Source organism: Fringilla coelebs (genome assembly GCF_963513975.1).
Source record: "Fringilla coelebs genome assembly, chromosome: 2".
NCBI classification, from domain to species: Eukaryota; Metazoa; Chordata; class Aves; order Passeriformes; family Fringillidae; genus Fringilla; species Fringilla coelebs.
The window spans coordinates 115,538,285-115,660,180 of NC_140029.1; the positions used below are offsets into that span (position 1 = coordinate 115,538,285).

The window sequence follows — 121,896 nt, forward strand, 5'->3', positions numbered from 1 at the left end:
CAAAGTGAGCTCATCAAGGATGATCAGTGACTTTCTAGCTGCAAAGTCATATTTAGAGCACACAAAAGCATGGAACTGGAACAAGGAAACCTTGTTCAAAAGGCAGGAGCTCAGAGATGCTGGGGTGAGGCAGAGACAGCTGGAGAGTAAATATTCCCAAATTCCTGGGGCATTTCTTCCCTCCAGGCTCACTTTTTGCCTCAGCAGCTTTCAGCATCTTTCTGAGCTGCACAAACACTTGCATTGATCCTGTGGGTCTCTGCAAAAGCCTCCTTGTTTTGTCACCTCTGACTTTTAGCTCTCTGCCTGCTCCCTGCCACAGACCAGTCCTCACCAGGCTCTCCCAATTTTGTTGCACCTGGCCCCAGTACCCTACACCTGCCAGAAACTTCAGCAGGTGTTACATTTAAAGGGAGATGAGGAGAAAAAGCCTTTTTTTCTCCACAGGGTTGCAGCTAACAAACAGCAGCCAGACCTTTGCCAGCTTGGAACCTTTGATTCTCCTACTTATTTCTTCATGCACCAGTAAGTGCTCAGTGGGCAGGGGGAGTTGCTGACCATGGCTTTGTCTGCATCCAGAGCTGACCAAGGCTCCTCTAAATCATCCTGGGTCCTATTCTGTGTTTAATTGTTTCTCCTATCGTTTGAGACCCAGAATGTTCTCATTTTCTAGATTGATAAGAGATAGAGAGGCAGCCTGGTAGAGCCAGAAGACTGTTAAAATGATGGGACTGTGTCCCTTGTCTCAATTTACTCACAGAATTGAAATTTAGCAAGCTTTTCTCACTGTAGAATGTCCTTCAAGAGTCTCTGTTTCATTTATTTGATTTTCAATAGTAGAAGAAAAATCAGTTTATATGTTGGTATATTACAGTGTGCAGATATAAGCTGGAAAGCAATATAAAACAATCTTGGGATTGCTTTTTATGACATTAGGATTCCCAAATCTTTGTAATTCAATTTTTTCCCCGTGATGTCTGAAAATGTTCTGGTGTTTCCCTTTCCTTGGGGAGCCCAGCCCTCCCTCCCCACACTATATACTGCTTTTATTGAAATTAGAGGCCACGGCAGCTTATTACTCTTAGGGGTGAATTTGAGTGGAATTTTGAAATGAGACACCAGTGTTTTCCAGCCATTCTAATGGCTGAATTTACCCTTTCCTCTGAAAGGGAGGTGTGGGAGAAACAGGCTATTAATGCAGTTCCTCGTGAAGCAATTGTAGTGGTGAGCTTTCAAACCTTGCCAGCCCCACTCACGTCACACCCCACTTCCCAATGACCCGATTTTGATGTGCAGCACTTTGTGTGTGCAGGGGAACCACTTTGGCAGAACCTGGCACTGTAGGAAGAGGGGACCTGGCTTGAGCATGATTATCATCTTGCCTCACGTTTTGACCACAGGTTGTCAGCAAATAGCCTTTAGAGTTTAATGATACGATGGAGTTTGCCGAGAAGTGTGAAAGACAAAAGAACAAACAAGCGATGGAAAGCGATTTTCCCCCCCTCTGCTTTACTCTGGGGCTGCCATAATTAAACTTAAAGTGCTGCTGCTTTGCTGGAAACGAAGTTAGGGAGGTGAATTGTAATTGCAAACGCTGTTTGCTCAGTCACTCTTGGCAACAGCACCGCGTTAACTCCGCCTTTGTGTCTCCTGTGAGTCCTCCAGATTGACAAAAACATCTTTTCTTATCCAATTTGTTATCACTGACTTCAGAAAGTCATTAAAGAATATCAGTGGAGCAGATTGGGATCTGGATTAAGAAATCAATTATTGCCAGGAAGTACCTTTGCAGACACTAATTATGCCTTGACTGACATTTACGGGATTCTTTCAATGGGATGCACGGTCAGTTTTTAAAGGCACAGGGCACACGTCAGTGCTTTGTGTGACACCCACTGCTTTTCTGCTGTCTGTGTGCCACCCCAGGCTGGAACAGATGTGTGCTGCCATAACCATAAAATATCTGCACATTCTGCGTTTTCTTGTACGCAAAAATAGTCATTGGCTTGTTGGTTCAGCCAGGAATTAAATGTTGTCCTGGCCCCAGGTAGGCAGGACAGGCTACATTTAGCAGGATGGCTGCTGTCTCTCGTGGCTGTTGTGCAGATTGCCAGAGACTGATAGATTAGGTCTCCCCAGGAAGGAGCTGATAGAAATCCGACAGGTGTATATGGGTTTAGACATCTGTGAAAGAGAGAAAGGCCACAGGATAAGTAATCCTGCTCTGAGAGATGGGAGCTGCTCCAGAGATCTGTGACAGAAGCAGCCTAGACAAGGATAATTTAACAGGGGGAGCACAGGAATGGGGCAGTGTCAGGGGACTGTCTCAGGCAAGGTGGGGACAGAGCTTGTTGGCACTTCTTGCTTTATCTGCCATTGATAAACACTGTCAGAGCGATGGTCTGTGGAGACAAACACTGGAACTTTCTGCTTCGTGTGGCCTCAGCTGGGGACATTATTAAAGCTTAAGTTAAACTGCATCCTGTTCCCATCCTCTTCTCTGTCAAATCTAGCTCAGGGAAATATTTGATGGGTGTATTTGTGTTTTATGAGCCCTTGCCACATCTAAAATGCATAATAACTTAATTATGGCCTTTACTGTAGGCAAAACCTCTTTGAAGGGAATGCTCAGCAGCTCCCCTGCCCCATGCAACCCCCACTCAAAAAAAACCCCACCAAAACCCCCAAAACAACAAAAGAAACCACCCCAAACCAACAAAACATCCAAACACCCAAAGCCAAGATTGTGAAATAATGGTAAAAAATGTAAGAAACTGGAGAGGAATGCTCAGTAAAGAAAGACATAAAGGAATTGTGGATTATGGCAGGGTAGATGCAATCAGTACAATTTGTGTAAGAACTAAGGAATTCCAGCACTCTTTTATGTGGCCAACATGAAAATGACCTAAAATAATTGTTTGGGAGACTTGTATAGAAAAATTTAAGTCAATAATTTCTAACTCTTTTAGACTCAAATCTCAAGGTTTTGCATTTGCTTTAGCTTCATTGCTGATAGTTAACTGTAAGAGCATTTATGGCATAAATCACAGACAGATTTATATTTCTTATGGTACATGTAAGCCATCCTGAAAAGTCATGTCATACATTTTATTTATTTGACCCAATTTCTAACACTGTGCACTGAAATGCACTTTTAGTGGTCTATGACTAAAAATCAGACTCTCAGGTAATCAACACAGAGACAGAAATGCTGCTTAGAGCAGTTTAGAATATTGAATTTAAGGTCTATCTCTATTAATAAGAGATGGGCCTGAAATTCAGCTGTGTGAAGATAGATTATCCATCATATATGTGCCAAATAAAAGGGAAAAGGCCTCGTTTTAGTTCTGTAAAAAGCTGAAATTAATAAAACAGCTGTGAATAGTTTCCTCTGTGTAGTGACTCCCCTAACCAAGCATGGTGAGTGCTGCTTAATGAAAATTCCAACTTTCTCAGCCTGTCTTTGCAGGGAAGTCCATGTCCACGCTTTCCAGAAATGATTCAAGATTTGACCATGGAGGGGCTCCTCAAATCTCCAGTAAGTTATGATCAGTTTTACATATCTTTCAATATAGATAAATATTCCTCCTGGATTTGTAGGTGAAATTTATACTCAAGTTCTGAATGAAATCAAATTAATCCTCAAATGTTTCTGATCTATCAACATAAATGGTATTTTTCCCCCAAACCACAAGTAAAAATCAGGGATGTAGGGCCATTCCTCATCAATTCTCAACCTCATGAAATCCAGCATCTTGCCTTTGGGATAAATTTTTAGTTCAGTGCCTACCCTTGATTGCGATTCTGAGACCTGTAATCTATGGATGGAGCACATTATCTCAGAAATGTGCTGCAAAACTGACAGTGCAAATCCACATAGATATAAATGTACCTTTAAAAAGATATAAATGAGAAAGAATTGTGAAGTCAAAAGAAGAAAATAAATCCCAGCCTTTGTGTCCAAATCAGAGCAGTAGCAAAAGCTTTAATTGCCAGAATTATAAGATGCAAGAGTAATGCAAGGTTTGTTTCTCAGGATCTAATGGTCTCATTGAAAAGGAGCCACATGGATTAACAGCAAGTTAAAAATCCTGGGGAAAGTGGGAACGTGGATATTTTTTTTTTCTCTCCAGGGTGTTTTAGACTATCTTGTTGCATCTTGCAGAATGCTTGGTGGTGCAAAGGCACAGCTTTGCCAGGCACCAGGACCTCAGATACTGCAAGTGGGCAAGAACAAAACAAAAGTTTGAAACTTTCAGAATCAAGCCCCACGTTACTGCCACGTCTCAAAACATAAGAAATTTCTGTGGAAGGTGTGATGAGGGGAGAGGACAAATATCCTTCTGCCTGGGAGGGGAATGGTGCAGCTGTAATTCCTCTCCCAGTGGTAACCATAGCTGTAACAAGTGTGATTAGGTGGTTGTGGCAGAGCGGAGGAGCAAAGTGATTCAGGATGCTTGTGGGCTCTGCAGGGATGTCAAGGTAAGGCTGCTGAGGTGGATCCAGGTTCTGTGCCAGCAGAGAGGAGGTGAATGAGGGGAATGTCTGCAGCTTCCTGAACTCCAACAGGTTTCATCTCTTGAGAGATGTTTTTCATGGATAAAAAAAAATAATTTTGGGGGTCTGCTACAATTTTAGCAGGTACAGTTTTTCAAGAGAAATCAACAAAAGGAGCAGTTCTAAAGAGGTATAGTATTTCCACTGCTTCCACAAATACTTGAGAACAGGAGGTACAGCAATTTCCTGTGTCAGGAAAGTCCACAAATGCCAGAGGTTTATGTCCAGAAAGGAGACAGTGGAGTCCTGCAACATTATTGGAATAAAAGGAGAGATTGGACCAGGGCACAAGCCTGTCTGGGCTCTGCAACAAACCTGCTGCTTGAAGCTAACAGAAGCACCAAGACCCATTTCAAGGATGTTAACACCCATACCTTCACCCCTCAAATGTTTGTAAACACATGAGCTTTCCTCTCAATCCTCCTCTTCTTATTTCTCACTTTGTCTCCACAAACCCTAGTTATGAACTGAACCCTTTTAAACAACCTGGAACATTTGAAACAGCCCATCCTGACTTATCCACCTCTGTTCCTGCAAGAGGTGTGGTAAGTAAATCCAGAGAATAAAGCAGACACTGTCACTTCTATTTGCCCATTGATCACTAGAGATCCTTGCTCATGGCTACTGAGAGCTGAGGTCTCCCATCTTTTACCTCCTGCTGAGAAGTCCAAATCTCCAGGGTTTTAGAGACCTTGACCTGAGTGTGATCTGTCCACCCATGTCCAGCTGTCCTGGCTGGATGTCATGGACAGCAAAGTCCAGAGGCAGCATCTTTGTGACTGGGCTTCCATTTCAAGTAATCTCAAAATAACTCAAGTAAAGATAAAAATAAAGAAATAAATTATAGAATAAATTTTAAAACACTCAAATGACCTCAAGTAACCCCTGTGACCTAAAGTAACCCTGATCAGGGACTCAAATTACCTCAAATAACCCCTATGACCTAGAGTAACCCCAATCATGACCTCAAATGACCCCTATGACCTGAAGTAACCCTGATCATGACCTCTCATGACCCCTATGACCTAGAGTAACCCCGATTGTGACCTCAAATGACCCCGAGTAGGGTCTCAAATGACCTAAAGTAACCCCTGGAGGAACCAAAAAATTCTCAAATGACCTAAAGTAACCCCTGTGACCTCAAATGACCCCAATGACCTAGAGTAACCCCAATTGTGACCTCTCATGACCCCTATGACCTGAAGTAACCCCGATCATGACCTCAAATGACCCTGAGAAGGGTCTCAAATGACCTAAAGTAACCCCTGAAGGAACAAAAAAATTCTGAAATGACCCAACATAACCTCTGTGACCTCTCATGACCCCTATGACCTAGAGTAACCTCAATCATGACCTCTCATGACCCCTATGACCTAGAGTAACCTCGATCATGACCTCAAATGACCCCAAGAAGGGTCTCAAATGACCTAAAATAACCCCTCAAAAAACCAAAAAATTCTGAATTGACCTAAGGTAACCCCTGTGACCTCAAATGACCCCTATGACCTAGAGTAACCCCAATCATGACCTCAAATGACCCCTATGACCTAGAGTAACCCCAATTGTGACCTCAAATGACCCCTATGACCTAGAGTAACCTCCATCAGGGCCTCAAATAACCTCTTGTGACCCCTGTGACCTCAAGTAACCCAGATCAGGGCCTCAAATGACCTCAAGTAACCTGTACTAGTTTGAAAATAATCCAGAATGTCTGACACAGCAGCCCTCAGTGGTGGTGTGACTTCATCCAGGCCTTGGCACTCCATGGTCAGTCCCCATTCCCCACTGGACTCAGGCACCAGCCCTATGGGGCTGAACAAGCCCTGCTGACCACCCCTTGGCTCCCCAGTTCCCAAATCATCTCATGGGAATGGGAATCACAGACACAAGTTGAGACAAGTCTTATTTAGGTTTTTATTTTGTTTTAATTAAAGGGGGGGGGGGGGGGGAAAGGCACTTTGTCCTTGTTGAGATGTTCTACAGCAAATTTATATTTCTGCTGGTGTTCTGTTGCTGTGATGATTGGTACCTGTTGTTCTTCACTCTCAGCAGTCCCACAGCAAAGGGCTGATCTGAGACACCAGGAGGGGTATTCAGTTTTCTGTCTTCTGTCTCTGCAGCAGCAATCCCAAAAGCCCAATGATGTCCTTTGGGTCTTTGAAATACCCATTTCTGATCTGGTCTGTGCTGAGGATGCAGGGCCTCTGGGCCAGCCACCACGGGGTGTTTGTGCCACTCGTCCCCAGATAAATTCACTTCAGGTGCTGGGATCCTCCTGTGACTCCAGAAATGGAAATGGATTCCACTTCCACACACCTGGGTGGCATCAGGGTACACGGAGTGCCAGTGTGCACCAAAGCTGTCCCTGTGTGGGTCAGACGTGCCAGGCCATGGCATCCACACAGTCCAATAGATCCAATTCTCCTTTTCCTCCACCTGGCTAGCAGCAGGGCCCCTCTAATCCTGGTCAAGGTTCATGGTGGTCTCCTCCTGTAAATGTGTTCCTGAGTTCCCTTCAAGAGAATCAGAAAAATATTATCATTCCTATTCCAACTTGAGTTCTGTCCATGAGAGACCAGAGCACTGTTGACTCTAGACAAGCTGCTTCTGGTAGGTGCTCCTCTTTTCAGTTCACATACCCAGGCTGCTGAGGAGGAGGGGGTTTTCCATCCCATGTTCCTGAAAGAAAAAACACAGGTTACCTTGTGGAGTGTATCCTCTCTCCCTGGCTGGGGGACATCTGCTCCTAATGCAGAGCCTTGGTGGTTCTGGTGAGATGAGGTAAATCCCTTCCTGAACTGGTAAATCCCTTCCTGAAGCTCCTTTCTCAGTTTCTGGTGGCCCTCTTCAATTTTCTCTTCCAAGCTCCAGATGTGCTCAGCCAGCTTTGTTTCCATGGAGGAGACATGGCTGCATACCAGGGCAGTGACAGCGTCCTTGTAAATTCTCAACTTGCTGACCAGTGCTCCCACCTTGTCCTCTCCTTCCCCCCCTGCAGCACCTCCAGGTACCAGGAGGATCTCTGTCCAAGGTGTGCAATCTCATCCACATCTGCAATGGGCACTGTACCCCTTGGGGCTCTCAGGGAACAATGATCTCCTTGTTGCATTGGGCTCCATCTCCCCTGGAGCACCTGGAGGTTTTCTTTACAAAGATCTCCATCCCTTACACTCACCAGAGTCACTGCCAGAGGCTGAGAGCTCCCTGGGCTCTCCTGGTGCCCTGGGCAGTGAGCACATCCCAGGACAGGGATCCCAGCTGCCTGCCCAGGGTGCTGTCACTGGCTGTGCTGTCCCAGGCCAGGATGGACTCGTTGGTCTGGGGGCTGAGCTCCCTCCGCAGGTCTGGCAGCTCCCCCAGGGACACAGAGTCACTGATGACCTCTGGCTCTTCTGCTGGGTGTGAGGGTCCAGCCACCTCCTCATCAGTCACTGTGTGGATGGATTTGCTCTTGGATTTCTTCTTCTGAACAGGGGCAGCTGCTGCTGGCCTGGGTTGTCCTGGCTCGGTGAGGGTCTGTGTGGAAGCACTGACTGCCCTTTGGGCTCCTCTCCTCCCCGTGGCAGGCTGTGCAGACGTGGTGCCTGCTGACTTTCTCCTTCTCTCCTCCTTGAGAAGATGTTGTGCCACACCAGGTAATGTTGTACTCCCAAGCACGGCGCAGGCTGTACAGAGAAAACAAAGCAGAACTAACAAGATTATGCCATCTTTGACATCCAGAAAGAGCTCAATATTTTCAAAAACTGCTGTGTCAGGTCTGAAAGGCTGGAAGAAACCTTTCTCTACTCTTACCCCCAAGGGCTGGGTGCGATTGTTGAGGAGGACCCAGATGTAGCAGCCCAGACTAGGACAAACAAGCAAAACTGAATGTATAGTATGAATGATGTTCCCTGCCTCAGAGGTCATCATGCAATAGACATAATAAACCAATAAAGCAATTTTCCTGCCATTTCCTGATCCCAACAGCAGCATTGCAGCAGGCAGGTAGTTCCCCCTGTGCAGAAAAATATAGAGAGCAAGGTATAAGCAAGACCCATACAAGCATGTCGAGCATCATGGTGAACAGGTGTTCTTTTCTAATACAAAATTGTAATTCTGACTTCTCTCAGGACTGGCCTCACACAGGGTGCAAAAATATGTACTAGTCTGAAAATAAACCAGTGGGAGTTTCCAAGTAAGAATTACAATTTAATGGGGAAGTTAAAAGAAATGCAATACTACAGAAACACTGACAGAGTTAGCATACAACCTGGTGCCCTGCTGGTCATAGCAGTCCTATGAAATGGTGGGTGCAGTCCTCCTGGAGTGACAGATGTGGTTCTGTTGAAGCAGTGGTCCTGTAGAAGGGGTCTGGTCTTCCTTTGAAGGGTCTGGTCTTCTCCTGATGTAGCTCCTGTCCCCTGGGAATCCAGTAGAAAAGGCTGCCCTGCTGTTCCAAAGCCCCCAGTTATATCCAGGTAGGTGCTTGGCTCCTCCCCTGGGCGGAGCATCTCCCAATGGGATGATGTCATTTGTGAGGCATGCAGTGACACCTGATGGCCCATTAACAGCAGACAGCCTCCCAGGGACTGCAGTGACCTCAAGAAACCCCTACCAGAGCTTCCAATGACCTCAAGAGACCCCAAATGACCTCAAGAAACCCCTGTGACCTGCAGCAGCCCCTGGGGTTCTGCACCCTCAGTTCCCAGGGAGGAGCAGCCTGCAGCAGCCCAGGTACCAGAACCAGGTCTGAGATCCAGGCTGGCAGGGGCAGGGGTGCAAGGCAGGCTCTCCCACAGCTTCCCTCCCATCCTGGTCCCTCCATTCATATCTTCTTCCCGAGGAGTTGGCTCCTCAGCAGCAGGATCTGAGCAAGCCAGAGAGCTCACCTGGATCATGGCAGCCCTGCAGTTTTGCTGCACACAGTCAGTACAGGGTCTTAAAATGGGTTTAAAAAAAAAAAAAAGCAATAAATATTGTTGCACAGAGAAAAAGTGTAAAGCAACTCAGCGGACACAAGACTGCTCATGCCTCGTTCTTCCTGGCCTCTCCCAGCCCTGGACAGTGTGTTTGAAGGGAATGGCAGCTGTGGATATAATGCATACAGTGCTCATTCCCATCCACACACACATTCACCAACAGTGCTTGAACCAAATGCACCTGCCCATCCTTCCCACTCAGCAAAAGAACACCTGAAGAACTGTTCCCCCTTTGGCACAAAATTCACACCAGACAGAGAAGTTCCTGTGCCTGCCAGGAACCCTTCTGGTCCAGCAAGGGCTCCAGTGTGGTGAGCCCAGGTCCAGCAGCAGATCCTGACACCCTGAACAATCCATCTCTAATGGTCTTTTTTACAAATGGCACACTGACTCCCTCCCAGTCACTGTCCTGGTGGCTGCCCCCTTCCATTTTGTCCTGAGGCTCCCTGTGTGTTTTCCCATCGGGGGTTGTAAAAACTGTGCCAATTATCCTTGCCTGTACCTTTTCCACACCCCTTCTTTCACATCTTTCTGAGGTCCCTTCCTAACCAATTCCTGGCAGACTCAGCCACCTCTCCATCCCCTGCATGTGGGCTCTCACCCTCCCACAGCCACCAAATTCTTTGCAAAATCGCTCGCCTTCTCGAGGACCCCCCCCCCCCAAAAAAAATCCCTTTGTGTATCAGACCACCAGGCTTTGGTGACACATGATCTCTCACAGGGTACACCAAAGGTGGTCCCTGTGCCATACACCACAGCCTGTCCCTGTAGCTCACAGCTCCACAAGCTCTGTACAGCCCCACAAGCTCTGTACAGCCCCACAAGCTCTGCCAGCCCCACAAGTTCTGTACAGCCCCACAAGCTCTGCCAGCACCCCAATCTCTGTAGGGCACCAGGTCCCTCCGCCGTGGTACCCAAGTGTCCCGGGGATTGCAGGGGCTGTAGGAGCATCTCCTCCCCGCCTTCCCTCTCCTGGAGGCCGGCGGTACAAACCACTTGCAGCTGGCTCTCTGTTAGCCTGCAGGTTTTGGAGCAGAGAGCTTCCCAGCCCTCGCTGCTCTTTCCTTACCCCTCTGCTGTTTGCCTTACCCGTATCTCTCCACACTCCCTTGGACAAATCCTTCCCCAAAGGATTTGTCCCACTGCGCGCTCTCAGCCTGGGCTGCCGCGGCATTTTCTCTTGTCGCCCCCTCTCGGTACCCATTATCGGCTGAGATTTTGGGGAGGCACAGCCTTCCCGAGCCGCCTACCTTCAATCATTACCCCTTGAACCTACCATTTTACCACAAGGTTCCGAAGTTCAGGTCTGTGCAGACCCACTTCTCTGTTTCAGGAGCCAAGCTGTCTGGGCTCTGCAGCTTGAAGCTAGCAGAGACATTAAGATGCATTTCAAAGATGTTAACACCCATATCTTCACCCATCAAATAGTTTTTAAAGACATCAGCTTTCCTCTCACCAGCAAGAATCTCCTGGCGTTTATTGTGTGAGTTTATTTATTTGTGAGCTTATCACAACGTGAGTGGGCTGGAAAGTTAAATGGCAATAAGTTGTTGGTGGCTTTGAACTGGATATTTGGTTTACATATTTGTTTAAAGTTTGTTTTCAAATAAAATGAGCAAAACCTCTGAGCATCGCAGTCCTTCAACCAAATACCTTTATCTGCATGGCATGAGTTTCCTTATCCTTTTGGGGTTTTTTTCCAGTTTTGTGTTTAATTCTCCTCCAGGCCCCCAAGCGTGGAGCCGAGGCGGCGCAGGAGCGCTCCCGACTGTTCTGCACAGTGTCTCTAAAGAATCCATCAGACTGCCCTGCACAAAAGGGGGCACCTCCCGAGGCTGCAGCCCCGCTCATTACCCCGCTGCTTTCCCTGCCATTCATCCCCCGGCGTGCCAGGAAGGCGAGGATGCGATGACAGATGGGCGAGCACAAAAGCTGTGAAAAGTCAGCGATGCTCATAGGTTTTGCAAGTGTGATAATGACCTGGAGATGATCTGATTTTATAAAGAGAGGCTTGTTCTGCAATTGTCATCACCACAGTCTCACATCGGAAAAGGCTGGCTTTTTAAAATTTATGCATCTCCTCTGCCTTTCTTGTGTTCTGCCAGTCACTTTTCCCATACTTCTAAACAACACAGAATACAAACACTAATTCTAATTCCCAGTGTGTCCAACAATCAGAGCGGGATGAGTTGGGAACAAGTTTTAGTCCAGATTTTTTCTGCTGACCGTACGAAATTTAATTACTATTTCTTCTTCTGTAAAACAGGAAAGATTCATCATTGCAGATTATTTTTAAATGAATGGTGATGTACAGGTTGGCAGTAGAAATAATATTTGTTTACCATGAAAGTTGAAGTTTGTTTGTACTTTGATGCTTTTGCCTTTTATTGTGAATGCCATGATTTTGTATGCTTAGAAAGCTCTCAAAAAACCCATCCTTTTTTCATGCCTTTTTTCCCCTTTACTACAGAATGTCTGTTTTTATTAGACATGGTGCAGAGTCCTTATTTTTGGTGTTTGGCTTTTTATTTTAAATTGAACTGCTCTTGTGTCACTATTTTTTTATCCTCCTGTTTTGACTACCCCAAAAAATTAAAAAAAAAACAAAACCAAACATGCAGCAGTCCTGGCACTATTTCTCAACTGCATTTTTTAAGTAGTAGGAAGGCTTGATGAGCACAGAGTGATGGCTCTTGATTCCAGCTGCTCCCAGGGGATTTTCAACCTTTGGGGTTAAAATGAGCTGCTGAGCACGACATAAAATAATGGGAAAGCTCTCTGGATCAGGCAGTGGGAGCCTCTGTGTAGTGCCATAACACAAAACAATGACAGACTGGCAGGGGAATACTGACAGTTTATTTCACAGAGCATTGCAGAGTTTATTTTGATCTAGCTCTAGTCTCATCAAAAAAGGATCATCCTCTGGTTTTTTTCCAAAAGAAAGGTAGCAAATATTCAGGACAATAACAGTCAGTGCATTATGCATGAAATTTGGGATCATGTTAAAAAAAAACCCAAACAAACAAAAAAAAGAAAAAGAAGTTAATTGTGAAAACAACTCTTTGTTTGCTTTTATCACTTCCAAGCTTTTAAGCACTTGACCTTTCAATAAAGTCATTTCCAAGGATAGAAACAGAACATACAGGTGATGCTGAGGTTTAACAACATCTCTCACTTGGCAATGACAATCCACCAGGAATGGTTCAATACAGCACCACATCAAGGGGAGAAGCAACTTCCTTCTCAAAATACCTTCATATCCACTGAAATCTTGCAGTTCTGCAGAGCAAGACACGCTGTACTTCATGGACTCGAGAGGACCACGGAGAAGGACGGTATTTGGGGAAGGTAAGAGGAGGGGCTTATTCCACTTACACTCATAAAAACCTGGGGGAGATGCTATTGATTGATTTTGGGTGGTGCTTTTAAAAGCATCAAAATTCACATTATTGATGTGGGTTTTTTCACGTGGTTAAGTTGGCCCCTTTTGCTCCAACTCTCAGACACTGAGCCAAACTTCAGGGCTTTAAAATGCCACTGGATTTCAGCTTAAAAGGACAGAGCAGCTCCAAACCAAGAAGAAACTGCTCAGGGCTGTTTCTCTCTTGGCTTTGGGTGTGGAATGTGATGTGTATCAGCATCCCCAAGACTGCATTCTTTCTCCTCTAATTTTTTCATTTCTTACCTTTTTGGGTTTTTTTATACTTTTAACCTTCTCTCTAAGATTTTGGGTTAAAGCCTTTTGCATTGGAAACTTGCTGATGGGAGCCTCTGCCTTCAGAGCCCGTCAGCCTCTGCTGCAAGACCATCACTCCTTTGGAGGACAGGAATGTGCAGCTTTAAAGATCCTGCTCTTACAGCAAGGAGCAAAGGTCTCCTCGCAGGAATAAATTATATCCCAGGGCTGCTTTGCCTTCCACACTATTTACAACTTCTTCACCCACGGGCACCTCCTCAGCCCAGAGAGGGGGAAGCTCCCAGTGCACCACCACCTCCTCTTCCAGAAGGGAAGGAGGGAGTGACTGCAAATGCCACTTGGAGTGGCAGGCACTTCAGCCAGGTCCCAGCAGTGACGGTGCCCACGGCATTGCCCGTCACAAGCCGTCGGGGCTCCCAGCAGAGCCCAGCCTGGGGAGAAGAGAAGAAAAAAAGGAAAAAAAAAAAGGAATCAAGAACTGCTGCCAGCAGAGACCAATCTGCAGCCAATGCTCAGGATTTGCCTTCAAAACTCTGGCAGGACATTCCAAGAAGGCCATTCCCCATCGAGCAGCCAGGCTCTGGGGAAGGAGCATGGGACAAGGAGCAGGTGCCCAAGTGACTGAGCCAGTGCAAGCCCTTCCCTGGCTCTGAACCTCAGCAGGGAAGAGCAGCCAGAATTCCTCTCCTAGGCAAGCTTCTCTTCTCCCAACAGCCTCCTGTTGCATCAGAGCTACAATTTCATTGCCCAGGAAAAGGAGAAGGAGGGAAAAACAAAAGAAACCTTAACAAAATCAACACTTCACAAGAACATCACAACATTCAGCTACCCAGTCGCTGCACCAGGGGAAGGACTGGATCAGGGAAAGGGGGAGAAATGGGACACAGGTCCAACGTGTTGCTCCCAAAACCCCCCAGGGGGACTCAGACTCTCACATCAAGATTCAAAGAACTTCAGCCATAAGGTTGAGGATTTAATGAACACAGTATTTCCACTCATGCCCTGGAAAAATTACACTCAAAAAAAAAAAAAGACAAAAAAAATTTCATATTTTCTACATATTTACAAAAACAAGCCCCCCAGCCTCACAACCAGGGAGGTGGAGCAGCCAGTGGAGGGGAGTGGGAGCGGGTTTCTGCCCGAGCAGCAGTTCCTCAGAGCTTCCCATCCCAGGGAGGGGGCAGGAGAGCACGGCTCTCACTGCGGGAGCGCGGCAGAGCCTCAGGTGATGGCAGAGCCCTCAGTTGGTGGCAGAGCCTCAGGTGGTGGCAGAGCCCTCAGGTGGTGGCAGAGCCCTCAGGTGGTGGCAGAGCCCTCAGTTGATGCGCAGCTTGGTGTCCGTGGGTGTCACCAGCTCGTTGGCAAAGCCGTTCTCGGAGCAGAAGGACAGCTCGTCCGTGCTCTCCACGCCGTTGTTGATCTCTGGGAAGGGCAGAGAAAGCAGGGAGGTCATCCCAGGAGTTCCCCCCTGGATGGGGAACTGAGGTGCTGAGCAATCCCAGCACGGGGCATCCCTCTGATCCTACAGAGAGCTAGGAATGCTGCTCTCATTTACAACCTGTTCTAAACATGATCTGCCTCCAGTTTGGAGCTCAGCTCTACATTTCAGCCTTTCAAAATCCAGCCACCACCAGAGCAGAGCTGGATCCCCCCTGCCATCCCCTCCCCATCCCCCTACACCTGATGTCATTGTCACAGGCTGGGCAAGTCACCTGTGGGACAGTGGTACTTTGAACCTAATCCCTGCCCATCCTGGAAAAGTCTGGCTCCTCCAGTCACTGGTTTCACTGGGAAAAACCTGCACCCACCAATGTTTTAATGGTGCAACATCCACCCTAGGCAGGAACAGTTGCTTCAGAGGCACAAATCTTCAATATGCACCCCCCACCTCTAAAGGATTTTATGTCTAGGACATGTTAGGGAAGCTTAATTCTGCTGTGCCAAGCTGCTTTGCTTGTCTGGGTTCCATGGATTTATACCTGATTTTCACCACCTCTGGCTGGCATTTCACACAGTAAGCAAAGTTGCCCTTTTGCTCTGTCTGTGCCCAGAGCACTAAACCCTGATCCCTGCTGGGCATCTCCAGACCCTAAATACAAAAAAAAGAAAACCCATAACAAAGCTCAGGGGGTGGGGGGGATTATATTCACATTCCTTCAAAGGTGAGCTTTCCAGCTTCCTGCACCACATTTAACCTTTTAAAGCTAAACATTTCCATCTTTGCTCACAGTTTTGCTCTCTTTCTTAGAGGTCCTGTGTGATGGACACATTACCAATGTGTTCCAACAGAAATAAACTCTGGGAGGAGCATGAGGATATCAGGAATGCCACAACCCATAATGCCACTGATTGCAGGTCTACCCCAACCTCACCACCATGTCTGTGGTGACATGTGCCATTACTAGTGGGGTTTTGGCCTCTGACAATGGTGAGTGGAGAAGATATGGGACAATGTGAGATGGGATAACCTGGGAAGCTAAACACAGAATTTCTGAGCTGGAAAGGACCTTAAGGACCATCCCACTCCAACCCCAGGAGCCGTGCCCACGTCCCACGAGCACAGGGCAGCAAGGTCAGCCCAGTGCCCTGGCCCAGAGCAGGAAAAGCCCCATGGTTCACAGGCAGCTCCTCCCTCAGCAGGGTTAGAGCTGAGGGAGGCAGCCAGCAGCCCCATCCCTACCTGAGAAGATCAGCTTCTCCTTCATGATCTTGACGTCCTGGCTGGAGCGGCGGACGGCAGCGCTGAGCATGATCTGCTCCGGGTTGTAGGTCCTGATGCTTCCCAGGCGCCACCTGCAAGACAGGAGCAGGATTTCAGGGACTGGCCTCTGCAGACACAGGAGCACCCTCCGTGCAAGAGACCCTTTGCTCCCTTGCACAACCCCACGTGGCAGGAGGATGTTCAGAGATGAGCCACCTCAGGCATCTTTAAGCACCTTGAGCACCGTAATTCCACCTGGGAATTAGACCCGTGGATTCACAAATCCAGGAACTAATTTCCACAAGTAGCTGTCTCACAGTCCTCTCCAGTTGTGCAAAGGAGACAGAGGTGTTTCAACTTTTAGAGGGAACAGAATAAGAGAACCAGCCAAGTAAAGAAACAACAGATTTTCCCTCACCGAGTGCCATGGTCAGAGAAGAGAGCTCAGAGACAATTTAAAGTTTCAAACCTGAGACACAGCAGAGAAATGGCCTCAGATTGTGACAGGGGAGGTTTAGATTTGGTACAGGAAATATTCCCTCCCCAAAAGGGCTCTCCAGCCCTGGCACAGCTGCCCGGGGCAGTGGAGGAGTGCCCGTCTTTGGAGGGATTTAACAGCCACGTGGATGTGGCACTTGGGGACACTGAGAGCAGCCCTGGGGCAGGCTCTCATTAGGAGGGGAAGGTGGGCTGCTGGAACAGGGAAAACACAGCCTGGTGGGCTCAGCCAAGGCAGCTGTTCCCAAGATCCCACCACAAGGGGATGATGTTTAGGCCAGGCTTTCACAGCCCACACCCCACTGAGCTATCGGTAAATCGCACTCTCCCTGCCAGAGCCAGGGATGCCCTGGAACTCTTGGATGAAGAAACAGCAGGGATTTAGGGTGGCTTACGAGGTTTCTGAGCTGCTGGCACCATCTAGTGGCTCACCCACACAAGAGAAGGTGACCAAAACAATCACCTTCTCTTCCCTTTCAAACCCCCGAGCCAGCCCCAGGAGCAGAAGATTTGAGGAGCCCACAAATCTCCAGCCCGGGTCTACGGCATCAGCCTGACAAAACAACAACCACCAAGGACCTTCTGCAATTTTTTTCCCTAGGTAAATGTAGCTGGTGTCACTCTTGCAGGGTTTCCACCCCCTTCCCAAGTCCCAGTGCTTGACACTGGGTGACCTGAATCAGGCTTTGACCAGGGTACACATGAAGGCTACACAGAAAAGAAGGGGTGGGATGGCAACACGACACAACTCACAGACCCATGGACAGAAGCAATGCAGAGGAAGCACAAGGAGGCAAAAACATTCAAGTATAAAACAAATAATTTTTTTTTCTCTTCTATCATCATCATCTAAACTGAGCCACTCTGACCTGGAAGAACACATTTTTTGCCTCAGTACCCCCTGCAGGCAGATCCCACTAATGTGATTGCAAGATCTCAGGATAAGACCCTCCTCAAACTCTAAATCAGGACCAAAACACACTGGTACAAGTCTTTTCTTTGCCCACCACAGCAGGATTTTCAGCATCAAGTCACCCTGTGGCCAAAAGTGACCTCTTACCCAGAGACCCCAGCTATCCCAGGGAGGACAGGGGTCATTCTGAGGCACAGAGAGCCTCAAAGATGTGCAGGGACCAAGGGCTTTTCTCCTCCTGCCAAGAGGAGCAGGCACAGCTCTGTGCTCTCCACCTCCCGTGGTGGCTGTGGGCAGACCCAGGGTGGTGAAGCACACACGAGGAGATGATGGCTCCTCTCACAGGGGTGCACTGCTCTGACTGAGCCAGGAGAGGCTCACCCCATCCCTCAGGGCTGCTTTGAAATATCCTCTCAGAAGGGCCACCAGAACATTGAACCAGGATGCAACTCCAACCAACACCACGTGACACACTCTGTGCTGTGCTCAGAAGCCTCGGGGTCTCCAAAAAGCTGGATGAATAGAAAAGAGCACCTCTCCTACCCCCTTGGACTCTGTTGTGGTGGCCCAGGTTTGGGACAGCAGCGTGCAAAAAGGCCAGAGAGACAGCAGGAAGGTCCTGTTCTGGGAGGCTGGCGTTCTGGGAGCAGACCAGACGGACACGGGGTGGGAACAGACTAAAAAATACTGGGACAACAACACAGAGACAGCATACACCGGGTTAGGGCCACGGCCAGACCCTGGGGTGGGAGGGGAGATGCTCAATGCCATGGAAAGGGGGTGGGAAAGGAAACATGGGGTTGTTTGGCGCTGAGGTGGGAAGATGGAGCAAGCACAGAGCCAAGCCAGCTGCAGAGTCCCCCTGCTGTGCCTGCTCCTGCCTAAAGCCTCCTCTCCTCATCCTTGAGCAAGGGGAGGTGGGAAGGGGAAACCACCCGGCCTCCCTGCACCCACAGGGAGCAGGGCTCAGCCCAGCCCTGTTCTGGGGAGATGCCACAAGGCCAGAACACCAAAGCACCTCATGGACACCTGCAGGGGCCAGCCCCGACCCCAAGGTGGTGGTGGGGGCAACCAAATCCTCAGGAGTGCAAGGGCACGGCACAGAGCAGGAGCAATGGGGAAGGGAACACGGGAAGGGCTCGGTTCGAGTGGGGAGGCAGCAAAGGCTTTAGTGCAGACAAGTGCCAGCACTTCCCTCCAAAGGGGTGGGAATGCCTGGTGAGGGAAGGGCCAAAACGAGGAGAAATCTGGGGTTCTGACTGATGGCACTCCAAATCCAGCACCCCAGGCTCAGTTGCCTCCCCTGCTGCAGCGCTCTTTGTTTTCACACTGTGTTTCCAGCTTCACAGTGGTGCAACTTGGGAAGACCCCAATTAATGAGCCAAACCTTTCCAGTTATCAGCCCCATTCATTCAGAGAAGTGCTACTTTATATAATTGAATAGGTTCCATGATTTTCTTTAGGATGGAGGCTGGTCTCAAACATCTCTAGTCAATACAGGAAGGGAGGGGGTATTTTGCACGGGATAACTTCCACAGAGAAAGCGTTACATCCTCTGGGAATCTCCCAATTGCAGTGTGACCTCAGAACTGGGCTGTTTTAAAAGGCACTGACTTAGATCATTGTCACAGAAGGTCAGATTGCCTTCAAAACATCCACTGGCTTCAGCATCAGACTTCCCTGGTGCTCATGACTATGGACTGTGCAATGTTCACACCCTCCAAGTCCCCTCCTGAAGCCAGATGTTGGAAAGCATCAGAAAAGCTGCATCCTGCCCTGACCATCTGCAGTGAAGCCATAGCAGAGAGGGAGAAAGAAAGAGAGAAAGGAAGGTTGAATGAAAAAGAGAAAGAGGAGGAAAGCACCAGAATTACCTGATCATGTGATAGCTGTGAGATGCCAGAATGCAGCAGAGAGAGAAAGAGGAGGAACATGCACAACAGTCAGAGCAGTAAGAAAATAAACGAGGCAAAGAGGCAAATAAAGGTTAGTTAGAAGTCATCACAGTTGGTATTCCCCCTCTGGAGAGGCTGCCACGATCCTGTCACTGGGGCTGGAGCAGAAGAGCAGGAGCAGTCCCTACCATGGCTGAGGAGAGAGAAGCCATGCAGAGGACAGAGCACGAGCACATCAAAGCAGTGCCTCTGCTCCCACCCACCCCCTCATCCTTGCATGAAGGAAGCAGCTCTGGTTTGCCCCAAAAAGGACTTGGGGGGAAAAACAAAACAACCAAACCAAACCAACAAAAAACACACCAGAAAAACCAACCATGAAGGCCAAATGCCAAGCCCCATTCCCCAGAGCTGAATCACATCAGCAGGTGGTAGGTGGGCAGTTCTGCTCTGATTTGGTTTTGACACATCCTCAACCCTGCTAGCAATTCTTTTAAGTGGTGGAGAAACTGCAGCATCAGGGAAAGGGGTCTGTCCTGCACAGGGCTCTTGGAAGAGCAAGTCCTTTGCTGCAGAAAAGTCCAACTTCTGGAGCAGATCTTCTTTCTAACTAAGCACCTGATTTGACTTGCAGAATCATAACATTTCCCATAGAAACTCCCTGCCTGTGGCAGGGGTATTGGAACTAAATGATCTTTAAGGTCCCTTCCAACCCAAACCATTGCATGATTCCATAATATTTCTACATCCAAACAGGAACAAACTGATTTAAGAAAACTGTAACATATTCTTTTTGAGCACTGTAATGGTGCAATCTCAAAATCCCTCCCCTCTTCTTCCTTTAAAGCACTCTAATGTCTTTGTCAACAGCCTTTTCCCTAAAGCATTTACAGTTTCTCTTCCACATATTTTAGGAGCAAAGGAAGGCATCTGACAGTGCTAATTAGTGATCTCTCATTCTTAAAAGGTGCATCCAATTCTCCATCCCACCTTGGGAGTGGAATTATTGTTTTCAAGGATTTTTTTAATGAATATTTCCCCTGCTATTGCAATCCAAGAACTGAGGCTCAGGGCACTCCTCCCTCCCACCTCCACCCGACAATCTGGACAAAAACACAGGTCACAAACACACAAGAGCAGAGCTGTAACAAACTTACTTCTGGAATATAAAAACTCCTACAATTACAAGAAATGAAATGAGATCAGACGTGATCCAGATTAGGTGGTACTCGTCTGGAGGCTGCAAGACAGAAAACAGGAGCAGACCTTAAACATTTGGGTTTGTGCAACCACAGGGAGACCACACATGGCTGGAGTTACCACTGAGGAGCAAGACAAGCACAGAGCTGCAGGGGTTAGGTATAAATCACAATATTTATGACCTTCCTAATGCCAGGCTGTCATCCAAAACTATCAGGGGAAACTGCAAACAGGAACAATTTGAAACTCGCCCTCCTTTTTGTGAGCTGACATTTTCTCAGAGCTCTCTGGGCTGAAAGTTTCCTACCTCAGTTGTACCTCAGGCAGAGGGCAAGATGATGTTTGGGAATCCAAGTCTGGGGGAAAACAGGGAAATACATCCATGCAGGGTCCATTTTAAGTGCAGATGGGACCTTTTAGGCAAAGCCCCATGCTGTCAATGCGATTTCTGTCCTTTCAGGCACTGGTAGGTCTGGTTCCAGTTGCCAATCTAAGTGATTAGCTGAGCTGTCGTCACTGGGTCTCTTATTGTCCAGCAATGGGGTAGCCAGGGGTAAATCCTCAATTTGGGATTCAGAAGAGGCAAAAACCTCATTTTAAAACTTGGCCAGGAGGCCTGGTCTGATGTTTCACCAGTGCGCCCGCTTCTCCTGCAACTCTCAACAGCTGCTCAGCAGGTCTGCAAAGGTGTTCTTCCCTCAGAGGGGAAGTGGAAAAATCATGTGGGTTAAATAGGGAGCGCAATGCAATCTCCAAGGATCCCACCCAAAGCGATGGGATTGTGCAAGAGCAGCACCAATTCATTACCATCTCAGGGCTCAGATGGACGGAGAAGGAAAACCCTCCAGCCCAGCCAAACCTCCCTGGCAAACCTCTCACCTCCAGGCCCACCCAGCGCATTTCCTCGTGCCAGAGGCTCCCAGGCCCTGCCAGGGGGGTGCTTACCATGAGCCAGATGGGGAAAGGCACCTTGCGGAGGAGGTGGGAGCTGTCGGAGGTGACCGAGGGCACGCCGGCGCACCAGAGGATGGAGAAGAGCCAGGGCTCGTTCACCGTGTACAGGTTCACACTCAGGTTGGCCATGGTGTAGTCCCTGCCAGGGCACACACAGGGTGACATGCAGGACCCCACCAAACCCCGTCTCTTGCCATCAGCCCCAGCCAGGCTTATTTGGTTTGACTTGTGGGAAGTGAGAGCTTTGAACGGGGCGCCTCGTCAGCAACCCGAGGGCACTGCAGGGCAATGGCTTGATCCTGACAGCTTTCCTCACCTCCTGGCTGCTGTCTGGCACAGGCCACAGACCATCTCAGATGCTTTCCCAGGAATGATGGACATGGTGTGTTTCTGGAACAACCATCTCATCGTGCTGATGCGAAATTAGCATCTGCTTCAGACGCCTGTAACATTTCAGGGGCAATCTGCTTAATTAAACACTGGCAGACCTGTCTCCAACATCACCTCCTACAACTTCCATGCCCTTGGTTTGGGGACAATTGCAGATTTACAGCTTCCAGTCTCCTGAGGTCATTTTCCAAGCAGCTAAAACTGCCAGCAGCAAACCAAGCGCTGGCAATTACCTGGTACCCAGATAATTCACACGGATTGCTCTATTTCCTCATCTGTGAAGCAGAAGCATCAACAATCTCCCTCACATGGGCAGCACAGATTAATCCCTGCAATTTAACACTGGCAGAACACTTGGAGGTGGAAGGACACACAGTGCAAGACATGGACATCTCCCAGCTCTCAACAGGGCAAGGTGCTCCAAAGGGGTCTCAAGCGCAGGGGTGCTTGCAGCAATGCTGCATCCAGGTGCTGGATTTGGGGAGAATTGACAGAACTGTGTTAAACCAGGGCTGCAGCAACATCTGGCTGGGCCCCAAAGGGCTCAAGAAACATTCAGGGATAGATGAGTGAGTGGGCATAGAGCCCTCTCCATGGGACAGAGCAAACAGGAGGAAAAATAAGCAGGGATTATCCTGCAGGTAAAGCACAGTTTTAAAGGTGAGGAGCTGGACTGACTGCTGGCAGCCACAGAAGGACACAGCTGGATAACCCCAAACAGGGCCATGCTCTCAAACAGCTGCAGGCTCAGCTCTTCCCAACCTCAGCTCTAACATGCAGCCAGACAGCTCCTTTGGAGATATTTCTCTTCTGCAAACCTGTTTAATTTAAATTTCTAAAACCAGAAAAGCCCTACTAGAAACAATCTGTCCTCCCTGGGAAAGGAGGCAAAGCTGGGAGCTAAAACACCACACAGTTCACATACAGGCTCAGGCAGGACAGGAACCCCTTGCTGTGCCAGGGCCATTACAGAGCAGAGCTGAATAGATGATACAGGACAGGAGTTTCTCTTTCTGCAAAGAGAAATTTCTGAAAGCATATCTAGACTTTGGGCTAATCAAATTTCCATGCTAGCAGCTCTGGAGCAGACAAAGGGCAGCTGCCAAAGAGGATGAAGCAGCACTCAGAGGGAACTCAGTGTCAGAGGCCTTCACTTTTTCCCAGAACTGTGAGTGCAATAAGAATCAGCCAATTCATACATTTGTATTTCAAAGAGGCTCATCATATCCTGAGACAGCATGTAGAGATGTCAGAGGCAGCCGTGCATCCCCAGAAACAGCCTGGATTCCAGATGATGGGTAGGGAGAAGCTTGCACAGCTCAACCTTTCCAGAGCAAATCCATCTGGAAAGATCCCTCTGTGCAGCCAGACAGGCTGGGATGCTCAGGAAAGGATGCTGAGGGCTCTGACAGTACCTGACCTCCTCGTTGGTGACCTTGGTGTAGCGCAGGTTGAGCTTCACGATGCCCTTCTCCCTCAGGCGCTCTGCATCCAGCTTCAGGCCAGAAGTCTGCTGGAAACCAGGAGCAACCTGCCTGACCAGCTGCCTCTCCGTGTCTGGCAGCCACATCACCTGTGGGGGGAGCGAGAGAAGGCACAGGGTATGGCAAAAGTGGTTCCCAAATCTGGCAGCACTCCAGCCCAGGGCATGGAATTCTGAAGCACGTCAAATCAACAGCTAACACTCAGCTGCAAGAGGTAAAGTGGGTCATGGAATCACAGAGTGGTCTGGGTAGAAATGAAAAGGACCTTTAAAGTCATCTCATTCCAACCCCTTGCCATTCCAACCCCTTCCTCTAGCTCCAAGCCCCAGCCAGCCTGGTCTCAATAACTCAGTGACACTCATCTACCAAAGCACCAGAGCAGCACAGAGGCAGCCACGTGCATTTTCAACAGGGAACCAAAAATCTGAGGGAGAAATCCCACTTCACATCCCCACATCTGCATTTTAATGATCCTTCTCTTACTCTTCATCTCCATCTCTGTTGTGGTCTTAGTGGGGGCTTTAAAAAAAAGAGGGAGAAGCAGTTATACCCAGAGAGAACCTCTCCTGAGCTGTACCAGGTGCTCCATTCCAACCTCTGTGCCAAGCACAACTTCCAGGGATGCCCCACTGGAGACACACAGGTGGAAACCATCAAGAGGCCCATTTTTGACATTTCCCCAAGCCCACAGAACTCACAGCCTGCTGCCGAATGCCCGATGCCAGGATGGTTTCCAGGGTGATGTTGATGTAAGTGCTGTAGTAGGGGTGAGCTGCTGGCAGGTCCTGGAAGTTCAGGATCAGGGATGTGTTGTCCTTGATCACCTCCAGCATATCTTCCAGCTTGCACACTGACTGGTTGGCAGCCTCCAAGTAGTCAGCCCTTGAGAGAGACCCTGCTGTCCAGAAAGGGTCATTCTGGAAGCAGAGCACATCCCAGGATTACTGCCACAAAGCCCAGACCCCATCAGTGCAAAGTCTTTCTTACTTTTTTCTTTGTGGAGATGATTGTCCCAAAATAAAAGTCAGAAAAGGGGCACCAGTGTATATAACATGCTGTTTTTTTCTGTCTTTTTTATAATCACATAAAAAGTGATTAAAACTGGGGGCCTTGAAGTTTTTTGTGGTGTCAGCCAGGCTTGAGACCCCTTTTTCCAGAAGAGGCACAGAAAGACAATGTGGGTTAGACCAAGCCTAAAGGTTAGGAGAGACAGAGCTAAACATGGTCCAGCTGCCCCACACCACCACGGAGATGGACCTACAGCCTTCCCCCTGAAAGAGGAGCTGGGCAGGAGCTGTGATCCCAGGGCTCCATGGCACCCACCTGCAGGAACCACTCTCCAGCGTTGAGCTTTTCCAGGTCAGTCCAGTTGAACATGGAGCAGTGCTCGTAGGCGCGCTCTGGGAACACCTCCTCCACGTTGGTTGTTCTCCTGAGAGTCTTGTCATGCATCAGAAAGGGCACCCCATCGTAGCTGCAAACACAGACTCTCTTACGGGGGGAGGAGAGAAACTCCCCTTCCCTCTCCAGCCTCTCTCACATCAAAATCCTTGGGAAGGTCTCAACCAGCCGAAAAAAATCCCCAGCATCCTCAAGAGGAAAAGCTCCTCTAGACACCTGCTGGGTGTTGGCAGTCACTCCTACACTGACACAACACTGTCCATGCCTCATCCACCTCTCCCCATTATCCCCTCAAAAATTTCAAAATCGGGTGCCTTTGACAAGAACACCCACCCTGAATGCTCGTCAAAGCTTCTGCAGCTCCCAAAAACATCAGAGGTTTCCCTGGATGCACAGAGACACACAAACACACAGCAGAAAAGAAGGGGAATTTTCAAAGCCACTCACAATCAGGCTTTCAGCAAGATGCAAGGCTTCCAAACTACCAAAAATGCTCTGAAATTGCCTTCTCCAATTGAAAACTGGTTTTGTGCCTGCATGAGTTAAGTTCATGCTTAAAAAAAGAAAAAAAAAAAACAAAAAACCCACACCTCTGATGAAACTAAGCAGGCAAATGCATGCCCTGGGGTTTTGAAGTCATCTGGATATTACAGAATAATGGTCTGGAAAGCATAAAAAACTCTTTAAACTTTCTTCCACTCCTTTTTCTGTGACCTGAGTGGTGAAACCACAAAGGGTAGTGACAGTTTTTATCAAAGGCAGGGGAACAGTTGTCTGCACCCAGGAATCAGGAGAAACCCAGCCTGGTAGCAATGACATTTTCCAAAGCAAGGAGCCCATGTTCCTAACAGGAGACTCAGAAAAAGTCTGAAAAATGATGGGGAGAAATAACAAATCCCATTTGAATTAGGAGACAACCCAGAGCTGTTTCCCAGAGGGAAAATGAAACCCAGTTTTAGAGGATGGAGCAAATGTTGCCTCAGCTTTACCACTGCCTCAGAAGTCCCTTCTCACAAAGGTCACTGGCACCTTTATTTGCTATTTCTGGCCTGTGCTGTGGCACCTCCTTCCCCCAGCCCAAAGCAACCAGCTGACACGGCACTCCCACGCTGCTGCAGTCAAAGGGTTTAATAAATACAGTTAAAAATAAAATAAAATAAAAAAAAGCTCAGCAACTGCAGGATGAAGAGTGTGGAGTGTTTAAAAGTGCCAGGAGCTCGAGTTTAACATCTCAGAGAAGAGCAGAGCACTGCTAAACCTTAACCACAGTGCAGAAATCCTACAGGGCACTTGACATTTGCTGCCTCCTTTCCAACCCTTCCCTCCCAGCACCACTCAGGGCTAACCACAGGGTCCTGGCAGGCCCAGGTTTGAATCAGGAATTCAGAGACAGCAAGCAGAGCTTTGGAAGAAGAGATGTGGGAGGGGGTGGAAGAGAGAGAGGAACAGACAGCAATTCTGGGCTCCTGCTGCCGGAGCAAAGCTGGCTTTCCAACTGGTTTGGGATGTGGGGTGGGTGTGGAGCAGGATCTGACGGCTCTGAGCGCCTGTCCAAGCTGCCCACCCATGCTGGCACATGTCTAGAAGAACATGGAAATATTCCAGGAGGGACAGAGCCCTCCAGCCACAGGGACAAAGAGCATCTTCCTGAAGGATAAGGACAGCCAGGGGTGTTGTGCTGCAAACCCTCCCCGAGGGTGCTGCCAGCTGCACCAATATCCCACTTCTCGGTCTGAAAGTCAATGGAATCCTCTTTTTCTGAAGGCACCTGGGTCTCTTGGAGAGGGCTCAGGAAATTGGGCCATCAAGGGCATTGTTCAAGCCTGGAGTGCTCCTCTGGGATGGCTGATGAGTGGCAATGGGGAAGGATCTTGGAGCTTTTCCAGCTCTCCTTCTCCCAAAGCCCACCCTTCTCCTTGGCCAGTGTTAATGGATTCAGCCACGTGAGCCAAGTGCTCATCTGGGAGCTGGACACTCAAGTACTTGTCCCCTCACAACAGCTGATAAACTCATTTTGGAAAAAACAAAAATTGTATAACATACATCTCAATTCATACTCCATCCTTCCACAGTGACATTCCACTCACCAGTGGGAAGAAATTCCTTCTGTTTTTAAATAATTTTCTTGCCAAAAAAATGATGTAAAGTAAAAAGAAAGCAATTCAAAATAAAACTTCCTCCTAGCAGGCAAAAATATCTGTCCATCTACACAAATCTCCAAAGCAGTCAGGGGAAAAAATAACATCTGCTTTAAGTCTTTCTTGTGTTTTTAATTGGCAATGGGACAAACTGGGAGCAGGAATATTAAGGACTATTAAGGAACTGTAAAACCCCTGGAACAAAGCACAGCTCTGGAAATGACCCTCTCTAAATTCTAATTGGTCTTGTCCACTCAGCTCAACATTTGACAGCAAGGAATGACTTTCTGACAGTCAGCATCCTCCTTCCCCAAAGATGAATGCCAGAGGAAGAGGAGAAGGAAGAGCTTCCTCCCGGTGTATTCTTGAGATGGTTTGTCAAGGTTGGTGAAAACTCTGCTGTGCCAAAAAAGTCAAGTTAGAATTTCTGCTCTGTCTGCACCTGGGGTATCCCATGAGGAGTCCCATTTAAGCAGCTCTGGCTGTGTTTTACTGGAATAAACCAGGCTCTAGGATAAAATACAGCCTTCTTGCAAATGAAGACAACCAAGAGATCCAGGTTCCCTCATTTGGACAAGTCCACCTTTCACCATCACCTCAGTGAAATGGTCAGCAGCATCTGACAGGGACAGACAGGAGTTACTGGATGAGTGCACCAGGACAGCCCTTCCCAGTGGGAAAAAGCTGCAGTGCCCAGACTCTGGATGTGCCGGACCATTCCTGCTTGGACTATCCACAGGCAGCCCCAGAGCAGCAGTGACCTACCTCAGTACCACGTCAGCCTGCACTCCATTCACCTTCTGCTCCACTGCCTTCTGGAAGGACATCAGAGTGTTCTCTGGGGCCAGCTGTCAGGGAAAAATTGAAAAAATAAAAAAGCAATGAGAGATCAGCAGCACGAGGGAAATTTACAAAGCAGTGTCAGCAAGGATGCTGGGAGGAGGGTTTGGAGATATCAGGGACCTAAAATGTTATTTATTATTCCACATCTATCTGTGCCCAAAAATTCCTGTCTCTTCCATACCACAGAGAACAACTAGAGCACACATTCTCTAAGATACATTTTACTCCCGCTTCCACTCATTCCATAAAGTCATCTATTAGTCTAAAAATCAGAGAGTTTCTCTCATAACAAATGTCCCAGTAAGTTTTACCAACAATTTAAAAAATAGCCTTCAGCCTAGAAAATTTATCCCTGTGGCTATCAGAGAGAAGGACTCAGATTTTATTTGAAATTCCTCCCTGTTGAATGGAGCAGATGGTAACAGAATTAGGGTTTGTTTAAAATAAAAATGGTGTGGAGACAGATACTTTGGTGTTCCACAAAAGCAGTACAGTGTAGCTGCTCCCATGAAACAACAACAGGCAGACCAGAAAAAAAATATTGACAACTACAGAAAGAAAACCTGGCAGGTTTTCTGCACTGAATCACATCAAAATAAAGTTATTTTTGAAAAATAAATTACTTTCCCCCCCCCTTTTTTTTTTCAGGTTCAGAGCACCTGTAACACCCTGTTTTCCCACCAGCAGGATCAGTTCCCTCAGGACACAATGAGCATTCACAATCCACGATTTACTGCAAAGGGGAATAATTAACAGCAAAGGCCCAACTGCACCATGCAAGACATAATAATAAAATACATCATAAAATAATAAGAAGACATAATAATAAAATATTGTAAATAAGTATAAAAACTGGCCTAAGCACTAAGAGTGGCTGTAAGAGACATTTGTTTTCTGATCACTTCACAGGCTCAGGTCAGCAAAGCTTTGGGGTAAAATAAAATAATCAGAGCAAATGTCAGCCCCGACCTTCACCCAGCTCTGGTATCTCAGCATGGGATTCCTCTGGCTCCAGCCACACATCAGCACAAGTTCATTTCTATGTTTGCCCAACAAAGGCAGCACAGAGCCACATTATCTTCCAGGAGCAGCTCCCAGTCAAAGCCAGACTTGTTTGGGCCAGGACAGAGGCGACAGCCCCGGCGCCCAGCTGGGTCACCCGAGGTCGATCAAAAAGGAGCTCTGCACACATTCCCAGAGCCCTGCACACATTCCCAGAGCTCTGCACACATTCCCAGAGCTGTCAGCAGAGAGCAGCAGCCACAAGGAGCTGGAGAATCCCAGCCACACTGGCTCACATCACCCTGGGCTGCTGCCACCAGCTTGGGTGTCCCTTCCCAAGCAGCCCAGGTTTCTGCAGGGTAATCCTGCCATGATCCTCTCCCTGCACTTTGCTTTGGCACCCTCCCAGAAAAACCTCTCCTCCAAAGTAGGCTGGGAGAGCAGGGCTTGCTCAGCCTGCAGAAGAGAAGATCCTGGGGAAATCTCAGTGCCTAAAGGGGCTCTGAGCAGACCTCACTGCAGCCTTGCAGTACTTCAAGAGGGGATGAGAAAAGGAGGGCACATTTTACACAGACAGGACACAGGGAATGGCTTCCCACTGCCAGAGGGCAGGGATGGACAGGATTTTGGGCAGGAACTGTTCCCTGGGAGGCTGGGCAGGCCCTGGCACAGGGTACCCCTGGATCCCTGGCAGTGCCTGGGCTCCAAGCCCTGTCCAGCCAAGGCCAGGGTGGACAGGGCTTGGAGCAGCCTGGGGTAAGGAAGGTGCCCCTGCCCATTCCAGAGCAGAGGAACTGGATGAGCTTTCAGGTCCCTTCCAATCCAAACCACCCTGTGATTCTGGGATTTGCCTTCAGGCAAAGAGATCTCCCTGTGAGTCCCCAGACTGTCCCCCTGCCAGAAATAATTGCCTCTCCCAGGGAGTCCATCCCAACCTGCCCTCTGCAGCTGCTGAAGCTCTGCACAAGGCACTGACACCCATGACACAACTCAGCAAACATCAACCAGAAAGCCAGGAAAGCAAATTTAACCTATTCCACCAAGGCCAGAGGCTGCCTGTCCCCAGAGATGGCACCACTCTGGAGGCAGGATTGCTCTGTGCCAGGGGTTTATAAACCCTGAGATGTGAGGGTTTTTGTGAGAAAGGAAAATCTGAGATACAGGCATTTCCATCCTTCCAGCCTGTCTATTCCTCCAAGAAGGAGGGAGCTGAAGCCCCAGATTAAGCACGTTTAAGGCAAAGATGCATCCAAGTGGGGCAGCTGCTGTTACAGGAATAAATTGCTGAGATTAATGTTATTTTTAAAAAAGAGCTTTGCAACTAAACTGCAGTAACTAAACAAAAAAAAAAAAAAAAGGCACAACCTTTCTGCTTGTATTTCTTTCTGTATCTCTCCAGGTTTTTTTAAGGGATACCTGCTTGGTACAATACATTCAGGCATGCTATGTCTAAAACCAGGTTTATAACAAAGGATACAACCAATTCCTTAAGAGAAAGAAACCTTGGGGCACAAAGCAATGATTTCCAAACCTTCTCTCTTTTATAAACCATGCCCAAGTACTGAGAGCCAGACAGACCCAACTCAGGATTTCTAAGAGCTCTTCCTCTTCTCTGTGCTTGGTTTGAGAGACTCATCCCCTGCAAAAATCAGGCTACTATTCATTTCTTCCTGCTGCAGAGACACAGCAAGTAATTTCTAGAAAATTACAGCAAATGAACTCATTTTGGTTATTTTTGTGCTTAGAAATCCATTGCAAATGCATTCAAACAGAGACAGGAGCTTTGGGGACCTTCCTTAAAGAAGATTATGAAACTGTTGGAGCAGCACAGCCTGGCTGCAGCTGGACATCACCACATTTGTGTTCTTCCCTTAATTAGCCAGGCCTTAAAAAGAAATTCATGGCATTGTTTGTTGGGGAGGTTAATGAAGAAGCCTGGACAGAAGAAACAAATTTTATTCCAAACTAATTGCAGCCACTGCAAACCTCTGGCTGGTCCAGAGGAAAGTGTCCCTGCCATGGCAAGGGGTTGGAACAAGGTGGTCTTGAGGGTCCCTTTCAGCCCAAACCATTCTGGGATTCTGTGATTATGCACTAAAGGATCTGATCTTTTGTTTCATCAACAAGATTTAAGGGTATTTTCTTGTCCTTCTGGAAATATGGCCATCATTTTAATTTATTTTTCATTAATTTTTCCCCTTTATTTCTCCGGTATTAATCTCCTTGTGAGCCACAAACTGGACCAAAAATCCCACAAGGATTCAAGTGATATCTAAGAACTGAAATCTTAGAAATGAAAGAATTTTCTTTTTTGTGGAAGAATGGCCTTTGGAAATTCCCTGTGTGGGATTTGCCAGGCCATTGGATTTCAGCATTACTGTCCCATCATGCCAGGGGAGTAACACTCCAAGGCAGTAAGAGTTCTGTTTAAAACAGAAAACAAAACATGTCTTTAATCCCCATATTTTAAAGAGCATCCATAACTAACCCTGCCCACAGCAGGGGCTCAGAACTCAGTCATCTTCAAGGTCCCTTCCCATCCAAACCATTCTGGGATTTTGTGACCCAAATTTTCAGTAAATTCCTCAACTAGAATGAAAGGAAGTGAAAAAGCATGAAACCAGGAAAACTACCTCAAACAAACCACCAACCCTACAATGGACAAGAGGATAAACTCATAAGCAAGAGCCATTAGGGATTTAATAAGTAGATGCAGGAGATGAGACCTCATTATTGTACTGCCCACACAAGAAAGCTGAAGCTTGATTTAATGAAAGAGGACCTGACCTGACACAGATTTATTTCCCAGACAAGCCTTTCTCCTGCTCTGGCAGAAGATGTTCATTGTGAGGGTTTGCTGCTATCAATCAGACCAGCAGCCAGGTTAAATGCTCTTATTTTTAACATGGAAGGAAGCTGTGCAGCAAAGCAAGGGCTTCTTCATTTCACCTGCACAAGCAGCACAAGCTCTTTAGAAGCCTGAAGAAAAAAAAAGCCACCCCAAACAGATGGTGGCAATGTTTGGGAAGAGAATGGGAATGAAAGAGAAGACGAGGGGAAGAATTCCACAATTCTATGAAAACCAAAAGAATGCAATGGCACAAACCAGCCTTTTGTGTGCACCCCAAACAGCTGGGGTGTCCCTTGACTCTGGGTGCAAGCCCTGCTTTATTCCCACAGCAATGCCAGGCAGCAGGAGCGCGTTTGCTGTACCCATCCCTGGAGTGCCAGCTCGGGCAGCACAGGGTCACTACTCACCATGGGAGCCCCCCGGTGCCCCAGGATGGCAGGCTTGGGTGCCAGGGCCTTCTTCTCCATGATGCAGGGGGAGGAGATGGCCAGGGGCACGAGGTAAAGTGCAACTACGACTGCCAGGTACGCCGTGAACATCAGCATCTGGGAGGCTGGGGTGGAGAGAGAGACACAGAGAGGTGAAAAGGCTGGCCCTGCCCTCCTCACATCACAGGAGCAAAGGCAAGACTCCTCTGTCCTCCTCCACTGATCTACTGTCAGTGCCTCCAGTGCAAGAGCAGAGCTCTGTGTTTAGGGAAAAACATTTAAAAAAAATAAAAATCAAGTCCTGAAAGAGGTTTTCACTTCATTTTATATTGGGGAAACAATAAGTCACGTGAATTGCTTCAACCTCCAGAAATGTAGCTCAAAAAGCTGTTGGCACTTCCACCCTTTGGGTGGGACAGCACCAAATTTTGCCCTGCCTGACAAGGGAAATAATTCACCAGTCACACACAGCTAAAAATAAGCCATGGCACCACCTCAGTGCATTTAAAGTTTATATTGGTGGTTCACCAGCACCACCCACTGCAGCCAGGGCAAAGCCACTTCAGCTGCTTCTGCCTTGAGATTTGCACCAGAAAGATGCAATCATGTTTTACTGAGCAAGCTGGAGATGTTTAAATAAATCCCTGGGCTGTGACAGAGCTGCAGTGCTTGGGACCAGATGAGCAGTACTGCCTCCCATCTGAAAAACAACAGGCACCCTTGAACACCTGAGATATCTGGAGCCACTTGAAACCACAGATGTTACAGCAGAAGACTTGATTTTTAAAATTTTGTAAAATTATTATTTATTTTGCAAACTCATTAAGGCTTCGGAACTCAGGGGATAACCTCCAAAAAAAAAAAAAAAAAACCAAAAAAAACCAAAAACAAAAACAAAAACAAAACAAAAACAAAAAAAAAACAAAAACAAAAAAAAACCCAAAAAAACCCCAAATACCCAAACCAAACCCCTCAAAACAAATATTTGCAATGGATGCAAGATAGAGAAGGTAGTGGTTCTTTTTGTTTTTTTTTTTTTTTTTTTTTAGGCCCAGCTCAGCTCCTGGCTGCAGCTGATCTGGTTTCACTCATAAATAGGCTCTTCTTTGCTTCCAGCATCTAATAGGCTCATGCACACACGTTCCCAGAAGGCAGAAAGTAACTCTAGGAACTCTGCCAGGGATTTTTTCCTCCATCACTCAGGGAGCACTCCAGGAACTCAGTGACACTTTGCTCAGGGACCTCATACTGTGTCCTGCCCCTTAAAGGGGGCACCAGCACCCAAACCTGCAGGCAGACACAGAATGGGATCCTGAGCCAGGTCCTGCTCACCCAGGAGCACCCAAACACCAACCAGGCTCTCAAAATTCAGTTTAACCAGAGCAAAAAACCCCATAAAAATATATTCAGAAAAAAAAAAAAAAAAGCTGCAATGCCACAAAGAAATGGCAAGAATAGGCTTGCACCAAGACCTGCAGCTGTTTCCAAAATATTAAAATCCTGTTTTCCATTAAAAGTCACTGGAGGTTCTCACAGCTATTTTGGGGTTTTTTTCTTTTTATTTCTAAACCACAATGTCTGCAGTAAAAAACCTGTAAACTCTTCCAGGTAAGATAAATTCCATGAGTCAAATGAGTCTGAAATAATCTTAAGATCAAGAGATACCACTGTTTTTTCTTAAAAACAAACAAAACAATCCAGGAACAGAAAGAGAGAAGGAAAACAGCTTCCTGACTTATTAAAAAATATAAAAAAATAAAAAAAAATAAAGGAAAAGGAAAAATAAGAAACAAGTGGGGAAAAAAAGAGAAACAAGGGGGGAAAAAGAGAAACAAGGAGGGTAAAAAGAGAAACAAGGGTGAAAAAAGAGAAACAAGGGGGGAAAAAATAAAAGCAAGGGGGGAAAAAATAAAAGCAAGGGGGGAAAAAAGAGAAATAAAAGGGGGGGAAAAAGGAAACAAGGTGGGGGGAAAGAGAGCCAAGAGGAGCAGGCACTGCCCACCCTGCAGGAAGAAGGAGGTACTCACTGGCTTTCTCTGTCCTTGCAAACTGCCCTGCCACCAACCACGACAGTGCTGTGACAGCTGCCAGGGCTCCTATATGCAGGAAAGGGGCTGTGGCCTGCAGGGCACAAGAAGAGGAGAGGAAAATGTGATTAAAAACACCCCAGCACCTCTGAATTCTCTGAACACACTGGCCATGACACAAAGCTGGAGATGCATCATCTGAGTCGTGTTTCTGCTCTCCAATTCCCTGCCTAAATCTTAAAAATACCCCAATGAAATAAAGCACTTGTGGGAAATGTTAGTCACTTGTGTGAATGCCATTTCCACCCCCTGTATTTGCATAGATTTGCATACTCCCAAATACACGTCAGTGGTCACCTCTTAAGCAAAATGGGGAAAATATTTTTGGACTTCTTTTTTTGAGGAAGAGGGGGGGAAAAGGAACAGAGAGCAGATCTGTAAGAAATTAAATTTGTAAGTATTTTCCTTTCCTACTTCTCTAGCCCTGCATGACACCACGAGTCTTCCTTAAAACAATTTTCTCATTGCCAGGATTTCAATTTGGGCTGTGACAACCATTAAGACAGAGCTTCATCCTACAGAAATACATAAATCCCGTGGGATTCAGCTGCACTGGCCCCTTCCCTCCCCCAGGGAAGCACTCTTGCAGACAACTTACCTGCAGTGAAATAAAAACCATCTCCCACTCATCATCCCAAAGCTGTGCTATCGACGACATGGTCACCACAGTAGTTATCAAGGTTGTCACCAGGCCAATCTACAAGAAACCAGGGGGCATTTACAGGCTGGGGACTGTGGTCATTATAAAAAATAGGTTGGGATCTGTATTATGGGTTGGGAAATGGAGAGAGAAAAGCTTTGCATGCAGTAAAAGGTCTGAAAAAAGACTCACAGGGAAGGAGGCTGGGCTCATGTGCTGTCACATTAGAACAGACACTGGGGCTGGGAAAGGGACAGTGGTGGCACTGAGGTGACAGACATCCGCCCACCAGGACTCCCCCAGCCTCCCTCTCTCCTGGAAGCCCTCAGAGGTGTGAGCAAAGCAGGCAAAACTAAAAAACGTGACCTCCGTGGTGAAGGTAAAAAGTTCAAACCATGGAAAAGTGCCACGGAAATAACTCCAGCTGCAAGGACTGGAAATCTGGGCTGCCTGTCTAAAAATAATTCCTCACTCTCTGCCTGTGCCTGGTGTTCAGCCTCTGCTGTTCTGCCAGAGCCAAGGGATGCTGCTGCAGATCCAAAATCTGCAGGGGAGACTTGGCAGAAAATTGATCCCCAGAAATGAATGGATCATGTCAGGTGCACAGGGTTTCTCTAGGACCATTTCAGACTGGCAAATAAAATCCCACACTGCCAACATTTACAGAATCCCTTTGGTACATGTAAACAGGATTGTCCTCTTTCTAGAGCCCTGATTCCCCTTGGTGTGGCCATCCTGTGTGACACAGAGGTGTCAGGACACAAATCTCCACTCCTCCTCCCATCAGCTCCCATTTATTGCTGCTTCTCCTCCCCTCACACTCATCTCCCTCTTGGCTTACAGCCCTCTGCACAGAATCACGGGAGGAAATTGGAAGGAATTGTGTGCTTTGCCCATACCAGCCTTTCCCCCACACTTGAATCTATATTTGAAGTTAATTCAGTACAGTTCCAAGAAAAATATTAACTTATTCCAGCCCTGAATCTCAACCTCCTTAGGAAGCTGAGGGAGGTGTGGGGAAGGGAAGAGACAGAGCCACACATGTGAGCTGTGATGAGAATGGGGCTCCTTTGGAAGAAGGGGAGGAAGGGTGGGAGTCCAGAGGGTAGAGCTGATCACCAACACATCCCTCTTCTGGACTGACTCATCTAAGCCCACCAACATATCTGAAAAATACCATTTTCCCCGATGAAGAAACATATGTCAGACTCAAGAATTGATAACTTATTTTGCAGCAGCAGTCAGACAGTCCCTGCTCCCTCTCTGATTGCATCCTCTTCCCCTGAGGAAGCACAATTTCTGCCATCTCCAAGGCAAAGAAAAAAAGGAAAAGAAAAGGCAGGGTGGGGCAGTGTCTGCTGTGCCTGTCCAGGGAGGTGTTCAGGCTCTGATCCTACATCACGTGCAGAATTTCAGGAGGAGCTGGGTATTGGCAGATTCAGGACCGCTCCCTTTATTTCCAGTTAGCAGACTGCCAGCTACAATGGGATCCTGCCAAGCCCTTTTCTCCCCCTGCACACCTTTCCCCTCCCTTTCTGCGCTCCACATATCTTTTCTTGTGTTTCACAGCAGTGTTTCTCAAACCTCTTCACACACAAACCCCTTGGGCCAGCAAACCTCACCCTGCACACTCTCAGCTTCATCACCTCCACCTCTCATCCCAAGGCTTTCCCAGCTGGCCCCTCTCAGCCCGCTCTGAACAGCTTCCCCTCTGCCCAGCCCCTCTCCAGGGCTGGGCTCAGCACAGAAGGGAGCCCCAGAGAGGCTCCTGGAGCACTGAGCTGGGCTGAACCAGGCTGCTCTAAGCACTGGTGTTCTCCATCTCCACAGACCTCTATCAGCAAGAGCCAAAAGCATTTCCCCAAATTCTCTGCCCCCCAGCTCTGATGGCCTCTCCTGAGCAGTTTGCTGATGAGGCCACACAAGCACCACAGACATTTCGTGCTCTTCCCAAGGACACAGTGACAGAAGTGCCACCACCCCCTGCCCGCTGCCCAGGCTCCAGCATTCCCAAGACCCTGCTCCCCTGGGAGCTGAGATTTACCTTGTGCAGCCAGTGCAGGTTCATCTGCTGTCCCACAGCTATGTGACACAGTGCCAGGATCTGGGAGGGACAAACAGAGGGTCAGACAGAGGCACATCACCACCCTGGAGTGTGTGAGCACGCAGGGACACGCCACCAACCCAGGGGACAGCCACAGGAGCCAGCAGGAGTGGAGGCAAGGTGGGCCAGCAGATCCTCCCCAATGCCAAGGATGGGGAGGAAAAAGCTTTGCCCTCCAAGGGGCTGGGAGTTCAAAGCCTGGCCACAGCTCCTGGGGCTGCAGGAAGCAGTGCCACCTCCCTGAGGGTCCCAACACCCTGGGACAAAGGGAAACTACTGCCACTTGTGCCCAGAAGGGGAAACTGGGCCATACCGTGGGAAACAAAACTCTATTCCTCCTCTGAGGGTGTCTTTTACTTTTCAGCATCTGAGCTCAGAGACCAGCAGCTTCTCACTTGGAATTTTATGCAACTCCAGGCGTAGAGAAAGAGAATGAGAGAGAAATCACTTCTGAGAGCAAACTCCTCAACTTGCAGATGGCCTGAGGAGCTCGTGGCCTTTTTAAAGGCAGCACACAAAGCTCTGAGAAATGGGATTTCACTCTACTCACCAGTAACATTGTGATGTAGGTAAAGCCAGCAGCAGTTGTTACCAGGATTGGAATGGACCAGTCACTCCAGTATCCCATTCGGTTATACAAAAACCTGGAGGAGAAGTGGGAAGGGCAGATCAAGGAGGGATTCAACACCAGAACAGCTTCACTGGGGTCAGACAAGACTTTAGAAAACAGACCTTTCTCTAGAGAAGAGATAGGCAGCAAAAAGCACAAGTGACAACCCAGTGCTTTGATCCCTTAGGGAAATTAAGTGGATAAGAGGGAGGCAGAGAAACCCCAGAACCCTTCTTGCAGCTTCTGACAGCTCAGACCTGACCTGGGTTCAAATTTTCCCTCTGGATTTTTAGGAAAAAAGCCCCCACAGAACATCCCTAAATTGGCTTGGATCAGGGCTGACATTATCTCCAAGCAAACCCTTTGGCACATCAAGGAAGGATGGCTCTGGGGTGGAATCAGCTCGTTCAAGGAACTGGCTGGGTCCTTTTTTTTTGTTTTTTGCCTCTCAGTGCCTTTTTCCTTTTTTTTTTTTTTTTTTTTTTTTTTTTTTTGGTTCCAACAGACAGAAATGCTGCATTATATAAATGCAGGTCAAAGATTCAATCTCCTCCCCAGCACTCAAATCCAGCATCATTCATCAGCCAGAACCTCTGATCTGTTTGGACAAACTCTAGGGTCATTTTTGGGGCTGTCCTGTGCAGAGCTAGGAGCTGGACTCCATGATATAATTCAGGACATTCTCAGATTCTCATTCTCTCCAGGAGTAAAGCTCCCCTGTGGGACCTGGAAAGCAAAACCAGGCATGGCCCAGGTCCAGGTTCTGCTCAGGGAGTCAAAGAGCACAAACCCAGGGATCTGCAGGGCTCCAGACATGCTGTTAGGAAAAAAGAGGGAAGAAAGGAAAGAGGGCTCCTCTGAAGTCTTTGCTGATGCCACCACCCAGAGCTTCTTTAGCTCTCAGTCCATTTCAGCTTTTGCTCTGATGTCCCTTCAATGCCCTCTGAGAGCACCAGGCCTTCACTTATGTGCAGATGATTGTTTTAAACTGCTGGCTCCATGCTAGCTGTGGAGCAGAGGAGCTTTCTCCAGAACCAAGGAGGAAAACATTTGCTACACAGACTTGCATTTATGGTCCTGCTGCAGGGGGAACACAGGCAGGGTCACAAATGAGAGCATCCCAACAGCCTGCCTGAGCTAGGGTGAAGCCTTCTGGTGCAGAACAAACCTCAGACAGGGCAGAGCTGGACTGTAATGCAATCAAGTGTAGACACCAAAAAGGGAAATGCCAAAAGCAATAATTAAAAAAAAATAAATTTACTTCAGAGGCACAGAGCACCCTCACTAACAAGGACCTGGATGTTAAAAGCCTGAAGCAATACAAGCTGGTCCACAATTTTGCCTTGTCCTCCTAAAACCCATTTCAATCCCAGAACAGCCCTTTGGTCCTTACAAGCTGAAATTACCTAACTGCTGCCCAAGCTGCCTGATACTCAGGTAAAAAGATGAGAAACCTCCTCAAGGGGGGCAGAGGGAAAAGACCCTCAGAGGTTCGGGTTGAAAAATCTCCTCCTAGAGGGTGGTGCAGAGCTGGAGCAAGTCCCAGAGAGGGAAGAAGTCTTCCTCCAGCCCCTCTGCACCTGGTGGGACAGGCTGGAGGTGACAGGAGCAAGGAGAGCTGCCAGGGATGAGCTCTGGAGGGCAGAAAGGAGCTCAGCAGCTCCTCACACCAATATCACAGCAACTCCTTCTCCCAGCTCCTCTGCAAGCCCTGGCTCGGTGCAGGAGCTTGGTGTGCCGTGCCCCAGAGAGCCCTTCCTCTGCTCCCAGCTTGCCAAGAAATCAGTGGAGCAGAGAGGAAGGCAGCAGGAGCAAGCAGCAAAGAAATCTGGTCCAAAAACACCACCCAGAAGTGACAATGACAGAGGAACAGCAAAGGTGCTGTTTCTAAACACCAGGACCTCACTGTGCCTCATCAGCAACAGGTTCACAGCTCTGCTGGGAAGAAAATGATGCTCTCAAGTCCTTCCCACCCTGCCTGGCCCCAGACTGCTCTGTTTTCACCGTGCCCAAGTAGCCGTGCTGGAAGGGAAGGGCCGGGCTCAGCCTGCACAGACCCAGTGGAAATTATTTCTCCCCGTGCCTGGAACTGGCATGGCTGTAATTAAAACCTCACCCTGTGTTCTCCTCCTCCTACCCAGCCCTCCCACAGCTGTTTTCCAGAAGCCCTGCTCGACCTCTGGAGGTGTGTGGAGCCGGGATCCAGCTGGGGTTACAGCCCACACCAAGCACTGACCCCTTCTCAGCGCTGAGTGGCAGTGCCTGAAATGCTGTCTGCCATCCAGAGAGCCCCTTCCAGACCTGGGCTGCACAAGAGGGAACCTTTTCCCTCTTGGGATGTGCTTCCAGCATCCTGGGGGCATGGCAGGGACGGGGCTTTGGGCTCAGGTGACGTCTGTGTTAAATCCCAAATGCCCCTTGCATCCAGAGCAGACCTGCACATCTCCCCACATTCCTGCAAGAATATTTGGGGACCCAAAAATTGGCACCACTGCAGCTGCAGTGCCCATTCCCAGCATTCCCAGGGCTTTCCTTCATTTCTGAGGGAATGTTTTGAGCCCTCTCACAACTTTGAGCTCAGACAGAGCTGGTTTTGCACTGGAGCAATCACATCCTTTACTGAGGGTACAAACTGAAGAAGAGAAGGGTTCCAAAATGCCACTTTAAAAAAAAGCATTTTGATCATGCTGATGTTACAAATAATCCAGAGCCACGGTGATGGTTTCACTTCACAGTGTGGGTGTGAGCAAAGAGAAAAAACCCATTTTCTCCTGGGAGGAGCCAGCTCACATCACCATGTTGGTAAACACTCTCCCTCACACAGCTCCAGCATCTAAAGCAGATGATTTATTTAAGGGATCAGCTCCCCACTGTGCTTTAAAATACACTTTACATCTTATGTTTGACAAGAAGATGATGTCAAAGCAGTTTGGTTAGAATACAGCCCAAGGTGCTGTCAAAATGTTTTAAGATGCTGCTGATAATAAAAGGGAGAATAATTTCCAGCACTGGAGGCAGCTGGCAACACCCTAAATTCCAGCACATCCCACTGCAAAGCTCCTTTTCAGCTCCTTCCAACTTTGTATAATATTTTCCACACCCATGTGCTTCAGGCTGAATTTTTGCTATGGATATTTTGTGGAATAGCTGCAGCCAAATTGCTCAGTCACTTTCAAATCCAGCCAACCATCGAGATAAACAAACAAAAACCCAGCCACCAAGTGGAGATGTGAGGCCACGTTACATCTACATTAGGTCAGGCAGAAGGAGCTCTCCTTGAGCCCCACTCCCCACCCCATTCTCCCTTTCTCATCGTTACACTTCCGTCCAAAGGATCTGGATGAACCCAAAGCTGTGCCAAGCAGGTGCATGATGGCCAAACCCCAAATTTCCTGAGGGAAGCTCTACTCACCAGTTGATTTCATTGTAGTCGTTGTGAACTTCCCACCAGAAGTAAAACCAGACCAGAGTGAGGAAGAAGGATGAGGTGAGGATGAGGAACCAGAGGCGCTCCCACTGCAGAGGAAAAGAGAAGTCAGCGTCAATAGGATCCCACCTGATCCCGCCTGTGGAGACTCAGTGGAGTAAAGAGGCATTTCCAAAGGCAAATTTGGAAATGTCCCAAGTTTGCCCAGGTGTGGGCAGAGGGCTTGTTTATGTAGATTCATCTTATGGAGGACTGGAAGAGCATTTCTCCAGCTGTCAGGGAAGAGGGGACATTTCCAGATAGAGCTGGGGTTTTGTTTGGTGAGGGATTTTTGTTGCTGGCTGTTTAGGTCTTTTGGGATTTTTTTTGAGGCAATTGTTTAATTAACTTTTCCATTCTCATGCATCTTCCCCTCCCCTGGGCTTAGCCTAAATGACTGAGTAGCTATCACATGGTGAAAATTACACAGCGCATTAGGGATGTTCCCACTCCTTATTCCTTCCCCTGAGGTGCTCAGATCCTGCAGAGCCAAACTACCCATCCCCACCACTTATTCCTCCCACCAGCACCACCACATATTTCAAGTGCTTTGCAAACAGACCACACCAGCACCAACATTCAGCATGCAGGAGCATTTCAAATTCTATTCAACGTACACACAAAAGAAATCCCTCAAATAAACCTGTTCAGTGTCCCTGCTCCAATGCCATGGGTAGAATCCCAAACCACAAGGACATCAATCAGTGTCTTCAAACTGCCTCTCACCAGCCCCATTTCCATGGGCTCTTGGTTGGTTTTTACTCCTTGGTCTTAAACAGTCCACAGGTGTTTTTATTTCAACATTGAAATAAATTCTGCATGGAAAATATTCCAACAACTCCTCTCTTCCCACAATGAGCAAGGAAGGATGAAGACTGGAAAAGACCATGAACAACCCTTGCCACTGTAATTCCCTTCCAGGCCCCGAGCACACATTCATTGTTTTGGAAAATGTTCTTTTCTCTGGTGAACTCTCCTAGCTTTTTAATTATGCAAAACAATGTAACCAGTATAGTGACAATAGAAACATTAAAAAATACTGGGTTTTGCCTCCCTTTCCATGGTAAGGGCTGGAGTTACCTACTGAACTGTGAATGATTTTTATAATTATTTTTAGCTGTGACTATTTTTGATTATGCATCACCCTGGATACTGATCCTGTGATACAGCTCTTCCTTGTATCCTCCATCATAGAAAAAAAAAAAAAAAAGCCAAAATAAAGCAATAAAAAGGGTTGGAATTATTTTGTTTTTGCTGAGCCAAAAATGATGTTTTCTGCTAGAAATTCCAAATTCTTGGCTGTATAACCCAAATCAGGACATCCAATTTTGCCCAGAGAAGCCACGGCTGCCCCAGGATCCCTGGAAGTATTCCAAAGGCTGGACAGGGCTTGGAGCAGCCTGGGATAAGGAAGGTGTCCCTGCCCATGGTGGGGTGGCACTGGATGGGCTTTGGGGTCCCTTCCAACCCAAACCATTCCCCTCCTTCTGGATGCCTTCCAGGCTGCACATCCCCAAGATCCCAAACCTCAATTTCTCACTGTCTGTTGGGATTTTCTCTCCCCCTCTCCATGAGGGTCTCATGCCTCCTTGCACACAGAAGTTAAATATGGGTTACATTCCCACATATATTTGGGGTTTTCCATGGCAAGGGAGGTTTTAGGTACCTTTTATGTCAAAGACCAACATTTCAACAAAAATCCAACCCTCCAGCTCTTTAAAGGTCACTCTGGGCTGAGCTTTGCTGATATTCATGCACTGGATGACACTGATTTGATAAACAAGCCAAGGAAAACATTTTAAAACCTTTGAGCTTTCCCCCCTGTATATATAAAGATAATTCCCCCCCTTATTTACATGCAAGCAGCAGAGCTTGTGGCAAGCTCTCCAAAAGCTATTTTGGGTCTGTCCTTGAGGGTGCCCTTGCCATGCCTTGCTGGTTTTGTGAAAACCCAGGCAAATTCTTCTGTCTCAAGGCATCATCCTTCAGTGAGTTCAGCCACATTTCTCAGTGGGCTTTAAGAAAAAATACAGAATATTTATCTTTAAGGTCCCTTCCAACCATTCTCTGATTCAGTGATCAACCAACACAATCAGAAGGGCCCCCTAAGGGAAATTAATGACATCAGAGACATCCTACCAAGTTGTAGATTTCCAGATTTAAAAATTTTCATTAAAATCACAGTATAAATATATAAACAGTGTTTCACACACATTCTCCACCACTTTTGCACATCCCCAATCCCTACCCCATGCCAGGTGGCAGCAAAACCAGCTCCAGGTTAGGGAGTTTTGGGGGAAATAAAACAATTCACATATTAAAAGAATTTGCAAAAAAGCCAGTGTTTGATTCATCTGTGACACTGGCTCACAGTTTTTCCCATTCCTGTGCTTGAAGATTTAATCTTGTTTAAAACAGAACTGAAAATCATATCACAGGGGACAGATTTTCCAATTTAGGGATTAGTTTTGGTTAACTGAAGTCTCTGCCAGTCTCTTGCAGCAACTCCCCAAGCCAGACAAAGCATTATTTACTGCAGTAGCACAGGAAAGCAGAGAGGCTCAGGAAGTTTATTTTATTTATTGCAGGATCTGTAGGAGATGCTATGAGGTTAACTATACACACACTCCCACCAAGCCCTCCTACAAGGACTCTCTCAATTCTATATTAGAAACAGGAATTTCTCACCTATTTCATTCCAGATGATCACACATATGCCAGGAGACACCTCCTAGCATGGTGCCATTTGTGAACTAAAAAACCCCTTTGACCAGGAAATCCAGGCTATCTAAATTGTCCATTTTCCTCCCAAAAGGCAGATCAGCACTGTATCAGGACTCAGAGTCTGATGTGAACTTAGAATAGATAATCAACACTTAAGATCTTAAAAATCAAGACTGGCCAGGGTGAGACTGCATTGATCTGAAGTGGTTATCACTGCATTTACATGTGTCTCTCTTCTTGAGGTTAATTCTATTAATCATAGAATCAGAAAGGCTGGAAAAGAACTCTAAGATCATCAAGCTCAACCATATAATTAATATTCTTCATATTATATATTAAGAGTAATATAATTTTTATACAATGATAGGATACATAAATAAATTCAATATATTTATAATTAACATTTATTTAAATTACATAACTAAGCTGGCTCTATCAGAACTCTGTCCCAAACCCTGCCTGAGACCTGCAGGCAAAACAGAGGGTTCAACATGAGAGACTGTATTAAATTCTTTATTTTTACCACATTTTTACCAGGGTTGCTGAAATGCTGCCCCATGAGCTCAGCTGCCCCCTCGCACTTCCTCTGGACCCAGCTGGGAAGCAGGGCCAGTACAACACTCTTGGCTCCAGGTCTGCTCCATGGAAGCCAAGAAAAAGCAAGGCCAGAGCCAGCTGATTCCCTGACAGCCAACAGAGCAGAAGGATTTTGCTCCAGAGAAGCTGATGGAGTCACCCCAGTTGACAGCAGTCCTGAAATGCCATCCTGCACCTGTGCTGCTTGCTGGAGTCCCTGTCAGCTCATCCCCAGCAGGATTAGCATCCCTGAGATCCACCTACGCCTGCCAGCCTTGGGATGAAACAGCAGAACCCCTTCCTAGGCAAACCCACGCCTCCAGCATCCTCCCTGGCACCCAGAGCCCACAGAGAGCTTCAGAAGGAACTGGAAGGAGAGAAGCCTGCTTTGAACTGGGAATGGGTCTGAGGAAATGCCATTGCTGACTGGATTAGGGCTCCATGCCCACAGGGATGAGCTCACAGCATCCTCTCCATCAACATGGGCGAGACTGGGTCCCTTCCAGCCTGAGCATCCACAGGATCCCAAATGCCACTGCTGGAGCGTGCTGCAGCTCACCCCAGCACAGCTCAGAAGGGAACTGATGGATTTTATATTCCCTCCTGGATTCACATCCACGTGTGAGGATTGCAACGGGCTCACAACAAACCCGATGTCCCAAAGCTCTCCCGGAGCAGCTGAAACCACAGCAGAGTCTGCCCAAAAAGTCCCCCCAAAGAGAAAGATTCCACCTCCAACACAGGGAGGAGGTTGTGGGTGCTTGGAATTGAGGAGATCCACCTCAGAGCAGATGGATCTTATTCACTTAAAGATATTTTCTTTAAAAGACTGAGAACTGGAGAACATCAACAGCTTGGAGACTATGGCAAGGGTTGGAAGAAGATGATCCCTAAAGTCTCTTCCAATCCAAACCATTCTGTGGTTCTGTGAACTCTACAAGGAGCCACTACTGAGACTGGGCAGAGGACACAAACCAAAGTTGTGGAGGAGTTTGAGTCAGATGAGTGCAGCAATTGGGGCACCTTTTTATTAAAAAAAAAAAAAAAAAAAAAGGGAAAAAAAAGGAAAAGGGGAAAAAAAGGAGGAAAACTGTGTGTGGGGGGGAAATAAAAGAAAAAAAAAGAGGAAAAAGGGGGAGAAAGCTGGAGAAGGAAGCCAACCCTCTTGTTTCAGGAGCTGCCAGTCATCCATCAGGAAGAAGGCTCTTATTGAAGCCAAAGTGCCTCTGGGAATTCATGGCTTTCAGTCCCTGTGGAGGACCCTACCCATTCTCTGTCTCCTGAGCACAGTGAACCTCCTGTTCATTCATTAAAATAATGAAATAACTCAATAAAAACTTAACTAGAACAGGAAGAAGCTTTTTAACAATGTCTTACTCCTCCTCTCCCTCTTCTTTTTTAATCAGAAAAACTCCAGTTTTGAAAAACAGAAGCCTTTCAGAAAAAATCTAATATTTTAAAGCAATTTCTTGCTGAAGGGCATCTTGGCTTGAGGATGGAATTTCTGCTGAGAGGAAACTGGAAGGAGCCTGAGCCCTCCTACAAATCTGGCAGCACATTGGGCAGGGCATGCACGAGCAGATGGAAAACAGCAGCACATGGATCTGACCACACCAACAAAATCCAACATGGGAATCTTCCTCCAGCTCCATACTGTAAATCTCCCTGCTGGAACTTTTATGTGCAGGCAACATTCAGAGATATTCAATATAACCACACTTTCAAACTTGGAAATGCAGCAGGGTCAAAAGGTGTTTTATCTCCCTGCAGTGCATACCATCCTTGTGTCCCTAAATATCCACCAGCTTGCCTTTAGCAAATCAATGGGTTTTTTGAGGGATCAGTCCTGAACAAGTCTCTATCTCAGGAGCAAATCCAGGACTTGGAATCAGACTGGAGCACCACCACCATCACTCAAATGTGTTTTCTGACCATTTCAATTCACTCCTGGATCCAACAAAGAGTTTATTAAGAAGCCTGCACTCCACTGTGTTCTGGCATTTTCAAGAATCAGGCATTTATCAGTATTAGCTTGGAGAGGAAAGGAGGAGAGCTAACATTTATCCAGCAAATACAAAGGGAGAACTGACGGCGCAATTCCTCATTTCGGGATTACCCAATCAGACCTTGTCCAAACAAACAAAACATTATCTTCCAGCAAGTTATTAAATCATCTCTGAGGATGAAAGATGACTCCATCTCCCAAGAGAACCAGAAACTGAGGATCACCAAGAACAAGTGTCAGCTGGAGTGTTTTGTCAACGGGAACACTTCAGCTCCTAAGGAGAAATTAGAAACTTCCCTTATTAACTCTTAGCATGTGAATGCAGAGCCCTTAAAGCAGTGGCTTGTTCTGAATTCCCACTCTCCTCTGGCTTCTGCTCCAGGGTTTCACCACCAGCCTGATGGGAAGAAATTTCCCTTCTGTCCAGCTGGAATTTCCCCTGATGCAGGCTGTGCCCACTGCCTCTTGCCAAGAGCCATCCTGGCTCAAGTTCTCAAGGCCAGGCTGGACAGGGCTTGGGGCAACCTGGTCCAGTGGAAGGTGTCCCTGCCACGGCAGGGAGCTGGAGCAGGATGATCTTCAAGGTCCCTTCCAACACCAAAAAATTATAATTCTGTGACCTTCTTTACAGTCACTCTCTCCTTAGCTGCTGGGAGCAGCAAAATCCTCTCTTCCTACCTCCAGCTGCACAACCCCAGCTCTCTGCCCTCCTGCTCTGTTTCTGGCTCCTGTTCCAAACAGTTTGGTGGCCCCAGTGGGTTCACTGCTGTCTGTTCTATGGTTATAGGGAGCCCTCAGTGCTCAGATGAGCTCCCTCAAGTGTCCCTGGAGAGGAAAACCCACATCCGGCATTGCCATTGTTACAGCCCAGGGTGCAATCAGCCTTCCCTGCCAAAAGCACATCCAGCAGCTCCATCTGGCACTGCAGAGGGGCAGAACTAATGGAAAGCACCTTGCACTCCAAGGATTTGAAGCATTTAAGTGAGCAGATCAATAGACTCGAGTAGCAAATGTTGGCCTCACAGACCTCAGCACATCCGGAGCAGAACCGAGGTGCCGGGGCTGAAATTCCCTCACCTAGGGCTGCAGAGGGATCAGGCTTTCAGCCCTCTCTTGGACTGATGATTCAGGAGCCCAGGGGAGCAGGAGGAGCCTGCAACACCCCACAGTGCATCAGGCAGCTCCCACAGGACTCTGTAACCTGCCCAAAGGCTTTGTTTTCTCTCCACCCAACAATCGTGACCATCTGGTGCAAAGCTCTGCTTGAGCTCCACCTCTTGCTTTTTACTCCTCATCCTCAACTCTCTCCCTTCCCCCTGGCTTGGCTTAGCACTTCAAATTTCATAAGGAATGGGACTTTCCCCACTTGCTACAGCCCTCTCCAGGAAGGAGAGGGAGTGACTGGAAGGATAAATTTGGGAGCACAACCAATCTGAGCCAGTCTGGCCACTTCAGAAACAGTGCTGAGATTTTTTACTCCTTGGTCTTGCATAAGAGGCACCTGCCAATCGTTAAAGAAATGGGCAGAAAAAGGAAGAAATTGGGTCTGGCAGACAATGGGTCTGGAAGCAAGGGGCAAAGAAAAGAAAGCCCTGCTGCTCAGGCTTTAACACTTAACCAGATGTTTCCCAAAGGAAGTCACTGCACATCTCAGGCACATCTTGTTTGATTATTACAAAGACCGGCTAATAGCTCTCTCCACACCTTGTTAGAAGAGGCCATGAATGAGATTCCTGAGCTGTGACACGCTCCATTTACAATTCCATTTAGCAGGTCACGGCAGAGAACATATTCCTGAAATATGTGCTCCTGCTGGGGCTGCTGGAGCTGAACTGCAGCTCAACAGATGCAACACAAAGAGAGCCAAACCTCTAAAAATATCATTGCTACACTTTGTGAATCACCTCCAGCTCCCGGCCTCCAAACACACCACCACAAAGGGCAGGGCTGATTCCCTCCAGGCATGCAAAGCTGGGAGCAGTGGGACAGTTTTCCTTGCCCAAACAGCATGGAGAGGGATAAAAGAATGCAAACTGAGGGATAACCCAGCCTGCCTGCCCCTCCCTCCCCACAGATCCTGCCAGAGCACCAGTTTCTCTCTAGGTGTCCACCACCCAACAAAGGCAGAGCTTCACTGCATCCCCAGCATCCCTCACAAAAAGCACTGGCAAGCCTGGATGGCACCGAGATGGGAATTCCTGTGCTGCTCAGGACAGCAGCACAGCTGGAGCCAGGGCTCTCTCTGGCTGTTGGAGGCCCCTGGGGACTCTGAGCAGCAATAATCACATCCTGGACCAGCTCTGCTTCCAGCAATTACATCCTCGCTCTTTCGTTCAAGGCAGAGGTAAACAAAAATCCCTGAGGGAGCCTCTGATTCATGAGGAAACAGAAGAGAGTGAGAGGGGATCCCCAATCTATCCCCCACAGCAGGATTTACTCTACTTCCACTGCTCCTGGGAACACATTTTTAACCTACTTGATTTTTCCCAGCCAACAAAACCAGTGCTTCTGGACAAACTCAGGGAATAATCCAAGTATTCCAAACCCATTCCTGATGCTAATAAAGCACCATAACCTCCCTTTTTACCCAACACTTTCATACTTGGAGGCCGAGGGGAGACAGCTAATTTTTCCAGACTAAATAGGTCCAGACTTTTTTTCAGTCTTTACTGATGAGCCTCATCTAGGGAAGAACAAAAAAAAAATCCAATACAACCCAAGGTTCTTGCAGAGACCAAGTGGCTGAGGTCCAAGGCTTGCCTGAAGTGGGGCACCTTGCTGGGCACAGCATCCCTGCTGAGCTCTCATCAGCATCAAGCAGCAGGAGGATTTCATCCTCAGAGCCTCCTGAGGGTGTTATTCCTGCTAACTCATCCCAGGCTCCTGACAGTCCTTTGCAAAGGCACATGATGTTGTCGACTTGCATTCAGCTGATGGTTCACTTTAATTAAAGCACCAGCATCCTGGGGCAAGGGGGTTAAGGATTAAAAACAGCTTTAATAAAAGCAGGCTCAATAAAAAAAAAAAGGACTCTATAATCTACCTAAGAAACAGCCAATGAAGGCTGTTAAATGTAATGGCCTCAGTATTACATTGTACTCAAGTAATCTCAGAAAAAAAAATTATTATCAGCAGGAGGAACATTCTGTGCACATCCTGGGGAGTTTGGAAGGTGTTTCCTTAATGGCCACCTTCTGGCTCCAGGTGGAAATGGGACATTTGGGCCCTGTACCAAGCCTAGAAAAGATTGCAGTCTCTAAAAAGCCCAGCAAAGCTGTGACCCAGCCACCCTGCACCTCAATGGATCGCTCAGTGCCAGGGGAAACAGCCCCACTTCTGCCTTTACTGATCCTATTTCTGTCCTGGCCCCAAAGTGCTGTTGTCATTTCTCCAGCTCAGGCTCAGCTGTGCCCCCAGCTCTCTGCCCTTGGATGTTTATGAGTTTAATAAGCACAGCTCTATAGGAAGAACAGTGGATGAGAGAAATCCTGAATATTTATCCCTATTTAAAGAGAACTGCTGCATTTCAGAATTTTTTACAGGAATTCTGTCCTAAAACATTCTACAAAATATCCTAAATAATCTGACATAGATGGCAAATAGATGCAAGGGCAAATGACTGGCCTGGGAGAAGAAACAGCCAGTCAGACAGTAAGTTTATTCCTTGGACAATTTTTCCCTCGCCTCTTACCCTTGGCAGCAAATGTCTGCAAGACAAGTTCTAAAAATACTATCCTGTCATGATGCTTGGCACAAAAGGAACAAAATTGAACCACGGATTTCTGTGCTGGTTGAAAGGGCAAGAGCATCACCAGCCAGTGCTGGGAGACAAAATCCCTACAGGAAAAGAGGCAGTGGCTGCCATTCTTGGTACCAATATCCCCTTTTTCTGGATGAAACCCCCAGTCTGGGTCGAGGAAAACCTTGCTTGGTATGGCCAACACACACCAGCCTGTGAAACCTCCAGAGCAGCACGTGCAGAAGGACAAAGCTAAAACAAGAGCAACAACACCAAAGGCAAACCAGAACATCACCCCACATGCAAACCCACACAGCTTCTCTCCTCTCTCCACTGGGGGCACAAGTGACAGGCAAGGACATATTAAAAAAGCATTTGCAAGGGTTGATCATGGAGCCATTCTGCCTGAAGGGTCAGCTGGCCTCCAGCTGAGGAGGAGCAGCAAGGAAAATGCTAAAGCAGTAGCTGTCTAAATGCCTGTGTTATTCAGAAACCACTGGGAGGCACAAAAGCCAGGACTAAAATAAGCAAAATTTACAGGCCAATAAAAGCTGCAGCAAAGAAGTGAAAGGTCTAACTTGCACAAGGTCCCCTTCTCACTTCCCAGCAGCTCTGACACATCACACTCACATCACTGCCCTTGCAAGTGGGCATTTTCTGTGATGCTTATAAACTCTGGCATGGCAAAGTTGAATTATGTAACAACAAGCCTGCCATGCGTGCCTGGACAGGAGCCAGGGCTTCCCCTGCAGCTATTTCCCCTCAGCACCCATCACCAGGGCTGAAAGGCAAGCGGCCAACTTGCAGACAAGAGAAAGGAGTTGTTACCATCCTGTCTGAAGCAGGAGCAAGAGCCTCAGTGGTGAAGTGCCTCAGTGCCTGACTGAAAAAGCCCTGGAGCTGCTCAAGGGGAATAAATTATAATAAATCTGGTTTATTTCTCTTCATTTAAAGTTGGAGCATCTGCAGCAAAAGCACAAAGGAGGCTCTGAGCAAGAGGCATGGCCAGGGAGACGAGGAGTTCCCAAGGGAGGAATTCCTGAGTCACCTTTCTGGAACCAGAGCAAATTTAACATTTCATAGAGCTACAGGATGGCTTGGGATGGAATGGACCATGGGCAGGGACACTTCCCACTGTCCCAGGCTGCTCCAAGCCCTGTCCAGCCTGGCCTTGGGCACTGCCAGGGATCCAGGGGCAGCCACAGCTGCTCTGGGCACCTGTGCCAGGGGCTCCCCATCCTCACAGGGAACAATTCCTAATTCCCAATATCCCAGACTGACAGAGCAGGGGGATGGATGAGTCCATCCCCATTGTCCTGTCCCTCCATGCCTTGTCCCCAGTCCCTTTCCAGCTCTCCTGGAGCCCCTTCAGGCCCTGCAGAGGCTCTGAGCTCTCCCTGGAGCCTTCTCCTCTCCAGGTGAGCATCCCCAGCTCTCCCAGCCTGGCTCCAGCCCTGGAGCAGCTCTGGGGCCTCCCCTGGGCTCTCTCCAGCAGCTCCAGGTGCTGCTGCTGTGTCCCCAGGGCTGGGACAGCTCTGCAGCTGGGCTCTCACCTGGGCTCAGGGGCAGAATTCCCCCTTCCTGCTGCCCACACTGGGAGATCAGCCCAGGAATCTGCAGGGATGTCCAGCAAAGCAGCACTGGGGTGGCTGCTCTTTGGAGAGAACACTCGCTTCATTTCCTCACCACAAAATCCTCTGCAGTTCCAGAAAAGGCATTTGAATGTGGCTGATCTTCTCAGCTCTGTGGAAATGGCAATAAATATTGCTCTGCCCAAGAGCTGCACGTTGGTTACAGCGATGGAAGGCGGCGCAGAAATAACAAATCTGCCAAACTGCTGCTCCTGCACTCCACTGTTTGTCCCAGCAGCAGCACAGGCAGCCTGACTTTCCACTCCCCTTTCAGAGCACAGCCTGGAGAGGGCATTTTCTGGAAGTTCAAAACAGCTGGCACTGAAAATAACCCAAAGCTCAAGATTTTCCTTACTCCAGCACTCATTGATTGTGAAACATGCCAGGAAAAAAGTGCTAATCCTGCAGCTCTCCCACGTGACCGTGGACAACTTGGATGAGCAAGCTGCTACTCACACTTTCATCTCTTTGCACAACCAAACATGGATTCAGCAAGTTGAGATAGAGCCCCTGTGGCGGCCAGGAGAGGGATGGACCAGACAGCTCCCAGCTCAGGGAAGAATGCAGGAAGGAATTCCCAAAGCACCACTGGTTTGCAGCCTGGGCTTTTACAGACGGTGGAAGACGTGGCTTTTGGCTTCACATCTCGGATAGATGGTAATAAAAAAATATTTCCAAGCACAGGAATAGATCACACCCAGAGTGTCAACAACACCAACCCAAAAAGGATGGGTTTTATCCCAACCACACAACCTCTCTCCTGCTTAGGGAACAGAATACGGCCCAAAATGAGGCACAACCTGTGTGATACCAAGGTATAACACCTGCATTCCATGATCCTTCTCCACCTTTCCCATGGAGCAAAGCTGCTCTTCAATCTACTGCTTGGAGGGGAAGCTTGGCAGACATCAGAATGCTCTAAAGGCTGCTGACCACACTCAGAACCAATTTTTTCTCTTCCTGCTCTGTTCACATAATAACAAACATCTTGGACCTGAAGGAAGGTAAGATAAATGCATAGTAAAGAAAAAAAAAATTGAATTCTCTGAAGTAATTTGATTTTTACCTGCCCTGCAAAGAAAGCTTTCCAGCCCATTTCTCTCCTCCTTCCTGCAAGAGCAAAAACTGCTCGTGCAGCAAAACCCACGGCAGGAAAGTCATCTGCAGAGTCACTGCAAAGTCATCTGTCACCTCTGTGAGCTTTGTCATCACAATCCCTAAGCAGGGGTTTGTACCACTGAGAAAAGGAATTTTGGGGAGGAATGGCCTTGAACTTGTTCTGCCTTTGGCTGGGCTGGGTTTTTTCCATGCATCTCAGAGCATCAAAACTGCTTCAGTGAGAAGCAGCTGGTGTGAAAAATACCCAGTTTCTCAATCAACAGCTAAAGCAGTCCTGGTTCTTAATTATGACTAATTATATCAAGGCACATTTGGTATAAGACACCTGTTTATTTTTCAAAATGAGAATACAGCCAGCATTGCCTACACAAAGCACAGGAAAAGTAAAAACTCATTTACAAACCCACTTGAGGGTGTCAACTGTCTGCCTGCAGGACACCCACCCCAAAAAATCCAGTCCTCTGCCACAGGAAATATCTGATTTATCCACAGCTCCAATTTCAGCAGGACTGATGGAATTTCTAAATATAGCAGGTGCTAAGCCAAATTTCCCGTTTTTTTATAGCCTCTTCAGCAGCCTGGTTATTCCTGCTCCAGATCTGCTGAGAGAATAGCAGGAGTATTTCACAGAGATGCAGAAGGACTCTCTGTTCCTTCCTCTCCAAAGGCAGCCCAGGAAGCTCAGAGGTAGGAGGTGCATCTGCTGTTTCAGCCCACAGGCTCCAGAGGAACCTCGCCTTGGGTTTGCTCCAGCGCCAAACGGGCTGCAGCTTTCAGAAGGGCCAGGAGAAAAGGAAAAGCAACAGCTCTGAAGCCAAGCAGGAGCATTCTCCCTGAGGGATGGGGTCTTTTCCATCTTCTTGCTGCATTCAGTACCCAAACAGGGCTGACTTGGCCCTTACCTGTCTCATCACAGGGGGTATTTCCCAAAGCATCTCCAGCTGTGGCCAGCAGCTCTGGGAGCACACAAAGGATGGAGAGGACAAAACCAGGGAGGTCTGATGTTATCCAAACTGATTTTCCCCAGCCCAGGCCCACCCCTCCAAAACATCCTCCCTAAAGCAATGACTGCACTATGGCAGAGTAAAAAACCCTAAAAAAAATTAATAAAAGTAGTGTCAATAAATCTCCTGGCAGCAGGCTGTGGCCACAAGCCAACCTGATTTACAGCTGAGCTTGCAGGAGGCAAGAGACAGGAAAAAGGTGGAATATGCACCCTCCACCCCCCCCAACTTCAAATTAGGAAGCCACAGGGAGAAGGGCATGTGGCTGTTGGCATTCCCAGCAGGAGAATGGTTGCCAAAAGCAGGCACAAAACTATCCAGTTTGGCCAAGAGAACAGATCTGGACCATTTACAGGAGCAGACTGAGCTTGAGGTCACTTACATGATCCATAAGAAAATTGAAAAGAATTTGAAAATCACATTTTGGAGTGTGTCCAGGGAAGGGAACAGAGCTGGGAAGAGGCTGGAGCCCCAGGAGCTGCTGAGGGAGCTGGGAAAGGGGCTCAGCCTGGAGAAAGGGAGGCTCAGGGGGGACCTTGAGGCTCTCTGGGGGTTTTGCCTGGAGAATCTTGTCCAGAAGTTTGGGTCCTGCCCATTAACAGCCCGATGTTCCTCCTCACACATCCCCCTGCATCAGAAGGTCTCCAGCAGAAAATGTGGACTTCAGAGGAACTGGAAGATTTATTTCTGTGGCCAAGTCTTTTTCTTCTCGCTGGGCTCCATGCTGAGTGCAAAACTGAGTTATTAACATGCAGTGCTCCCAGCTCCCAGAGCTGATGCATGTGGGAAACCACCAGACAGACGTGGCAGCTGCCTGAGGTGGTGCAGGAATATAAAATAAATCAGACAGAATCAAACAGTAGCTCAGAGAAGGCTGAACTTTGTTTCCTGCTGGCAGGTATTTAAAAAAAGCAAATAAACCTTATCAAAAGCACCTTGTCAAAACCATGGCCCGTGGCGCACACAAAAAAAAATGCTTCTAAACACAACCAAACAGACAAAAAAAAACCCCAAAAAACACCCTGAACAAAATAATAAACCAACTACACAGAAACATAAAAACCCCACAAACCAAAGCTCAACAAAAACCAGTCACAGACTCAGCAGGGCTTACAAACAGAATTGTTTGGGTTGGAAAGCCCAGCTCCAAAGCCCTGCCATGGGGCAGAGGGGTTGGAAAACAACTCCTACCACCCCTGGACAGCCCAATGCCCCCAGCAGGAGCAATCAGACAAGGCTGCAGCCAGGGATTCAGGACACACCTTGGGACAAACCAGGCACTGCCACATGGGATAAGCCAGCCCATAAAAGCAATTGCACCTTAGATGCTATTAAACTTAATAAACTGCTCCTAAATTATTATACCTGGCCTGATGTAATATCTCTGGCCTGCTTTGAGCAACCATCTATAGGTTTATCAGGCTATAAATTAGAGTCAACAACTCGAGCAGGGTACAAATTAAAGATCTGCTTTGGAAGCAGAATTACCATAAGACCATAAATAGTGACACACTGCACCTCCCTTCTTTTATTCCCCATTACACAGAGGCTGGGCTTTAAATTTTAAGATTTAAGATTAAATTTTTTTAAGAATCCTGCAGCTTGGGAATCTTCCCTCCAACAGGATCTTTTTAAAGCAAATTATCTTTCTCTGCTGGCTGAGAACACCAGGACCAGCACCCCCAAGGTCAAGGTTTGTTTAGTCCCTAGCCCTCCACCTTTTCCATTCCCTAGAGGAATTAAGCTGCTCCAACCTCCACCACCCCAGGTACCTGCTCTTTTAGCCCAGTTTCGCACTCCTCAATGTTTTTAAATGTTTTTTAGTGCAACATATTCAATGAAAACTGTTCAGCCTCTTCCAAAGGTGAACCATCACCAGATGCTCCCAAGGAAAGTCACAGGAAGGGCACAGGAATCAGTAAATCTCCACCAAGGCTCAGGGAGCAGTCCAAAAGCGACAGGAGCATCTTGGAAACAACTGGACTGAACATCCCTGGACACAGAGTGAGGCCAGGGAAACACTGGGATTTTCCCTAAAAGTCACTCCCAGAAAGCTTTTCCAGTGGAGTCGTTACAATCAACACCTTCACACAACACCTAAGCATCCCTATTTCATTTTTGCCCCTATTCTGCAGTTCAGAAACAGGGAAAATCTGGAATTTTTCAGGGGTTCACAGCCATCTCTCTGCCTGTAAAAGGCACAAAACTCATTGTGAGCCCTGAAAACAAAACATTTCCTGCTCAGGTTGATGCCACTACAGGGTCCTGCACTATTTAGAGACAAAAGCAATTCCATCAGGATAACCCAAGCCATCCCATTTTCCCCACCAGCCTTCTCATTGTCCCTACAGGAAAAGCAGCATTTCCAAGAGGACACTGATCTGGACAAGTTGGCTTTCCATATTCACAACACCTCTGAAGAGATAGAACAGTGACCCTGACTTTGTATTTCATGCTCAGAGGTCACAAAACCAAAGCCTCTGCTCACAGACAGCAAATCAATCCTGACACCCTCTCCAGACCCCTGAGAAAATTAAAATCATTTTTAAACCCCAGCAAACTCTGACATCTGGAATTTGACTGCAACAGGACCCCGAGGAGGATAAATAGCTGCAATTTTGCAGGCAGCAGTGACAGCACACAGCTACAGAGGGCTCCTTTCCTACCACTGGAAATAATCAAACTCATATTTAAATCACCCTCCTCCCACCAAATTATATGAAAGCAAATCCACTGTAGAAAGTCCTAACAAATAAAAAGCAGCAGCCAAACACACAAGGAGCACATGATTTATTTCACAAGCTTTCCTCACCAGTGTCAGTGTCCCTACACAGTAAACAGGGCTTAATAATAGAGCTGAAGTCCTCCTTAAGCAAAATTTTGGGAAGCCAAGGAAAACAAACCCTAATCCTATTTCAAGCCAGCGCTGTGATGACAGACAAAAGTGTTTAAACAAAGCTCAAGATGTCCATACATGAATTATTAAACTCAAAGCCTCTTTTCTACCAGTGCAAAAAGCATTTCATGTTTCCCAACCCCACAAGCGAGGCAAGGGTCCAAAAATTGGGCAGTGCATGAACTGAATGATTTTTCCCCAAAGTATGTCCACATATTTGTTTTTTCTCCCCTTACTAACTCCTTCCTGGTGATCTTTTGGGGTGTTTGTAGAAGGTGGAGCCTGCAAAGATCAAGACTTTCATCAAAAGGGCATCATAATTCAGAAAATATCCAATTTCCACCAAGGAAATGACTTTCCAGAGGTGACTGGGTGGCATTTAATGCATCTCCTGATTCTGAAGGCATCCTCAAGCTTTAACTTGCTCCAACAAGGAGGACAAAACACATCCAGAGGAAACAATGATATCTGAAATTTTCATTTTCTGTTCTCCACCAGGAGTTCCCACCCAACTTTAACACCCAGCAGCCACTGAGAAAGCAAAAATAGGAAAAAAAATATATATATAAAAACATGAAGAGCAGAAGGAACACACTCTGCCTGATTTTGAGAAGCACCATGAAAGTCACCCAGATCTTTTCTTTATCGATCTCAAAGCAGGGCAAAATAAAATCTCTTTCTTAGTCTGGTGTTGTCTTTAAATCAGCACCATCAGGGACAAGAGGACAAGAACTCCTTGTCCTCAGCCAGCTCTGGTGCACATGAAATATCTGAGCTCACAGCCTTTGAGCAGTGGTGGTGGTACTGCAGCTCTGAGGAAAGGGATTTGGGCTGTTTCTCTCCTTTCAAGCAAGTAGAAGAAAGGAGGTCACAGAAAGAGGAAGAAAACCAGAACAGGTTAAAAAGGGAGGGAAAGAAGCACCAATTAAATAAAAACCACAAAGCGACATGAATCATTTCACTGCCAAGAAATGGGGGTGAAAAGGAAGACAAAAGCTCACTCAGGGCAAGATTAGCTGTTGAACAAGCCTGTGCTGGTGGAAGCAATGCAGAAGTGGAGAAACTGGAGAGTTTCTTTTCCTCCTGTTGCTTTTGCTGCCCTCAGACACCCCGGAGGCTTCAAAGGCACTGTCCCCTCACCCATGGCCATCCCCAGGGAGCATTTCAGCACCAGGGCTGGCAGAATTTCCTCCTGGACCACATCCACCCCCCTCCCCAGCCTCACTGCAGGCTTCTAAAGAGGGCAAGCCCAGCAGCAGCAGCAGCTTTAAAAATCCTTCTTGCCACCTCTGAAAATCCCTTCAGTCTGTGGTAAAATTGTAATGGAGGCTTTAGAGGCATTTCAGCTTTTTACCTCTCTAATAGCTTTAAACATTGGTTGCAAGTGTGGAAAATCTCAAATTTAATTTGTTTTCAAGCCACAGAGGCACTGGACTAATAAGAAGCTGAGTGCTGGCTTCTCATAAAGCTGTTTTAGTGCTCATAACCACTTAATGTGCCAGCAGCAGCAGATGCTTCCCAGATTCTCCCTGGGGTGCAATATCCAGCTTGGTGCTGGGATCCATTTACAGAGCACAGGTAAAGCAGCATCTCAGGGGTAAAATGACTATTCCCATTTGGAGATAAGTCAGAGAAGAGGAGAAGACAAGTCTCCATTTCCAAAGCTGTCCTGTAGTGCTTGGCAAGCCCTTAATAATTAGAAGGGGTGCAAGGCTTGAGAATAAAACAGGTCCAAGAGCAACTCAAGCACAGCAGAGAAATGAGCCCAAAAAGGGCTCAGAAAAGCAACCAGAAATTTCCTCCAGCCTCCACTCTGACAGAGGTTTGTATTTTTTTTTTTTTTTTTTGCACTGAGGGTAAGTATTAGGTAATTTTGCATTTTTATTGCTTTATAACACTCTTTTTAAAAATGACTAGGTTTTTTATAGTTAAAACATGGCCTTTTAATGGGCTCTACTTGTAGAGCAGCAAGGTTTTTTTAAATAGTTTTTGTTTGAGCCTCAGTGGCTCTTTCAAGTTTATCTGTTGATAAACTCAGGATTTTGGTAAGTCAGAATTTTGCAAAATCGTGGGCTTTTGTGAGTTGCTCCCTTAGTGCCCTAGCTTGTATGGCTGCAATGTGTTGTTGAGTGCTTGGTTTGTTGCAAGCAGTGAGTATTTGTGGCACTGTTGGTGGCTGCTTTCGTACAGCCACAATGACCCTTTCACACTCATTATTTGCATTATTTGCATTTTGCTGCTGCAAAGGCCACCCCCTGCAGTGCCAGACTGCCCCATCCATCAGCTTTGGGAGTGACAGGAGCATTTCCAGGCAGCACCTGGCTCCAGGTGAGCCCATCCATCACTGCTGGCAGCCCCAGAGGCAAATGCACTCCCTTGGAATGCCCCTGTGACAGCCTGGAGAACAAGTGGGATTTGATAAGGAAACAATTTGGGAGCACAGGCAGTGTGTTAAGTCATGAATCACACCCAGACACAGAGGGCAAAGAACCCCTAAACTTTAACCCTGTTGCAAAATAGAATTGTTGAGCAGCAGCTGGCAGCTGATTTAATACCTTAAACCATCCTGACAGCTCTGTGTGGCCTGGGTCACTTCTCCATCACTTTTCCCCAGCTGCTTTCATGCTCTCACACAGATCTGCTTTGAAGGAACAAGTCCAGCCCAGGAAAGCTTTGTTCCCAAGAGCAGAGAAAAAGTGTTTTCCTGAATTTTGCAGGATTTTCTAGAGAAAGGAGTGAGAATAATGGAATCAATAGCTTGAGGTTGTAGGGGACCCTTTACAGCTCATAGTCCAACCTCCCCAGCAATCCCTAGGGACACCTTCCACTGTCCCAGGCTGCTCCCAGCCCTGTTCAACCTGGCCTTGGGCATTCCAGGGATCCAGGGGCAGCCACAGCTGCTCTGGGCACCCTGTGCCCAGTGCCTCCCCACCCTCCCAGGGAACAATTCCTTCCCAAAATCCCCAAAATCCCTGCCCTCTGGCAGTGGGAAGCCATTCCCTGTGTCCTGTCCCTTGTCCCAAGTTCCTCTCCAGCTCTCCTGGAGCCCCTTTAGGCACTGGAAGGGCACTGAAAGTGCCAAATGCCACTTCACTGACATGAAGAAGAAACTTGAAATTGACACCCTTAAAGCCAAAGATTGGTGAGGGAAGGGCCAGAGCAAGCCTGTGTTTAATTCATCTCATCATAGCCATCATTCAGGGCTTTTAGCAAATTGGGAAAAAAAAAAAGCCCAGAGGAATACCAAATATTACAAAAACCAGCACACGATGGCAAATCCCAAAACCATCCAGAACACTGAATAAGGAACTTGGTTTGAAAGGAACCACCAAATGCAAACATTTGGGTTTATTTCACCCAAGAAGTGGTGACAGTTCAGCATGTGGGCTGTTGAATTAAGAGCATCATCCCACACCCAAAGCAGCACTTGGGGGGCTGGAATCCCAGCAAATGCCCACATCAGCTCTGCCCACATCCCAGAGGTGGGGAGAGGAAAGGCAAAGCACCTCTGACTGCTGTGCTGCCTGAATGATGGTGCTATCAAGAGGTATCCAGGCTGCCATGTCACACTGCTGAATTACAGCCCCATTTCCCAGCACACATTGATCTCCAAGGATGGAGTGCTGGCACAGAATCCCAAGGGAAATACCCCTCATTAGCTGCTCTGACCCCACTGAACCAGCCCTGCTCTAGCTGGGAATGACACTGAGAGCCCAGACTGCACATCCCCCACTCAGGAAGGGGCTTCTGCAAGGATGTGCAACAGAGACAGAGCCAGAAGAGAGCTCCCAGTTCCTTCTCCTGCCAGTTCCCCCAGTGCAGCTCACTTTGGGCTGCTCTGGCAGCAGGTCTGAGATGGAACCCTCAGGAGAGGAGGTGAGGGGCAAAATGAGAGCAAGGGGAAAATACATTAAAGAAACACTCCAAACAGCTGGAGATGAGCATTCCATAGAACCACAGAATGGACTGAGATGGAAGAGACCCTGCTGGTGTCACCACTGAGGAATTCTGAATCCCTGGGATCATCCTTCTCCCTGTGTCCTGTCCCTCCATCCCTTGTCCCAAGTCCCTCTCCAGCTCTCTTGAAACCCCTTTAGATATTGCTTTGTAATTAAGAACTGTTGCAAATCTGAAACTTGTGAAAGTAAACACCACACTCACACCAATTAATTAATTATTCCCACTGAAGACAATTAAAACCCTGAAGCATAACAAGAGGCTCACTCCAGCTGCACTAACTGAAAGACAACTCTGAGCAGAATTTGTCTTCAATCCCAAGGAAATTAATTTTCCAGCCATTCCTTTGTTCAGCCCTGTGGGCTGATCCCAGTCAAACTGGTACAAAGATGCCAAAATAAAAGCAGAGGTTGCTTTACATTTTTTGGCTGCCATATCAGCCCAGGCTGAGCAGAAGGATTCCTTTTATTTGATTTTCTCAGTTTCCTTTTATACAACACCCCAAGCCACCTCCCACTATATTTGGTTTAATATATTTGCAGAGGGCAGACTGGCCCCATCCCTAAATCCTCCCATCACAAGACCAGTAATAAAGTTTGAAGAAGTGGAAATCTCAGTTTTCAACAGTTGCTCTTGATGAAAATTAACTGTAATTTCAGAAGCAGTTTTCTTTCAAATGAATTCCCACATTCCACAATCATAAGCTGTCCAACTCAAAGAAAGCAGGAAAAGCAATTTTTTACTTATCTACCTGGGGCCAGTTCATCACAAAACAAAAACCAATCAAATAACAAAAAAAACCTTTATGCAACAACAGCAGAAATCCAGCAAAAATACAGTCAAAAGGTAATGATCCTGAATTAGTTTCTACTCCTAAGCAGGAGAGCTCTGCATGAGTCCTGCAAAAGACTCAGAGCAGGTGAGCAACTTCTAAATGAAAAAGTGTGTGAAAATACAATATATGGGGAAGGAGGTCCCTGGGACCACCTCCAATTCTCCATTTCTCAGAGGGATTTTGCTCAGGAATAACTGTAATTCCTTCTTATCTCTCTAAGAAGTCCATGTGTCCACCCTAGAAAACATCTTTTTCCAATTAAGATGTTTGTCAAGTTTTATCTATTAAACTGGAAAGGTTTCTCCAGCCACTCTTCAGACAGTTGATGGACATCAGTCAATTAAAATCAAGAAGAAGAGACAAATATTGGATCAGATTGGACCCAACCACTGCACTGCTTTATTTCCTTGCCCTTCACCTTCCCTTCCTCTTTCCCAGTCTGTTTTTTTATGTTTTTCCAGAGTCCTTTCTCACAGAATCTCACACTGGGCTGGGTTGGGAGGGACCTTCAAGTTCACCCAGTGCCACCCCTGCCATGGCAGGGACACCTTCCACTGTCCCAGGCTGCTCCAAGCCCGGTCCAGCCTGGCCTTGGACACTTCCAGGGATCCAGGGCAGCCTGAGCTTCTGTGCCAGGGCGTGCCCACGCTCCCAGAGAACAGCTCCTAATTCCCAATATCCCATCTGTGTGCAGGCCCAGATGGGCACAAGGCAGGAGGGAGCAGGAAGGAGCCCCAAGCACAGCAGGCTGATCTCCTGCTGCTCCCAAAGCCCATCCCTGACCAGCACAGACAGGATGGGGGCAGGATGACCTCGGGGCTGACCCAGCTGGCAAGTCCTGAGCGCTCACATTTTGCTCCACAAAGCGCTGCCCCGTCCCAACACAGCCTCATTTATCCCACAGGATGGTCCAGAGGGCACAGACACATCTGGTGACAAAAGCCACTGAATGGGCCAATGTGCCAAAGGCTTTCTGCCCCAGCTCTGGGGCAAACCCAGTGACCTGAAGGGCTAGAATAATAAAAGAATTAGAGCAATGCAAAACTGAAGTGCCTCTCTCTTTCAAGGGGAAAATTGATAAAATCAGGGTCTTCCCCAGCTTTCAGGCACAGCTGACATCAACAGAGACTGCCAGAAACAGTGGACATGTCAGATTTACCAGCATGAGGTTAGGGCTTGTCTTCCCAGAAACAAGGGTGCACTTGTTCCTGGATCTGCCAGACAAGGAGATGCTTTGTGCAAGTCACAGAAATCGTGTGTTTTTTCTAATACTTGACATATGGAAGGGATTTACCTATTTTTCCCTAAGAGAGATTTAATGGGTTCAGTGCACTGCCAGAGGGAAACCAAATGAAGCCACAAGGCCCAGCAGCAGCTGAGTGTCCAAAGCCAGCATCCCTCTGGAGAGCAGCAAAGCTTGGCTTATTTATCCATTACTATTTTGTAAATCTCAAGGGTGAAGCGTTGGGGAAAGAAAATAAACAATCAGCCGTCCTGGGAGCGAATTTAAATGCTGGAGCTGGCTCATCACAGAAAAACTTTGATATTTTAAGCCCAGCACATGACAGACACTGGTCCAGCATAGGTTCCACTTTGCCTCGTGCTGTTTATCCCACCCTTCTGGCTGGTGAAGCAGGAATCCCTGATGGCAGCAGCAAAATAACTTGGTCAGACTTGAGCACACAGCTACTAAATCCTGCAAACACACACAGAGTAAATCTGCATCAGCCTCAAGGGGAAAAAAAAGCAGTGAGATGAGAGATCCTTTCCAGATACTGCTCACTACACCCCCACTTCTGACAGAACCTGAGCCTGCTGGGGAAGGAACAGACCCAGACAAGGAGGGGTGCTTTGCCCAGGATGTGGGGTGGTTTGAGTGGTGACAAGCCAGACGTGGCACCACAGCAAGCTCTGAATTACAGGAACCAGGTCTGTTTTTCCAGAAAGGCCACAAAAAGTCACGTGGCAAAATGTCAAACGCGAAGGGACAGCGGTGAGTGAGAATGAAAGAGCTTTGTGGCGAAAGGAGCAGCCTGGGGGAGCAAAGAGCCGGCACATGGACACAAAAACACCCATCTCTCTCCCCAGGCATCATCAGATAGGCTACTGGGAAGGAATTCCACAGGTGCCCAGAGAAGCTGTGGCTGCTCCTGGATCCCTGGAAGTGTCCAAGGCCAGGCTGGATGGGGCTTGGAGCAGCCTGGGACAGTGGGAGGTTGGAATTACCTCATCTTTGAGGTCTCCTCTTGATTACAATTAAGAGAAGGGTTGGTTTCTGCTGAAAGGGACAAGGATTGGGGTCTCCTTCCTCTCCCTTTGCTTAGCATCCAGCTGCTCTCATCCCACTGGAATTTTCTTGGGAATCTGAGTCCAGCAAGGAGGCTCTGGCATAAAGGGGATGTTAAAGTCTTCACATCACCCTCAAACCAAGAGCCTGGTGCCTGCCCAGCAGCCTCAGGGAAGCAAGAGCTGCTCTCCTCGGACCCAGGGCCATCTCTGGCACAGGCAGCATGACCTAAGCAACCACCCCAACTCCACTTGCTGGTCAGTGGCACTGCTTTTTGTCACCCACAAGTCAACCTTGACTTCACAGCTTCAGGAGAGCTCACCAGGAAGTTAATTCAGTTTCTAGGAGTCACAGGCTGCAAGTGCCCACTTCAAACAAAGCCTCAGTTGTTTCATTTTTTGTTCCATAATTCTCCCTGCAAAAGGGCCTCGTTTGACTTCACTGAAGTCAATTGACTCTCAAGTGCTTGCTGACATCATCTGCAAATAAGTATCTGCCAAATAAAGGCTCAAAACTGCATGTCAAGTGGAAATTATGGGTCCAGACCAGTTCACCAGCTTTGCTTTTAACACCTCACTGTAGACATGGCACAAAGGCAAAAAAAATTAGAATAATTTTCAAGGCTGAGATGAGTACAAAGAGAAGCAACCAAAAAACAACTAAAACCAGTGGCCACGGACAAGAAGCTGCTGGTTATACCCTTGAAATCCCACTCTGGAGATTGGCCACAGCTCTTCTGGAAACAACCTGGAGAAAAAGTTTAAATCTGCAACCTAACACTCCTAAATCCAAGTTTCCTTTCCCAGAGGAACACATGAGACAGTGAACAAAAATCACAGATCAGCTTCACAGCCAACAAAGAAGAGTCATTATAGTTTTCAGCTTTGCTAATCAATTCTGTTAATAAGCCGTGTGAGCAGCACGGAGGTTCCCAATTCCTAAAACCACAAGCATTCCTGGAAGCCAAGCACTTTGGATCCCCACCCAGACCTCACAGGCAGCAGAGCCCTCTCCAAAACAACAACTGGCAGATGACTGAAATGCCTTGTGACCCATGCCAGGAAAGCCACACCTCACAGATTTCAGGTTGTTCCCTTCCCTGCTCACCATTATTTCAGAGAGGGGCCTGGAAGAACAGGACACAGGGAATGGCTTTAAACTGTCAGAGGGCAGGGTTAGGATGGGATACTGGGCAGGAATTGTTCCCTGGGAGGGTGGGCAGGCCCTGGCACAGGGTGCCCAGAGCAGCTGGGGCTGCCCCTGGATCCCTGGCAGTGCCCAAGGCCAGGCTGGACGGGGCTGGGAGCAGCCTGGGACAGTGGGAGGTGGAATTAGGTGGTCTTTAAGGTCCTTCCCAAGCCAACCCATTCTATGATCTTCTCCCAGACTGGTTCCTTCCCCAGCTGCCACCTCTTCCTCTTCCACCTTTCTCAAGGGTCATGACCACAAACTAACCCTGCTCCTTCCTATTCCTCCCATTTCATTCATTTACTCCCACTGGGGCCAGGTTTCCTTCTTATTTAGTTAATTTCTGTGGTCAGTTTGGAGCCACAAGCATCCCTGAGGCGCTTCCACAAAGTCTGCTTTAATGAGAGACAGAAAAAACCCCTTCAACTTCGACAGGAAAAAAGAAAGGATGATAAAAAAACCTTTTCCATTGGCCCCTGCCCTCTCCCAGTGCATCCACCACCCAGTAAGGACACACTGCAAAGTTGCTCTCCAACATTTTCTGCTCTGTCACAGCCCAGCTGTGCTTGCATCTATTCCAGGACACCTGGGAATTCACAAGAGGGGTTGGAAAAGCAGAGTTGGTGAAGGAGGAGACTGGCAAATTCAACCCCAAATGTAAAGTAAATCACTGGAGTCCAGCCCACGTGCAGCAAGGTCACATTCACTCCCCTCTGGGTGAGGAGAATCAAGGCTCCTCTGGAAAAGGGCCACAATTTTTCACTCTTCTGTCAAGATCAGAGAGAGAACTTCTGACACCCAGACTCCCACAAGTCAAACTTCCATGATGTCAATGCCGTTTCACTTTTCTCATTTTCTCTCCTCAAAATTCACACTCATGGGAAAAGACTAAATGTCTGAGTAAAGAGAGACACAATTAATTAACCTGGGATTAACAGGATCACAGGTTCCCATTGCCTCTTTGGAAAAAGGAGTTCTATAATTCAATTGTAAAAGTCCAACAACTACACAGCTGAGAGGAAAAACATTTGTTTAGGAAAACAAGCAGAAAAACCACCTCGAGTTTTTCCCCTTCTTGGAGGGAATTCAGAAAATATTGTACCTTGATGCTGTGTAAAAAATCTCCAGCAATAGCTGTAAGGCTGTTTCAGTCACAAGCCCAAAATCTGGCACACAGCAGCTGCTGTGCAAAAAATGAACTGTATCCCAGTCAAAACCAGTACAGGGAACTCGTGGGGAGAATCTGGAAAGGCTTTCCCATATGGCTTAAACCAGGAGTTGATTGAGCATATTCAAACCATCAAGATTTTATGAGAGTGGCTGCACCTTAGACTGGAGGAGCATTGCTGTGCCCAGGTATCCAGGGGGAAGAAATCACATGGCTGGCTCTAAGGGGCCAAAAATCCCTCCCTGCCCCTTTTCTTCCCCCTTTCTGCAGCTCTGTTCAGAGCTGGCTGTTCAGAGCCCAAAGCCATGTTTTGCAGATGCTCTGCAGGAAAAACCTTTGACACCTCTAAAGCTTTACAAATCCCAGGGCATGTTAATCACCCAGTCTGAGCCCATAATCCCAGCCCAGGCCCCACAGTCAATGGGTTTTGCAGACTCTCCTCCACAGGCATTCTGCCTCTCTCAGGAATACACCACAAATTCAGCATCAAACATCCTCCCCCTGACAATATTTGGGGTGCACCACAAGATTAGGCTCTAACTCTGTGGCTTTTTGGGGTTTCCAGGATTTGGGATTTCCCATCTTCCAAGCAGTTTGCTGAAATAGGGAACATTTTTGACACAGAGCAAGCTGGTTCATCCCAAACTTTCTAGGAAATCAAAGAGAAGCAAGGTCCTGGCAGGTTAATCCCAGTTGCTGAGGCTGGAACACCTCTCTGCTCCTTGCCAGTCCTCCACAGGATCCTGCCCTAAGAGAAGTCTTGCTCCTTCATAATATGCTGTTCCCAGTTAAAACCAGTAACACTGCCAAGTCTGGTCTGAAGGCACCACACAAAGCAAATGCAATTCCTGCCTGGCTCAGCTGTCACAGCTGCCCTGGACAATCATCCACCTCACAGCCTCTCTGTGAAGTGAAGGGCTCAAAGGTGAATTTTACAAGATGTTTCAGTGATGTGTAAAACCCAAACACAGCTTGGTTTTGCTTTCATTTCTAAGCATCATGGGGGAAAAAAATAGAACCATAGAATAGTTTGGGTTGAAAAGGACCTTTAAAGATCATCTAGCCCAGACCCCTCTAATGAGGGGGGCACCCTCAGGAACAATAAGGAAAAAACAGACTGATATTTAATGGAATGACTGGATTTCCCTGCATTTAGCCCATCAAGTCAACATGATTGCACACATCCATTCATGGGCACTCAGCTCTGAGTCACTGGTCACATCCAATGCTTCAGTGCCCAGCTTCAAATCAAACAACCTTGAAGGAGCCCCTCTCCCTCAAGAGCTCCTGTGCCTTCAGGCCTAGGGTCTGAAACCCTCACAGAATGAAAAAGCCACGGGAAGGGGCCAATGAAGGCATCCTCTAACAGCAGATTGCAGCAGAGCAATTTCTGTGCCCAGTGACCTCTGGCCGTTTGGGAATCAGCCCTGACAAAGTCCCAGCTCCAAAGCCCGTGGCTTAGATCGTCTGTTCAGGTCATTTCACAGCTCTGGCCAAGCGGGAATTACAGGAGCATTTCACCAGAGAGTGAATTAATACACAGGGCCCAGACACAGCCCTGCAATTCATTATGCTGATGGATCACAGCTCCTCACTTATCTCGGCACAAAAGGACCCCAAAAAGCCATCAGAAGCCTCAGCTGCAGGTCATGTGATGCATTTAACCAAATGGATTATCTGGAATCACACACATTTCACTTGAAGGGCATAAATCCTGACAGGGACTGCCCAATTCATAGCAAGGGGCTGATAAATCATTTGTAGATCTGCAGCTACATGAGCAGCAGCAGCAGATAAAGGCAGGGAGAGGCTTTATTGGATATCTCCCCTCCCACATCCTCACAGTTCAGACAACTTGCAATTAAGAAGAGGATTAGGAGATTTGTGATGGAAAGACAGACCATCTTTGACAGCTCAGCCCAGCCAGTCAATAAAAGTGGCTTCTTTTTACTGGATAGATGAAAAAATTATCATTGCTATTTCCTTTGGGAGGAAATCTTTGTCCCCTCTCCCACCCAGGATGTTTTCCAGGCTGTGATATTTGCTGTGTACAAACAACAGGGGTTTGGAAGCAATAATAAAGAAAATGCTTCCATGCACTGACTTCATAATATCCTTGGTTGAATATGTGATGAACAAGCTGTGGTTAGATCAGAAATTCCTTCCTCACACCAGCTACAGAGATTATAATGATCTGAATCTCAGCAAGACCATTTCTCCTCCTTCATGTGTCTTTCATTTAAAAAAACATTAAAAACAAAAAAGTGAAAGGGGATCTTGCCATTAAAGGTGAGGGCCCACAATAGAAAAAAGGAATTTTGCAAATGTTCACAATTTTAAAAGGAGATCAGAGTATATTGGTTGTGTGCCTCCAGCCCCTCTCTTCATTCTCAAAGGTCAGAGAAAAGCAAAGGATAATGACAATTCCAGCAAGCTGCCTCTCAAAAAAACCCTAGAACTCAGGTGCCCAATTCAAATTCTCATTGCATGTAATTTTTTAATGTGGAGTAGGAAGCTTGATGTACGTACATTTGAAGGAAAAAGAGAGGAATCATTAAAATCCTGGCTGTTGAGGTGCAGCATAATTCAGACAACAAACATTCACAGGCATCAGCTGAAGATATCATGGAGGCAAGGTTGGGTCATGATCCAAATTTGGATGAAAGCCTTTTATTCTGGGGAGTTTGATGTTTTAACAAGAAAGCAGATAACACAGCCAGCAGCTCATTTTAGGCTTTCTTCTCCTACTCCTGCTGCTGTCTCCATCTCTCTTTTACCAAAGTGGAAGTTGAGGCCCCACAAAGACTTTAAAAAGACCAGCTCACACTGGACATATTTTAAAGCCTGGATCAGCTACCTTTGAACACAATGCATTCCTTTCCAGCACTAGCAAAAACCAATGGAAATTCCAAGCAGACTTGGAAAGCTGCCACTAATATTTTTTGGTAACACAACCAGAGGCAGATTTCACTGAAAAATTCATGGCAACTTTTCTGTAAATTTTTAGCTAAGAACTGCAATGTTCTGCTAGCTTGAAGTGGTCACCCAGAACAAGCTGAAAGCAGAGGGAAAACAGCACCAACATTCCTACTTTGCAAAAGGAAATTTGTTTTTAGGCTGCACAAACTCAAGGCGTGACTTTCCAATCACAGGGGAGCTCCTGGCCAAGCTGCACCACCAACAACGGCTGCAATTCACAACCAGGAGCATTTTTGGCACAGGATCTGCCACACAGCCCTGTCTGCTCCTTCACAGCTGCCTTTCCAAGAGGAAAAGCACTCCAGAGCCAAGAAGATCCCTGGTTATAACCTTAAAAACAGACCAGAGGAGCCAAGCGATGGGAGAGTGAAATTAAGCATTCAAAAGGCAACCAAAGGGTCCCCTGGGAGCACTTCCAGATGAAACAAGATTTAAAGAAGGAAAAAAAACCCCAAATTTAACTTGTAAGCACACTTTAAAAAACCATCCCAGGCAACATGGGAGTACAGGAGAGCAGTAAAACAAAATCCTTACCCAGGCAATGTAACAGGGTGCTTTTGACAGCAGTATTTTCACACTTTTCCTATCAGCACAACACAGGATCTCATCTCACAGCCCAGAACAAGAGGGGAGGGGCAAGTCAAGCCCGGATGCCCCCTGGCAGAGCTCTTGCCATCTGTATTTATCCAGGGGAGGGAAGAGTCCCCTCCAACAGCTTTCCCATCCACCTCCAGCTTGCTCTCACCTTCTGTTGCCTTTCATCGAACCCCAGAAGGGTTTGGGCTGGAAGGGACCTTAAAGATCATCCAGTGCCACCCCTGCCATGGCAGGGACACCTTCCACTGTCCCAGGCTGCTCCAAGCCCTGTCCAGCCTGGCCTTGGACACTGCCAGGGATGCAGGGGCAGCCATAACCTCTTTAGGCACCCTTTCCCCTACCTGCAAACTCACTGTCACACACAAGGACAGGATCATAAAGGTTGGAAAGACGTCCAAGATCACCAAGTCCCTTCTGGGCCAAGTACCACCATGCCCACTGAAACCACAGCACGAAGGCAGAGACGCTGCAGAAACACAGAACTTACATATCCAGCCAAAGGTGCTGCAAGCACCAGCAGGAGTGGAAAAACCACAAGGAAAGCGTTCCCCTTTAGCACAGTATAAACCAGCTTGGGCACCTTCAATTCCCTGGAGCCCCAGGACCAACCTCACTGTGCCCACCTCTACATCACCCACATGGGCACGGCCTCCTGCCACGGTCAACAGCTCCCACCAAACATCCAAGCCAATAAATAAGGCAAAACCCCGAATCTTTCATACTCTCAACCCAGAGCTACAAGCCAACATGAGAGGGAGGAGGTGGCAGGCAGCTCACCTTGGTGGTGTCATCATGTGACCGCTGGTACCGTTTCCAGCGGCAGCCGTAGATCCCGGTCAGACAGGACAGACATAGCTGGGGCTCGTAGTACTGCAGGGGTTGGTGTTTAACCATGCTCCTTCCAGCCCCTCCAGAGCTAGCTGCCACTAATCCATCAGCTCCTGGGAGCGCCCTGGGGCAAAGCAGAGAGAACAGCAACAAAAAAAGGAAATTAAAATCCCCAGCGATATTTCAATACGTTAACGAGCAATTTAATAATTAACCGTGTCCTCTGGCTGAGGAGAGCAGGGATGAGAATCAGATCTGTTCCCAGCCCTGCCAACATCTCCCACTCCTTATTCAACAAGACCAAGAAGTTTAATTAGTTTGCAAGTTGTGTTTTCTCCTGCAGCTTCTCCCACACCACCAAAAGCAAATGTGTTCACAGGAGTTATCAGCAGGGAAAGCCATGTGAGGATAAAAGCACAAGAAGGATGATCTGCAGCCCAGGTGATTGGGTCCTTGTGAATGACTGAGGTGTAAAGAGACAGAGCTGCTGCAAGAACAACCTGAAAATCAATTCAGAGACCTCCACAAAGCTGAAGCTGAGCCAAGCTAAAGCAGTTTAATGTCAGCATCCCATGGAGCTTGCAAAACAGTCCCAGACGAGGAATAAACACTTCCATGCCCCCTGCAGAAGGGGCATCACAGAATCAAGGACTATCCTGAGCTGGAAGGGATCCAGCAAGGACCAAACTTCTGGATAACTCCAAGAATATGGAATACAGAGTGTGTATATACAAGATGCATACTACAGATATTAGCCTCTCCCTTTACAGACCTCTAAAGCACTCACAGGATGCAGAGCTGGATGCTGTGCTTGATCCCACACCACAGGTTTCCCACAGCTTCCTGCAGCACAGGTGTGCACCCACAGCCCCCCACTGCTGCTGTGTGCATCACAGTGGGCTGGCAGTGGAGTTTGACAGCAGCTGAGCTTGCACAGTGCTTGCCCCCCTTTCCTGAGAGTGCAGGGTTGTGTGCAGGGTGTGTAAACCCCACCCTCTCCGGGGAAATACTTTGCTTCCTTCCATGTGGGATTCCCAGGACTCAGGTCTTGGGAAAAGCTCTGACAGCTGAGCACCAACACCCTCACTGGCATCAGCAAAGCGTGCCTGGGCTCAGGGAGATAAACCAGCCAGCTAAAAGCTTTTCCTTGACACATCCCATGGAAGGAAGCCTCCAAAAGCAGGGCTGACTGTATTTTTCCCTCCAGCTGATACAGCAGGGGATGCTGCCAGCAGGGACGCAGAGAGCTCACCCCTCCCGGCTCCTGTCTGTGTCCAGTCACACTCTGTGCTGACAGCCCAGGCCAGCCTTGCCCTGACACTTTAATCAGAATCAGCATCCCAGAGGCTGGAGGTTGTTGTGGCTCCGGAGCTGTCACCAGGCTGTCCCCAGAGCCCCGTGCCTTCCTCTCCCCCAGACACAGAGGCAGCTTTGTGCTTTCGGCAGAGCTCCCCGTGCTGCGGACACGAGGTGGGCACAGCCCAGCTCCCCACGTGGCTCTGCTCGTCCCCTGGGGGGTGACAGGCAGGACAGAGGCACAGGCACAGCCAGCCTGACACCAGAGCTGTTTGCTGCTCGTGTCCCCCCGCGCTGCTGTGCCACCTCTGTGGCCTCGTGTCGAGGTCACCTCCCTGTGCCCCGGTTTCACCCCTCCTCTTGCTATTTATAAAGCTCAGCATCAGTCACTGCTCCAGCTGCCTCCCCATCTTCAGCTTCGAGACCATCCCCAGGGAACGAGCCTCCCCCTCTGCCTTCCCACAAAACCTGCCACAATGGGACAGAGGCACGGAGGATGTGCAAAACTGGAGATGCTGTTCAAAGGTCTTGGGCTAAAGCACCCTCTCTGCCCTGAAGATTCCAAGTGTGCAGTGATGTACAAGATGCTGAGGGCTCTGTGCAAGATGTAAAAATCACTCACAGCCTATTAACAACTCCCCAGCCAAAGCCCTTATTCCCACCCTGAAAACCTAGAAGGCTGTTCTTGTTCCAAGTAATCTTGTACTAATTCCTCTCCAAAGGACAGCATCTCTCCTGGCTTCCACCTCTTCCTGCTTTAGTCATGCAAGGCAGGAGGGCAGACAGGCCAGCTCCATCCACAAAAGCTTTCACTGGGTATTTCATCTGATCACTTTGACAGGAGAGAAATCCTTCCCTGGGAGGGTGGGGAGGCCTGGGCACAGCTTGCCCAGAGGAGCTGTGGCTGTCCCTGGATCCCTGGCAGTGTCCAAGGGAAAAGATAGATGAAAAGGCTCTGTAAGACACCAAGGGAAGCTCCCACTCTGGTTCCTCTCACTGCAAAGGCAGGCACTGTGGGAGCCCAGAATTCCAGGCTGCTCACTACAAAAACTCAGGAAAAGCACAACAATACAAAAAATAATCTGAGTTTTAAAAAATCCACTCCTGAACACAGTGTAAGTGCATGAGGCACAACCAACAAGCCTAAAATCACTCCCTCTTCTCCATGAGCATCACACCCAGATCCATCAAAGCCCGAAACAGGTGGGAAAGGACAATACCCAGCAGCCTCCCTCCCCTCCATGCACACAGACACCTGAGCAGTAACAGGAGCTGCAGGGAGAGAAACCACACTGACACCACCTGCCCAGAGAGCCTGTCTTGGCCCAGAGCAAGGGCTCAATACTTACTGCTCCTGCTTCCAGAAAGGGAGTCAAGGGAGCAGCAGAAAGTGTGCAGCACCTCCCAATCACTGTTCCCATGACATCTCCAGCTGCCGAGGTGCAGAGAGCAGCCTATGAATGATTCAGCCCACTGCTGGTTAGCATTACATACAGAAATGAAAACAGGAAGCAAGACAACAGGCATTAATTATTCAAATCCAGCAACGTGCACCAGGAGGGGGGGGAAGGAATAAAACAGAAAACACAAACCCACTCATGCTCTCAACCTTGACTTTCAAGATGCATCATCTGCCAATGGCTGTGAGCTTCTCAGAGCTGAATAACCAGCTCACTTGCCCAAAAAGGGGGAGCAGGGTAGATTCCATCTAGAAATACAATGGGAGCATTTTCCAAAGGCTCCAGGATGCCTAATTAGCACACACTGCACTACTGAGATACTGAAGTGGAGGTATTGGTTACACGTTATTCCTTTCCAAACAGCTTTGGAGGGGAAAAAAAAAAGGAGAATTGGAGTTGCACATTTAAAAGTGAAGCTCTCTGGGGAGATCTGGCCTAAATTTTTTTGATTTTTGTCTCTCTGGGTTAACTGCTCCATCCCTATAGTCTCAGGGCAATATTCAGAAACCTGGACTGGAGAGGGAAGGCAGCAATCAAGAGCAATCACTAAAGCATCTCAGTGCCCTCATTTTAGTGAGGGGAAGAGCAACAGCCCAAGTCCTGAAGTGCTCTGAGTAAATAGTGGGGATGCAGCTCCAGAGGAGCGGGTTTAACAGCCTTTCCCAAGGCTTGCTGCAGCCCAAGCCCTCCCTCTGATCCCCCTCAAGCAGACTGAGGGGAGACCTCACTGCAGGTACAACTTCCCCACCAGGGGAAGAGCAGGGACAGGCACTGACCTCTGCTCCCTGGGACAGAGACAGGACCCAGGGAACAGCTGGAGCTGTGCCAGAGCAGGGTTGGGTTGGATTTAGGAAAAGGTTCTTCCCCCAGAGGTGCTGGGCACTGCCCAGGCTCCCCAGGGAATGGGCACAGCCCCACAGAGCTCCAGGAGCTCCCAGGATGGGATCTAGGGGGGTCTGTGCAGGGCCAGGGGGTGGAACTGATCCCTCTGGGTCCCTTTCAGCTCAGGATATTCTGTGGTTTTTAAAAGCCAAGCAGCCCTGCTGCCCTTCCAGCCACACCATGGATTGCCCAGGAGGGTTTGGATCAGCGCATCCAAAACAAAACCCAAAGCACAGCCAAGGATGCTTCAGTGGAGGCTTACAGATAATGAAACCATGGAACCATTCAGGCTGGAGAAGCCCCCTAAGGTCATGGAGTCCAGCCAGGAACCCAGCACTGCCAGGTCCCCACCAGCCCATGGAATCCTGAAGCCTCAGGAGACGTCGGAGCGGAGCCAAGCATTTGGAGAGAAGCAGACACACAATCTTCTCCAACCACCCATGCAGATGTGGAAGACACCTGTGGTGTCCTACAGGATCTCCAGCTGCCAAGGCATGGCTGGGAAGGTCCATCCAGTGGAAAACCTCGGCCTTCCACAAGGTTCCAGAGAGGCAAAACTGCGGGGAGGACGAGGGGAAGAAGCACCTGCTCCTCCCACACCTGGAGAGTCTCTAAACCAAAGCAAGCCCTGTGCACACAGGCTCCCATCTCCCAAAATACAGGCCCAAGAAAATTCACCTCACTTGAAATAGAAATAAACATAAAAAGTACAGAGGTATTTGAGGTTAATTTTTTTATGTTAACTCATTTTAAAAAGAGCTTTGGCAGATTCTACTGATTTCCATATTAAAAGAAGTGTTCTTCCTCTTGTTGGTGACTCCTGGGATCACTGTTTATCAAGAATCTCTGTAAATTCAACATCTCTATCTCTACTAAAACTTGTATCAATCTAATTATGCTTAAAACCTCGTTAAACAAATAATTTCCTATGCCAATTAGGTGAGAACATGCCTGATAATCAATTAGCCCTATTGATATGCTTGTAAGGCTGCTTGTCAGTAGTTTCCCTAATTATCTGGAAAATCCTGATTTTCCTTAAATACTTTCTGAAAAATTGAGGCTATTCCAGAGCAAAATCTATAGTTCTGTGCACAAAAAAAAAGAAAAATGGAAGAGAAATCTCTATGGCCCAGCCAGGGCTGAAATCATTACCTAAATTCTTGGGATTTGCATGCACTCTCTATTGGTTTTCATACACATTTTTTTATTAATATACTGAACTCATCCAAGCCAAAGTAATGCAATTTCACTTTCCTCAACGTGGAAAATGGAAATGGAAGAGGGTCAATATCCCCATCTGTTTAATAACAAGCTATTACTGAGGGCTGTTTGCTCTGGCCACTCCCAGGAGAGGAAATTGAGATGCACACACACACACTGAGCACCATTTTCCACATTTTGTTGGCACAAACCCAAAGCATCTCAGCTTGCAAGATCCAAGATTTCATTTCAAGGCAGGAATGGGACACCCCAAAGCCAGAAAACAGCCTCAGGTGATTCATTTTGGGGGTGGAGGATGCCCAGGCAACGACCCAGCAGGGTTATTCTTCCCCACACATTGTTATTCCCCACTCTGAAAATCAGGTTGGGTCAGAGGTTTCCCCACCCACTTTTTCCAGGCTGAAAACATTCATTTTTACACTGATAATACTGCACAAACAAAAGCAGCAGATATATCAAAACCCCAGTCAACATCTGTTTTTTCCCCCCCCCAGGCAAACAAACAAAAAAGATGAACTGCAGGAAAGTATCCTGTGCCATGTGCATATGGATATATGGAATATTTTGGATGAGAGCTGAGGCAGGAAAGCACAACAGCCTTGTCCTTAAAGCTGAGTGCTGCTGCCTCAATGACAAAATAAGAGGGGGAGGAAAACACATTTAAAAAATGAAAGAAAGGTCTACAGGCCGTGTGTTGGTCTGGCAGAGCACTCAGAAGGGGAACATCCCTGTCTCCCTGAGATCCCAAAAATCCATGGCTACATCCCAACCCAGGGAGAGCCTGCAGAGCCCCTTGGAGTCCCCAAAGTGGCAAGGGATGACCCAAACAGACACATCCCAAATAGGATCTGGCTGATGTGGAGCCCCTGTGGGTCTGACCTGTTGTTTATTGTTCTTAAATGTTTTCTACCAAAAAGAAAAAAAAATTTAAAATTACAGCTTTGAAACTAGGGCAGCGTGTAGTTCGGGGGTTGTGCACTTCCAGTTAATGAAAATTCAGACTTCAAAAGATAAATACTTCAAAGGGATTACAAAAGAAAAACTTAGACTTTAATCTCCCTAAATAAATAAGCACAGGACGGACTAACGCCCTCTGCGACAGAGCTTCTTAATGTTTTCCACAAAGTGAGGCAGGACTGGGTGCCTGGAACTCTGAAAGGGTGGAAGAGGAGGAACAGGGCACAGGAAAAACCTGTATAAACTTCTGGCAGAGCAATAATTAAACACAAACTCGGCTTTCTGCACCAACCTTGCAGGTCAAGGTGTTGGCACAGCTCTGAAAACCCAAATTCTGCTGCAGATCCAAAAATACCAGGTGAGTCCACGAGCAGGTTCTGAAGTAACTCCAAGCGGCAAAGCGCAGGTGGGACGTGAGGAAAAACATGGGACACTTCAGGTCCCCTCTGCCAAAGAATTTATAACAACCTGAGTATAAAAAGAGCTTCATCTTTTGGGGGCTGCTGGAGAGATGGGCAACACCTTGTGAATTTCTCCTATCTTTAATTCTAATAAGGCCCTTGGCTTTTAGAAACAGCAAGGAGAAACGTTAAGCAGCCCAAAGTGCATGAAATCACATTTTCGGCAGAGCAAGTCAAACCTTTCCACCTCCCCAAGTCTATGTCAGGTGGAGTCCCCTTGGGACAGCATTCCAGAAACACTCAGAGCAGCACAAGAAGCCAGCAATTCAACAGCTAAAAATCTAAAATAGCAGCTAAGGTGAGGTGAGACACCACCAGGAGCCCAAGAGCGTTCTTGATCTTGGCAGAAGACAGGGAAGTGGAGGGAATCTGAGCCACAAACCCAAAGGGACAGGCAGGAAAGCACCAAACTGGAAGAAAAGGGATGGCAAGGGAGTGTCTTGAGGAAGAGACCCCATGTTCAGCCTCTGCTGTCTGAAGAGCCTCAGACAGAGGCATCCTGTGATGTTGGTATGGTTTGGGTGATGACAAAAAAATCAGCAGAGCTCAACAGAGACAGCCCAGGTGAGAAAAAGACAGGAAAAACCATAACAGGAAGAACGAGAAGACAACAGCTGGATGTTAAACAAAACCCATGCACCAAAAAGGAATTAAAAAGTGTTTAAAGAATTAAAAAGATGACAGAACATTTTTTCTCTCCACAGACTCCAGGAGCTTTGCCATCCTCACCACACTGCAAACCAGAAGTGTGCACCAAGCCTTAGCCATTACCAGCACGTTTTTGCTGAGAAATTAAGCGGAAACAGAGCTGGGTTTGAACACGCTCAGCCTGAGAAGCAGCTTCCTCTTCAGACAAGCATTCCTCCCTCTCCTGGTTTTCCTTTCCAAACACAGCCCTGAAGAGTTGCCCACGGATGGTGCCAGCAGCTGGAGCAGGAGCCTGTCCCACACATTCCCTGCTGAAAACCTGGCTCCAGCCAGCAGGGAAAGAAAACTGCACCAAGAACCCCAGGAAGGCTCATCTGAGAGGGAACCAAGTGCCTCCACACCCACTGCAGGCTCTGGAATGGAAACAGTAAGGGAGGGAGAGAAAAAAAAAGGACAACAAACCCAGCAAGACTCATTTTCCAATCGATACCCTGCACATCTGCTGTGCAACTGCTACCCAGAGAATTAGGCATGAATGTTTCTGGCTTAATGAGAGGTGGAAAGTCCTAGTTAAATGGATTACAAGCTCTTTATTTCCTATGATTGATTCCTTCCATACGGCTGCAGGAGACATTACTCACGAAAATAAATGTTCTCAAGTAGCAGAGGAGCTAAATAAATGAAGAAGAAAAACTTGCTTTGCCTTCCTGAGCAGCCTGGGGGAGTGGAAGGTGTCCCTGCCCATGGCAAGGAGTGAAACTGAGGGGGCTTTGAGGTCCATGAGGTAACTGATGAAGTCCAGGAGAAGTTCAAGAATTCAGCTTTTCATCACCTGCACTACAGCATTGTGATCGCTTGAAAAGCATGGAAACAAAAATGATGGGGGAAAAATGAGATGTATGCATCCCCCATCCCCTCCTCCACCCCTGTGGCACACAAGATATTTGATTTCTGCCAGAGGAAGGCTAACATCCACTTTATCCCTCTTCTGTTCCAAGGAGGCAGAGGTTTGTCTCGTGTTCCTGAAGCCTCCTTCCAGTTATTACTGGGGTTTTTTCCAGTTCTGCACAAATCAGTCTCTGCTCAATGCAAGGAGACAGACAGGAGAGATTCCCTGTCGTGAGCGAAAGGAAAAGTGCAAGGGGAAAAAAAATCCAAGGAAACAAATGGGTAACCAGAGACAGGCTACAACCCCAGCCCCATTCCAGAGTCACTCAGCTCAGGTAAATGCCTGACCTGACTGGGACTCCTGTATCCTGCCAAAAGCTGGGGTTGATCTTTAGGAAGATGTGGATAAGGGCAAAAGGATTTCACTCTGTTTGCTGCAGCATAAATCTTTCAGGAGAAAGGAATTTTCTCAATTGACCTGGCAGGGAGTTGCATCAGTCTGAAATGCTCCTTGCTTTCCAAAAAGCATCTCCAAACGTGGGCTAAGGTCACCCTGACGCAGGAGGGATGGGGACAGAGGGTGAGGTCAGGCAGGGACTCACCCCTCCAGCCACAGGGTCACTCCCAGAGTGAGTACAGGAGGCTCACACACATTTCCAGCTCCACCTGAGAGTCCTGCTCTAATAAAAACACAAAAACAAGGCTCCATCTGCCAGTTACATCAGCTCCTAGCTTGTTTTCCTTATGGAAAGGCCCAGTCATGAGGGATTCACAAACTCATTTAGTGATGCAAACCCAAGGCCTATTAGTCCAAGTGCTTTCAGTCATTTTTGAGGCCTTTTAACAGGATGAGCATTGATTCTCTGAGCATTAACTCACTGTGTCCTGGTGCCCTTTTTCCAGCAGCAGTGACACTCTTCCAGACTGGCACATCATCAGCACAATGATCTTTTCAATCTAATCAGGGTTAGAGTAAAACAGGGACACCTGCAGACATCATGGTCAGGTTGGCTCACAGGCTGCCCCAATCTTGGAATTGTTCAAGCTTGGATGGGGCTTGGAGCAGCCTGGGACAGTGGAAAGTGTCCCTGCCCATGGCAGGGGGTGGCATTGGGAGAGCTTTGAGGTCCTTTCCAACCCAAACCATTCTGGGATTGATATCTGAGGTACACACAAACCTTTGGGGGTTAGGATGAGGCTGGGGGCTGGAGATGCTGGCACAAAGCTCTCTCCATCTGGGATTCCTCAAAACACTGCTCTCATCCCGGGCATTATTTATAACCCTCAGCCCTGTGCTCCAGAGAACATGATCTCAAGGCAAGACCCCCAAGGGTCCATTAGCACAGAGCACTTTGGTGGGAATTGCTCCCATCCCAGAGCAGTTTATCCAAACATCTGGAGCAGCTAAATCCCACAGGAGCCCAGAGACCAGGATGCAACAGCATTTCTCTCTCCTTTTCTGCACCACTCTAAGCTTTCTAGGAAAAAGGACCACTTAGAAGAGATTTATTTTTTTTTAAGTTGCTTTGTGACATTGGAGGAGCAAAAAATAAACACAAATATCCAAGAGATTTGGAGCAGGGCAGGGTGCTCAGCAGCACACACTTCACACCAGCTATGCAAACATCCCTCAGTCAGTGAGACTGACCACAAGGACACATCCATTCTTCACCACAGTGACCTTCCCTGTCCATCCTAAAAACACATCCATGGCACCAGGACACGGCTCAGGGCAGATCTTAGAGCACCACACAAGCAAAGAATTCAATAGAAAGGCTTCCTGCACATCTTTTGCTGAGCTAGCCCTAGGCAAGCATGAGAAAAGTGCAATTTTGAAGGCTGCACTTGTTGAGGAGACAGAGCCCGTGGGTCAGGCATCTCCCGCCTGGAACGCAGACCAAAAAGCAGCCCCATGCCGGGGAAGCAGAGAAGAGCTTTCCAGAGCACAGAACTCTCACAGAAAAGCTATAATTATTAGTCTCATACACATTTATTTTAGAGGTTCTCAGGAAAATTAGCCCACGGAACTTGCACACAAACACAGCTTTTCCAGGATTAAATGGCTTTTATCCCACTTCCAGAAAGCCACTCTGGGTTTTCATCCCATCAGATTAAGATCCTGCCTTGAGAGCAGCTACTGTCTGGGTAGGAGACAAGCAGCCTCTCCTTCCACCAGCCAAAATATCTTTATTTCCAGTGTATTTTCCTACCAAAACACAGGGTGATTGCATAAGTGCCTCTGTTTCTGTTCCTTGCTTTCTCCCACCTTTCCTTCCCTCCCCAGGCAGTGACTCCCTGGAGCTCAGCCTCCTCCAGCCCAGCTGGAATGCTCTCCAAGAGTTGCTGCTGGGTGGGAAAAGATCAAATAAACCTCCCCCCAAAGGAAGAGCAGCTCTAGCCCAGGCTGCTGTCAAAGACTAATCAGCAAGTACAGCTGGAGAGGGGAGGGGATGGAAGTGGGAAGATTAAAGATTTGAAAGAAATCCCAAAGAAACCAGACTGGGCTTGCTCTTGAGTCAATATTTTTTGGTTAAGTAGGAAAACATCGAGAGCTTTGAATAATTGACTTCACACTCAGTAATTTGCTGGCCAAGCCAGTTTCTGCCACTGTTTTAAACAGAGTGAAAAGGTCCTGAAAAATACTGGATGTTCATCAAATTAAGAGAAAGCACCTAAAAAATGATTGCTGCAATGGGGGATTTCAGCAAGAAATTTCAGGATAAGGCTTTATAAGCATTAGAAGCAAACAAAACAAAAAACCAAAAACAGAACATAAACAAGCCAAACCAAACCAACCAAACAAAATCACCATCAAACCAACAACAAACCAACAAAAAAAAACCACCCCAAACAAACAAACCCCATTCAAACCGAACGGAAACCAGAAAGAACATCAGCAATACCCTTCTTTTTGCTAGAATGGCTCTTACACATTGCTGAAAATCAACTTTAAAATATCTGTTTCCTAGATGAGCACACCAGGGTTTAAAGCCACCAGTATCCAGACTGGATAAACCAGAATTCCACAGGAAAAGAGCTGGCCAGGAAAGAAAGAAAATGAAAGGTAGAGAGGTGGAAGGGTTTTTTTTCCTGAAACCATGTTAATTTCCAGACTAGCAAAGTATAACTGGGCGCAGAAAATAGGAGGAATCTCTTTTTGCTATGTGAAAGCAGAAGGAAATGGCACAACAAATCACCAGGTGAATCTGTCATAGGGAAGGGAATAAAGGGAAATAATTGGGAAGGGGGGGGAGAGCCAAGGCTTTGTTGTTCCCAATTCTGGCAGCGTAGTTTTTTGTCCATGTTTCAGGAACCTTTTCAACTGGAAGTTTTCAAGGCCAAGATGGACTTGGAGCAGCCTGGCTAGCTGAAGGTACAAAAAAGGAACTGGTGAGTGGCTTTAAGGTCTCTTCCAGCCCACCCCATTCCCTGATCCTCTGGATCTGAACATCCTTTCTCCTTCACTGCAGCCAGTGCCAGGCCTCCAATTCCCCCTGCATCCCTTGGCACGGGGGCATCCTGGTCTAGGTGAGGCATGGCCAGAACTGAGGAGGTTTTTTTTCATCCTCCCCAGCCAGGGCACAATTTATAAACATCCCAGGTATCCTCACATCAAGATCAGGGTCCAGCATTGGGTTTTGTCTGGCTCAGGGCTCATGTGAGTGCCTTGAATTTCTATCAATCTCCAGGTTATTACCTCCAGCAGGTTCTCCTTCGTTCCCTGGAGCCTGCTCCTATTCTTGGCTTCTCTGGGCTTATAAGCAATCTTTCCCTAGTGTGCTTTTTTTATTTCCCCTCCCCATGCCAGCTCTCCCATAAGCTGGTTTGGAACAGTTATGCAAGAGTCCCCCAGGGTTAGAAGGGGTAGGAGGCACTTTCCTCCCTGACCTCAATCCTGACACGATCAGCACCTCTGCCAGAGCTTTACCAACCCCAGCCTGGCTGGAACTCCTTATTTCAGAGACAGAAACCAAACATTTCACCTTCCAAACTCAGGGTTTGAGGCATTAGGTCTCAGCATTTACTAAGGCAGGCTGTGATTGTTTCTCCTGAAAAGGCACCACCTGAAGCAGAGTCTGCCTCTGCCCAGTGCAGCTTTTCAGCCAAGAAAGCTGAGAAGAAACAAATCCATGGATCCTCAAGGCAGCAAGAACCAGACCAATAAATCCTAAAGATGGATGAGACAGAAGATGCTATGCTCATTGAAAAAAAAGTCATTTTATTCTCTGTACCAGCTAAGGGCAACTAGTTAAACTGCTTGCCTTCCTTGGCTCCAAGCCCACAGGTGAGAGACATGAATTAAACTTTCCAAGTTCTCTCTGTCCTTTCCAACTCAATAAAAAGCTGGAAAGGAATAAAAAGAAATCCAGTGATTCGATTATTTTTATTTCTAAGGGGGAGAAAACTATGCAACTGCTAGAAGACACCTTTTCCAACCAATTCTTGATTTAATTTTGTGTATTTTTGTGAATTCTGTTGGAAATTGCCTATAGTAAAAATAAAATTAAAAATACTAAAAAAAAGCCCCAAAAATATAAAAATAAAATAACAGACTCAGACCCCTTGGCTCACACTCTTTTGATACAGAGTGGGGTTGTGGTGGTTCCTGCTCATCCTCCACCCAGTGCTTCTGGAGTCAGCCTGCACATCCTCCAACATCACACCAAGCTCTGGCAATCCACAGGATCCAGCTGCCAAGGTTATTCCACCAGCTTGTTCTTCAGATAATTCCAGAGCTGACCTGAACAGGTGGTTGGAGTGCTGAGCTCCCTCCCAAGCTGAACTATTTATTCTGTGATTTTCTAGAAGCAGGAATCACTTTCTTCAAAGAATGTAAGAAGTGGCTGGAAAGAAGACTAAGCAGGAATTTTGTATTTTGCCCCTCTCCTTTCAGTAGAGGAGCTAAGCCTTTCTTCAAGTTTTCAAACAACCTGAGATTTCCAGCCCATATCTAAACTCCAACAGAGCAAGGCTGCTCAGGATGGAAATCTTTTTTCCAGCAGAAACCCCTCAAGCCAGCAATTGGCCAAACTGCTCCAAGCCATCATCTTCCCCCTCTTTAATCCTGGCTATTCACTTCCAGCTTCTTAAGGAGTTTTATATATTCTAGCAAGCTGAGGCTTTGGGCCATGCTGCTTTCCAAGAAGGTTCATTTTTCTTCTGAGGAGCCTGTGAGACTTCAGTTCAAGTCCTCACCGCCCAGCTTGGCTCATCCTCAGCAGCACTTAAAGGAGGGTGAGAGCTGAGCTAAAAACAAACACACTGTCCCAGTATTTCCAGTAAATTCCACTTGGATTCCAGGTATTCTCAAAAGGACTTTTTGCTGTTCAACCTTCTGCTGAGCCCTTGAGAACTTCAAGTTTTCTCTTTTTTTTTTTTTTGGTGCCAGTTCGTGCGGACTGACTAAAGCCCTAAAAAACCCTTCCCATTTCTGTTTGGCAGACAGCTGGGCTGAGTTTCTATTCCAGGGACATTACCCAGTGCTTTCCTCACACCCCACCCACGCTCGGGTCCCCAAATCTGTCGGGCTTCACAAGCGCCGGCGGAGCGAGGACGCGGAGGCGGCTCCGAGTCCCGTCTGGCTCTGTCTCTCAAGAGGCTCCTCCACAGCTTAAGGACATTTCCTCCCCCACACCAGATCATCCTTGCCACCCAACACCTGTTCAGCCCCCAGGTGTGAAGCCACAGCTCACCCCAGCTCCCGAGGTCTCTCCCTGCAACAGGTGGCTCAGGTTTTGTGGGGGCTGGAGCGTTGATTCCTCGGAAATCTCTCCTTCAGCTCAACAGAGGCGTTTTAAAGACCAGCTTCTGAGCGTTCTCTCCTCAACTAACGTGGTTGATCCAGCCCCACATCCAGCCAACAGCACAGAACAGCTGCTGGAGGTCACAGCCTGAAGTCCCTGCACAGGGAGCTCCCTGCCACATGCTGGAGAAAGCTCAACCAGCCCAAAAATCCCAAAATTCCAGCACAGGTGGATGCCAGGAAAGAGGAACAGACAAGGCCAAGGAGCTGCTCCAGTGCTGGAGCCAGGCTGGGAGTGCTCACCTGGAGAGGAGAAGGCTCCAGAGAGAGCTCAGAGCCCCTGCAGGGCCTGAAGAGGCTCCAGGAGAGCTGGAGAGGGACTGGGGACAAGGCATGGAGGGACAGGACACAGGGAATGGCTCCCACTGCCAGAGGGCAGGGATGGGTGGGATATTGGGAATTGTTCCCTGTGAGGGTGGGCAGGCCCTGGCACAGGGTGCCCAGAGCAGCTGTGGCTGCCCCTGGATCCCTGGCAGTGCCCAAGGCCAGGCTGGACAGGGCTTGGAGCAAGCTGGGACAGTGGGAGGTGTCCCTGCCATGGCAGGGGTGGGATGGGATGGATGATCCTGAAGCTTCCTTCCAGCCCAAACCATTCCATGAACATGTTTAAAGCTTCCAGCCCCGGTTTAGTCTCTCCACTCCACGAACCACAGGCTCCAGGTTGATCTCTGGGAAAGTTTCCAAGAAGAAAAGGCTGCTCAGCTTTCAGGCAGGAACACCAGTGGTGATGCCAGGGAAACACTTTTCCTTTCTTCTGTAGTAAGATCAAAAGAGCTGGGCTGACCCTCAGCTGGGAAACCCCAACCCTGTGGCACCAGCTTTCACCTCAGCTTCCCCAGCTCCTGTTCCCTGGTCAGAGACTTCAGGAACAGGACAAGATGGAGAGTAATTCTTTGTCAAGACAAGGAGAGAAGGGTGGAAATCCAGGATTATATTCTTATTTTTATTTATATTCTTTCATTATTACTATTTTTTAGAGGAGTGAGCTAAGTGGCTACAAACTTAAGCATCTTGAAAGAGTATCTCTAATTTTCAGAGCTTCCTCCTGTTACTGACATCACTTTGGGATGAGCAAAATACACAAATAGCAACCTCAGAGCTTCAGCTCCAAGCCTCTGCCAAAACCCAGAGACATTACTGGAGGAAGGAGCAGAGCACAAAGGAGACAACAAATCACCAGAAACGTTTCACTGCTGCTTCATATCATGTTGAAGAGCCAAGCATGCCATCTCTTTTGCCCCAAAAGAAAACCTAAACCAGGGCAATCCCAGCTGATTTTCATTTTATTTTTTAATTCACATTCATGCTTTGTACCAGCTGTGAAGGCTGAAGCACTGCACTCCCCAAACCAGAGCTGTCAGCAGCTTTTCTCCTCCTTTGTGGGGCAAACCCTCTCCCAAAGAGTTTCTCACTACTGAGCTCTTTATTTTTAGCCTGGCTGCCAAGAGTCATTTTCAGGATCCATAAATTGTGCTCAGGATCATCCCCATTTCTGTATTCTGCCAAGCCTGAATTTTTGCTTTAAGTTACAGTGCAGTTTATTAGTCCAAAGGATCTCCAGTTATTGCCTGGCAGGAGCTGAGCTGATACCCATTTGTCATCCCCTCACCTAACAAGACAAGATTGCACAAGGAAGCCAAATTTCACATTGATTTCCTGCTAAAATCAGGTCCCAGAGACAGAAAAGGCTTCATGCTGTATTTTCATCTTGTGGGGCTTTGGAATTCTGCTCACAACGTGGCCAAGGCTTCAGCACAGAGCAGCCCAAGCCTTCTGCCTGCTGTCACCCACAGAGAGCAGATTCCAGATCCAGGCAGAGGATGGCAGGTTTAGGTCTAGATTTAGTTTAAGCCAGAGGATAAACTGGTTTACTTAAACCCCACCTGGAGGTGAGGAGCAGGTCAGCTGCAGTACAGCCCAAGAAAAGCTCTTTGTGGAGACAGGAATGTCGAGTGAAGGATAACCAGAGCTTTGCAGCACTCTGGTTTGACCACAGCATGATCCAGGGATTCCAGCCACATCCCACATTTCCAAAAACAACACTCAATTCCCCCCTTGGGTCACTGAAAACAGGAATACACAGTGGAGGAGGAATATTACAGCCTAAAATCCAAGGGGAACAGCAGGACATCCATGGGCTTAATGCAAACAGCAGGTAGAGGAGGGAAAAAGGAAATCCAAATTGCAGCTCCCAAATCTACCCTCCAATAAAGTTCATCCAACTTAAAAGTAGGGTTTAACTCAAAAGTTAAGCCCAAAGATTTGGACTTAACTTGAAAAAGACTCGACCTTCTGTTTACTTCTACTGAGCCTTCTGACTGCCAAGGCTCGAACACGCCAAAGCCCCAAGGAAAGAGATCAAACAGCAAAGGCAGAACGGGGAAAAGCTCAGCTCCCAAAAGATCATCCCTGTGCAGAGCTCTCTCAGAGCTGCTGACACTTTTTGGCAGCTGAAGGGGGCACAGTGGGAACAGACATGACAATTCCTGCTCTTTGCACAAGCCTCAGACAGATCCAGGTGGCAGCTCCACCAGCACGAAGCAGACGCAGCATAAACAGCCTGAAATCTCCCTGGGAAAAGAGAGTTTTTGGCTAAAAACGTGGACTTGTTACAAGAAACACAAAGAAAAATCTCAGTGAAGGATTTAAAATACATTTAAAATAGGACTTTAAAAACATAGTGAAAATGCATTAAAATAATGATTGTATCACAGCAATTCTGCCCCTTTTACCCATCCACCTGCCTTCAGACCACACAATTTGCTTTATTTCAGACTGACAATAATGCATATGAAGCCTATGGAGGATTTAACCACAAAAGCCAAAATGAAAAATCACCTCCACAGATGGAGAAAGACCAGAATCGTGCAGCAGGTCTGTCTTGCCATCACCCTCTGCAAAACCACCCAGCCTCAGGATGTTACATTCACTTTTTTTTTTTTTTGCCAGATTACTGAAAAATCTGCCAGAGATGCTGAATCACACGTGAATCATCACAGAATTGTTTGGGTTGGGAGAGATCTAAAAGCTCATCCAGCCCCACCCCTGCCATGGCAGGGACACCTTCCACCGTCCCAGGCTGCTCCAAGCCCCATCCAGCCTGGCCTTGGGCACTGCCAGGGATCCAGGGACAGCCACAACTTTCCTGTCCCATCACATCAAAGCTCTTTTTTCTCACACTGCACAAAACCACACCAAAATCTTCCTTGCCTAGCCTGCAGCAACGCTCGGATGCTTCTCTGGTTGCCACAATCCTTTCTGTGCTTCATCTCTCCTCCCCCACCCAACCAGGACATTGCAAAACAGAAAAAAAAAAACCAAAAAAAACCCATACAGAGAAGCACTGAAAAGAAATCTCACCATCCCAGTCTGCAGCACAGATGATTTCACCCCAATTACTCGCTCTTGTCATGCAAAACAAGAACTACAGGAGAAAATTCAACTCCTGATCCAGACAACACAGCAGTCAGAAATGAAGACGCTGCCCCAAGCATTTCTTTCAGAGATTTACATGCTGGGATTGGTCTGTCAGCATGTGAGGAGTCTCCCAGTAGTGTTTTTGAAAGGAAGGCTGATATTAAAGACCAATTATACATCTGAATTCGAGCCTTCACCCTCTGATTCAGAGGAGCCCGAGGAACACACTCACGCACAGGAACAAGGCATTTAAAAGAGGGAAAAAAAAAGGAAAAAGTGTTCAAGTTATGTGGGGAATCTGGGCAAAGAATGCAAATTGTGACCTACTTCTCCCTCCTGACTGGGAGAGGGCACAGGCAGCTGCTACTGCTGCTCTGCAAGCACAGGAGAGGAGCAGGAGCCCTGCCAAAACTGCTGCAGCTGTGTCTCTTCTGCAAGGGGAAGGCCACCATCCTTCTGCCCAGGCAACAACCCCCAGAGCCCAGCATCATCATCCTCCAGGGAGCTGGGAGAGCTGGAACTTTCCCACCAAAAAAAAAAAACCAAAAAAACTTTCCTCCAGGCCCCCCAAGGGTGGGAAGGGGACAGGGACGAAGCCATGGACACACTGGTTGATGCAGTGCCAGCTGCATGGAAAGCCAAGGTCTCCACGAGGGCCAGCCACTGTCCCAGGGCAAGGGAGATTCCAGAGGGGAGGAAGTTTGGCTCAGCAGCCCCTCCAGCTGAGGAGGATTCCCAGTTTTATTATCCAAACTCTCAGCCACACCTTCATGAGCTGCCTCCTCAGGAGCCACTGACCTTCTGCAGGGAAGTCCTGTCCTCAGCTATCCCTCACCCCAGCAGGATGGAGCCCAGTCAGCCCAGTTCCTGATCCCAACTGGAACCAGTGGCAAGATTCACCCCGTGCCCTCCCAAAACCAGAGTGATCTTCAGGAGCCATAAGAAGTTTTCCTCCCACTACAGAATTTTCTTTCAGGTGCCAAAAACCCCATTTGATCTCACAGAGGACAGGAGCTGGCCAGGTTAACTCCCAGCTTAGGTGAGAAAGTCCAACATGTGTCACTGCAGAAGGTTTTTATTAAAGCACTGGGCTGTGGCAGCACAAGGTGACAATAAAAGCAGACAAGAAGAGGAGCCATCAGCGTCACCCCAAGCAGAGATCCAGCTCATTTCACAGTCTTCTCCATCGTGGAGCAGCCTGGATTAGTGGAAGGTGTCCCTGCCCATGCCAGGGGGTGGGTGGAATGACAGGGTCTTTAAGGTCCCTCCCAACCCAAATTACTACATGGCTCTAAAACTGTCCCCAGTGATGGATTTCCATAAAGACACTGAGTTTTCATCAGTGCTCAGCATGCAATTCCTGTAATATATCATACACATCCATCTTTTAATGATGCAGTCTAAGGTGTAGGATCCAGCATCCCCCAAACCCCCTCCTGGCATAAATGAAATTCTAGATAGAGCCATAAAATCCTTGCTGCACTGGCTGGGAATTGCAATTTCAGTCCAAAGCCTGCTGCAAACTCAGATTATAAAGAAGGCTTTGTTCAGCCAGTCTCCTCCTTTTCCCTTAGGAAACCTGTATGTCAAAAGACCAATAAATGCTGGTAATTTATTATGTGGAACGGCAGAACTGAGATGTAAGCTGAGTTTATGTTTAAAATGGTCACAGAGCCCTGGGACGGCAAGTCAGAATTGTTGTTCTCTGTTTGTACACACATAAATACCCAGGGATGAAAGAATGCCAAGGAGAGAAGAATTATCAGCACCACAGGAGCATGGAACCGAAAAATGTGGTTCAGATTTAAAGGCTGTTCAGGGGTTGTACTGCAAGAAAATCAAAAAATCAATGAAAAAAATTATAAGGAATAAGATCATTTCAATTTGCAGTCTGTTTATCAGCACTGATTAAGGAAAGATTTGATTTCTCCTAAAGGAGAGCAGGTGAATCACTACAAGGCTTTAAAATTCTCCTCCACCATTCACAGCTGCCATACCCTTGGCTCTGGAAGCACATGTGGTATAATTTTGATGTTTAAATAAACCAGAAACACACAGACAGCATTTGGGTTCCTTCCAGCCTCCCAAACATCCAAGAAATCCTGCTCTTCACCACCTATGAAGACACCCAAAGCACACCCTGCCAGGTGATTCCTCACTTCCCTCTGGCCTCTCCCTAGGGTTTGGAACATTCCAAAACCTCCTGAATAACTCCCTTGTCCTTGCCTTTTCTGTACAACTGCAGGCAGGGAAACTTTCTTCAGCTCCATGGGATGCAGACTACAAAAACGTCCCTCACCCTACAGGAAAAAAGAGCAGAAATATTAAATAAAATATCTAATCTTTCCCAAGACCAAGACCAGACTGTAAACAGCCTGAGGGTTTAGACAAGTACCTGGCATGTGGAAGAGACTTTCAAACCTGTTTTCTTCCCAGGTGAACTTCCTGCCTAATCCATGAACACATTTCCTACACAACCCAAGAGGAAGGGAGCTCTCAGCTCCAGGCTGGAGTCCCCAAGAACTTTAAAAGCTCCAGTTGCTTTGGGTTAGATGCTGGCAAGAGTTCCCAAGGAGATCTGTCCCACCAGACATTTGGGAAGTGAAGAAATTTAACTCCACGTGGGTTTTCTTGGAGTTGGAGGAGTTTAAGACGCCCAACTTGTGTATAAAGAATGGGAGAGGGGAACAAAGTGTTCCATGAAAAGTTAAGTGCCTCCATTTCTAAGGAGATGGTGGGAGATCCACTGAGGAAAAAGTAGAGACAATCACACCCCAAGCACTCAAAAGAAGTTCTTTTCTTGGAGCACCACCACCTGACAGAGGAGCACAACAGCACAGCTCAAAACAGCCAGGGAGGCAGGCAAAGCCAAGATCACCCTGATCCTGCTCCATGAAAAGATGGCAATTGTTGCTCCTGGGAAGACACAGCAATTTTTGTGCCACAGGAAATTTTGTGCCTGCTGGATAAGGCACTGCCAGAAGCTTTGGGTCATTCTGCCCTGGTTGTGTCCTCAAGCTTCTCTCCATAACTGAAGGCAGAGCTTTGAATGAAGGCAGTTTTCCAACTGCTGTGGAACTCTGGGGATTTCAGGAATACCAACCCATCAGATTCAAAAATGGAGCTGGAAATCAGAGCTACAAGCTCATCACAATGTGCCTCAAAAGGTTGGGCACTTGTCCCTTCTTCCATGTCATCCTAGTCTTTCTTTCAGCCAGGAAATGTGACCAGTTCTCAGGGAAATAAGGCTTCACAACCATCTTTCCTTTTCTCCAAATTCCCCACAACTCAGCTGGGATCTTTTCCCAGCCTTTTCCAAAGACCTTTTACTGCAACACTGGCTGTATTTGAATTCAGGCACTAATGCACACAGGCTGCCTTTGGGACTCGCCACAGCCTGTGCCAGGACTGGACAAGCTTTCCCATGAAGAATATTTTTCTCATCTCCAACCTAAACCTCCCCTGGAAGAACTTGAGGCTGTTTCCTCTCGTTCTGTTATTTGTTATCAATGTCAAGACATTGATCTCCCTTCACCACTTGGGAGACAAAGGCACATCAACCCTTCCATAACATTTTGAGGGAGATAAGGATGGAAATTAACTCCCCAGCATATCTGCTTCAATGTTAATTAACTGTGTCTTTTACAGACCTGGCAATTTTAGGAGTCTGAACTGCCTCAGGTTTTAACAAGAAGGTCACTTCTGCATCTACTGAGAAAACTGGATTTGTTCCTCTCCACTTTTAGCCTCGTTAGAGTCAGAATTAAAGTCTCTTCACACCGCTTAGAGCAAGATGCTGTCCTATGGACACAACAGGAGAGAAGATTTTGGGTCACCATCCCCATTTCACTTTCTACATCCTTCTGTCACAGACTCATTCCACCCTCTGAAATTTTCATTAAACCAAGGAGGACCAATGATCTTTTTCTGCAGCCCCAATGAGAGCAGCATTCACCAAACAAGAGGCAGTGGTAGTGGGGAGCCAACACAGCACAAACATCCCCTCTTTTGCCAGTTTAATCCCTCCAGCAGCCTGTCAGCATATTCCAGAACAGTCACCCGCCAAATATTAGATTTTCACTTGCACTGGACAATAATCAGGACACCCAAGTTTCCAAGAGTCAATGAAATAGTGTGAAACCCACCTAAAGTCTCAGGCTGGCCTTCTGTGAGCAGCTCTGTGTCCCACCAAGGACCAGAAATGCTGTGTTCAAAGCTCTGCCTTTGGTAATTGTTCCTGAATCTGCCCCAGAGGTTCATAACCAGAAGAAATTCTTCCCTGTGAGGGTGGGCAGGCGCTGGCACAGGTTCCCAGAGAAGCTGTGGCTGTCCCTGGAAGTATCCAAGGCTGGACAGGGCTTGGAGCAGCCTGGGATATGGAAGGTGTCCCTGCCCATGGACATGGATGAGCTCTAAGGTCTCTCCAAACCCAAACCTTCCAACGTGCTCTTAAAAAAAACAAACCAAAACCTGCAGGGTTACGCAAAGCAGGTTTTCCAAGAGGCCAAAAAGAGGAAGAAGTTAAAGCTGTGATTTATAAGGATGGTGAGTGATGTGCTGCAAGCACACACTGGGCAGGGGAGGAGGATAAATTGGCACCCACAGCCCAAGCTGACACATCTTTGCTCCTGGCCTCCCGTCACCTCCGGGACAGGGATCCGACTGCAGCAGCAGCAGACACTGTGACTCCAACCCAGCGTCTGGGGGCGTGCCAGGCGCGGTGATTAACTCATGCTGTTAATTACAGGATGTAAACAGTGCCCTCAGCTGACCCACAGCCAGGTCAGGCGTTGGCAGCTCCGGCTGTGCCCTCGTGGTTGCCCATGTGCCACGTCTGGCACAGACACCGCAGTCCCTCCCTGCTGGGACGTGGGGAATGGCACCAGCTGCACTTGGCACCTGCACTCCGACCCCAACTCCTTCCACTCAGTGCTGAGAGCTCCCAGGGCTCCTGTCCCAAATAACAAGCCAGGATTAAAGCCTTGTGGCAGCCCAACACCCGAGGGACTTGCATCCCAAATACCTTGAGGGACTCAGCCCAGTGCTTCCCAAGCTGCTGGGGGTGGACACACCGGGACAGCCCTGCAAGGCAGGAACTGGGACTACTGCTGGGTGAATAGCCCTGCCCATGGGTACTGGCACCCAGAAACCTCCATGCCCTGGGCTGAGAGGGGATCCTGCCCCTGTGCCCAGGTGAGACCCCACCTGCAGAGCTGCCCCAGCCCTGGGGACACAGCAGCAGCACCTGGAGCTGCTGGAGAGAGCCCAGAGGATGCCATGGGGATGCTCCAGGGCTGGAGCCAGGCTGGGAGAGCTGGGGGTGCTCACCTGGAGAGGAGAAGGCTCCAGGGAGAGCTCAGAGCCCCTGCAGGGGCTCCAGGAGAGCTGGAGAGGGACTGGGGACAAGGCATGGAGGGACAGGACACAGGGAATGGCTCCCACTGCCAGAGGGCTGGGATGGGTGGGATATTGGGATGGAATTCCAGGCTGTGAGGGTGGGGAGCCCCTGGCACAGGGTGCCCAGAGAAGCTGTGGCCGTTTCATCCCTGAAGTGTCCAAGGCCAAGCTGGACAGGGCTTGGAGCCACCTGGGCTAGGGGAGGGTGTCCCTGGCATAGCAGGGGTGGATCACCATCATCACTGGATGATGTTTAAAGGCCCATTTCAACCTGAAGTGTTCTATTATCCTCTGATCCCTGAACCAATTCCACTCCACAGAGTCCACAGAGGGTGGTGCTTCACTCACCACGAATTCTTAAACACTTTCCAAGTTTGCTGTGCCATAAGAGCCCCACTGCTGTCAGTGAGATATTGAACAAAAAGGAGCCTCAGGCAGCAACCTGCAAGGGCTGCCAGTCTGGGAGCAAGGCAGCCAGCACTGGCAGCCCAACACGTGTCACCGTGACCTTCTGCTGCTCCAGGAACAGCATTCCTGCAGAGGCACCACCAGATAACACAGAGACAAGGGCACCCAAGAAGTTATTCCTGACAAACACTCATTCAACGCCTTTTCTCGCTGTAATCTTCCCAAACTTCTTTTTGGTTTCTCATCTAAATTCCTCAGAGGAGAGCAGATCCCACCAGGCCAGGAGATGCCTGGCTCTGGGAGTGAATAAACCAACGTGTAGTTTTACAAACACACTTTGAGCCTTTCCACCAAAGGAAAAGCAAACAAATGTTCTCCTATCTCCCAGGAAGTTTGTCCTCACATTAGCTTTCCTCTCAGCCTTTCTGTAGGCAGCTTTTAAAACATGAGAAAAGCCCTGTTTCATGTTAAATTCATAACCAGGAGGCAGAGTCAGGATTCCCAGGCTGCTTTTTGAGCTGCAAACACTGAGAAGAGCAGATGAGCTTAAGTGTGGAGAGCTGGGTTGAGTAATCCACCTGTGGCATGGGGCATCCCTGTCACCCATCCCAAAGGGCTGGGAAGGTCTCAGGGCAAAATGACTTAGAATAATGGAATGGCTGGGCTTGGAAGGGACCTCAAAGCTCATCCAGACCCACCCCTGGCACGGGCAGGGACACCCTCCACTGTCCCACATTGCTCCAAGCTCCATCCAACTTGTGCCAGCACAAAGCATCACAGCCAAGCCTCAGCTCACGGGTCCCTCCCAACTCAGGGTATTCTGTGAACATTTCAGAAGGGCTATGGGCACCTATGGGCTCCTTAAGCACCCCTCTCCCTCCAAAAGTTCAGTTTAAAAACCGATTCCTCCCAGAGGATGCACCACAAGCTGCCCTCAGGTCAAACAAGCTGGGCACAGCTAAGGTCAGCCTGGTGTTTATCTCCCTCAAAGCTGCCTGTCCTTAGCAAGCCAGGCTCCACTCTGCAAACACTGCATTAGTGTGGATTAGCCAGAGCAGCACAGAGCCAGGCCACCCCCAGCTGTCCCCTCGAGGGCACCTGGCTCGTGCCAGCACTCTGCAGGGGACAGAGATGCTTCTGATTGAGGATGGAGGGGTCTTTGCATGAGGCACCCGTGGCACTACAGCCCTTGAGCAGCTCTGGTTCAGAACACAAAGCTAAAAAACAAATCAATTTAAAACCAAAACACAAAGTAAGAGTTTGGGAGTAATTTTTAGCAACAGAAATATTTCGGTTTCCCCCCGGCGCTTTTGCATTCACCCGTGGTTAATCTCTGCTCAGACACTCTCTGGTGACACTGATTTTGTGTAAATCCAGGGATTAAAGGGGGTTATCCAGAGGGCCAAGGGCAGCCTGAACAAACAGGAGCTGGACCACAGTCCCTGCAGCCCCGTGGAGTTCAGTCCCCATCCCAAGGATGTGACACAAAGGTCCCCAGGGCCTCCTGCAGCACCCAGGTGAGGCTGGCATCTCTGGCCATGGCCTGTCTGGGACCAAACCAGGGACAGCACAGCAGCCAAAAACTCCCCCCCCAGAGGCAAGGAGCCTCCTGGAGCCCTCATGTGATTCCACCAAGAGCATCAGGTCCAACACAGCCAGCACACAGCACCAAGACATCAATCTTGATAACAATCACAGTCCTTTAAAGCCCAAAGGATCCCACACTAGGAAGACCAAGTTTCCTAGATTTTTAATGGGTATTAAAATCTCCCACCTAGATTTATTGCAAAAATAAGAAATAAAGTTGTATTGAAACAGAATCATTAGGGTTGGGAAAGGCCTCTTGGACTGAGTCCAGCTATTAACCAGCACTACAGCGTTGTGTGCCTCAAATCCACACAACTTCTGAGCCCTTCCAGGGGCTGTGACTCCACCACTCCCCTATTCAGCCTGCCCCAATGCCTGACCACTCCTCTAGGGCAGAAATTTCTCCTCACATCCAACCTAAACTTCCCCCAGCACTTCCTCCCATCCTGTCGCTTGTTATGTTTGGGACACAAGTATCACACACCAAGGCAAGAGGTCTCCAGACAACTGGAGGCTGGGGATGTTTATCTGTTAACTCTGTTCCTCTGCTCCTTCCTACGCCTCTGCATCAGCTCTGCATTGAAGACTTTCCAAAAGTCCCTTCCCTGGGGCCCAAACTATGGGGCAAGAAAATAAAAGGGAGGCAAGAGAAGTGCAAACAACTTCTGCAGAGTCAGCAGCGAGTTCTGGCACCTGAACTGATGGATTTGTTTTCTTCTGAGGGACTGCAATGGAAGGAAGAGGATCAGTGCTTCAGAAAATCAACACTGCCACAGCTGGACCTGTGGAGCACTGCTGATCCAAAGGAGGCCCCGGATTTATTTGCCATTTCTGGATGTTTCCAGTGCTGTTATCCCTCAGACAAAAGCAGCAGGGCTTAGAAGAGTGCCCAGTACTCCACAGTCCCAAATTTCTGCCATCTTCCTCCAGCAAGGAATGCCACAGGGAACACCACTATGGGAGTTAGGGTCTCCCAAGAGGAGGGAAGGAGGGATCTCACGCTGCTTCCCAGAAGTCACCAAGAGCTCCAGATCCTCTGTCTGGCCAGTACCAGCTCAACACTTCAGTGTCTGGCCCTCTGCTAAAGAGAGATTCACCATTTCCCCCACACCTTCTTTAAAGCTGCTCCCAGAAGCAATCTTTTCATTTCTTATCTCAATTAGAAACAACATTAAGGAATGACAGAGAACAAGCCAACAGTTCTGCTGCAGCAGCCACCACAATCCCGGCTCCCACAGCATCCCCTGTGCTCCCCTCAGTGAGCTCTCAGTGCAAAAAGCCATTTGTTCCACCACTCTTGTCCCCTTGGGACAGCATCAAACAGTTTGGACACTAAACACTGCCTGAAAACACAGCTGGCTTTGGGCCAGATGCAGGTACAGCCTTGGTGACTGGGCTGCAGCAAGGACAGATGCTCAGATCACACAGATGCTTTTATCATCTGTCAACTCAGCAAACTCCCAGGCAGCTCTCCAGTCAATAATCATTTCAGGGGGTTACCTGCAGTTCCTAACCACAGGCTGTGAAAAGGGCACAGAAAGGAGGTTTTTTTTCAGACTTCCATGCAAGAACATCCTTTACCACTGCCCAAGGGAAAGAGGCTTTCAATATCCGCCACATTTTATCCTGAAGTGCCAGGTTTCCATCAGACACCTCTCAGCAGTCCAGACTGTTAATTACTGTGTTTACAGTGGGTGTTGGCCTTATCAACAGGATGACTGTCCTGCCTCTGCTGAAGCATGATAGAATCCCTTAGAACAGGTTCTCATCAACTGCTCTTTCATCAGAGCACGTGATTTCCACCTAAGCAGAGAGGGCAGAGCCCCCCAGGCTGCTGCTGCCTTTCCCTCCATGAGCCCTTCAAAGCCTGTCATGGAATATTCACCCAGCTGCCTTTCCCTTTCCTCCCTGGCACAAATCACTGACAGCTCCCTGCAGGAAGCCAGGGTGATAAAGGCTGGAAGGACCTGGAAGTTCTTATCTGGAGTCTGGGGGATATTTTCCAAAAGAATCAGCTCATAGTGGAATTACTGCAGAATCAGGTGGTTACTTACATCCTTAAGCCTGGATGAATATCCACTGGTTTATCATTCCTGCATGTGGCACATGGAACTGTTCAGTTCTGACTTAAATTCACATGCCCACATTGAAGTGCAAGTGGAGAGATCAGCATCTCTCCCATGCTGCTTTGTCTAAGCCTGGTTTATGACAGATTTTCCTTGGAAATGTTCCTGAAGGACAAATCCAATCTTATCTCTACATGACTTCCAGGAAGGGGGCAGCCACAGCTTCTTTGTGCAACCTGTGCCAGGGCCCAACCACTGTTTTGGGATTCTTGGGCATTGAAAAATGACATCAATTAAAAATATTCATCTTGTTTCCCAAAATGGAAGCATTTGAAAAGGTTTGAAATTAGGCTGGCCACAAAAAGACCATTTTTTTTTCCCGCCCCCTAAGGAAGAAACTGGCTCTCCCAGGAGGAGACTACATGGACTGAAGGGATGAAACCAAGAAAGTCTGTTAGACTTTGCAGTCATGTGTAGAATCAGGAATCACTGAGGTTGGAAAAGCCCTCCAGGATCATGAAGTCATTAACCCAGCCCTGCCAAGTTCAAGGGTGAAGCTGGAAGCTGCTCTGACACTTAATTCCCTCCATCAGCACTAAAACATCTGGTTTTGGCCATCCTGTGATGAGGATCTGGGCAGAAATAACAAAGAAAAACAAGAGAGCTGAGCAGGACAAAGGAAGGTAAAGCAGAGACTAAATCTGAGCCCATCCATCATCATCAGGAGAGCTCTTCCCACGATGGGGAGGAAGGGGAAGGAGCCATGGGGAACAATTGCTCCAGGGAAGGGGAAGCAGCATTGTTTGAGAGATTTAACAGAAAAGCACATCAACCAATCCCCCATCCCTCAAAAAAAAGGAAAGAAAAAACATTCCCATAGTCTTTGGGAAGGCTCAGCTCCACCTTGACATCACACCCCTCTCTGAGCCAGAAGGGAAGAGAAGCTGCTTTGTTTGGTTTTTTCCCCCCCCAAGCTGCATTACCAACCCTTTTCCCCAGGAAGGAAACCTTCCACACTCCCCTTCCCCTGCAGCCTGCAAAGGCTGAGCACTCTCCTTATTCCAGCCCCCCAGGAGCCCTGACAGTGCAAGGAAACAGGAGCAGAATGCAGCAGCTCCCCACTGGGCCAGGAACTCAAATCCTGGGACAGCAGGACTTCTGCCACCCTTCCAGGAGCTTCCATGGGAAAGCAAGCAGACCTTTCACTGAGACAATCCCTCCCTTTCCAGCAAGGAAGAGCTGAGGGACAGGTGGGAGAGACGGGGCTGTGCACATCCTATTGGAAGTGATCAGACTCCTGGCTCCATCTCACTCATCTCCGAGCTTCCCTGCTGTAACATGAACACAGCTGAATTTTGCTCCACTTAAGCCTTTCCCAAAATACCTGTGCTCCTTTGAGGTGCTTCTTCCCCTCACCAGAAGCTCTGCAGAAATTAAATCCTATTAGTGCACGAGTCTCGTGCAATAACTGTGACATTCTGGGGATTTTCACCGGCAGGCTCAGCAGAAACCTTACCAGAGGAGAAGTCCCTCAAATGCCAGACACCCAAGACATCTGAGGCTTCTTTCTGTGCCCAGGATTTGTGCTAATCCCAAAGCTCCTCAGCCCTGTCCCACCCTCCTTCCCTACCTTGGATCACTCGTGTCCCCATCCCTGGAAGTGCCCAAGGCTGGACAGGTTTGGAGTAACCTGGGCTAGAGGAAGGTGTCCCTGCTCACTGATGATTTCAAAGTCCCTCCCACCTAACCCAGTCTGTGATTCCATGATTCCCAGTCCCTCAAAGCAGAGGGTTTTAACGGATCTCAAACACTGCAGGAGCCTCCAAGTTCTTCACCACTTGCTTTTTTTTAAGTGCTGGAAACATCAAATCTTTGCACCTCTTCCCAAAGCAAAGTGGACACATCTGCTCATCATCAAGCACCCCATTCTCTCTGAACCTTTCCCCACACATACCCTGTGTTCCAGTGCTACAGCAGCAATACCAGGGCACACCCCACTCCTCCCACACTCCCAAGTTCCTAGAGATGCTCTGGAAATGGGCTTTCCCCCAACAGGCACCAACTGAGGGGATTGCCCAGCAAGGAGAGGGACATGCCAGAAGCACAGATGTCACCCAGCTCCACTCCCACCTCTGCACCCTCAGGTTAGGGAGGCTGACAGCCAGGCCCTGGAAAGCAAAATCCCTTTTCTGAAGTTCTCCCCACTTCTTTCCCTGCAGCATCTCCACAGAGGCAGAGCCCTGCTTCCAGGGAACATTTTCCACCCAAATGCGAAGGGAAGCAGCACGTGATCCAACTCTGCCATCTGCTTTGCAAGGCAGCCTTCTCCTCTGAAAACTCACAGTTCAATGCACCAACCAAACCAAAAACACCCCCAAAACAACAAGGCCTCCTTTCCTTAGACATAATAAGAAGCCCTGCAATAACTTTGGGAAGCAGAAGTCCTTAAAGGGCAGATATTTTTTGCCCATTATCTGAGACATCTTTCTAGGCTCCATTAAGCACATCACAAATTTACTTTTGTCAGTGGAAGTACAGATGGCATTTGAGCTAAAGATTAGGATCCCATTGCCTTCCTCTAAAGCAAAAGGCAAACATCACCAAGGGCCACTGGGGTAAACCTCTAATTATTGCACAAGAAGCCCCAGTCCAGAGCTCTGACAGGCTCTTCAGAGCTCAGAGCCCCTGCAGGGCCTGAAGGGGCTCCAGGAGAGCTGGAGAGGGACTGGGGACAAGGCATGGAGGGACAGGACACAGGGAATGGCTCCCACTGCCAGAGGGCTGGGATGGATGGGAGATTGGGAATTGTTTCCTGTTCCCAAGGTTGTGCATGGAGAGTGTGCACATGACAGGGGAAGAGGGAATCTCTTCAGGGTCTTGTCCCTCAGATCCCAAGCCACACCTGAGCTGTGACATCCCCTCTCCCAGAGAATCCTCCAGCTCTGGGATCTGGCACCAGGTCACAAGATGCTTTATCACACCTTGCTTAGCACCCTCCCAAGTAAAAAACCCGGACAAAACACATCCAAGTGAGGGTTTTCCTCATGGCCAGGCTTCCCAGGAGTGGGAATAATCCCTGCCTGGGACTGACTCTACACAGAGCTCAATTCCTGCCTGCCAGCATCCAGGCTGAGGCAGCACTGTACCTTTTCACTTCCCTGCTGTAAAATTGAGTTATTCTGAGCTCAGAACTGACACCAAGTCAAGCTCCATCTGCTTCCACCACGATAAAGATTCCTCTGAGGTTGCTCTGCTGAGCACCTGTGACACTGCTGCCATGGCTCCCAGCTCAGGGTTTATTCTGGGCTGGGTGCAAGGCACAGACTTTGTGCTTTCCAAGTGCTCAGCCCAGTGCTATGCACAGCATCAGCGAGTGGGGAGTCTGGAGTAAGGAGAAAAACACAACCATGACAGGAAAAACTCAGGCCATGGCTCCTTCCAAAGCCATTTTTTGCCACGTGGAAGTTCCACAAGTTTCAGCAGAATCAGAGAAGCATCCCACCCACACAATTTAATTCAGAGCCTGTTTTAAATTTAACCTGTTAAACTACCAAGAGGTGCAGCAGCAGGATAAGAAAGCAAATGCCACAGCAGCATTATCTTTGTACCCAAACAAGAAACAGGATGAAAAAGACTCAAGGACTGAGCATTTCTGAAAGCAGAGAGGCTTGATGGAGAGCTGGAGGAGCAGAGAAAGCCAAGCAGCAGCACAGCAGCTGGGCAGGCAGGGACTCAGGAGCAGGATTTGCTCCAGAGAGACAAATCACCAGCCATCAAGAGCCTGGGTGACAAATCCATTTGTGCTGGATAAATAAGGACAGCCCAGCCAAGCCAAGCCTGCCCATGGCCAACACCAGCAGCAGGTCAAGGGCTGCCTGCAGAGTCCCTGCACCGGGTGACAGCTCGGAGGTGACGTGTCACTGTCACAGCACAGCACCTTGAGGGAAGTTCTGCTGCACCCTCAGCTCCTCCAGGGCCCAAATAAGCACTGACATTTCTAGAGATGCTGTCAGCAGGACCCATCCATACCCTGCCTGTGGGCTGGGCAGAACCCTCACCTCTGCTCCGGGAGAGCTGGGGGTGATCCCCTGGAGAGGAGAAGGCTCCAGGAGAGCTCAGAGCCCCTGCAGGGCCTGAAGGGGCTCCAGGAGAGCTGGAGAGGGACTGGGGACAAGGCATGGAGGGACAGGACACAGGGAATGGCTCCCACTGTCAGAGGGCAGGGCTGAGGTCAGGATCTCACTGGATCAGCAGTGCAAGGTCCTGAAGCACCAGGAGAACACAAGCCTGAGTGACACACACAGTTCTGTCCCTGCTGTCCCCAGCCTGGCAGCAAATAAACTCACACCACAGGGAAGACCTTGGGGAGATGTCATCTCAAGAGAAAACTTCCTTTATTCTCACCTTTCAGTCTGGAAGGACTGAATTCTTTGGGGACACTGGATATTGCCTCAGGGACTGGACCCAGAGCAGCCTCAAATGCTCTCCTGACAAACCAGTTTTCACTTTTTTTCTGTGGTTTTTATCCCCCAACAACAGCTCATAGGCTGTCCTAAGGAGACCCAAGCTCAGTGTGAAGCAGCACATTTTTGCCAACAATCTTTCAGAGAGCTGAGTGATGCTGTTGGTGTTCCACCCCCAGAGGGAGGTTATTCCTGGGAACCAGTGGGATCTCCCGTGCTCAGCATCCCCCCCAACCCCCATCCCCACAGGAAAGTGCCACTTCCAGATGGAAAGCAAGGAGCCAACACATTCCCTGCTCCCAAATCATTCACAGAGCCACCCCCAGAGTTTGGGAACCAGGGCTGTGGGGAGCAGCAGAGGCAGGTTCAGCTGCCAGACACCTCCACGTGCCACTGGCTCTCAGGGAAAAGTGGCCACAAATAGCTCAGACACCTCCACCCAGCCCCCAAAAACTGGGATTTTACTCCTATGCCATTTATCCATGGGGTAAATGCCTCCTCCACACCCCTCAGTCACTACGAGCAGGGAGCTGAGTGGGTTTGGGGAGCTCTGTTACACTCCCAGGCCACCAGGATGAATACAAACAACACTCAGGGAATGGGTTTGAGCTGCACAACACCCCAGGGGAGCATCCCACGAGGTGGTGAAGCATTCCCTCTGTCACTGCTGCAGCAGCAGCAGAATTTTCCCATTGCCACCTCCACACCCTGGTTGTCCCAAAGATGCTCTGGGAGCTGGGATTGTTGGCTCAGGCTGAACCAGGCAGAGCCCTGTGCCAAACACCTCCCCCTGCAGAGCTCCCAGAGCTATTTTGGGCAGGTTCAGCCAAAGCTGGAGTTGTTTCTGGTATCTGCTGAATGTCCATCAAGGCAGGGAAATAAATAATAAATAATTACAAAACAAGCATTCATCTTCAGGATTCTGCACTGGGGAAAAACTGCTAGAAAGGAAAAGGGGAGGAGAAAAACTACTACAGATTGCATTGTCCCATTCCATTTCCTCAGTGGGCCTGTGCCAGTGATCATGGCAAAAACTTACAACTAAAGCAGAGGAAAAATTCTGTAGTAAAATTCTGGAGCCAGGCAAAGGCTCCCACCCAGCATTTTCCAGACCCTCTCTGCCACCTCTGCCTGCACCACCCCCCTAAAAACCTCACAGCCAAAGAGGTTCTACCAGAAGGCAAAGAGCAGCACCCACAAAGGTGAATTAACGGGAAGAAACCTCAAGGAAGAAATCTATCTCCTTTCTACAGTATCCAAGAGTTCACACCCTCATCTTGCCCCACCAAAGCAGCGCCATGTCCTTTAGTTTTATTATTTTTTTAAGTAATACACCTATTTTCTTGTTCAAGACCACTGATGGCTGCAAGGAAAAGAGGGATGATCCCAAATCTTTTCAATATCTGACACCTTTCCTTTCATAGCATCACCCTAAGTTATGTCACATTATCTGAGGACAAATAACCAACAAATGATTTCTTTGTGGTGCTCCAGTGTTTCTCCATTTAAAAGGCAGGACAAAAAGCTCAGTCCTTCCCTGTTCCCATGGAGAAACAGGAGGGAGATGGCACAAGCAAGAGCAAAACCCCCAGAGCTCCAGGATGACCACGGCAGACATGCCTTAATTTGATTTTTCATCACTTTAGAGTTCTCTAAAAGCCAGACAAGTGGCAAACCCTCTTTTCTCTTTTTGTCACATCTGTAAATGACAGGCAGAAATGAAAAGATCAGACTCTACAAATGGTTTCAGCTCCAGAGCAAGAAAAATATTTAAATACGGCCCCCGTGTTGCATGGCAGGGAGAGGATTTATTACTGCTGGGACACAGGACTCTCCCCACAGGCTGCCTTCCCAAATTGCCAAGCCTCCCACCTGGCAGTGAGCCCTGGGGGAATCCAGACCCCGCAGCAGTCCCTGTATATCCACTCACAGCATCATTGACTTCCAAGCTCAGCCACTTGCAGCGATATTTATTTTTTTAACCCCAGCTCCAGTGCCTCAGCCCAGCGCTTGTTCTCGACAGCACTGCCATTTAGCAAGCATTAAACCTGATGGGGCATGAGACAGAACAAGGTTTTCCTCACAGCCCTGTCCAAGAGCTGACAGCCACAAGTCTTTTAGGCAGTATTTATTTCATACCTTTCCTTCACAGAAAAAAAAAAAAAACCCAAACCCAAAAACCAACATAAAAACAGAAAAAAAAAATCTAACAGCCTTTTGGGATCAAACATATGGGATCAGTCACCAAATGTGGCCAGTTTGGGAGCAGAATATCTCAGAAGCTTCAGGCAATGCTGAAACACAGCAACAAGTTTCAGGGTGGCCAGACAAAAGCAAGCAGGAGAAGACAGACTCCAGGCTGCCCCACGGTCATATTTCACATCCAGCTTGAAGTTTCCAGAAAATCCCTTCTAAACAGGAGGAACTGGGTGGGGGGTGCAGTTTGCAGCTCTCCATGTTAAAAGAAGGTGTGAAGTCACTGCAACCCCTTCCCTCCCAGGGCTGCTTTGTGTTTCCTGGCTGTGGTTATTAAACCAGAGAAATGTGGCACTACCTCAATCCTGAGGGGCTGGAGCTGCCAGAAGCACCAAGGATGCTCCTTCTGCCCAGCTCTACAGTCACCCCCATGTAACCATCAGCAGATCAGGTCTGGGAGAAATCACACGGCTTTGCTAGGTCAGGCACTGGAACTGCACAGCCCCAGGAACTCCTGTTCCCACTTATTGTAACTCTGGCCCTCTGGGATCAGGCTGCTGTGACAAAGCCCAGGCAGAGGCACCAGGGGACCATAAACCTTACGAGCTGCTCACACAGCTGAGAGCAGCCACTGCTAGCTGGGAAGATTGGGAACAATTTGGGAGCTCCAGGGTCAGGCTGACCTTGGGCACAGCAGCAGGGAACAGCAAGCAGCATTTGCTCCCACTTCTGTCCAAAGCCATCTCCTCAACAGCTCCAGGCAGGGCTGATTTTCCTCAGATTAAGCCCAGCTCAAGCAGCCTAGAGGCTGGCTTTGAGAGGGACAGGACACAGGGAATGGCTTCCTACTGCCAGATGGGATTTTGGGAAGGAATTTCTGGCTGTGAGGGTGCCCAGAGAAGCTGTGGCTGCCCCGGATCCCTGGCAGAGTCCAATGCCAAGCAATTCTCCACCACTTCATCCTTTCCCAGCTTCAATCCAACGTTTTCCCATCCTTACAGAGGTCAGAGCCCTGGGGGAGCACCAAGGTGGTGCAGGAAATCTGTGCTCCCTGCACTGCTGTTCAGTGGCAGCACAAAACCACCAGGATTTCTTTCTCTGAGCAAAGAGCAGCCTGGAGAGATGCAAGAATCCCCAAATTTAACTCACAGCATCCTTAAGCTTGGAAAACACCTCTAAGATCTTCAAGTCCAACCAGTAAGCTGACTCTGCTGGGTCCAGCACTACACCATGTCCCCAAGTGGCACACCTGCCCCTCTTTTTGGAGGTGTGACACCTCCATCCAGCCTGTTCAATGCACGTGGAGAGCAGCCACCACCTCATCACCCACACAGAGAGCACACAATCACCAGGCAGCTGCCTTTCAGACACACAAACCTTGATCCCAAAAGTGGATCTGAAACCTTGACCCCAAAATTTAAATTAAAGGGGAAAAACCCCAAAAACCAAACCAAATACCCAAAAAACCCACAAAAAAACCCCAAATCGAAAAGCACATTGGAGGGGGACTTACAGAGCAGCAGCAGTCCCAGCACAATTGCTGCTTGGATGTTGTGTGCTGAGGGAGCCAGGGCAGCCTCATCCCTGAAGCCCTGCTGATATTCAGGTTTAATAGTGCTGATAAGGCCGAGCTGGAACAGCTCTTACGCACTGCAGGATTTATCTGTGGCACAGCACACTTGTTACAGACCCTCTCTTATCAGCACTGCAAATATCAGCCCAGATAAGGGGAGGCACAAAATGCCTGGGAAGGTGCAGAAGCTGGAGCAGACATGTTGGGGTTTTTGACTCCTTTGGCCTCAGCTGCCCTTGTTCCTCACCCCGTGTTCCCCCCACAGCTCCACATCCAGCCCCAAAACTGCTCCAGGAGAGGAGCAGAGCAGGCTTCAAGCCAGTCCTTAGCATCTGTCCCTCCAGGGAGCCCTGCAGATGAGCTGCAAAGTTCAGGGAAATAAAGAAAAAGCCATTATTTCCCCTGAGCTGGGAGAGGGGAAGCCAAGAGAGCAAAGTGATTCCCTCACGGGTCCAATACAGCTCAATAGAACCAATTACCCCAGAAATTTGGATTTGAGGACTCTCATGAAAAGAAGGGGTTCAACAGAGTGAGCTGAGCCTTTCAGAAACACAGAGAACTCAAAAATTTAAGCTTATTGTACTGCTAGAAGTGAATCTGTACCTGCTCATAAGAGGGCAGCTCTGAAAACCTGGACACCAGGTTACAGCTTCCCTCCTGAGCCCCATCCCCACTCTAACACTGGGGTGGTCATCACATCAGCTCCAGGAGGGGTTTCCAGCCGAGCAGGAGCTCCCAGGTCCAGTCCAATCTTGCCATGAACAAGCCAGCCTTCCTCCTGACACCTCTCACCAGCAGGGAGCATCCAAAGGAGCCGTCCCCCTGCCCCAGGTGACACTGGGCAGGGCAGCAGCATCACTAAGGCAGAGATTCCCTTCACAGAAGCGTTGCAGAACGATTCTCTGCAGCTCCCGAGGCTCAGCAAAGCCCAGGACAAGGCTTGGAGCTGAAACCTGCCCAGGTACACAACCAGGGAAGGACAATCCCCTCCCACACTGCTCCATCCCTCTAATCCCACAAGCAGCTTTATTTCTCTTGGCAGAGCAGAGCTGTCCCAGCAGCCCTGGCAGGGTTTGTGTTTGGGGAACACGCAGCCCAGTGACCTTGTGGGGCACAAAGGGCTCTCCCTGCCAGCTTCAGGCACACCAGAGCCGGCTTCTTCCCACCACATCAACATCTGAACATCTGCAGCTGTCTCACAGCACATTCCTTCAGCACACAGCTCTCCCAGAGCAGGAGCCTGGCGATCCAAATCAAAAAAAACCCAAAACAAACCCATCCCTACGCAGAGAGGGCAGATTAGGGAACAGTTGTGATAAGGGAAAGGATCTCCAGCTGAGCTGTCAACCTTGCACTTTAAATCAGCCTTTTAGCGAGGGCTGCGAGCACTCTGCCTTGGGGTGATTAACTCCCAGCTCAAGAGGAGCTGAGCCCTTCGTTCTGAAAGCAGATCCTGCCTCCAGGATCCAGGCAGGAGCAGGAAAGCAGGAGATGATCGTGCAGGCTGTCAGCCACCACCAACTGATGGCAAAGCCCATGCAGGGAGGGGAAATCACCCCGAAAACGAGAGCCTGCCACCACTCTGCGTTCACAAAGCACCAAATGCAGCACAGCAAGTGGGGTGGGAGCTCCCAGTCCCCAGCTCCAGGGCACAGGGAAAAAGGAGACAGCAATATCTCTATTTTTGGCAGGCATTTTGGTATCTAAGAGCTGGAAAACAGGGATTACAAATCCAATGTCCCAAGTGCAGAGCACTCCTTGATGATGAGTGCAATTTGCATGTGAACAGGAAGACATCTAAAAATAGGTGTTTGAGAAGGCCTCACCTCACCTCTTGGCTTGATGAATTCCAGGGCTCCCAAATCCCCCAAATGCAGAGATCTCAAGGACTGTTCAGGCACTGTTGCTGTGCAGATCTCTAAGATCAACCACGGATGGAGAAATCCCAGCCCAAAAAGCCTGAGAGAAACAGAGCAAATCACGCCTGGACAGCCAAAACAGGAGCCAGGAGCTGCCTCTTTACTGGGTTTCAAACTGCAACAGGACTGACTGACAGTCTGAAGTCTCACTGACAAGATTCCTGAATAATTAGGAGGCAGATGGACACCAGAATTCCCACAATATCTGCAAATCATCACTGCTTGATCAGGAAACTGCCTAAAAACCATCACCCACCTGACAGCCTTTAGGAATTGCTTTATGGAGCGGAATCTTGCTTTATTCATGCAAGAAAGGAGAATTACAGAATCATCACAGAAAGATTTGGGTTGGAAGGGGTCTTAAAAATCATCTTTTTCCATGGACAGGGACACCTTCCACTAGCCCAGGTTGCTCAAAGTAGTTGGGAAGAGAGAGACACCATGGATTTGAACATACACTTCCCACCTTCTCCAAAAGAGCCTTTTTTTTCCTGAGAAAGGTCAAGGGGTTGGATGACTCTTTCCTACACTAACAGCTGGGACATGCAGGAAATATTTTAATCCCAAGGAAAGCATTAATTACCACTTGGCAAAAAAAAAAAAAAAGCCAATCCAGCCAACAAAATCCAGCCAAATATCACAGAGTGTCCCCAGCACGGGGGTAAATCCCTGTAAACAAAGCTAAGCCCTCTCTATCCATCCCAGGGACTGGGTTTAAACTGTACCCTGGGAAGCCCCCAGCCCTATCGTGCCCCCTGGGGCAGCACTGGGGATACAGATCCCAGTTTTATCCCCATTCCCAAGGTTTTACTCAGACAAGAGCCCTGCAGTCAGCACATGGGGCTGAGATGGGGTCACACACAGGGACACCCCCCAAGGGCCACGTCCCTCCCTCCTGGCAAGGTCCAGGGCAATTTCACAGCACAGCAAGCCAGACTTGAGCCTCAAATCCTCTCCAAGCTCTTAAGTGCCCTGCTCAGGATTAGCCCTGCTTCCCAAGAATCTTGTGGAACACCCTGAGCATCCCCGGCACCGTCAGGTGCCAATTCCCAACCACTCCAAGTCAGGAAATTGAATGCATTTTGTTTTGCTGCAGTTCTGCAGAACACTGACTTGATTTTAGACTTGATTTATGATTAGGTGACTGTCAGCTGAAGAGATTCATCAATACCAGCTAAGTGGCCCAAATATAATCTCCTAGAGTGGCTCAGGAGAACACGTGGATGTTGGAGGGTACAACCAGTCCATTACATCTTTTTAAAGGCTACACCCAAAAATACCTATCAGAGGAAACTCTGGGTTTCACCTTGGACTATTTCAGTCACATACAAGCTGCTTTCCCTGAGCAAACGTGAGCCTGAAACTCAGCACAGCTAAAAACAGCCAAGGACCAGAATATTTCTGCTCTGTGCATTTCACCTCGGGCTGGGGGAGGGACAAGTTTCATTTCACCTCAGCGAGGAGGAAAGGGAAGCAAAACACAGGGGGGCTAGACATTTATGAAGAGGTTTTACAAGTTGCAGCAGCATTTTAAGAGAAGCAGCAGGATTTAAAATAAATAAATAAAAATTTGAAGGCAAACTGAAATGCAAGGGGGAAGGTGGGAGATAAAAAGCTGCTTTACCACGTGGTAAAACTCTGAAAGTGAAACAGATTCTTCTGAGCATTCCCAGCCAAGAAGAGAATAAACTTACAGTCCATCACCTCCAGGATGCAGCAGCCTGGACCCCCAGCTCCTCATGTAAAGCGTGGCTCCAACAGAGAGAGAGATGCAGGGAGGGCAGGAGGGTTCAGGTCTGGCATGACTAAGGAATTACACTAAAACCAGTCCAGGCTCTTTCCAAGGAAGAGATTAACAACCAGCAGGGCTCTGCACAGATGGGGACAGAGCTGGTGCCCAGACTTGTGCAGCACCCCAGGAAAGGTGCAATTTCCCCCTCTCGTATCCCCAGTTCATCCTTCATCCAGCAGGGTGAAAACAGAAATAAAACCAGACCAAGAGTCACACCCACAAAAAACAGTCCAAAAAAGAAACATTTTCACTTTTGTTTTTCATCATCAGGACCAATCCTGCCCCAGGACCAGGAGAAAAAAATAAAAATAAAAAATACAGAGCTCAATCCCAATCTGAGAGGGATTCCAAATGTGGAAACCCGGAATGCATAGAGGCACAGGCACAAAAAACTTCCCAGCTGCCCCCCCAGAAGCTCCTTGTTTGAACACCCTTCAGGGGAACACTCTGTACCTTGAAACCACTCCTTGGCAGAAATCTTCTACAAATATTTAATTGCATATAAAAAATAAAACCTTTTTTTGTTGTTTGTCAGGCTATTGAGCAATGACAGACTATTGCACCAAATATTCAGGCAGTTGTCCTGCCAGTATCTGTGGGTACTTCTGGAGGAAGTGGGGAGAACACAGTGGTTTGCTAAAGAGGAAAAAGCAGCAAGGCCAAACACCAATGTGCAGCAATTCAATTTTTTTCTTGAAGTCAAGACATGCATTTAAGTAGCTGTATCTAATCACTGTATATAGAGGGGCTGGCAGGCAAAAGCAACAGCCATAAAGTCTTTTCAATCCCTTTTCCCAGCATCATGCTCAGACTGTTCCTGCAAAGGGCTGTTAGGCACTGAGAGCAGAGCTGCAGGGGGAATACCTGGCGAGGGAAGAAGGGAGAGGGATGAGGTGCCTGGCTCCTAAACCCACCCCGGTGCAGAACAACCCTGGAGGAGGTGGCAGCTCCGTGTGCTCCTCAGCACGGACAAGGAATGGGCTCCTTGGTGTGACACTGCCCTCTCCTGAGCGCAGGGGGCTGCTCAGCTCACACCCAGCCCAGGAGGATTTTGGGGAGCCCTGGAACACCCCGCAATAAATAAAGTGAGACACCACTCACCCACAGCAGCTCCAGCAGAACGCACATCCTCCTTGCAGCAGCAGCACTGGCCGGGGTTCAGGACAAGACTCAAATACCCCTATTTGAGCTCGTTGGAGCCTAATTAGCAGCGGCTGCAGCCTAATGAAGCAAAGTGGCTGCCAGGTGCATCCCAACTCTTCATCTCAGAGGGTGGAACTGGAAGACCTTTAAGGTCCCTTCCAGCCCAAACCATCCCACAAACACCAGCATGAAGGTACATAGCATCTCAGGAACAGGAGCACAACCCTCTGTGGGTGCTTCATCTCAAAAAAAGGAGATTAAATCCAGCACTGCAGACTCCAAGGAAAGCATGTTCCTACCCCACTGTGTTTGTAGGAAAGCTGGTCTCAGGAGGAGCCCTAAGTGCCCCTCCAGGTCCAGCCCCACCTTCCCATACAAGCCCAGAGCTGCACCAGGAGTATTTCAAAGGTACAACCACTGCCTTTTATCTTCACCCTCAGGAAGACTCACAGAGCAAGTCAAAGGACAATATTCCCCCCAGGTGTGTCTGGTTAAAGGGCACTCAGACCTGACTTCCACCACTTGTGAGCATCAAAGTGCCTCTAACGCAAATCAGGGTGAAGGAGCCACCTGCTCCCTGCGTCTTGAACCTCCAACTACAACAGCACTTGCACCTGTGAGTTACTCCAACCCACATGTTAAAAACCCACAAAAAACACTGCTAAATATACTGATTTTGGCACGGTGGTTTTAAGGCAGTTACTTGAGATCAAATACACCTGAGTACACAGTTAATGGGCAAAAGTACAACAAAGGGTTGTCCCTTCACAGCTGGTTCTGTGTCTCGTTATAACCTTCCTGGTTTATCAAGCAATTTATTGCCTTGCTAAAAACCAAACCCTTTATCATTCATTCTGAGCCAGCAGTTTCTGAATCTACAACGTGACACCAAATCAATTGATCTGACCAAGACTCATTTTCCTTCCGAGACAACGTGCCTTGCCGAATGCATCGCCGGGAAAAGTGTAACAGCAGAACATGCTCATTTAGTAAAAAAAGTACAGCTTGACAGAGACACCCACTCTAAAATTAACTCTGCCATCAAAGCAGAGCTTGTATTTGCCTCTGAAGAGCAGCTCCTAAATCACAGAGAAATATTCTGCAGCTCCACATTGCTGGGGTATCAGCGTGAAGATGTTTCCGAGCTTGGCAGAGGAGGATATGTTAAAATAACAGGCTTTAAGGAGTCAGGATGCATCGCTGCTCAGGTGGATAAAGGCTGCCTAATGAATTAATGGACCATTTTCCATAGCAATCTGATGAGGAAAATGGACACGCCAGACAAAATGCGAGGCAGGAAATCCATTTACCTCAGCTTTTCCCCGGCCACACCTGCCAAGTGTAAGCTGGCAATTTGTAAGGGGGAAGAAGGGAGAAGGCTGCTTTCCTGCATAGAGCTGGGTGATCCAAACCCCAAGAAAGCTCTTTAAGAAGCAGCACCACTCTGACTTGTACTTGCTAATCAGCAGCAATCTAAATTTCCTGGCAGCTGGAGCATCCTGAGGAGACTCCAGCACCCTGGATTTAGCGTTCTCCGCGTACAATGTAACTTTCTAATGGAGAAAAATCTGTACGGGCTCCTTCCCACCAGGACAAAGAGCCAGCAAAGAGAACCAAAATTCATCATTTTTAAGTTTCACATGCAGCACGGCTCTGCCTGTTCCTGACATCTATCCCTAATCCCTCTCCAGCCCCAAAATAACCCTTAAGCCAACACGATTACACACAACAAGAGCGGCTCTAAGGACCCAGCCCTAAAATCCCAAAGCACGGTGAGTTCCACGCAGCCAGGTTTTTCCTGGCTGGAGAATCCCCATTTCCATCTCGCCAGGGGTGAAATTTCACAGCTTCCACACCAGGAATTGCTCCAGCAGCCCTTTTCCAGAGCAAGGCTCACATGCCGACTGCAACTCCTCCGTGCCCAGTTTTCCGGGCGGGGAACAGACAGGACGTGGGTGAGGGTTTCAATAAAACAGCAACGAGACAATTTCCCCCCTCTATTTTCCCTCAATTACTCTTTTTTTTTGAATTAGTTTCTTTGCCAATCTTCAAGAGAAAGTGACACACTCTTATATTCACCTTTTTTCAGCCTCCCTGCTCAGTGCTCGCTGGTTGTTTGCGGTCTTTAACAGAGGCTTTGCTGCCGGGGAATGTCGCCAGGAGCCATTCAGGACATCCCCGAGCATCCTCGGGGAGCTGGATGGGCACCGAGCGCTCCTCCAGCTGGACCGGCAACAATAAATAAATAATTCCCTCTTGGGATTCTGCTGCCTCAGGATTTTACAGCTCCGGACAACAGCGGTGTGAAGCCCTGGAACGGCGGGACACTGCAGATGCCATCATTTTACATCAAAACGAAGCGTTCCCCGTTCAACAATCAGGGCCCGAAGGGGAACAGCGCTGTCCGGATCCACACCCGGACACTTTGGGGGTCTCGGGGACCGCAGGGGGCTCCCCGGGACGCCTCCCCGGGTGGGTGCCCACCCACGTCCCCCAGCACAGGGAGCACCCGGTGACATCCCCAACTTCGCTCGGGATGCTGGCGGCCAGGTGAGCCCCCCCTTGGGGAGGGGGCACACAGGGCAAGGAAACACCTTCGGGGCAGGCAAAAGAATCACCTTTCGGGGCAAAGCAGCGCGGCCCCGGACACCGCGGCATCTTCTGGAGGTGCAGCCAAGCCGGCACCGCTGTCCCGCCCGCAGCAGCTCAGCATCACCCCGCAGCCCGGGGGATGCGGGAAGCCCCCAGCCCAGGCAGCCCTCCCCTCCCCTTTACCTGCAGCCGCCGGGAAATCCGCCAGGTTCCCGAGCCCCGCGGAAGGGCAGCCCGGCCCCGGCGGCAGGGCAGTGCCAGGGCCGGCAGGGAAGGGCGCAGGGAGGGCGCTGGCACGGCCGCGGCCCCGGCCCCGCAGCCCGGCTCGGCTCGGCTCGGGAGCGGGGCGGGCGCTGGGCCGGGCGGCTCCGCCCCGGGCGGCGCGGGAGGAGCGCGGGGACGGCAGCAGGAGGAGGAGGAGGAGAAGGAGAAAAGGAAGCAGGCGTGGGGAGTTCTTCTCTTCTGCGAGCGAACCCCCCAAGGGTTCCGATTTTGGGGGGCAAGGGAAGGGTTGGGGCACCCCTGGGTTGGCGAGTGCTTGGCGCTGTGCCGGGGGGGGTTGGGAATGCTGAGCCCCTAAAGCGCAGCGAGCACCCGGGAATCACGGAATGGGTTGGGGTGGAAGGGAACTTAAAGAGCATCGCATTCCAGCCCCCCTTTCCACTGTCTCAGGTTGCTCCAAGCCCGTGCAGCGTGGCGTTGGACACTTCCAGGGATGGGGCAGGCAGAGCTCGGGGTAGGAGGGATGCTCTGTGTGGATATCCACCTGGGTGGATAGAGGGGGACAAAAAGGGTCAGGTGCAGGTCTGGGCTTTGCAGCCTCCTGACTTCTCCCCACCTTTCCAACTCACCCTGCATTTTTTTCTACCCCCTTTATCACCTGCACCTGGTCCTACTTAGATCCTGAACTCCACACTGAGGCCACCCTGCTGTAGCATTTTGGGAAAGATGAGTGTTTTGTTGGATCTACACCGTGCCCAGGACTTGTTTTCCTTACACTGCAGCAGCACACGTTATTTGGGATGAGAAGGATGCCCAGGCCTGCCCAGCACTGTGGCCAAAACTCAGCTGTGTCCTGGCTGTGAATCCTTTGCCCTTCTTGATGCAAGGTGACAAAACACTTGGCTGAGAGCAATGGATTCATTTTTTTCCCCTGTAAATTGGCCATTTCCCACTTCTTTGGCACAGCCCTGAAGTAGAGACTGATCCAAGCAGAGCAAAAGGAAGGGATGTGCTGTCAAAATAACAGGCAAGCACAAGCCAAATGCCAGACTCCTCTTTACTGAGGCAGACTAAGCTGAGAGGTTGCTGGCTACTGGCTCTTTTCCTTGGAGAAGCAGAAATAATCCTGCTGCACCCAACTGTAGGGAAAGACTGGAGGTGAAAAATCAGAATTTAGAGTCTGATCCAAGCAAGGAGCAGCACAGCAGAGGAGCTGTGGGGTTGAGGTACAGGCAACTGTCCTGGCAGCCCTTTGCCAAGTGCTTCTCCTTCCAGCACTGCTGACAGGAGACATTTCAGAATCACAACCCTGAGAGCTGTGACTACCTTAAATCCTGATGAAAATCTCTCCTGTGGGAGCATTTTATTTGCTGCTTGGTTGTGGGTCCACAGCAGAGCTTTAGGCTGTGTTTTCCTGCAGGCTTGGGGGTGGATGGGCAGGAGGGGACGGGACAGATGCAGCTATTCCAAGGCACATAACAAAGTCTGGTGCCTTTGCCAAACTTTAAACATCCTTGGTTTTGTGCCTAAGGATTGCCTTTTAACTTCAGCAGAAAGAGTTCATCCTTTGGTGAGATCAAGGGAAAAATCTTTTTTTCTGGCACCAAGAGGAAATACTCTTCAAACTCGTGAGGTTCCAGAAATCCTGCAGATGCTCCCAGCATCAGCCAGTCAGTCCTTACAACATCCATTTGCTGAGGAAAATGCCTCTGAAAAGATACAGAGTTTGCACATTTTCAGAATATTTCTGTGACTTGGCCGGTTGAATCTGACGCGGGATCCTGCCAGGATGCAGGGCTGGGGAAGGATTTGTTCTCCAGCCACTCCAAGCAGCTGTGAGGACAGCAAAGATGAGCAGAGGGACCATCTTTGTCCCCTGAAAGCAGCACTTTGGCTGCTTTCAAAGAAAAGCCACTGAAGGAAATTGACCATGAATTTCCATGCAGCCCCTAGGAAAACAGATGCCATTTCGGACAGGGAAGGTTGGTTTCAGATGTATAAGTTCCTTGTCCCGTGCTAAGAGCCTTGAATGCTCAAAGCTACTTTAAATATCCTCCCTTTGGCATGGGAGGGAATTCTGCTGTGCTGTCCTCACATTTCTGGCCAGCTTCACTTCCAAAGGATGCAGCTGTAAAGCCCTCCTGAAAACCCCTGGTGACGCTCCCTGCGTGTGATTCCCTGTTTAAGCTGCTCCTTTAGGACCTGGCTCAGCTCTAAACCAGGGCTGACTTTTGGAATTTCACGCCACATCCTGAAAGCGTTTTGTTTCATGCTTATGGAAGGGAAAACTCCTCCAGAAGGGACATTTCTGTTTCCTGGCAGGGAAATAGAAGGCTGGCAGCTCAGAAGGGCATCAATGCAAATCCTCAGAGGAGCCACTGCTCTGGTCTTTGCTTGGGATAGATGGTGAGGGAGATGCTGCAGGTTCCTACAAGACTGGGACAGGAGGAATGGCTTGATTAATCCTTAAACTCAGTACCGGCCTCCTCCAAGAAAAAGTGCTGTTCTATCCCCTCTGTGGGCAGAAAAAAGCCCTTTTTCCTCCTCCAAGTCTCACAGAGCAGAGGTCTTTGCTGAAGAAACATTTTCCTGAGCAGTCTTGGCCTTGGACACTTCCAGGGATCCAGGGGCAGCCACAGCTGCTCTGGGCACCCTGTGCCAGGGCCTGACACCCTCCCAGACAGGAATTCCTTCCCAATATCCCACCCATCCCTGCCCTCTGGCAGTGGAAGCCATTCCCTGTGTCCTGTCCCTCCGTGCCTTGTCCCCAGTCCCTCTCCAGCTCTCCTGGAGCCCCTTCATGCCATGGAAGGGCTCTGAGCTCTCCCTGGAGCCTTCTCAGAGATGTCAGAGCATGCTGGATGTTCCCTTCTCTGCATTTGCTGCTGCACTCCTGGGCAAAACAAGGCAGGGTCTGGTGACAGCACAGCAGACTCCCCATGGCTTTTTTTGGGGCACAGCAAGGAACCCCTGCTGAGTTGCCAGAGCAGTGCTGCCACCACACCTGGCTGGGAGATTCCAACATTGAGTTTTGCAGCGAAACTAAAGGCTGCAGGAAACCAGGCTGGATTTCCTGGGGGATGCCTGGCAGGAGTGGAGCAGTGCCCCTGTCTGTGCCCGTGCAGAGGAGCCTGGGAGGCAAATCCTGGCTGGGGGTGCCCCGGAGCAGCCCGGGCAGGGGAAGGAAGCGAGCAGAGGGACACACCATTGTTCTGCCCCTGCAGCTCCTGGGGAATGCAGGGCAAACAGGAGGGAGCTTGGCGCTTTCCTGTGTTTGTGCTGCCAGTATTTTCATTAAGGCCCTTTTTCCTACCTCTTTCTGCAAGGCCTTTGTGCCTCTAATAAGTGCAAGGGGGGTGTTGATTGTAAGTGTCCCCTCAGGCATAATTATTTTACCATAATAGCATTTACAGGGAGAGCTTGCAGAGCCATTTTCCTGTTACATTCTCTGTATTTCAACCTTTTTCACTTTTTTCTTTCCCTCCTCAGGCTGCCCCAACAAGCCTTTGTAAGATCTCCATCCCTGCAGCAGAAGCTATGGTGAACTGGTGAGCCCTGAAGAGATTGCCGAGGGTGAAAATAAGAATATTTGATGTTACCCAGCAACTGGAAATGAAGATATCTTTTGTCCACCAAGTCAGGAAACACTGTTTGCACAACAGCTGTGTGTGTCTGCTCTGGGGGAGTTAACCAGCAACCCCTTCCAGAAGATAAGAGGGATGTACATAACCAGGAGGAAAGTCAGCGGCAGGGATTATTGGAGCAGGTAAATCAGGTCCCTGACACCCTCAGCATTCCCTGATGACTGCACTGAACTTTTGCAGTGTGGAGGAGGAAATAGGGGTGGCTCAGTCATAATAGGTAAATAAATATGAAATAAATACAATAACTATAAAATTGAGATCTGGAGGAGCCAGGAGCAGTTTTTGTGGTGATGGTGACCTAGTGGCAAGGTGAAGAATGTGTTTCTCCATCGATGTTTCTCAGGATGAAGAGCACCCTGTGTGCTTTCCTGTCCCTCTGAAGCCCTAAAAGATGCCCCCCTATATCACTGTCTTGGGCAAACAACTCCTGGACTGGCCCCACAGCCCTTCAAAGGGCTGGAGAATCATGGATCAGTTCAGTGCATCCAGAGCCCTCTGGATGGAGGGGAGCTGGGCAGTGTCCTGACAAGGACAGTCACTGCCACAAAGGGTCCCCCAGCTGAGCTGGTGGCAAGACTTGGTCCTGCATCCCAAGCTGGTGACCTTTTATTTGCTGGCATTTTTTCCCACATTAAATACACAGTTGGAAGGAATGAAGCCATCCATAACCTCCAGCTCCTGCTCTCAGTATCAAGCTTAGGATAAACACAAGTTTCCTGTGGAAAAAAGAAAAACCCATAGTAAAAAATCATGTTGATGTGGTACTTCACGGTGGGATTTGGTCAAAGATTAAACCTGGTCTCTTGGAGGTCTTTTCCAGCCTTAATGATTCCATGATTCCAGATATATTGGGAGAACTTCAGGACAGGTAAGTGAAGGCATCTCTGAACTAACTGGGTTTTAAATTAAACTTTGTTTAACAGCATTTTCTAGCGCAGCCCACTTAATAAACAAATGCTGACACAGCTAGGATGGAAATATATTTGTCATTATGTGGTGCAAGACTTCCCTGCCCTGTGAGAAGGAGCCTTACCAAAAAATGCTTCTGATAACATCTGACCAGAAGAGTCAGAGAGCATGAGTGTGGAGGCCAAACCTTGCTTGCATCAAAATCCCAGTGGGTTTTGCTGGAGGAGCTGCCACCACATCCACCCTGGAAGGCAAATCCCAGCGCTCTCCCTGGCTGCCCCGTGCACACAGGGCTGCTTTGTTCCCTCTGCTCCCGGCCCACCCAGCCCTCTTCTCTTCACCAACACATTCATCAGGGCCTTTTGGCTGAGGCCTTTGTCCTGTGCCTGCACAGGAAGGTCTGGGCTCATGGTTCACATTCCTGGTGCCAGCACGGGATGATCTTTATTGACAAACCCATTATTGATCCAGCTCCCTCCAGGAGGACTTTCACCTCCTCCAGCTCTGGCCACGCTACGGATTTGCAAGTGATGTTTGGATACAAACACAGATAGCTCACAATCAAACCCTTCAGGGATGTGCCCTGCTCCAGTTAATATTAAACACCTTTGGAGATATCTCTGCATTTCTCCAGCCTGGGAGGAACCTGCTGCATTCTTCTCATAGCTTCTTTGCAGGTACTGAAATAAAATCCCTGACCTGGACCCCTGAACAAAGCCCCTGCTATTCAGCCAGATCAGGGGGAGCATCAGTCTTCTGATCCTTTCCATCCCAGAGTTTTCTTGGATGGAGATGTGGGGCTTGACGCCATCACGGGGGCTGAAAAACCCATCCCAGCCTCAGCTCAGCATGCCTGAGATGGAGCATGTAGGCACAAACACTGCTGAAATTAAACCCCCAGAGTTCAAAACCTCACTGTCTGATAAATGCCATGTGAATCCATTTCCCTCTATTTTTAATAAAACAACTTTTTTTTTTTTTAAATAGCAAATTTTCTTCCCATTACAATATGTTGTTCTACAATATGATGCTGTTCCAACAGTTTATATAGATTTCTACAAATTTAATCTGTAAATTGCTTTTTGATGGGTGAAGTACAGCACCTGCATTCAGCTTTCCAAGCATCAGTAACTGTACACAAACACTCTTCTCTGTTAAAGCCATTTTGGGGTGTCTTTGGCCCAGGAGGGATTTGTTAAAAGATCTTGGAAAGATGAGTCCTCCTTGCACAACACCAGCTTTTGGGTGAGCACCTTACAACAGCCATGGATTCAGAGATCCATGGAATATTCTGAGAGCAGCCAGGCCTGCTCCCAGCCTGTGGTCAGGGCAGGGCTGGGCAAAGCAGCACCAGAACATCCCACATTCCTGGGATGGGAGCGTGGGCTGCACCCCCAGCTGCAGGGACAAGCCCCTCTCTGGGAGATGGATTTTTCCTGCCTCGAAGATGGAAAACATTCTGCCTTCATCACAAAATCCACCAGTGCCACTGTGATGCTTTATGCCAGCCCCAGGGGGAAAGGGAACAGCATCCTTCACTCCAACCAGCTCCTGCTGGGCTCCATGAGGAGAGGTGAGGATTAGCTCAGTGCTGGCAGAGTACAGGAACTGGGGGGTCCCCACATTGAGGGACAAGCAGGAGGGCAGGGTAAGCAAGGCCTGAATGTCCTGCCCTCCTTTCTCCAAACCACCTCCCAAGCCAGGCCTAGATCACTCTGAAGATGTCAAGGCCCACACAAAAATCCTTCATCCAGCCAGCTTTGGGAAAGTCCCCAAAATGCTCATTTGGGTCCATTTCAGTTCAGCTCTTGGATCCCAGGCCAGGGATGTGCTGCCATCCAGGAGGTTTCACAGCCCAGAACGTGTTGGGCTCGTCTTGCTCCAGCTTCCTGCTCAACCTGCCAGGAGCTGATCCCAGGAGGAGACATTTCAGCCAGGCAGCCTCTTCAGCTGCATGGAAAGAGCAGAGAAACATTTCCAGCCTTTCCTCCCGGGCCAGACCTGCCCTGGGTTCTGCTGGATTCACCTTGAGCTTCCTCTCCTCTTCTTGTCTTGGAGGCTTCTCCCTGCTCCAAATCTCTCTGGAGTTTCTGATGCTGCAAATGCACCTCTTCATCATCATGTTGCCAACCCAACCCAGCTCCCACCCCAAATACTCAGCTGGGGCCAAGGTGCACCCCAGAAACGTCCTCATTCTTCAACACCGTGAAGGGACCAGCAGCAACGCCCTCATTTCCAGCAGCACAGCAGAGGCAGAGCCAGGGAATCTCCACTCCTCGGGGCAGATTTCCCCTCCTGGTTTGTGGGACAGGCCAGAGAGGCCTCGAGGTGTTTGCTTTGACCCCGAGGTGACGTCTGGGGTGGAAAGGTCACATCCAAGACACTTGCAGTGCTTCCCCTCCAAGCCCAGCAGCCACCAGCAAGCTGTGCTGGGCACTGGGGCTGTAATGAGGAGAGCAAATATTATCCTCCAGAGGTGTCACCAGCTGCTGCTGCTTTGAAATGCTGGGAGAAAAGCCTCCTTAAATAGTTGGGATTCCTGCCACCAGCACGGGGATGAGAGGAATAATATTTGGGAGAGGAACACACCCCGAATGACAGCGTCTGGGTGAGGGTGGGAAGCAGAGAGCAGCCGGCATCTCCCGGCCACAGATGGTTCCCATCAAGAGGAATTTTTTCTTGTTAATCCCAAAACAAGCTCGAGATGTATTTTTATTTCAGTGCTAAGAGGAGAGAAAAAGAAAGTCTGACATGACCCCCTGTTTTTCTGGCCTCACTCTCTGTTCAGCCTCTCCTCTGAGCAAGCACAGAAAATTCAGTTCATGGTAAAGGCAGGGACTCTGAGAACAGAAAATCCTGGGGTGGCTCTTCCAGCTCTTCTTGACCTGGGAATTCATCCCATTCAAGCTGGAAATGGAGGTAAAAATCTAGAGCCTGGGTGTGTATTTGAAGTGTCCTGTGGTGTTCTCTGAGGGGTCATCAAGGCACAGAGGACAACAAGGTGCCTGTGGGAGTCACCAAGGGTGTCCACTCTCTCCTTTAAATCTTAAACCTGCTTTGAGCACCAGGGATGGACTCCTGAGCCAATCCACTCCCAAAGCCTCCATGAGCTCAGGAGCATCTCTAGCTCAAAAAAGCCCAAAAATAGTGATAAAAATTGCAATCAGTGGGAGGACTGGGAATTCATTCTACCCAAAAGACATTCCAAAAGCCCTGCTTTGAGAACTTGCCTGGCATTTCTCCATGGCCTCCGTGGCGTGTTGGATGCCCTGGTTCCACAAACTTGCTCTGAGGGAGCTGCCAAGAGGAACCCCTTGGTATGTCCCAGGAAGTTTCCAAGGACAACCATGGGTTGGGGATGTGGCACCCCTCCCAAATAACCAGCTGTGGGCCATCTGAAAGGATTCACATGGAAGCAGGGTCAAGAAATAACTTTTTCTCATGGGGTGACACTTCTGGTCCATGGTGGTGGCCCTGCTGGGAGCAACCCTACAAAGGGGTGACCTCTCAATGGGAATTTTCTTTCAGACAGAACTTCCTGGGATATTTACACCCCCAGATGAAACTGGGCATCCCCCCCTCCTCTCTGGCAACTCCCTGGAGTGACTCAGGACGTGCAAACACTGACTCACCCCAACCTCCCAGGAGCACTGAGCTTCCCACACGCTCCAAGACAGGGTGGTGGGAGAAGGGAAAGGCTGCACTGGGCCTCTCCTGTGCCCTGAGGGAGGGCTGCAGATGCATCAGCAAGGTGGGGCACTCAGGGCAGGCTGGGGCAGCCAAGGACCCTCTGCACAGGGATGTACAGAGATAAGCGCACCCTGGTGTGGGAGCTGCTGCCCAGTATGGGAAAAATGGATTGGGAACTGTCCTCCAGGACAGCTCTTCTGGCTCAGGATTGGTTTAGGAAGGAGGATTTGAAGAGCTGAGGAAGAGGATCAGGAAATGCAGGGTTGGTGTCTGAGCAGCTGCAAAGGGTGGTGCCACTTGCGAAGTCAGCTTGGCTGCACAAATCCTGGATTTCATCAGGACGTGATTATTCCATACAAGGGTAAAAATGTGTGGTTCCTGCAGCAAACAGCAGCACTGAAAAAGCTGCCAAGCTCTCCAGTCTGTGACCACCCACTGCAAATCCTGCTGGAAAACTGGAGGAACCTGGATCTGCTTGCCAGGGATGAGGTGGATGGTTCTCCTGGAGATCTGAAATTTAAATGGACATTCAGATACATAATTGGCCATCCTAAAAAAGCTGTTTCCTCACACCATTGCACGTTGTGGGGACAGAGCTCCCTGACCTGTTTTGTATGTGAACCAGAGCACATCTGGCATTTCTCCTCCCTCAGTCCTGGGAAATGATCAAGTCCAACCCCTGTTCCTGCACAGACAGCCCAAATCCCACCCTGGGCATCCCTGAGAGCTCCTGGAGCTCTGTGGGGCCATGTCCATTCCCTGGGAGCCTGGCAGTGCCCAGCACCTCTGGGGGAAGAACCTTTCCCTAAATCCAACCTAAACCTGCCCTGGCAAAGCTCCAGCTGTTCCCTGGGGTCTTGTCAGACACCAGGGTCCTTTCCCTGCTGTTCCAAAGGGGCAGGATGGAGCTGGGAC

General features: G+C 48.5%; 1 protein-coding gene across 3 annotated transcripts; it reads right to left on the reverse strand.

The window, feature by feature from the left end:
• Window positions 1-12,357: 12,357 nt before the first annotated feature.
• Window positions 12,358-112,819, reverse strand: GDPD5 (glycerophosphodiester phosphodiesterase domain containing 5). 3 transcript variants are annotated; one of them, XM_084201254.1, is made up of 16 exons: window positions 112,700-112,819; window positions 70,297-70,471; window positions 40,761-40,864; window positions 37,289-37,382; window positions 36,679-36,738; window positions 34,593-34,691; window positions 33,935-34,028; window positions 31,887-32,032; window positions 27,549-27,631; window positions 24,568-24,718; window positions 23,943-24,161; window positions 23,176-23,333; window positions 21,362-21,509; window positions 20,374-20,456; window positions 15,893-16,005; window positions 12,358-14,634 (listed from the first exon to the last, which is right to left on the reverse strand). In XM_084201254.1, the coding sequence occupies exons 2-16, from the start codon at window positions 70,411-70,413 to the stop codon at window positions 14,528-14,530; spliced, it is 1,776 nt and encodes a 591-aa protein (XP_084057380.1). In that variant the 5' UTR covers window positions 70,414-70,471; window positions 112,700-112,819; the 3' UTR covers window positions 12,358-14,527. The 3 variants fall into 3 exon arrangements, with proteins under 3 accessions (XP_084057380.1, XP_084057379.1, XP_084057381.1); XM_084201253.1 differs by lacking the exon at window positions 112,700-112,819 and adding an exon at window positions 105,011-105,084; XM_084201255.1 differs by lacking the exons at window positions 37,289-37,382; window positions 40,761-40,864; window positions 70,297-70,471; window positions 112,700-112,819 and adding an exon at window positions 37,052-37,249.
• Window positions 112,820-121,896: the final 9,077 nt, after the last annotated feature.

Coding starts and splice junctions, on each gene's coding strand:
- GDPD5 (XM_084201254.1), bottom strand. CDS start 70,413: ATGGTTAAACACCAACCCCTGCAGTACTACGAGCCCCAGCTATGTCTG. Junction 27,632..31,886: donor GGCACCGGGGGGCTCCCATG/GTGAGTAGTGAC, acceptor TTTCCCTGACAG/CTGGCCCCAGAGAACACTCT. Junction 16,006..20,373: donor GGAGTTTTTATATTCCAGAA/GTAAGTTTGTTA, acceptor CCTGTCTTGCAG/GTGGCGCCTGGGAAGCATCA.